The 144179-nt window shown below is 32.0% G+C and overlaps 7 protein-coding genes and 2 pseudogenes across 8 annotated transcripts; 7 read left to right on the top strand and 2 right to left on the bottom strand.

Annotated features, from left to right (window-relative positions):
* Positions 1 to 12037: 12037 nt before the first annotated feature.
* LOC123192684 (GABA transporter 1-like) lies at positions 12038 to 14952 on the top strand. Its single transcript, XM_044605325.1, has 7 exons — positions 12038 to 12277; positions 12403 to 12633; positions 12725 to 12822; positions 13497 to 13683; positions 13764 to 13894; positions 14067 to 14300; positions 14490 to 14952. The coding sequence occupies exons 1-7, from the start codon at positions 12163 to 12165 to the stop codon at positions 14868 to 14870; spliced, it is 1377 nt and encodes a 458-aa protein (XP_044461260.1). The 5' UTR covers positions 12038 to 12162; the 3' UTR covers positions 14871 to 14952.
* Positions 14953 to 15493: 541 nt separating this feature from the next.
* Positions 15494 to 17624, top strand: LOC123192685 (GABA transporter 1-like). Its single transcript, XM_044605326.1, has 7 exons — positions 15494 to 15705; positions 15785 to 16015; positions 16132 to 16229; positions 16350 to 16536; positions 16628 to 16758; positions 16859 to 17092; positions 17170 to 17624. The coding sequence occupies exons 1-7, from the start codon at positions 15591 to 15593 to the stop codon at positions 17548 to 17550; spliced, it is 1377 nt and encodes a 458-aa protein (XP_044461261.1). The 5' UTR covers positions 15494 to 15590; the 3' UTR covers positions 17551 to 17624.
* Positions 17625 to 25660: 8036 nt separating this feature from the next.
* LOC123193052 lies at positions 25661 to 28948 on the top strand. Its single transcript, XM_044605824.1, has 2 exons — positions 25661 to 25939; positions 26606 to 28948. The coding sequence occupies exon 2, from the start codon at positions 26625 to 26627 to the stop codon at positions 28431 to 28433; it is 1809 nt and encodes a 602-aa protein (XP_044461759.1). The 5' UTR covers positions 25661 to 25939; positions 26606 to 26624; the 3' UTR covers positions 28434 to 28948.
* Positions 28949 to 52235: 23287 nt separating this feature from the next.
* LOC123193152 lies at positions 52236 to 54485 on the top strand. The gene is made up of 4 exons (XM_044605946.1): positions 52236 to 52672; positions 52970 to 53471; positions 53571 to 53766; positions 53947 to 54485. The coding sequence occupies exons 1-4, from the start codon at positions 52236 to 52238 to the stop codon at positions 54483 to 54485; spliced, it is 1674 nt and encodes a 557-aa protein (XP_044461881.1).
* A 9197-nt stretch (positions 54486 to 63682) lies between these two features.
* On the top strand, positions 63683 to 72708 carry LOC123192970 (phosphatidylinositol-3-phosphatase myotubularin-1-like). The gene is made up of 19 exons (XM_044605702.1): positions 63683 to 63853; positions 63951 to 64019; positions 64357 to 64431; positions 65201 to 65272; positions 65456 to 65525; positions 66367 to 66416; positions 66653 to 66942; positions 67054 to 67127; positions 67210 to 67273; positions 67413 to 67478; positions 67946 to 68045; positions 68150 to 68263; positions 68622 to 68791; positions 69246 to 69330; positions 69705 to 69926; positions 70841 to 70900; positions 71065 to 71129; positions 71300 to 71579; positions 71812 to 72708. Exons 1-19 carry the CDS (start codon positions 63740 to 63742, stop codon positions 72301 to 72303), a joined length of 2532 nt encoding a protein of 843 aa, XP_044461637.1. The 5' UTR covers positions 63683 to 63739; the 3' UTR covers positions 72304 to 72708.
* Positions 72709 to 73190: 482 nt separating this feature from the next.
* On the bottom strand, positions 73191 to 76691 carry LOC123193531. Of its 2 annotated transcripts, none has more exons than XM_044606561.1 (7): positions 75785 to 76691; positions 74990 to 75122; positions 74791 to 74844; positions 74611 to 74702; positions 73981 to 74216; positions 73652 to 73822; positions 73191 to 73528 (listed from the first exon to the last, which is right to left on the bottom strand). In XM_044606561.1, exons 1-7 carry the CDS (start codon positions 76468 to 76470, stop codon positions 73476 to 73478), a joined length of 1425 nt encoding a protein of 474 aa, XP_044462496.1. In that variant the 5' UTR covers positions 76471 to 76691; the 3' UTR covers positions 73191 to 73475. The 2 variants fall into 2 exon arrangements, with proteins under 2 accessions (XP_044462496.1, XP_044462495.1); XM_044606560.1 differs by having other exon boundaries at positions 73191 to 73551; positions 75785 to 76688.
* A 2121-nt stretch (positions 76692 to 78812) lies between these two features.
* Positions 78813 to 80871, bottom strand: LOC123192484. The gene is made up of 2 exons (XM_044605063.1): positions 80456 to 80871; positions 78813 to 79231 (listed from the first exon to the last, which is right to left on the bottom strand). The coding sequence occupies exons 1-2, from the start codon at positions 80735 to 80737 to the stop codon at positions 79088 to 79090; spliced, it is 426 nt and encodes a 141-aa protein (XP_044460998.1). The 5' UTR covers positions 80738 to 80871; the 3' UTR covers positions 78813 to 79087.
* Positions 80872 to 93976: 13105 nt separating this feature from the next.
* Positions 93977 to 107072, top strand: LOC123193254 (annotated as a pseudogene).
* Positions 107073 to 120445: 13373 nt separating this feature from the next.
* On the top strand, positions 120446 to 123345 carry LOC123192705 (annotated as a pseudogene).
* Positions 123346 to 144179: the final 20834 nt, after the last annotated feature.

Below are 144179 nucleotides of genomic sequence, written 5' to 3'. Positions count from 1 at the left end.
ATCAAAATTATGTTCACATAATTTTATTGCTCAAACTACACACATAATTTTAATGAGTTAACTTTTTCTTTTTTTTTAAAATAAATTTGGTCAATAAGGGAGGTGGTGTCATTTTCTGTTATAGTAATATAATTCATTCTCATGTTTTAAATTAGTTGTTAGAGTATTTTTAGGACATATTGTTATTAGTTTAATCCTGCAAATTCAACATATGATATAATTTAATTGCACGCTTCCTTAAAATATTAATCTTATCTTCCTTCATTATTTTTTTATTTTTTCTAAAACGTAATATAAATCATCTAATCGGGTATTCCAAAGAAAGTCAATTAATTAAGGTCAAAAAATGACAAATTTCTACTATTTTAAGATTGAAAAAATATATTTTTATCCATCATTTACTTTTTGTTATTGATCATTAAATGAAAAGGGAAAAATATTATTTTGTATAGATTTTTTATTCTATTTTTTTTTTCAAATTAAAATATTTAGGAGGTAAACTATAATTTATGAAAATTTTAGGAGTGTTAATAAATTTTTCAGAGAGTTCTGGAAGTTCAAAGAAAGTTTAAAGTTTTTTAATAATTTAAAATGATAGAAATATATTGATAATTTGTTATTTATATTAAATTTCATTAAAGTTTCATAATTTCGAGAACTGGGCAAAATTAGTTATTTTCAATCAAATCAAACAAAATTATGTATGGAAGTGAATAATAAATGAGAATTCAATATTTTGAAACTTAAAAATAAAAATTTATTTTTATTATAAATAATGTTATAGGTATATATTTTTAAATATAAAAATAAGTATAAATATAATATATCATCATATAATTGATAATTAATTTATCTTTAATTTAAAATTAATCAATCACACAATAACATATATCAAACATTTATCTATTTATATATTTAAAGTGAATACGTATAGTTTTTTATGATAATCCAACTTCCAAAAAAATGTTATTAGCTTCTTCGGATTCTTTGATTAACTAAATTTAATCCACTTAATCACCTATAGTATCACCTACTATTATTGAACATTATATTATTTTTTCACAGGAATTTTGTACTATTAAAATGTCTTGCATCATGCTACAACTCAAGCGTTTTGCATGAGTTCTTTTTTTTTTTTTTTAAATTGAACCCAAAATTTCAAATTCATCATTCTTAAACCCCACTAACAATCCCATCACCAGTAAGATAGGGCAACAAATTTAAATTATGCATAAATCGATTTACCTTTATAATACCAAAATGAATTTAAAAAAAAAAAACTGAATGTGAAAACGAGAATCTTATTCATGTAACTAAGCATGTCAATCGAATCTATTGAATCATTCAAACCCAAACTCAAAAAATCGAAATCCAAAGTTTAAACCTACCCATTTTGGCTTCAAATTCTTTATTCAAACCCAATTCATTAATTTTTTTTTTTTTTTTTTTTGTATATTCCAAGTCAGTTCAATAACTTTAAAAATATGTAAAACCGCTCATACAATCCCTTGTAAGTCTAAAACCCTTGCAAATTACACCCTTGTCCACGATAAAATTTAGGGATCTTATTAGGCCTCAGGCTTTAATAGAGTAATAATTTAATGACAATTTTTTTCGTCCAAACCCAGTCGAGATCTGAATTCTTTTTCAACATAAAATAAAATTTTCAAACCAAATAATTGGGCTCGGGCTTACCTGAGCCTACACAAAACAAAGATTGCCAGAACTAAAATTAACAAATTGAACTCTTCTGATCACCGTTGTTTTCTATTACTGTAAATCTTCTTTTACCTGAACTACCGACGCAAATCATCATGATGAAGCTACACAGTTTGAATTAATCTTTGCGTAATCATTGTTAAAGCTAAAGCAAGTAACATTTCCAGCAAAATTCCATGATTCCAGCATGGGTGATGTAAGGCATAAGTCTCTTCGAGCTGCTGTGCCCAAATTTTCCCAAAATCTCAATCAGTTCCCCCACATGTGCCGCATCTTGTTTAGTAAGAAAGCTATGTAATATGCCTCTCACACTGTGACGGGCCATGCTAGTCAGAATTTGGACATAATTCTCCATTGAAGTAACAAACTCTGGGAGTATTACAACTTCATGTTCCAATAACTCAGCCAAACTAATGTGTTCCTCATCAATTACTGAAGTATCAGGTCTCATTCTGTTGTCAGCATCCGGACTGGCAAAAACAAAAGGAGACTAATTTTAATTTATGTACCAAATAGTATTTGATGGTTTAGCATTTCCAGTATATTTGCAATTCCATGGCAAACTATATTTTCATTTAGCTACTATTGCATAATACAACTTCATGGCGAGCTAACATTATCGGTTTTGTGAAAATCTCAGAGGGTTTTGTGAAAATCTCAGAAGGTAAACTATAATTTATGAAAATTTTAGGAGTGTTAATAAATTTTCAGAGGGATCTGGAGGTTCAAAGAAAGTTTGAAGTTTTTTAATAGTTTAAAAAATGACAGTTATATTTCTAAAAATTAAACATTTAAATTATAAGTTTTTAAATTGATAGATATATATTGATAATTTGTTATTTATATTAAATTTCATCATAGTTTCATAATTTCAAGAACTGGGCAAAAATAGTTATTTCCAATCAAATCAAACAAAATTATGTATGGAAGTGAATAATAAATGAGAATTCAATATTTTGAAACTTAAAAATAAAAATCTGGACGTAATTCTCCATTGAAGTAACAAACTCGGGGAGTATTACAACTTCATATTCCAATAACTCAGCCAAACTAATGTGTTCCTCGTCAATTACTGAACCAGTCGAGATGGAATAACTGTTTGAGTTAAGGGAGGAAACTAACTTTTCAAACTTGCCATTTTTCCCAACAATATACAGCACCTTCAAAGGCTGCGAAGAGAGATGATTGGCATACACATGATCGAACACTTGGATGCCCTGCCAAAAATATCAATAACAAGTATCAAGGAAAATGCAAGTCAAAGAAATCACCAGCAGCCACTATACACTTAATTGATAAGATCATATACAAATATATACACAGAAAAACAAGGAAATAAAAAACCTACCCTCGTTACAAAAAGATATTTACAAAATTACTTAAGTACATTATACAACCTATGCTATTTTGGATAATTTCTTAAAAGATATCACTGTAGGCATTTTTCCTGTGTTCAAGAAGGAAGCGAACTTTTGATAAAATTATACCAATGTCTGGATTGGCAAAAAGAATCTAAGCAGATGATTGCCAGACCAGTTTGAGACCGTGATTAGACGTAACCAAGTTCTTTAAGTGTAGATAATTGTACCATGGTCAAGAAAAACAACACTACTGCTTGGACAGAAGGAATATTCTTCTATCATCATATTATTTTCCAAGCACCTTAACTTTTTCACTCATCGGATGGGAATGTATTCAAAAATTTAGGCCACGAAATTGCAAACATTCACCAGGCAGGTCCCAAGTTAACAATAGGAGTAGCTATAAAAACAGCATGAGCCACCGAATTGTAACAAACAAAAGGAAAGCTTGACTTCAACCCCTCAAGATTGAGACTAGCACATAAATTAAAAAAGCAAGCGACTATCAAAAGGGATGACGTGTACAAAATCATCAATAAGTCCGTTGATCAGAAGCTAAGAAATTGTATTCAACAGTGAAAATGAGATAAAGTTACAAACGTGGATCAATACGTCGATAGAACATTGTCAACAAAAACTCTAAAATAAAAAGCAAAAAGCACTTGTGTATACATATTTATATGTTAACTATTTATATGATTGTGCAAATAACATGCTCTTAAAATAGTAGACCTGTAACTAAGGGATTAGATAACTGATTGTGAGAACCATATGTACATACAAAGTGACCATTCTAGAAATGTCCATAATCATAACATTGCAATGAATAAGGGATTATCATAATGTTGAGCGATCCCACCAAAAGTGACAATAGTTCTCACTTGTCAAAGTTGTTGTAGACAACTTAGTGAAACACATAGGTGTAAATTGTAGATATGTTCATTGCACTGACCTAATCAGAGGATATCCATATGGATGAATATTTCAATATCTATAGAATAAATCCTCTGAAAATCACAAGTACATGTGATCCTTTGACTTGAGGTTGTCAAATTATCTCAAGTAAGGATCAATATGGTTTGACGTTGTCTAACATGTTTTCGTAATTGGGGTAATTATAAAGATAGCAATAGGTCATATCGTGAGATACAAAAGGCTATAATTGATCAATAAAGGATTTGTCAATCTTGAGCACAAAAGAAGATATTTCATATGAGAATATTGAAAGACATCTACAATTATTTGAATTAGTGGCCACAATGGGATGAGGTTGTAGCCTAATCATGTTACACATTGATGTATAACAGTTTATACCGAAAAACTATTAAGACAAACATATTTCTATGTCTCAGCTTCGAAAGATATTGGTTGATGAAATAATTGAATTGCATGTAACTGTGATGTTGTAAAAGTTTAAAAGACGTCCACTGACACTCTATCGTCCGAGTGGCCATGATGATTTGTTAGAGGTTAATCTTGATCTGTGTCAGAATTCATCCAAAATTCAGACATTATAGGCTCGATAGAGATCTTATAGATCACACGCATAAAACCATTATCTTGATTGTGTCTTAGTCATCATGCCCCATGCCTTGGACTCAAACAATTGGATCAAGTGATCATACGTCACTATTAATTTATTCGAAAAATAGAAATTCTTTAACCATTGTCTCAATAAGTATGGAATGCATGTCGACATATAATTTTGGTAGTTGAACCTCAAACCCATAATGAAAGTAGAACTCATAACGAATACATTAGACATCCATCTTGTTAAGGCAAAACCAAAACTCATCTTCGAGTTTTTCTAGCTAATCTCCCCATAAATACTTAATTGGTTAGTAAATTTTTTAATTTGGTCATTGTCAAAGTCCAAAAAGCCCCAAAATACATTTTTTTAAACAATTTGTTCTGATTTTCTTTCAAACATTATTTGAATCTCATTAATTATTTTCTTCTTAACTCTAGTTGTCATTTGTGCTTTAAAGTGGTGATGAGTTAGAAATCTCTCAGCCACTCACTTAAGTTGTCTTGTTGAACCCTAAAATTTCCTTTCCCAACTCCTAAAAAAAATTGGTCATTACTACATAAAAAATAAACAAATTCAACTTTTATCCGAATAATTATGCAAAATTTTGAAATTATGAAAATTTAACGTTTCCCTGAAGTTTACACTTACAGAGTTAAATTTTAAGTTGAATGTAAAATATCAGTAACCCCCTACAAGATTAAAAATGCTGTGCTCACACGTCTAAATACAGTAAACAAAATAACATTTGTTCCCCAGCATGAAAATTTTATATTTATCCCCATTTATGCTAAACTTTCAAGTGACTCAAGATTTTATACTGATTGCACACTTTTGAAGAAACCCTGCCTAAGACCAATCCAATCCTGAAGGGATCATTTCCATAGGATGTAAACCTTAGGATGTAATGACTAGATTCACTACCACTGCACCAGATAAGATAATTTAAGGTTTTGTTGAAGTAATCATGCTAGTCAAACATTAACCTTTCATGAAGGGATCATTTCCACTATTTTGAAAATTAGACTAGACTGACCATTTCAACAAAAACCAAATCTAAGTCCAATCCAATCCTGTTAACATTAAAAAGTGGTTTACTTATTGGCTCAATCAAACTTAATCAAAAATGATAAACCTAATGAACCAATCAAAACCGATAGAACCGGGTTAAATCAAAATTTAGGTATTTTTAAAAAATTTAATTATGTTTGAGTAATTTGATTATTTTATATTAGATTAGATGAATTCCAAAAGGTCCGTAAGGAAAACATAAGTTTAAAAATAAAATAAAAAAAGGTATCTCATATCCATTCACATGTCTTCTATAGGCAATGACTTGCATAATTATGTTTTTTTCTCTATATCATGAGATGAGGACATTTTTTTATCTAATTATTTTATTGAAATCAGATGAATAGTTGTCACTCTTTAAAAATAATATGTTCTAATAACCATAAGTCTGAGTATTTTGATTGATTTTGTTTTTTACAAATTTTTAAGCACAATTTGTTGGTTAATCTGATATTATTTAACAAATTAATTATAATATGATAGTAAGTTGAACGAGCCAATTCTCGATTGAACCATGAACCAATGAGACAATTTATTTGATCACTGATCCGATTTTAAAAACATTGGTCATTCCCCTTAATAGGTCTGGACTTGAACCGAGTCAGTTTGAGCTCAGCTCGGTCGAGCCAGAAACGAGCCGGCCTTAGTCGAGCTCATTCGAGCTCGAGCTACTCGTCAGATTTTCTAATTAAAATTTTTGATACAAAATGACGTCATTTTGATCAATATGTATTAAAACAACGTCATTTTGATAACAAAAAATGAGTCGAGTCAAATTCAAGCCAAACTCTAGCCGACCTTAGCCGAGCTTGAGCTCAAACTCGAGCCAACTCTATATGAATCAAACCGAGCTCAAATCCAACCCTACCCCTTAACCACCTAAGCTAACCCCTGAGGTAGAGGCATTAGTGGGCCATATTGGGTCGGCTCTGACATGACCCATTAGACCTAAGGCCCGTATAATAACAAACTTAATGGGTCAGCCTAACCCACCAAAAATGTAAGATCCACAACTCAGTCCTATGTATATAAGATTAGACCAAGTCGCGCCGTTTATATTAATTAATAATATTTTTTAAATCAATATTTAAATTAACTAATAAAAATTTCCTTCCAAATTAAAAAAATTGAAGATCGTAAATTACAAGTCGATCCTCTAAATCACATTTTGTTTATATTTTCAAATGAGGTTAAATCGTTTTGTATTACTAATTGTTTTACCTAATTAAATGAAATCCTTCATTTTATTGGTAGCTTTGTAATAGACTTATGTTCTTTAACTACGTCTTTTTAACTTATTAGACGCTTGAAATAGAATAATTATTTTTCATACGTTTGACCACTAAGATGAACTGAAAAATAATTGCATGAGTGGTCATTGAACAACTACTTGTTGTTCTACCAGAACACCCTTAAAATATTTTTTTATTTTAATTATAAGGCAACAGTGTCAGGTTGGGCTAGTTCGAGCCCAACCCACTACAGTAACAGGTTAGACCTTTTCATGCAAGACTTTTCTATCGTGCTACAGGCCAACCTAGCCTAACTCGATTGACATCTCTACCTTGTGGTCTATAATGTTTGTATTCTTATATTTTATTTAACCCCCTTAACTTACAAACTATACCACACCCCCCAATTAGACATTTTAGTGTACCAAGGACAATGACAATAACTCCCCTTAGTTTTTAAATCTATCAATTATCCCTTTTTCAAAGTTTAATGTAATACGCTAACATTGTTCGAATTCTTGGTAAAAATTGGCCAATAATATCTAATACCCATTAAAATCCACTCAATTGCATACGAATACAAGTCAAACTTTATGAATCTCGAATAAGCTCATAGTTTAATCAAAAAAACAATTCCAAAATCCATAACATGCATCCCTAAACCCAAAAAAACACAAACTTTTTAATCATAAACCCAAAATTAAGTGCATTAACACAAGATTTTATCGTAAATAAGCACAATGAATCAATCACAATTAAGGTTTTTTTTTTTTTCATTTTACATTGAAATGTGATTCAAATCTTTGAAACCAAGCTCAATAACCACAATGAAAAAGAAAGAAGGTGATGAAGACCGATGGTGAATGAAAACAATGTCAAAGATGATAAACAATGAAGAAGATGGACGAGAAACATACTTTGTACAATTAGGGTGGTGAATGCGATTAGTATTCTGCCGGATTTGTTGGCTGAAAAGCTATCCAAGAATGGGAAGAATTTTTGAAAATGACAGACATAAATTGAATATTTGATTGTATTTCATCATTCTACAATCTGATGATCATGTTGTTTTAGTTATTGATTTATAAGTTAATTTTGAATAACCCCCTTGAAATCTAGATATTTTAATTAATTTGGTGAAGCTTTGGCTCGAATCTCTCTTATGTTTATAAAACTTTGATTTATTTAGTTTAATAATTATAGGTCTGGTTATTATGCTCTAGATTTATCCATCAAATAAATACGAATAAAGTACTTGGTTATAAAAAAAAAAAATTCTATAACAAGAAAAAGAAATATTTTAGCCCAAATTTCAGGAATTTTAATTTGTTATGACAAAGAACAATAATGAAATATTATATTATTAAACCTAACCTAACGTATCCTATCCTCTTCTCCCATTCTCAACGTCTTTAAAACAAAGCCTTTAATTACCCCTCTCAGCTTCTACATCATCCATGGATTCAATAACCTCAGTCGCCCCACCATCCTCCACTTATTTGGTCTCCACTTCTCACCTTCACCTCCTCTCCGCTATCTTTATGTACCTTTCTCCTTTCCCTTTAATTTGCTCTCTTTCCCTCCCTCCCTCCTCGCAATGTAGTCGCCAATAGAGAAAGAGCATTTGAAGAGAGGCCAGGGAAAAAATGAAGGAATACAAATGAAACTAAGGCCTAAACTAGTTTGCCAGTTTAGATAGGATATAAATTATAAACTTTTTTCAAATTAAACCGAACCGATCAAAAATCTAAACTGAATCAAATCAAAATATTTTAATAATTTTATCCAATTTTCCAGTCTAAACCAAATAATGAACTTTCCTACTTTGTAACTTACTTGGTAGTGTTCTTCTTTAAGACGGGCAACTTCATTTTCAAACATTTTCTATTAACTGTTGTATACCAAGGGGTATGTTATTTTTTCAAATTGAAGAATTATTTGTAATATATTATGTCAAAGGTCTTAGATGGCTGGCCAGTCCTATTCTCTATTTTCTTAAACAAAATTGCGACCAAGACTAAAGGTGTTAAAAAATGTTCGGTAAAGGAGCCAAACTGATTTTCAAATCTGAAAATAAAATTAAAAAGTAGGGTATTTGAAAAACTAATTCAAATATCGGTTCATAAATATAAAAAAAAATTAGTTTTTTTGATTCAGTTATTAATTTATCAATTTTTTTAACACAAATTAATCGAATCAATCCGAACTGATTTTAAATAATATGAATAAAACATTAAACTTATTTTTTTAATTTGAAAAAAAAAATAGAATAATCCTTTAAAATTCAATTTAAAATTTATTAATATAAAATTTTATTTAGTTAATTAGTATTTTTAATTTGGTTGAAAATCATTTTAATTTTGGTTTATGATTTTCTTCTTAATTTGATTCAAAAAATTGTCAAACTGGTTCGATTAATTGGTATTAAACACATCTAAACCTGGACGTAAAAGAATACCCATCAAAGATAATGTAAACTTGAATGACAAACATTATTAATCACAACGCTCTCATTTGGCAGCTGCTTATAATATTTCAAGTGTGAAACTGTCTTTTTCCAGTTTCACCCGTAAAACAGAGAAAGTGACAGGCACTTTATTTAAAATATCTCTCAAAGTGGATCTTTGAATTCTTTAGCATTTTTATTAAGAAATACAAATTCTTTTTTTTTAAATCTTTTTGAGAACATTACATGTTATTAGTGATGGGGATGGATAACTAGGAGCCAAAAACTAAGGAAGAAAATATTTTCATTCATTGTTTTTTTAACATTTGAGTTACTATAATAGACTATGTTGATTATACTTAAATCATGTAAAAATTATAGGGTCTTATTACCAAAATCTTTGACCTTTTTACTAGTCTCCATCTCACTCTCTTTCCCAAATCTTTAAACTATATATATATATTGTAAGACTTAACTCTATGAAAATGACAGAGAAGAAGATTGATACTCAATTCAGTAAGTAAAAATAAACATAAATATTATCCATATAGGTAAAAAAAATAATCTATGTTTAACCTTTGTTACATAGTGTCACTCCTAACTTAATTATGAGATAAACAGAAGTAAAATTTTAAACATAATTAAACTCCTCAAGTAGTCCTTATTTCACCAAAGCAACCCTTCAATGCTTCTTCCTTGATCATAAAAGCAAAGCCTATAAAAGTTTTTAGAATAGAAACTATTGAAAAATTGTTTTTTTAATAAAATTATTGTTGTCCTCGAATTTTTATTAAATATTTTTTGTATCCTCAATATATATTAATTTTAATCATAAATTATTTAAAAAATTACTATTACAAAAATAGATAAGAGTGTCAATTATGTATAATCGTATATTTGGAAGGTGAAAATAAATTTTTAAAATATTAGGGTTGATAACGAATTTTTTAAGGGATTTTTAACAATTCAAAAAAGTTTAACGTTGTTTTTAAAAATGTTAAAATTTCAATGTGCTCCTAAATAGTTTCAAAAAAGATAATTACACTCCTAAAAGAATGAGGCCAAGTTTTGCTTATGTGAATTAGAAGATAAAATATATCTTTAGAGTCAATGATGTAAACCAAAGAAGCAACATAAATTCATATAATCTTTATATTGTATAAGAGATTATTGCAAATAAAAGTTTTACAATGTCTTGCCTATGATGTATTCCTTTCAACATAAATTGTATTCTTGTGCCAAAAATATTACAATTTTTTTATTTAATCCAATTATAATGTTTTTCACATTGTCAAAATAGCAGGGAAAAAAAAAAGTAGCATTATTATAAATATAATGCGACACCGCTTGTTTTTAATATTTATCTTGTCATATTTCGCATATGTTTATTTTATATATATAGAGTGATAATTATTTATATGTTTATTTCATGTTCTAAATAACTATAATTATATTATTATTTATTAAGTATAAAATATTTTTTTTCAAATTATAAATTTTAATAGGTTTAAATTGTAATTTAAATCTGATCAAATCATATTTTTTCAGTTTTATTTGGTTTGGATATAGATGTGCACGATCCAATTCAATGAAATTTATGAATTTTTTTGAACTAAATTAAAAAAAAAAAAAGGTTTGTAAACCAACCAAACTATTATAGATTTCAAATCAAACTAAACTAAACCAAACTTAACAAATATGGCTTAGCTCAATTTAGATTATAGTGTGAACCAATTAAAAACTTCTAATTCTAAATATATTATATTCAATAAATAATAATTGAATTATAGTAATATAAAACATAAAATAAATACAAAATACATGCATAATAAACTTGCAAAGAAAATGACAAAAAAAATTTAAAAAATGTTATATTTAATTGCTTATTGAAAATTCGATCAAATATGGTTATATGGTTTTATATATACATATATATATAGTTTGATTCGATTCAAAAACTTCTTAAATGACAACCCAAATTAAATCATAATTTTTAAAAGATTTAGTTTGGTTTTATGGTTCAGATTGAATTGCATATACTTTTAATTTGAAATTTTTTTAACCGGTTTTTTAATTGAAACTAATTTTTTTTTTAAATTATATCAAATCAAATTATACAAAACAACTCTTGAAATGAGGATAAAAATATGAATTTAAAGGTTCTTTTACCCTAAAATTTCATGTCGGGTTGCTATTAGAGATGGCTTTAATAAACTTTGTGGCCAAAAGAATTTCAATTTTTTTTTTTTTTGGTTGGAAAAATTTCCTAACTTCCTCTTTATTGGATTAAATTTCATTTATTAAATAGATCTTCCCGTATTTGAAAAAAAGGTGGACATTATTGGTAAAATAATAGACATAGGAAACTATATCAGCAATGACGTGATAGAGACACCCCCACTAAGTAGAGTCGACAATGTAAAGCAGATATATTTGACTACGGTCATACTATTGCTGATATCTAACACCAATAAGCTTTCTTAACCTTGCATAAAGGTTCAAACAAAACAGATAAACAGTTGAAAATTTTATAAAAGACTCCACTGGATTTTCCTTACACGTTGCGCTTTCCTGAGGAAAAGTTGAATGCAGTTTTCAACAGTCTTTAAATTTTTTACAGTCAAAGTAAAACTCAAATATTTGTGATATTTGTGCAGAGTTTGACTATAAGCTTGAGTGATGCATGATTTATCATCATCTTTAGAAAGGCGAATCGACTCACAACTCCTGCAACCTAAGATACTAATTTCTTATTGCAAAGTTACGTTGTCCACATAATTCTTAGTGAATTGCAAAGAGAAAGTGATGGGAACTGTGGTTCCGGGCTCCCTGAGTATATCGACCACGGATAGACAAACGGGCACCGTTGATTCTCCAGAAGAACTTGATGCTGGAGCTTTGTTTGTCCTCAAGTCGAAAGGTAAGCATAGTATGAAGCTTAAATTTTAACAAACTTCTGAGGGAATCTGAAAAGAGTAAACAACATTTAACTTAATCAGAAAGTGTATTGTGATATTTTTAAAAGTGGGTGAAATTTGGGTGCAGGCTCATGGCTGCACTGTGGATACCATTTAACAACATCAATTGTTGGTCCTGTGATTTTCAGTTTTCCGTATGCTTTGGCCTTGCTTGGTTGGGTTCCTGGAGTTTTAGTTGTGACTGTTGCAGCCCTGGTGACTTTCTATTCATATAATCTTCTGTCTGTAGTTTTGGAGCACCATGCTCAACTCGGAAATCGCCAGCTTCGGTTCCGGGACATGGCCCGAGACATTTTAGGTTTGCCTGTGATATTTGAACACTCTTTTCAGAATCAATAGAGCATATTTAATTGACAGAAGGGAAGATTACCAAATATGAAACTTGACAGGACCTGGATGGAGCAAGTTTCTAGTGGCACCACTTCAATTTGCAATATGCTATGGAGCTGTAATTGCTTGTACCCTGCTTGGAGGGCAGAGCCTCAAGGTCAGTTTAGTGTCTCAACTATAGAATAGCCACAATATGTTTAATGCCAAAAGTGCTTCCAAGTTCCAAGCGAGTTCCTACCATATATCCATGATTCTGATGTAGTATGGTGGTTTGTTAGAAGAAAAGCTAGAATTACGTGAGATTTCATTTACATGAACAATTAAAACTAATTCAATCCTAATACCAAAGGATCTATGCATATATATAAAATCCTAAATCAATATTCTTTAAGGTCATATAGGTACTTGGAGATTTCATATATCCATAATTCGCTATAAAACTATCAGGATTATTTGTATCAAAGTGACTAGTCTTCTGCTACTAAATTATCGTCTAAATGATAGTTTTTAATAAGTAAAACTATATTTTATGGCTTTCAAAAAGAAAACATAACTAATATATAATAAGATATTAGACCATTTAACGGTCTAATAAACTTTATGCCACATTAATACTGTTTATCTAAATCATAAATTTTAAACGTATTAGATTTATTATCACTTAAATCATCTATACGTTATAATTAGATTATTTAATTACCTAATTTTATTAAACTAGAATTATTAACCCACGTTAATAAAATTTCTAACATGTATTGCATAAATAGTACAAAGAAGTAAGCATTATGGATTTTGTTTACTTTATTAATTCTTCAATGTACTTCTTTGCAGTTCATTTACTTGCTCTACCAGCCAAAAGGAACAATGCAACTGTACCAATTCATAGTCATTTTCTCAGCTGTGCCGCTATTTCTAGCACAAATGCCATCTTTTCACTCTCTAAGGCACATTAACCTTGTCTCCTTAGTCCTCTGTCTGCTTTACAGCGCCTGCGTTGTCGCTGGTTCCATATATATCGGTAAGCAGAAAATGGAAAAATAACTATATCAGAAGTTACATGCAACAATGTGCTTTATGCGTACAGTTATTATGTCACAGGAAATTCCAAGAATGCACCTGCTAGAGACTATTCAATAACCGGATCTCAGACAGATCAAATTTTTGGTGCTTTCAATGGTATTTCAATCATCGCTACCACATATGCAAGTGGAATTATTCCTGAAATACAGGTTTTACCTTCCATTCCTTCTTCTGGCCGCTTAAAAATTTGATCGGAGGATTTATTTACTTTTGTTGTATTTTTAGTTTCACATGCCTCTAACTGGCTTCAATATAACAAAAGTACTAATGCAATCCAATAAGGGAGATTAAAGAAAGCTAATAAGATTTGAACTATCACAGGCAACTTTAGCACCCCCAGTCAAGGGCAAGATGTTCAAAGGCCTATGCATTTGTTACACTGTCATAATCACCACATATTTCAGTGTGGCCATCTCTGGGTACTGGACATTTGGTAACCAATCTCTACCAACAATTCTTTCCAATTTTATGGGCGATGAGAGGCCATTGCTGCCCACTTGGTTTCTTCTGATGACCAACATCTTCACTCTCTTGCAACTAGTTGCCATCACTGTGGTAAGTACCACTCATTATATCAATGGTAGTGATTCTAATGATCTGTTAAAAGTTACACACGAGTCAATAATGTATACAAATTAGCTTGCATTATTTGTGTTATCTTTTCCATAACCTGAATTGAGCCAACAAGCCCCAAACTTGAGCAATATTTTGGGTTGCATAGTGATACTTCAATGTTTATTGCAGATTTACTTGCAGCCAACAAATGAAGTGTTTGAAAAATGGTTTGCGAATCCGAAGATGGATCAATTCTCTATTCGCAACGTCATACCACGACTAATATTCCGGTCACTTTCAGTGATCACTGCAACATTTATTGCTGCAATGCTACCTTTCTTTGGAGACATCATGGCACTGTTTGGAGCATTTGGGTGCATACCTTTAGATTTCATATTGCCAATGGTTTTCTACAATGTGACTTTCAAGCCATCCAAAAAAGGCATCATATTTTGGGGAAATACATTGATAGCAGTAGTATCTTCAGGATTGGTAGCAGTGGGAGCAGTAGCATCAGTTCGACAAATAGTTCTTGATGCCAAGGTGTATAACTTATTTGCTAATATGTAATACTAGCAATAATATTTTGTACCGATTCTTGTATACTAATGAAACTATATTTACAACCAGCTAAATATGAATACATTCGGCACACGAAAACCTTATACGGAACTAAAATGAAAAGCTTCATAGCAAGAAAAAAGGACAGTAGAGTTTGTAAGGTTTCACCGTATTAACCTCATTTTGACAATAGACCCAGATTTTATTAATTCGGTGAGACTTTTATAGAAAGATGATTTCCAGAAAGTTGTTCTTCACAGGATTATTTTCAAGTGTTTTTGCACATATATTAATAGATATTTCAATGATTTAAGTAAATCATGTGTTAGTTATGAAAATAACAGCCACATGATTTATATATTAACTGTGGCAAAGACAAAGTTGGAGTCTCAAATCATGAATTTGTAAAAGAAAGTTCAAATTAACATGGCAGCGATATCATTTAAAAATGCATGATTTATAAAATACAGTTGATTAATTTGACCGCCATTGTTTACATCACAAAGCCAGCCTTGATTTTCTTGTTTTTATGGTAGAAGTTCAGCAAAGGACAAATAAGCAGTTAAAGATTCATGAATACTAATAAAAAAAGAATGACACTTTCTTAAAGAGAAGATCCATACAGCTCAATTGATAATGAAAGAAACATTCAAACTTTTCCAATGTGTTAGATTCATCATCACACAGATTCTTTCTGCACAGAACTGTTAGTCAATCACAAGGCCAAAGATGGGAACTGTAGTTCCAAGCTCTATGGATTTACCAAAAACTGATAATGAAACAGGCATCATTCATTCTCCAGAAGAGCTTGACGCTGGAGCTTTGTTTGTCCTCAAGTCCAGAGGTAAGTCAAGCTAGATAAATATGAAAATGAATATCAAAAGAACTGTGAATATGAATGTTTATGCTTCTTTGTCTTGTAGGATCATGGCTGCACTGTGGATATCATTTGACAACATCAATTGTTGGCCCTGTGATTTTCAGTCTGCCCTTTACAATGGCCTTGTTAGGCTGGGTTACTGGAGTTGTAATTGTGACTCTTGCGGCTCTGGTGACTTTCTATGCGTATAATCTTCTTTCTGTTGTTTTGGAGCACCATGAACAGCTTGGGAAACGTCAACTTCGGTTCAGAGACATGGCCAGGGACATTTTAGGTCAGTTTAAAGTGGCATACATCAGATGTTTAATGTATTTTAACAATTTTTTTAGCTTAAACAGAACAAATTTATTTGACAAAAAGTATTAAGTTTTGTTGATTGAAAACTGACAGGGCCAGCTTGGAGTAAGTTTCTTGTAGCTCCCCTTCAGTTTGCTATATGCTATGGTGCTGTTATTGGTTGTACTCTTCTTGGAGGACAGAGCCTCAAGGTCAGTATAAAAGAAACACAAAAAAAACACTTTTCATCATTTAATATCAAAAGAACTCTTGAACCCAGCTAGTCAAAGCCTTCTAGTCTATTGACATATTAACATGCAATGACTTTGCAGTTCATTTACTTGCTATACCACCCAAAAGGAGCAATGCAACTTTATCAATTCATATTAATTTTTGCCTCAGTACCCCTAATTTTGGCACAAATGCCATCTTTTCACTCATTGAGGCATATCAATCTTATCTCATTAATCCTCTGTCTGGCCTATGCCGCTTGTGCTACTGCTGGTGCCATTTACATAGGTGAGCACAAAATCACCAGCTGACAACCAAAGAAGTTTCTTTGTACATCATGAGTTTTATGCATAGCTTTTTTTTTTTTTTTCTCCCACAGGACTGTCCAAGAATGCACCAGCTAGGGCCTATTCTATAAAAGGATCTCAACTAAACCGCGTTTTCGGCTCTTTTAATGGCATATCAATTATCTCCACAACTTATGCAAGTGGAATAATCCCAGAAATACAGGTTTTCCCTTCATTACCTTAACAAAAGTATTATTAAATCCTTGTAAAAGGAACTAAAGTATTGTTACTCCTTTAGTTTGTTAAATCCTTTTGTTTCACAGGCAACTATAGCACCTCCAGTGAAGGGTAAGATGTTCAAGGGACTATGCATCTGTTATGCAGTCGTTGTTACAACATTTTTCAGTGTGGCCATCTCTGGGTATTGGGCATTTGGAAATCAGGCCTTGTCTACAATTCTTAGTAATTTCATGGGTGATGAGAAGCCATTGCTACCCACTTGGTTTCTTTTAATGACCAACATCTTCACTCTTATGCAACTAGTAGCAATCACTTTGGTAAGAGCTCATCATTTCTTGCAATAACTCACAAAAGAAAAGCAGAATCTTTTTTCATACTAAAGTGTTCATGGCAGATTTACTTGCAGCCAACAAACGAAGTTTTCGAAAAATGGTTTGCGAATCCGAAGATGGATCAATTTGCGATGCGTAATGTAGTCCCACGGCTAATATTCAGGACACTTTCTGTGATCATTGGCACTTTCATAGCTGCCATGCTACCTTTCTTCGGTGACATCATGGCGCTGTTTGGAGCATTCGGATGCATTCCTCTAGATTTCATATTGCCAATGGTTTTCTACAATGTGACATTCAAGCCAGCCAAACTGAGCATAATTTTCTGGGTAAACACATTGATAGCAATAGTATCCTCTGGTTTGGTAGCAATGGGAGCAGTGGCATCAGTTCGACAAATCATTCTTGATGCCAAGACATATCATTTATTCGCTAATATGTAACATAAGCAATATTATGTGCTGATTATAATGGACAGAATGAAGCTTTAGAGATAAGTAATGATCTTTTATTATAAGTTCAACAGTTTTGATCTCATCTTTAACCTCAAATGGGATCTCGAATATATAAATTCAGTACAAATTATAGGAAAACCAAGAATCCCACCAAACCGAAAGCAATAAGCCAGAATGGCACATAACACCATGCATTGGCATATGTATTCTTTAAAAAATTGGAGGATGTAAAAGTTTTAAAAAGCTTAGATTTTGCGGCAACATAAAAAATCTGTTGTAACTAAAACTTCTTGTTAGTATAAATACCTTAAGGTCAACCTCCTAAGGAAGCATTGCTTGTTCATTTCACTTTTTGAAATGGCGCCATTTGAATTTATTCTCGTAATGCGATCAAAATGGATATTAATAATGGTGATCAATGACTAGTGGGCAGATGTTTTATCAACCTTTAACTCGAGAAAAAGACTTAGATATGATATAATCTCATCTAAAGACAATAAATAATAAATAAAAACATATGTATATCACCATCTCATGATCTACCCAAAATTAAATAAGATTTTCTTATTGTTTTGAAATAATTTTCACAATTTTATCAATTACAATTAAAGTGTAATAATTTTCCTATTATGTTGGGAGCACATCAATTCACATTAGCCCACATATTTTCATATTTCACAATATAATTATATATGTAACCCTATGCTTCACTAATATGAAATTTTTAATGGTGGAGAGACTAGGGAGTGACATTTCTAACACTTGTTATCTTTCTAAAATCGTAATAGGACTTCAGCTTACCTTACTTTGATAACATTATGCTTAATTTGGGTTTATTACAATTCGGCCCTTATGTAAGCATTTAGCTCACTTAAGTCCAACAATGGCCACCTCATGGGTTAGCATTTTAGGGCAATCCATTAGCGCTGAAGTGTTACATAAACCATACCGAAGTCAGTCTTGAATCCACCAAAAATATTGGAACCAAATCACCCATTAATAAAAAATAAAAATCATCATTTCCGAAAAATTCAATAAATCCTAATTGAACTAGGATTATTAAGAATCTTTGCCCCATTGAGAATTTTAGAGTTCTAATATAATTAGAAGTCTCAAGTATAGTGATGATATTAGGACACTTTTTAAGTGACAATATATTAAGACAATTTTGATATGGCCGTAAATTTTTGTTGTCATTACCATCTATCAAATTATTTGTTAAGATATCTCCTCTTATATACTAATGTATTGAGTTCAATTCGATATTAAAACAATATCATTTTAATCAATTCGTATCGAATTTTTTTATGTTCATGAGCTTGACAAGTGAAATATTCCTAAAACTTGAGTTTGAACTTGCTTAAGTTGGGTTCATTTCAGGTTCATTTGAGTTGAGATTTAGAGCTCACATCAAAATGTATAGATTTTTAATTTGGATTTATATAACTTTAAAGTCTCTAATTTCAACAACTAACTTTTACACTATAGTTTTCCCAAATTTAATGTCAAATTTTCGCTTATAAAAATTAATTCATATATGCATAATTTACTCAATCATACGGACTCACTGATGATAGTTGGAACAATATGACCTCTTAAAAATTTGCTCAGCCATATGTAATTTCTCGAAGGTAATTTTATTCGTCCTCAGAAGTTTTGAAGAAGCCTCTGCAGATGACTAGCAAATTAAACCTTAGTACTACTCGAATTAAGAAATTTAAATTGATTTATATGTAAATCCCAAGCTAATAGATGTTAGAAATATCAATAAATAATACTAGTGTACAAATTATTTAATAAGTTTGACTTCTAAATAATTAAATTTTAGAGATGATTACGTGTAATTACAATGCTGGTGAGGCGACGATAATTTTTTCACAAATTTTTTTAAAATTTAATAAATTAGTAATAATATATCGTAGTCAATTATAATTTTTAGGGTGAATGACTTGTATCCACCTAAGGTATAGTGTAATCTCAAAATAACCTTTTTCATCCTTCGAAAATTCAAACACTTACCTATAAGTAAAATTCTATTAAAAAACTTAGTTAAAGTTAAGGATAAAAATGTTTTTTTAATAATAATATCCTAGGTTTTAAAAATTAACATTTCATTCATACATAAAGTTTTTAAGATTTAAAAAATCACATTTACCCCCAAACCCTATTCGACCACCATCTCAGTCTCCAGGGACCATCAAATCCACCCTAAACCATTGTCATCAAAGTCTTCTCACCTTCTGGCCATCGAAAGTTGAATTTTCAAATGACAATTATTTGAAAATCTAGACAATTTTTATCTGGCAATGATGTCCTGACAAATCTTTTCGACATCATCTGGATGACCATGTCTAGATGATTTGATTGGACAATGATGAATCGTCTGAGCATGTCATCATCTAGATGAATTGTCTAGACGTGTTATCATCCAGACAAAAATCATCTCGATTTCTAGGCAATGTGGTTTAGAGAGAGATAGTCAGACTTTTCTCTAAAGATTAGGGTTGAAAACGCTATCACCAGTGGTCAAAGATGGTGACCAGAGTTGGAAGAAAGAAAATTCTAAGTTTTGGAAGGGGGAAAATGCTACTTTTCAAAGTTTGAAAACTTTAAGTAAGGGGTAAAATTGTTAGTTTTTAAAACTTAGGAAAGGAAATTAATCAATTTTATGTCTTTAAATTTTTTGTTAAATGATAATTTTGTCTTTAACTTTAATCGAGTTTTTTAATAGAATTTTACTTAAAGATAGATGTTTGAGTTTTTAAAAGTTGAAGAGAGTTACTTGTAATTTCACTATATCGTCATTTGACCTAATTTTTATTATCGCTCAATTGTTAATTGTATCATGCTCAGTAAAATACATATGTTTTATTCATTTTATCCTTTTTTTTTTTATAAGTTATTCTATGTTTCTACAAAATACATTAAAATATGAAAAATATGTTCTATTACTTCCATTTGGAATTTATAATGTTTTTACATTATTTTAAATTATTAAATGTTCACATTCCACAAAAATACACACAAAAAAAAAAATTTTCCGCGTGAACATTAAAGTGTGAAATATTTAATGAAATGTTAATATATATATATATATAATTTGAATATATAAATAATGTATCATTATATGATTGGATGTTATTTATATTTAACTTAAAATATTTTAATAACATAATAATGCATCATTTATATATCTAAATTATGTATCAAACATGTGTATATATAGTTTTATTAATAAATAAATACGTCTGAATAATTTTCATTTAAGGTTTAATGAAATGACAAATTCTCGTAATATAAGTCTAAAAAAAAAAAGCTAATTTTTTAATTGTTATCTATTTTTGTCAATGAATTATAATAAATGAACAATTGACCCTTTTATTAAAATTATAAAATTTTTATTAACACTTAAAATAAATGTTAAATTATCAATATAATTTTACTAATTCAAAAACTTATCATTTAAACCTTTAAAAATATCAACACTTTAATTTACTTTAAATATTTTTTTGTTCAATTTTTATGTAACTATTATTTTTTAAATAACTGAAGAGTATATTGAAAGTTTAAAAATTTTGAAAAGAATGTCAAACTTTTTTTAAAATTTCAGATATTCTCCTAAAAATTTTTTATTGACGCTTTCAATATTTAAAAAATTTTATAATTCACTTTCAAATATACCTTGTCTAAAAAAAAAAATCTATATAAAATGACTTCTTGCCCTTTTTATTTGATAGAATTCACTAACAAAATAGACGAAGAATTATCTTAATGGTTAGCTTGAGTGGTTAAAGGAAAGAGCCCTCTTGTGAAAGGTTAGGGTTCAAATAACTTATTCACTCCAATGTATACGGTCCCAAGATTTACTATCTGATGAAATTGGACATGGTTCTTTGGTTATCAAAAAATAAAAATAGATAAGGAGAGATTTTTTTTTTTTATTTAGAAGAAGAAAATTTATTAATTTAAGAAACCTTGGGTGGGTGACAATCTTTTGGCCAAATAAAAATAGGCCAAAGGATTTATTCTCACCAAAAGATTACTTTTTCCTTAAGTTTTTATCCATTAATTTTAAAAAACTAAAACACTCACACATGTTAATTTTAGTTGTTATTCTGAAAGGTAAAATCGTCATTTTAAAATTTTATTTTAAAAAAATAATTTATCCTCATTTCTTACTTTAATTTTAAAAACTAACAATTTTTCTCTAACTTAATTTAAAAGCTACTTTTTCACCCCCACCAATTAAGGTTTTCTTTATTCGGTCTTTTCAACAACCATTCTTCCAGATAATTTTCTCTGATATATTATCAACCTTACTATCAATAAGGCCTCTTCCTCTCTGATGGTTTTTTGATGCGAAAACCACCAAAAATTTGATTGAAAAAGTTGAATTTGTCTCACGGATTTGTGCAATAAAATCACATAGATCTGTGCAATAGAGTTGTGCGTTGACCAATGACAACTTAGTCGGATAACGTTGCACAAAGCTGAAAGTTGTTCGACTAAGTTATGCATCGACTGACATACAGCTCTATTGCATAGATTTGTGCAATTTTATTGCATAGATCCATGCAACAAACCTAACCTTTTCGATCAAATTTTTGATGGTTTTCATACCAAAAAATCATTTGGGAGGAAGAGGGCTTACCTTGGTGGAGTTGACGATGCATCAAAGGGAATCACAAGAAAGAACGGTCATCAAAAAGAGGAAATGAACTTTTGGATGTGCAAATGCAATATTTTGAATTTTGAGGTGAGTGGCATTAACCCTAAAATATGCAAACCATAGAAACCCTAATTGGTGGGGTGAAAAAGTAACTTTTTAAAATTAAGTTAAAGAAAAATATTAGTTTTTAAAATTAAAATAAGAAATGAGGATAAATTATTTTTTCTTTAAATAAAATTTTAAAATAATGATTTTATCTCTGATAGTAATAATCAAAATTAACAGATAGGTAAGTATTTGAGTTTTTTAATGTTAAGGTGTAAAAATTTAAGAAAAGAATAACCTTTGGGTAAGAATAAGTTCTTTGGCTAATAAATATATTTAAAAACAAGTTACATAGATTTACAAAGTTGTGACATAATTATTAAAGGCCAAAGAACTATTTCTCACCCAAGTTTTATTGCAAAAACAAATATACACTTATGGGGTTTCAAAATCCGAACAACCACCCATAGATCAACTGCTGTTAAAATTTTTTATTATAATTAAGGGTACAATCGTTATTTTACCAATAATATTAAAACATATATAATTTTATCTCAAATTCCCCTTGGGTTTTGAAAACTTGCTTTCTATCTCTGCTTTAACCTTGAAAAATAACTTTTTCGCCCAAATCCCTTACTACAAACCCCAGCCACCATTGCCGCAATCAGACATGACAGCGACCACATTCTCTCTCTCTCAGCTTCTCTCTAAATTCTAGGTCATCACCAACCAATGAAGACAAGATTGTCGTTATCGAAGATCGTCTCATGACTAATTGTCTTACTTCATCCAGATCCATTGTGCGATGATCTCAACCATTTTCATTGTACTTTGATTCGTCAAAGATGCTTCTTGACGACACCAAGATCCATTGAAGTGGAAGTGGTGTCGAGATCTGGAAGGGGAAGTGGAAGCGGCATCAAAGTTAAAGTGAATAGCTCTTCAACGTCACCTTTTCTAGTTGTTGCCTTCATGACCTCTTGGTAGGCTTGTCTTTGTCGTGGAGACTAGAGGGAGCGTTGATAGATGATAGGGTAGCCGAAGAACGGTTGCCAAAGAAGAAAGGGGATGGACTGAAACCGTAGAAAGGAAATTATCACTTTTCAAACTTTTGATAAATAAAATTGTTAATTATTAAATTTTGAAGAAAAAAATATAATAAATTTTTAGCTTTTAAAAATTATTATTTAATGATGATTTTGCCCCTATAGTTAAGGGCAAGTTTTAACAAAAATTTTATAATAGGTGAACATTTAGTTTTTTGAAATTCTATAAGTGTGAGTTTGACGTAGCATTAAACCTTGGGAGGGAGCAAGCTTTTGGCCACTATTAAACTAATGTAGTCTATTTTTATTTTTTAATAGCTCGACCTTTAATTAATGATGTGATAATGTGATTGATAAAAAAGAATATGCTGTCAACCACTATCACTTAAAATCAAATCATTCTTCACTTAATTACTCACTAATCACTAACCAAATTTAATTATTCTTTTACAACAATTAGCTTAAGTGGTTTAATTTTTGCGTTTAAAATTAATTATTAATTACGATTAACAAAATATTTTACATTCCTTGAGACAATCATGTGACGCCATGATTCCCGGATCCTCGATTGGATCGAACCGGGCGGCTTTTGTCTTCTTAATGGGCCATCCGAATTACCGGGTCAGACCCGAATCACGGCTTTATTAGACTGACACAGGAGGTTAATTCTGTAAAATCATCTTTCCGCGTGCTTGCCATTAATGATCGTGACGGATCTATCTCTTTTCAGATTTTGCATTTCTGTCCTTTCACTTTATTTTATTATATTCACACTATTAATTTGAGAAATCTTTTCAAACCAAAGGAAAAGGTCATATAATGCAAAGTTTTTTTTTTTTTTTTTATAAATCATCTTAGAAAGCTGAAAAATAAACAGTCCTAACTTTTTTTAAATAAAATTTTAATATTTATCTGTTAAAAAATATACATTTTTATGAGCTTTTATAGCCTAATTATTTAAGTAAATTACAAAAAGACCCCTAAAAAAATCAAAATAATGGTTAACGCATTTGACCCTTCTTAAAAAACAAGATAAAGTATCATCATTGAGCACTACATGGTGCATTTGTTATTGAGGAATGCATTTTAGTGACCATAATTATATTTGCAATAATTTTTGGAATAATTATTTTTTAATAAAATTCCTTCCAACTTAACCATAATATGATGATTAAAAAAACCCAATTATGATAATAAATTTGTATCAAGATATCATAATCACCCATAGAGTTGTATTTTCATATTATAAATGATTACAAAAGAAAAATTAAAAATAGACATATTATATGAAGAGTTTCGATTTGAAGATGAACCCTAATTCATATAAAACACGCATCATACTTTATTGAAACATTAGACAAAGCATAAAAGACATCAAATTTGACAAGTAACTTTCTTTTAACCTTATAATAAGCAAAGCTAAGGTATAACCCAAAAACAGTAAAATTGCATTTTAATTATTAAATGAAAATTGAAGTTTCATGTTTGTAAAATATGTAGCCTTTTGGAAAAGGGGGTTAAAGTCAATCTTCAAACTTCACACTCCTACTACTTTTTCCACTAAGTTGTGGAACTTTATCTGACTACTTTATGATTACAAACATCACTTCATGCACACGCATTTACTTTTATTAACACCCACCAAACTATTTTATTAATTTTTCTCATGCTCTTATTCTTATCTCAACCTCCTCTTTCCTTTGCCAACACCATTATGTGTTTGAATTGACTTACCACCTCAATAAGCACTTTCCCTAAGTAAGTACTCCAAGTAATAAGATAAGATTTGTTAACAAGAGAATTTAGCTTGAAATTAGTTGTAAGACTATAGATAACTATTTTGTTATCATTAAAACTATGAATACCCAGTTTTAAATATTCAATTAAAAACTTAAATAATATGTTATTATTTAATTAAATAATTTTAAATTAAAAATAAAATAACACTTAATCTCATGATATAATATTATTTAGATACCTTATTAAGTATTTAAAATTGAGAATACATATATCTCTTTTATTATTCTTTTTTATACATAAATTTATACCTATCATAGATTTTATATAAGAAAATGCAAATTGGTATAATCAATATATAAAAATATATAATAAAAATATATATTTAAAATATCTTTTAATTCTGGAAACCATATATTATAAATGTATTCTTATATATTATAACAATGAAAAAGAAAATTTTCAATTAAATTAACTACTTTAGTGATAAATTAAGTATTTTTATGGATTAAATTTAGAGTCATCTACGTATATAAGTTTTAGGATTGAGAATTTGAGATTATCTTCTCTTCCATATTCATAGCAAGTCATGGAGTGGAGATTTTGATGTGTGAGGTAAAAATGAAAAAAATTTGTTGAGAAGAAAAAGTGATATGGGTTGAGAAGGAAATATGAGATAGTAAAGGGGTTTGAGAAAGCAAAAGAAACACTAAAGTCTTTTTTTATATCTTTAATTTCACTCGTTTCTACCAATTTTCTGCTTTCCTCCCTGCCCCATGTGGCTCTAGTCTTCTCTGACCTTGCCTCCTTCTCTCTCATAATTCCAGTTCTCTCAAAAGATTCCAACCTTTTCCAACTTCACTATCTACTCGTGTATTCAGTAAGTGCCTTTTTCTATTTTTTTTTATTATTACTTGAGAGATTGATGGATGTTGAACGGGGATTATATGTTTTGTGTGGTTGGAGAAAATGGTTGTTTTTGTTTTAAGTTTTGGTTTTGGTTTTCTGGGTTATTGATTGATTGTTAATGTCTTTGTTGAAGGAAAATCACTGGTGTGAATAAATGGGGTTAGGATTATGTCATTTTTGTTTCTGCTTTAGCTTGTATGTTCATGAATTCTTTGACACTAAAAAAGTTTTCAATATTGTTGTGAAATTTTCTTCTTTTTCTTTCCTTAATTCTTAGTTAAAAAACAAAATGCTGACAAAGTTGTGGATGCTTTTTTTTTTTTTTTAAAGAATGATGTTGAGTTCAACTAGTTGAGTTAAGGTGGGATCTGCCTTCGGATCCCGAAATTATCAAAAATAACTTTTCAAGCTCTAATTTGTAACATTTCCTACGTTTCAGAAGGATTTGTAAGAGATCAAGTTCATTTGTTTTTTATATCTTTCAAATTTCAGAGTGCTTTTGATAATAAGAGTTGCTTTTTTCAAGATTTTCATGAGTTTCCTGGTTATCAAAAAAAAAAAAAAGATTTTCATGAGTCACAGTAACTTGTATCAGGATCAATTTTGGCTAATTAATTTATTTTTTGATCATTCATAGACGTTCGGGGGAGTAAAAGATGGTTGCAGAGTCTTGGTTGCGTAATTTGTGGAAAAATTCTCGAAAGCATGAAGCAGGCCCTCCAAAAGAATTGATCGGAGTATTAGCTTTTGAAGTTGCTGGCTTGATGTCTAAATTGGTTCATCTTTGGCAATCTTTAAGTGATAAGCAGATTGCCAGGTTGAGAGGGGAGATTATGAATTCTGTGGGTATAAAGAAGCTCATATCTGAGGATGAAGAGTTCATTGCGAATTTAATACGTTTCGAGTTGGTAGAGACTTTGGCACATGTGGCAAAATCTGTGGCCAGGCTCGGGAAGAAGTGTAATCACCCTGGATTGAAGAACTTTGAGAATGCGTACGAAGAATTGATCAAGATTGGTGCCGACCCATTTGGATGGGGTTTTACATTGAAGAAGATGGACAAGAAAGTTAAGAAGATGGAACGTTTCATTTCGATAAATGCCACTTTGTACCAAGAGATGGAAATGCTTTCAGATCACAAACAGACTCTAAAGAGAATGAAGGGTAATGATAATGACTTAGACAATTTGCTTGAGTTTCAAAAGAAGGTATCATGGAAGGAACAGGAGGTGAAGAATCTGAGAGAGGTCTCTATTTGGAACAAAACCTATGATTATACAGTTCTCCTTTTGGCAAGATCACTATTTACTTTATTTTGTAGGATCAAAGACGCCTTTGGAATCAGCTCAAGCGCAGATGTTGGTGATTATAAAGATTTCGCTTCTGATTATATACCCCGCAGCCACTCAGTTTCTGCATTAATGCAGTCTTCAGTTCATCCATCTGACAACACTGGCATTGCTAGATTTTCATCTGGTCCCCTTGGAATGTTTGCTAGTAACTCAGGCCCAAATTCAAAACCTAAAAATATAAATAATTACCATTCAGGTCCTCTTATTGCTGCAAGCACAAAATCAGGTCCTCTTTCTGGAAAGAACAACAATGTCAACTTCTATTCAGGTCCTCTTCAGAGATCAACTCCAAAGTCAAGTACCATTTTTGGAAAGGATAATAAAAGTGGGAAGAAGATGTGGAAGCTTCGTGACATGTCTCTTGGCTTTAATGGGAAGAAACCATCATCGAAAACCAACCAATTGACTCAAGTAGGACCATTCAAGGGATGCATGATGGCTGCTGACGGTTCTTCTGTCACCAATTATTCAAGTCCAGGTGCTGTTCATTTGGGAATTCTTAATGGAGCAAAAGATGGCATTGTAAACTGCCTACCCCAGGGAAACACAGTTTATATTAAAAATTCAGTCTTAAATGGCAAGGGCAGGCTGTTGGATGCTCCTCCAGAAACTCTTGGTGGTGCTGCTTTAGCCCTACACTATGCAAATGTAATTATTGTCATTGAGAAGCTAGTGGCATCCCCCCATTTGATTGGTCATGATGCAAGAGAGGACTTGTACAATATGTTACCTGCTAGTGTACGGGCTGCACTGAGAGCACGGTTAAAACCATACACAAAGAGCTTGGCTACATCAGTTTATGATACTGTGCTTGCAGGAGAGTGGACAACTGCAATGACAACAATATTGGAATGGTTGGCTCCACTTGCTCATAATATGATTAGATGGCAATCTGAGCGTAGCTTTGAGCAGCAAAACTTAATTTCCAGGACAAATGTTCTTCTAGTACAAACCCTCTACTTTGCAAATCAAGAAAAGACAGAAGCAACAATCACCGAGCTTCTTGTTGGCCTTAATTATGTGTGGAGATTCAGTAGAGAAGTCAATGCAAAAGCTCTGCAAGAGTGTGCTAGCAGTGGAATATTTGATGAATGCGTGGGTCTGGAAGGGTAAAGATTATGCTCAGGTTGTAATCAAAGATACAAATCCCATTTGCCTCTGAAATTGACTGGCTTTTGGCATCAGATGGTTGTGAACATTCCATCTCCTGGCTAGTCCATTGAGGTTCTCTATAATAACCGCAGTGTAGGTTAAAGCCACACACACCCTATCAGAGTTCTTTATACTGAAAAGGCACTCTTGATGAGTTGAAGATATAGTTTGAAATTTGAACAATATGCTTTCGGTAAGCAACAATGATGTTTTTCTATCTGCAATCTATCAGCTTCTCTATTCGCTTCCTCATAAAGTAATATGCTGTGTTTTGATTGAGCTATAGTTCAATGATGGAATTTGTATATTTATAAGCGATACACTTTTATATTAAATGTAAATCATCCATGTTAGGCTTTTCATTCATGTATATAGGACTACTCGTGGTTGAAAATGCATGTTTCCAGATAGCTTTGTTTCTACAAATGTACTTGAAGTCTGGAGAAACAAGATCTTAGATTCTGTTCTGTTTTAAACCTTTCTATAGGCTTAGCATGTCATTTATTTTTTGTGAGGGGATGTCCACTGCATTTGACTGCTCATTGCTCAAGCAATGTTTAAGTAACAATCATCGTACATACAACCATATGTGGGTAGTAATAGATATACAATGGGCTACCAAATTGTTGTGCAATAGTTCCATACCCGTATCATGTCTGCTTGATAAGTGATCAATTGGGAGAAACAATAGTCCGTGTTTCAACTAGCGTGTAGACATCCTTCAATTAGAGACCATGTCTTGTTAGTTGACATTTAATCCAAGTCATGTTTACAACGGAAGACAATAACTTTCTACCTAATTAGTCTCGGTCTAAGTTCTATCATTAGTTTAACCATTTAGAAATTTAGTACTTGAATTTGAATTTATGACCAATAATATTATAACTGCTTTCATGAATGCTACAAATATGAAGGATTACCAAGCAAAAAGAGGAAGACACATAACATACAAAAACTTCAGTTATCTCATCTATAATTAATGGTGATCTCGTTTCCTCCTAAGTTTGGTGACACAAGCTCTCAAAGCTAGCAAACATGACGAGGGTATCCTTGTAAATGTGTTTTGTTAGAAAGGGTTAAACCAAAATATTCTTTTGTGAAGAATAATAGGGTTATGTGAAATTGTGTACAAGTATAGGGCTTAAAGTGTAAATTTCCTTAATTCATTAAATAAAACAGGCCAAACGACTTATTCCCCCCAAAGTATGTTGTTTTTCCTCTTTAACTTTAAAAATCTTACATAGCTATCTATGACTGATTAAAATTAACGATTTTAGAGGCAAAATCATCATTTCATCTGTAATATTAAAAATAAACTAAAATATAATATATTTTTCCTCCTTTAAACTTTAAAAACTAAAAGTTTTTTTCTAACTCAAGTTTTAAAAAATTACAATTTCCCCTTAAGGTTTAGTTTCTAGATCTCTAGTGACATCTCTGGTGTCATTGCCAGCAACCTCTCTCTCTTGAAGTTTCTTCTCCCTTCGATGATCTCTCTCCACTTAGTTGGATGTCCGATCGACGTCCAACGAAGCTTTGAAGACAATGGGAGATGAAGCTTTTTGTCAGAAAGACGAAACTCCTTATCTTTTTAGATGTCTTTTATTGGGAAGATGGTTGTCTTCCCAGACGAAGATGGGATCCTCATCTTCGTCTGGGAAGACAAAGAACTTTGTCTTCCCAATGAAGCTCTTCATCTCCCGTCATCTTCGAAGCTTCGTTGGACACTGATCGGATGTCCAACTGAGTGGAGAGAGATCGTCCATGGGTAAGTAAATAGGATTTTCAAAGTTAAGGGGTGAAAACTTGAGATTAGAGGATACTTTGGGTGGGAAATAATCCTTTGGCTTAAATAAAGCTATTAAGCTTTCTTCTTTTACGGGAAGAAACAAAAGCGCAATGAGAAAGAGGGAAAAAAGAAAAAGAGAATGAGAGAATGGGAGAGGAGAAGAAAGCAGAGAAAAAAAAAAAGGGAAAAGGAAAAGAAAGAGAAGAGGAAACTAATGGAAAAATATGGATAGGGTGAGGAACGAGGAAGATTCATAGGGAATTGTAACACCGGCCTTGGGCATACTCAAATGTATGAGTAGGAAACAAACCTTTGAACTATTATTTTATTTTATGTAAATTTTATATTTTTATTTTAAATCCCTAACAAATGGTATTATGAATTTATGGAATGTCTTATAAATCAATAGAAATTTTATGCATATTGGTGATTTTGGTTGTGGGTAACTGTAGAGTTGAAAGCCACTTAAATTTAATGTTGTATATTATTGTAGATTCTGAAGATTAAATTAAAATGAATTTGTATGTGATTGGGAAGTCAAAGTTGTTTAATTCAGTTATGATCTAACTGAAATTTCAGAATAATTAAGTTATTATTGTTTTGTGTAGCTGTATAGTTGAAAAATATTTAATTCAGTTTTATGGGTGACTGAAATTATTAAATGTTAATTGATTTGTTGTTTTGTGTAGTTGTAGAGTTGAAAGATATTTAATTCAGTTGTACAGATGGTTGAAATTGTTAAATGTTAATTGATTTATTATTTTGTATAGTTGTAGAGTTGAAAGATAATTAGTTCAATTCTATGTGAGAACTAAAATAACTGAATGTTATTGAATTGATGTTTAGCGAGGTTGTAAGGATGAAGGTGATTAACATTTAGTTTTATAGATGACTGAAATTGTTGAACAATTCATTTTTTAATGTGGGTATAGTTGTAGAGCCAAAGGAAAGCTTAATTCAATAATGAGTATAATCATATTGTTAATTGTTGCCTAGTTTGGTGTTGTAGGTGACTATAGAGTTGAATACAGTTAATTTATTATTTTGTGGTTGTGTTGATTGCCCGATGATGATTATTCTAAATTTCTATTATAAAATCATTATATTATGAATATAGTATTAAGTTATGTTATCATTTAGATATTTTTCGCCAATGCATATCATGTGATAAGTGTTATGTCTTCTATTTAAACATGATTTTCCCAAACATACTTTATAACTCATGTGATGCTTATTTCCTTAAATTTCAATCCAAATATTGAATATGCATAGAAACGTTGACAACCTCGTTGTTGTGAGCATGTTACCAAATTTTAAAATTTAAAAGTGGTTATAACTTGGTTTAGTGATAATTGCAATCTTTAAATTTTTATTGGGAGCTTGTTATATCCATTCAATAAGAAATTTCAATAATTTGTTCAAGTATGACATTTTTTGATAAATCTTAAATATTAGTAGTAAATGATTTTAATTTAATGGTGATGATTTAAATTCTTTTTTATAAATTTAACATCTTGGGTTCATTAATAATTTATGAACTATTATATATTTCCTTCAAATATGCATTCAATTATTATAGAAATTTTCCCCTTATAGAAATTTTATAACTAGCCATTTATTAAGCTTTTAGCTCACCATTATAGAAATTTTCCCCTCTAGAACCATGTTGAGTGGTTACTCCGCTTAAGGTTGTGCTACGATATAACATCCTTAGTAAGTGTCTTGTTTTGCTTATGTTATGTGAATCTTTTTTAGAACTTTATGTAAATATTGAGAGGTCAAAGGTCTAACTAAAACTTATTCTCATGTTTGAAATGGAAATCAAGATGTTTTTCTTTTTTTGTATAATTGTAGTAAGGCGAAGGCCTAGACATGATATTATAATTAAGTATTATATATGTATGTGTGTGTGTGTGTATGATGTTTTTGTGTATAATTATAGTAAGGCCAGAGGATATGTCTCAGCTTCTTAAATCCTATAAGAGTGTTAGGATATTATAAGATTAATTGGTTGAAGCGAGTCTTGTCAATCCCTCCATTTTCTAATCCTCTTAAAGACATCTTTTTTATTCACTATATACTCATTATGTTGAAGCGCCCTTCCGAGGTTATTAAGGTTATAACTGTAGACATAAGTTCTCGAACAATAAGTTGAACCACATTAAAAAACTACTAGATCCAACTCTTTCTTTACAATCAATTTATATTTCTGTGATGGGTAATATAGTCCAATAACCTATTTTACGCAAAGCTTTGAATTGTGTACATAAGTTTGTAACGAGAAATCTCATCAATAATTTAGTGCTAGCACAAAAAGCCTTCATTCCTAACAAAGATGTTAGTATGTCATCAATCTTTGGCATATTGCTCTTTTAATGCCCATTAATAGGTGAATGAATTTCCCAAATCTTTTTAGCTTAGGCAGAACATCTCTTCTGAAACAACCTTATACAAAAAGGTTACTAAGCAAACCTCAAACAATCATTTCCCTTTACACAAACAAACGAAGCCTTACAAGGACATACACATTAAAGAGGTCAAAACTCCTAATCTAAGTGTCTCCTACAACTTAAAGTTTAACTCACCAAGCATAATTAATAAGCATTGTTGAGAGCACACCATTGCTTTTTTTCGCGAATCATTTCCTAGTATTAGCTTAGTCATACCACGAGGTGAATTAAGCAAATGACTTGTAATATTACACATAAACATGTCATCCTCGATGCATAAGCCAAAGATGTGTACCACCTTAATGGCAAAGTCAAAGACCTCGTTCCCACCAATCACATAAAAAAGAACCCCATTTCTTATAAACGATTAGCAATTATTCCTATCAAATATAGGAAGCAAAATCAAAAGCCCTGATTAGAAATCTTGCCACCCCGTAGCGATTGAATATTTGGCTACAATAGGCGAGATGACTTAAATTGTCAAGCACAAGTTATAAAATGCAATTAATGGATAACATCTCTTGACACATGACTTCGACCGAAGAAAAACATTTGCTTAGTGTCCTTAATAATGGTGCTATTACTATATTTGGTAAATGAGACCAACAATTATTAGACTTGTAAGTTGTACCTGTATAACTTTCTGAATGCCAATTAGGCCTATCCAAAGAAGGTGGTCTAATGGAAATCCGAATAATCCATTTAAGGCATGCAAAACATAACTTGAATTAATGAAAGTTTTGTCCTTTATTGTATAGAGCACATTCCACTTATAGCATTTCCCAACAATGCACTTCATACCTAAGTAGTTAAGGCACCTGAGTTCAATTTTAAAGAGATAATCAATATCAAGTCAATATCATCTTTTGTCATGCTAGAAGTATAAGTCATGATAGGAGGTTAAGGATTGATATTAGATAAGCAAAGAAACACTCCCCGTCTAAAGGCGTCGACCACTAGTGTTGGAATCTAGTTCGTACATAAGGAGTTACAGTGTTGTCTACAATAATAGGGTATATACTAGCTCCAAGGACAATATGACTTGCATATATAGGTATGACTTAGACCAAGCAAAAAAGGTGTAAATTTGTAATGTCCATGATAACTGACGTCATCATACTTCAAACCGTCATATGTTGATTATCCTAAAAAGATATCTCACGCTAACACCAATCATAACTCATACCACCCATCACTGTTATGCAAATTGCCTTTGCCTTTATGACATGGACCACACTCATTCTTCACATAAGGGTTTTTCATTCAAACCCGATGAAAAGGAAAAGGAAGAACATGCATACATGAACTTTCCATAATTGAGTAAGCCCATATGAGATATTTTTCATATTTTATTAAGAAATACATTATGGCATAAGATGCCTCCGCATGCCCACATAATCCTATATGTTATAGTGGTAAGAACAAATACATTTCTTACCAATTGTACTAAAAAGACAAACAAACACTTATCAAATGTGTCATTTTCCTTTAGAGATGAGTCAGACTTCAAACTTCCTTATTTTATTATAAACTGATAAGCCATGTTTAAGTCAAGTTATCACTTAAACATACAAGCAAAATAGGTCCATTTGCCCACAAAAAGGCTATTAGAGTTGAGTAACTCACCATCTTACGAACTAGCATACATACTCATTTGATCGACCAAAAAATGATCCTTTTAAAGCATCAAAAGACTAAAGAATATTGGAAATTCAAGAGAATTAGGCCAATAAATTAGGGAAAATCTAAGAACAATCATAGTCAATTAACTTTGTCCGTAAACATGTCGACCATCTTATGATACAAACATAAAACATTTATTCACTTTTCGTGAATAAGTGGAATGATATGACTAGTGAGTGGTTTGAGGCATACAAAACAATAATTCTCGCCACTAAAGAAGTTTTTATCATTGAGATCTTATTATCTCCATTTAGAATCACTCTAAATAGATAGTATAAAAAGTTTTTGAAATTCTTCATGCATCCTCAAAACTGTGGGGTAATTGTTATATAATAGTTTTTTACCTATAAAGTGGATACTTGAGAAACAACCAAATGGCAAAAGCAACAACCTATGCTTCAACTGGCAAACATACATTCTTTGATCAAATAACAGTTTTCGCTACTTGGCACCCATTCCATATCATCTTCTCAAGATGAAAAATAATAACTTTATACTTATTTAGTCTTAGTCGTGATCATATAATTAGTGTAACCATTTAAGAAGTTAATGCTTAAATTTGAATTTCAAATTTTTAATTGATATCACTGTATCCTCTTTCTTGAATTCTATAAATATACAAAATTACAAAGGGAAAAAAAGGGAAACACATAACATGAATAGATAGACATAAGTTATCTCATTTGTACTCAATAGTGACCTTGTTTTATCTCAAGTTCAATGACAGAAGTTCTCAAACTCAACAACTCTAATAGAGTTATCCTCCACTTTCTAATCCCTTTTGGGTATTCTTTTGTAATCTTTGTAGTGACTCTGTCAAAACATCCTCCCATAGCTATTAATATCACAACCATAGACATATACTCTTAAAAAACATGTCCAACCACTTTAAAAACCATTATGTGTCCCACTTTTTCTCTACAATATGTTAAATAACTAAGTCTATTATTGACTCTTCAACACTGTTATTGTAGTTTATCTTGTGTAAAACTTTGAATTGTATACATCAATTGATGATAAAAATTGTCTCCACAAATATTAGTAATAATCTTTTATCAACAAGAAGACTAAATAACTCTTCTTGAATATCTTATTTTGGGAATTCAAACAATTTGTTTAAACCATACAAACATGGTACCTTGCATCATTAAATCGACAACTATCTCTCCATTTATTTCAATTTAGTTCTCATATACATAATTCAATAATGTTATTGAAGCATTGCAAATAGTTTGAACTGAAGAATTTTTGAATATCAATCAAATTTGGATTTGATAGAGTTTTTTTTATTGGTGGACTTTGTTTACAGGAGCAATATAGAAAGTGTGATTTGATTGTAAATTGTGTGGTGATATTCGTTCAATAATGAAATAAGTAATGTACTGATCTGTTTAGATAAATGTCACTAAGCTAATGTTTGTTATAATGTGGGTATTAAGGTAAAGTTGCCCATTTTGTACCAAGTTTCGCAAATTATTGTCCAATGTCTTGATATAAAAGAGGGAAATATTACAATACATAATTATTGACGTTGAATAAAATTTTGTTAGATCTTAGACTTATAAGAGATAAAAATAAATTAGATTCTAAAACTTGTTTGATTGTATTTATTTACTTTATTCAAAGTCTTTATTTATGATTATATAGTACTCTTGACAAGAAGTGTGATGAATAGTATTGTCTTAAAATAATAATAATATAATTTATATTTTATTTATACAATGTTACGAGAGTATTTTTAGATTGTTTGTAAGATTTCAAGATATTATTTATTTTGAAGTTATTATTAGTTTTTCAAAGCTTATTATTATAAAAGTATTTTATCATATTTGACTTATTTTATCTATAATTTTATATTAGTTTTCTAGTAAATTAAATCTAAAATTTCTCATGTTTTTCTATAAATAAATAAATAAATAAATATATATATATATATATATATATATATTATAGAAATTATATTTTCATCAACCATTCAACCATCCTTTAAACTCTATGTAAATAATGAGAAATATTACGTGTATATAGTTTTAAATATATAATTAAGTATATAAATAATGTGTTATTATATGATTAGATTGATAAACACAACTTATGCCACCATATGAAAACTCATATAACTAAATATAACATAAAATATTGTATGTATATTTTTAGTGTATCTCATACAAATCATATCTTTGATCTCATTTGATATTGTATCATAGCTAACCATATACAGCTTTTGTATTGTATTTTTTATTCAAGAAACAAACATTAATAACAGTAAGTTTGTAGTCTCAATATTATCTCCATTATTTTATGATATCGAAGTCACACGACTTAACAACATCTCTTTTCTTTTTGCGTCATGGCTAACAATAAAGAAATCGTGAATTTGGTTGCAACTACATCTATACCATATGTTACCCCTCTTTTGAATGTAACTCACCTAATACCATTAAAGTTAACCCCTTCAAATTACCTTCTATGGCAAATGCAACTTCTGCCTTCTCCATATAGGTATAAATTAGCTCAACATATTGATGGCAGCCAGTCTCCACCACCAAAATTCCTCAACGAAAATGAAGTCAATCTTGCCTACACTTCTTGGTATAGCCAAGGTCAACTTATTTTGGGCTAGATAATCAGCGCCCTCTTTGAAACAATACTACCTCAGGTTGTTGTCGTTTCCTTTACAAGGGAGGCTTGGCAAAAACTTGCTCAAACTTACTATTGTTGATATTTGTTTCTGGAGTAAACAATACAAAACAATAACAGTATATGGTTAGCTATGATACAGTATTAGATGAGATCAAGGATATGATTTATATGAGATACACAAAAATTATACACAGAATATTTTATGCTATATTTAGTTGTACTAGTTGTCATGTGGTGGCATGAGTTGTGCTTATCATAGATATCACTTTATTCTTAATTTAAAATCATCTAATCACATGATGATATATTATTTATATATCCAATTATACACTTAAAACTGTTTGCATATAATTTTATTAATAAATAATCCATAATAAATGAGTTATAAAAGTGTATACAAAAACAAATAGATAAACAGTTGCTAAGTTAGTCACTTTACATATTTAGTGAGTGATCTTCCTGTCTCTTACTAATACCAAAGATCATTAAAAATATATATAGTAACTACGGATATAGTGTATAGCTATAGTAATTAAATGAAATTAATAACTTTCAAATTTCAATAAGCTGGTTAGAAATTAAAATTCTAAAAGGATTGTTTCGAATTCTTGAGGAAAGAGAATTAAGGATAAAACTTTAGATTTAAATGTTTAATTAAGAATCTCGTAATACTAGCAGGCTTAAAGTTATTCACTAGCACTCTGTTGACTTGGTGACCATGATACCTTGCTAGAGGGCAATCTTGGTATGTGTTTGGATTCAATTTGAATCCTAATACTATTAGTCTAATTGAGAGTTTATAAGTCACACATATAGGAGTTGTTCAAACTTTTGAGGTATAGGATTATTCGAGATGGATTGAATCTAGATTTTGAATTGAGAGTCTTGAGTCTTGAGAGGTTTTAGGGTCCAAAGTATAATAATCCTGACATGTTTAAGTTTAGGTAAAATTAAGAATAGACTAGATTTGCCCAATAGAATTGAATTAGCCCAGTTCGACTTTTTCTTGATCATGAATGGTCATTTATGCCCCATAAATGATTATGCATGGTAAGTCAAATTTGGATAAAACTTTATCCAAATTCTTGCCCAAAGATTTAGTTAAATCACAGATCATACAAGATAAAGATTAAGGATGAATGATCGTTCATCCATTAATAAATGGTCATTCATAGCATTTTAAAAATAAAGATGTGATTTCACAATTTCACATCTTTTGCCAAAATACATAGACGAACATCTATCTCTTTATACACTTTCCTCATGCATCATGTTCCAATAAATGCCTATACATGATTTTAGCCTTCTTTCGTCCATGCTTCGAGGTGCCTCCCTATTGTGGGTTAGAAAGCAAATTCATTATCAGGAAAAGTCTGAATGAGCCATCAAATGTAACTATTATGTTGTAAACACCCCATAGATGTTATTGCCATGTTCATGAAAATGTTTATCTAAAATGTGATCCTAGTTAGGATTTTTGGGTTGTTTGTTCTTGAGTTAAAATTTTTAATTGTTTCTACTGCTCTTGCTAGTTTCTGGTGACCTAAAAATTCCTTACACACATATAAGGCTTAGATACCTCTAAAGCATATGTATGGGAATTCAATTTTCCGTAGTTTATGAGATTTGATACCACTCATATAAACATGTTTTTGAGATATGTTTTTAAGGATGTTTTGCAAGAAGGCATCTGTGACATAGCATTATACATAGATAAGGTTATAAGATAGTTTATTGATTGGTGTCCACTATTGTGTAGCCTAAAATTGAAGGTCCATCAATTAGTGTCTAAAGTAGGACATGCTAGAACATGGAGAGTCTATCAATTGACATCCATAGTAAGACATGTTAGGACCTTGAGTTTATTGATTGGTGACAAAAGTATGATGGATTAAGACATGAATAGTCTTTGAGATTTAGTTACATGAACAAGGTGTCAAATCTTTGCCTCATCTTAGTCCAATCGACATAGAATGAAATAAAAATAATGTTCAGATGATGTTTTCACCCTTTATTATAAAAGGTTATTTGTACATGCAAGGTATTCCATGACATTTGATTAGGGTATAAGTATAAACCCTATATGACGAGAGAAATTTTGAATAGGAATTAGAGATAGATAATGAAAGGGAAAATTTGAGAATTGAACTTACTAAGTATTTTAGTAACTCATATTTTTCTGTTTGATTTTGTAGGTGAGTCTCTATATGGTGGCTATGAGGAGGCTAGTTAGCTACGAAATAGCATGAGAGCGACTTTGATATTGATATTATGTCTTGTGATTATTATGTTGACAATGTTTTTATTATGATATCTGGATATGTACACAAACACACTTTTGTCATGGATTGATTTGGATATCATTTTATTTTTATGATACTTGTAGATTATTTTTGTGATTTTTATGTTAAGGGCATTTTGGTGATTATATGATGTTATGTGTGTTTTAATTACCTTAATTGCATGATTAGTCAAGAATTAGTGGTACTTTCCTTCAAATGGGAAAGACCTCTAGTATGATGTAACACCTCTCTAGAATATTTGCTCTCTAAAAGAATATGTCACCTATTTTGACTATATAAGCATGCATTCACTTGATAATTAAAACTATTCATAACATAAGTCATCAATTTACAAAAATTATGAAAATACATTAATTGAACATTATTGAGACAATGTGTCAAAGGATGTCCAACTACATGAATATAAATATCATCTCAAGGTAACTATAGTGTGTAGTCAAATACATAGTCACAAAAATAATTAACCTCAAATACATATAATAGTTATAAACAAAACATTTGAAGTGACATGATTGCCTTTATGTTACTTTAAGCTCGCTAACCGCTATTCACCTTATAGTTATCATAATCACTTATACCTACACATATGAAAAGTAAGGGAATAAGTCACTCAGTAAGTAAGAGAATCTATTATTATATTTTATATAATCCTTAAAATGCCCTTGATTGCATCCTATCATAACTTTGTCATCCAGAGTCTATCACTAAACTCCTATTAAGATAATATCAGGTAAAACTTAAACTTAAGTGCATGTAAAAATATGTAACTAAAAAATAACTGAAATACCTTAATTTATTAAAACCATATGTCACATGTCTGAAAACTTAATCCTCATAATTTAATGTGTAAAATACCCATAAAGTTTTAACTGGAATAACAGAATACATAAATATCAAGTAAACTAGAAATGATTGTTTTATCCTTTGCCCTCATGTAACTACTTAGTTGGACTGATGTCTCCTCTCGCATGCCCCACTACTTACCTTTACTTGTAAAACCACACAATAGCAAAACATAGGTGAAAAAACACTCAATAAGGAGGTGACCTCTCAGCACCTTGCACAAGTAGAAACTAAAACTATGCACTTCAATACTAAGTCTCTATATGGCTAATACAGATGTTATTTAACACTTTCCTTTGCACATCTATCTATTCTTGGCACCCTTGTCTCCTAAGTACATAAGTCATGTCATATAATCTACTAAAACCTAAAATGATCTTAACATATATTATGCCTTAATGAAAGCAATGTGACATATTTGATGTCTACTAGATATTATGCCTCGACATATGCCACCTGAACAATCAGGTTAACTAACTATGATAATCTAGTCACAGGAGAAAACTAGTTGTAGTCCCTCCTTTACCACATACGAATAGCTATAAGACTACTACTATAAAACCATCCTCGGATAACCTTTACTATGAGCACATATATGATGCATCCTACTGAGCACCTGAGGAACTAACTAAAGTGTTACTATCCCTTACCATGCACACCTGAACTAAATTATACTATGTAGCTAATGCATTTTGGTGTCGAGTGTATAATGCATCTCATGGATATATATATCTCTCATGTAACCCTATTATTTTCACATATCTTGCCATTTATGCATATAGTTGGTAGTCATCTAAGTGTGCACCACTTTTTTGACTTAGAACTGACTCAGTCGGGGTTTGTGTTGTCTTCTATAAAGTTAAACACTTTTGTAAAGCTAATTGTCTTTATCTTACCTTGTTAAGGCCTTTCTATTCTCTTTTTCCTATCCTCCCCTCCTTGCATACAACTTAATGTTAAAATATATTTTTTTTCTATTTCTTGGTATTCACATTGGTGTGTTTGGAACTTACATGCTTATGTTCCTCATGTTGCTTATACATAGGCATATTATGGTCTCACTCCCCCATTGCCAACTTCTGTATACAACTTGTTTTCTAATGCTAACACAAGCATTCAGTTTTGGGGAAACCATACACAAGCGTGTGTCTTATACCATAGAACCATATAGATATCTCCTTAGAACGAATGTACTACCATGCTAAGTTTCCTTTTTAATATGAAGGATACACAAGCATGTAGGTTACCCTACACTACCATGTATCGTGATCTGAACTTTGTCCCCTATGATTTTCCTTAAATTTTAGCCAAACTTTGATAATCCAAACAATAACATACAATTAGAATGTGTCTCTAAACACACTATATGTTTTTCTTTTAATTATATTACTTATACATGGCATAATTTCACATATCACACATAGTTTAGTTTCAACTCTTTAATCTATATAACCATTTTGCATATTCATCAAAATTGCATGCTAATTTTTCATATTCTAATCATATAATTATTCAAGTCATTATCTCACACTCTAAACCATGTAAAAGAACTGCAACACACAAACACCATTCACATGTTTAGAAAAACAAAGAAAACTATTTGGTTTTTTGGTGATCAATAGCCTTTTTTCAAGGCTTAAAGGTTCCAACTTTCCCTCAATTCTTCTGTTCATGCAACTATGGGTGCAAAATAAAATAAACATTAGGTTTTGGGCCCCGTTTTATTTCCACTGTCAAACACGATATACAAATGTGTATGACATTTTTCAAATAAGGTAATTTCCATTATGATTTGTGCGGCTATGGGTGTAAAGTAAGTCTGACTATTTCCCTGACATAAATCTATCCCAGCTGATTTATACACGTAGTGTCCTTAGTTGCTATAAAATATGTTGACTTGTTCAACTTGTCCATTGTGACCTATAATGCATTATAACCTCTTCTAACCCTCGACGACCCAACTAAAAAGTCTATTAAGATGTTTTCCCATTTTACTTTGGAATATTGAGAGGCTGTAAAAGTCCTGATGGTCTTTGGTGTTTAACCTTAACTTATTGACACAAACATATAGCCACAAAAATTGTTACATCTTTCTTTATCTTTGACCATTAAAATGATCTCCTCAAATCTTGATACATCTTTACACTCCTAAGATGAATATTATAAAAGGAACTATACACCTTGGTAAGGATCTTATCCCTTACACCCGAATCTTAGGGAACACAGACTTAACCCATGAATCTCAATAAGTCTTCGACTACACTGAAATTTGTCTTAGTACCTTTAATATCTCTTTGCCTTGTCTAAACATATTGATCATTTGATACTTGAGCCATATAAATCTCATCTAGAAAGGTTAACTGAATCTATAAACCTGCCAACTACCTTATGATAACATCAATCTACTCCCTCACCAATTTCTGTTGTAACTCATAGTGAGTTATAATATGAGATAAACTACTTTTTTGTTTAGGGCATTTGTAACTATGTCAACCTTACCTGAGTGGTATCTGATTTTACAATCATAGTCTTTCACCAACTCTAACCACTGTGCTAACCCCATATTAAGCTCCTTTTAGGTAAACAAATACTTGAAACTCTTGTTATTTATGTAACTCAATACTAAACTCCACCTCTTTCTTTAGTGCCAACCTTAAAAGATTGTTATAGAATACATCAAGAAACTCTTGCACCACTGGAATATCTCTCACACCCCAAAACTACCTCATTTGATTTGCTTACTATATGCATTAATTATATTGTGCACCCTTTACTCACTTCTTCTTAGCCTTGACATTATTAATCATCATTCTCAAAACTTGAGCCTCTTCAAAGATGAACTTTTCACCATTATCTAAGTTTAACTAAACCTTTTTCTTTCTACAACCAACCTTTACCCCATACTTGCTAAAGAAATCCATGTTAAGTATCAAATCAAAGTCAAACATGTCTATCACTATCAAGTCTACAGCTAACTTTCAGCTTCCTAAAGAAATTGTCTCCCTCAATAACATGTGGCTACTAAAGACCTTATCTCTATCAGACAATTTTATGCTTATATTTGAGACTAATGTAAGCTTTAGTCTTATCCTATCTATTATGTCACTTGCAACAAAACAATGTATAACACTAAAGTCAATTAAAGCATACAAAAAATAAGAATGAAAAATTAACTAACTTTTCACTATTGATGGATTGGCTTTCGCTTGAGTTTGAATGGCTACAAATGCTCTAATTTTTTCTCTTTCAATTGTTTGATCTATAAGGGCTAGTGCTACTATCGTTGTGCACTCTTTAGTAAAGTGGTTGTGCAGCTTACACTTGTAGCACACCTTTTGACTAACTAGACACTCATTGATATGTTTTTACCCATATCTATAACATGCAAAAGGATTCTCATACCTCGGTTGATCATTTTTTCTTTATTTCTTACCTATCTAGTTTTTCTTGTTATTCTTAGACTAGAAAGACCTTTTGCCTCTAAAATCCCTACTACTACCCTTTTGGATGTCACCTGACACTACCTATCTTGTCTTTGGGTTAAGGTTACTGATATGGGCTAGTTTGATACACCCCTTTTTGGCTATCCTCTACCTCATGGCTTCTAATCATTATACCCTACTCAGGGCCTCTAAATATGACCTGGAGGTATAGCCTCCCACTGTGACATTCTTAGCTATGTTTGATCTAAGCCCTTTAAAGAAGACCTCCAACTTACCCTTATTTGTGCTTGCCACTCATAAGGCGTACTTGGTTAATTCATTCAATTTGGTGGAGAACTTTTTCACTGACATGTTGCCTTATTTTAGAATGATGAACTATTAGGCCCTCACATATCTACTGGCAGATACTTCTTTTGAAATGACCATTTAAAGTAAGCCCAACTCATCTTAGTAACTCGATAAGTCTCACATAACATCTGTCACCAAATCTTGGCATTGAATTTTAGAAGAAAGCTGACATACTAAATTTTCTCTACATTTGTCATAACAAATAGCCTTATGACATCCTCTACTGTTTTCAACCACTCCTCTTGGAACTAAGTTATTGTTGAACTTAGGAGGCTAGTGTTTGTTTGTCAGATTATATATGAGGTGAAGTTACCCTCTATTACCACCTACTATTGTAACTTTAACTGTTTCCTTGCTCACTCTATCTTGTTAGGATAGTAACTCAACAACTGTGGGTTACTTTAACACTGGTAGGGCCTAAACTGGATGTCTAACACTCTTTGATGCTTTTTTGTTCTTCTTGAGAACCTCATGTACAATCTGCCTAAAGACTACACTGTCAACTAATGGTGCTACTGATGTACTAGAGGCTTGTCCCTAAGCCTCTACTTGGCTTCTCTCTTGGTTAGAGACTTTTAAAACATCTTTTATCAGTCTTGTAAATCTTCTTATCTTGTAATAAAATCATGATTCAAGTAAATGTACCACTTAACTTAATGTAAATATAATATAGTTACAGTGGTAGACATGCGAGAGTGGTCAGCGTTGCATGAGGGGCTACTTTCCTTACTTATGCACTTTTAGACATACCAAGACTTAACATCTCTTTGAGTCTTAAAATCATGCTTTAATATCATAAATGTAACACTTATTTTCAGAAACATGCCTTTACACAGAATATATCCGAAAAAATGTGCACGACTTTTTTTTTAAACTCATATAGAGAGAATATAACATGATAATTAAAACTTAAACTTAGGTGCCTATAAAATATGTAACTGAAAAATAACTTAAATACCTCAATTTATTTAAACCACATGTCAAATGTCTAAAAACTTAATCCATATAATTTAATGCATAAAACATGTATAAAGTTTTAACTGGAATAATAGGATACATAAATATCCAATAAATTAGAAATGATTGTTTTGCCCCTTATCCTTAAGCAACTATTTGACTGAACCATTAGCTTCCCGCATACATCGTCACTTATCTCTACTTATGAAACCATAAAAAAGCAGCGCATGAGTAAAAAATAATCAATAAGTAGGTAACCTCTCAACACCTTATAAAAAGCAGAAAATTGAAACTATGCATTCTAATATTAAGTCTTCATATGGCTAATGCGAATGTAATCCAACACTCTCCTTTGTACATTCATCTATTATAGGCACCATTATGTCCAAAGTACATAGGACATCTCACATTATATACTAAAGCCTAAGTTGATCGAGGCATATATTATGCCTTAGTGAAAACAATGTGACATATCTTATGTCTACTAACTATTATGTCTTGCACACATGTCAATCAAACAATCAAGCTAACTAACTATGATACATTGGTCAAACAGGAAAACTGGTCATAGTCTCTCTTTTACCATATACGCATAGTTACAAGATTATTATTATAAAATTATCCTCAAATAGCCCTTAGAATAGGCAAGTATGTGATGTGTACTGCTGACCATATGAGAAACTAACTAAAGTGTCATCATCTCTTACCATGTACACCTGAACTAAACTATACTGCGTGGCCAATGTGTCTTAACACTGAGTGCATGATATATCTTATAGGTATATATGTCTCATATAACCTTATTGCTTTCACATATTTCACCATTTATGCACACAATTAATGACTATCTAAGTGTACATCACTTTCTTGACTTTTTCTTTTTTCGACTCGAAACTGACTCAGTCAAGGTCTGTGTCGTTTTCCATAAATTCAAGCACCTTTCTAAAGCTAACTATCTTACCTTACCTTGTTAAGGTCTTTATATTCTATTTCTTTTATCTTCCCCTATTTGTATAAAATATAGGGGTAAAATAGTTTTTTTTTTCCCATTTCTTGGTACTTACACAAGTGTGCTTGGAACTTACAGCCCCGTGTTCCTTATGTTGCTTATACACGGGCATGTTATGGTCTCACACCTTTGTGTTTAACTTTTGTACATGGCTTGCTTCATAATGCTAACACGAGCATTCACTTTTGGGGATACTATACATGAACGTGTATCTTATACCATATGACCGTGTAGGCATCTCCTAAGAATGAACGTGTTGTTGTGCTAAGTTTCCTTTCTCATGCAATGGATACATGGGCGTATGAGTTAGCCTGCACAGCTTTCTACAAATTTAAACTTCGTCCCCTATAGTTTTCTACGAATTTCAACCAAACTCTGATAATCCAAAAAATCACATACAATCAGAATGTGTCTCTAAACACCTTAGATGTCTTTCTTTTGATTATATTACTCATACATAACATAATTTCACGTATCACACATACTTTAATTTCAACTTTTTAACATCTATATAACCAATATGCATAATCATCAAAATTACATGTTGATTTTTCATATTCTAATCATATAATCATTCAGGTCATCATCTCACACTCCAAATCATGTCTAAGAACTATAACACATGAATACCATCCATAAGCTTACCAAAACAAGGAAAACTATTTAGCTAAAGGGACAACACACTTACTTGTTCTCCAGAGAATGCTAAACTTCACGTGGCTTTGGCTTTCTGGCAATCAACAACCTCTTTTCAGTATCAAAAATGTCTTAACTTTCTCTCATTTCTTCTATTCATGCAGCTATGGGTGTAAAATAAAATAAGCATTAGGTTTTACACTCGTTTTTATTTTCACTACCAAACACGTTACATAGATGTGGCATTGCTCAAATAAGGCAATTTCCAATTTTGCTGTAAACTTTATTTTATATTTCAAAATTTACTAATAATACATGATTGTGTATCTTAACATACATGGGTATGTATCCCGTTGGCAACTTATCATTAATTATAATTCAATACAAAAAGAAAAGACTGATTTGCCCTTCAACATACCTATGGGTATTACATCATCCTATATCGAGTGATTATTCATGACCTAATAATAATCGTGTACTAGACATGAACAATTGTCTCTATTGGAGGGATGGTCATTCATGATGTTTGGGACACAAAAATCAACCTGTTTTCACCTTCTAGTTAGTTTCTATGCTTTCCTAACAAATAAATATATCTATTGGTGAATCTCTAGCACCCTATCATGAGTTCAAATCAAGCAATCACAATGGGTCTTTAAATGCCAACCAAAAGATTGGAATCTACATCTCAACATAACTTTCATACCATATTCAAGCACATATAGTTTATATAATTTCCACACCACCACATAATTTTATTGTAAACAATAATTCTCTCATTCAGGCATGCCATACACATAAATATTCATGTCCATGTTCTAGATCAATCAAAACACAACTGTTATATATTTAAGCATATCTTTCTACTTTTCATGCTAATACCCCATTCATAACATTCATTTGATCTTCATGCTAACAAAATCATCATCCAAACTAATATAAAAATAGTTAAAACAAAGGATCGAAATTCATAACAGTCACATTTTGTCTCTCTTACTTCGTTTTTCCCTCTTTCTTGCGTTATCGGAATCCACCAAATGTTGGACTATCAAAATCACATCCAAACACTCAAAAATTGTCTCTGAAACAGATAAGTATGCATTCACTTTGGGGATAACAAATACCTTAAAAGTCAATGCAACATGCCTTTTAAAACCGATTTTCTTATAACACCATGAACGGACATTCATGCCTCACATGGACAATCATTTGTCGCTTAAAATTTTCTAACATGGCAATTATCCACTATGACTGACTTGTCAAACGATGCACGGGCATCCCTACCTTATACATGTTTGTTTATCAATTCAAAATCACAAAATTAACTCATTTTCATTTCAACTCAATCACAAATATACTCTTACATAAAAATCAATGTAACATGACTAAAACGTACATGTGAGTGTTGCAAATGAGGTGTTAAATGTGTTAGGGACCACACATTAAGGGTTAACATTGCAAGTTTTCATCTTGTAAATTAAGTTGTATATCCTATTGATGTCATGATTCGAGTAGACTCACGATAGGAAATGACATGTGAGGAAGAGAGTGTTGTGCTTTTTGCAGTGCATATGGTTGCCCTTGCTTTATTAAACTTCAAGCCTTGAGAGACATGCATGTCATGAGTTTTAACCTCTTAAAGGCAATGTCTTTTGTAGGCTACATCCGCATGCATGTGGGAACATGACCATTTGAGGTCTACCTTAGTATTCTTCCATAAAGAATTTTGGAAGGGATGTTTTACCTAAAGTCAACAGGTTAAGAGAACTTTCTTGCGTTCTAGAAGGTCTTGAAGGGAGCAGTAAGCGAAAGATTAATGGCATACTAGCATATTCAATTAAGGCTCTTCTTCTAATGCCAAAATATTGATGAAATTTCTCATCATCAATTGATGTATGCAATTTAAAGTCCTGTGTAAGATAAGTTATGATAATGACATTGAAGATTTATTATTGAATCTTGACATTCAATACATTGTTATTGAATAAATGTAAATAAAAAAGTTAGACACAAAGTGGTTTTTAATGTAGTTTGTTCTGTTATTTGAGAGTTTATATTTACGATTATGACATTAGCATATCTAGAAGAATATTATGATAAAGTGAGTACAAAATTACAAGAGAGTTGTCCTAAGAATTAGGGCTGGACTCGAGTCAAGCCAGCTCGAGCTCGAGCTTGGCTCAGCTCGGTTCGAGCCCGAAACGAGCCGGGCTCTACTCGGTTCAAGCCCGAAACGAGTCAGACTCTGCTCGGCTTGATCGAGCTCGAGCCGAGCTCGAACTAGTTCGGGTTGGCTAGGTAGATTTTTTTTTTAAATTTTGTATACAAAACGACGTCGTTTTAATCCATATATATACAAAACGATGTCGTTTTGATATAAAAAACGAGTCGAGTTGAGCCGTAAACGAGCTGAACTCGAGCTGAGCCGAGTTCAGCTCGAGTCAAGCTTGAGCTGAACTCGAGCTGCCATAAATAAACTGAGTCGAGCCCGAGCTGGCTGCGAGTCAAGCTCGACTCGGCTCGAATCCAGCCCTACTAAGAATGACTTGACTTTGGCCAAGATTCTTAAAAAGATTTGTTAGATTTCATAAGAGTCTCTTCCTCTAACTTAGAATGAAACCTGTATAATCATAAGTATTAAATATATGATTTTTTATACTTTCCTCTCTTCTTTTATCCCATTCTTGCATGCATGCCCATTCATGCCTCCCCCTTTTTTAGAAATTGTCTTTATTTAAAGGAAAAGAAAAGGGGGTCAAAATTTTATCAATTACATTGAATATTCAAATTCAAATAATTTCCTAATGAGTTCTATTTAAGAGATAAAATATTGATCAAAAATTGATAAAACATGATATTATTGGTTTCTATCGTGAACAAATAACATGGTCGACACATTATGCTATTTAGGTGATAAATGCCTATTCACAAGTCAAAGTGTGAGTTATCACTTCTACAACTCATCATTTCTCCAAAAGTTGTTCCATAAGCAGGAGACTATCATATAGCACTTACAAATAATAAAAATAAAACATCATACAAACATATGGGGATATTAATTAAAATAGGCAAAAGGATTCCCGCCTAAACCTTTTTCGGCAACAATTACTCTGTTTTACCTTTCTAAGTAAATCATCTTTTTCATTCCAAAAATATCCCTAATCTAATTTTTCAAATTCAACGCGTGACTTTCCCCGATTAATTGATTCCTACCACGAAAATCATTAATATTAGATTAAGATTAAATCATCTTAAATAAATAAAATTTATAAATTAAAAAAGGGATTAATATTTAAAAAATAATTTATTTTTATATATCAAAAATAATGGATATATAAAAAATGATAAATTTCTCTTTAAATTATCTGTAATGAAAAATATATAAAAATTTCTTTTTTATAAAATAATTGAAGTGAATTTGGATATTTATAAACTAATCTATTTTATAAAATAATCTATTAAATAATATATATTTATAAAATAATCTATTTTTATAAAATATATTAAATTTTATTTTTACAAAAACAGGTTGCAGTGAATTTGGTAAGGGGTGCGTGAATTTGGTAAGGGGTGTGGCACTTTGGTAAGGGGTGCGGGTGCGTGCTTTCGGGTGCTCGCGTGCTGGTGCGTGCGTGCGGGCGCGCGCGCTCTGGTGCGTGTGTGCGGGCGCCCTAGCGCTGTTGCATGCGTGCGGGCACACACCCGCACCCTTCCAGCAAATTGTTGCACCCATTCAGCAATTGTCGCACCCCTTCACCAATTCCCGCACCCGTTCAGCAATTCCCACAAATAATGGTACAACAATTGCTTAAAGGGTACGGCCATTTCTGAAAGGGTATGGGAATTGCTGAAAGGGTGCGACAGTTTCTGAAAGGGGGCGACAATTGCTGAAAGAGTATGGCAATTTCTGAAAAGGTGCGGCAGTTTCTAAAAGGGTGCGGGAATTACCGAAAGGGTGCGAGAATTTGCTGAAAGGGTATGAAAATTTCTGAAAGGGTGTGGCAAGTGCCGAAAGGGTGCGAGAATTACTGAAAGGGTGCGAGAATTGCTGAAAGGGTATAGCAATTTCTAAAAGGGTGCGGCAAGTGCCGAAAGGGTGCGAGAATTGCCGAAAGGGTGAGGGAATCGCTAAAAGGGTATGACAATTTTTGAAAGGGTGCGACAAGTGCCAAAAGGGTGCGGGAATTGTCGAAAGGGTGCAGGAATCGCTGAAAAGGTATGGCAATTTTTGAAAGGGTACGGCAAGTGCCGAAAGGGTGTGAAAATTATCGAAAGAGTGCGGGAATTACTGAAAGGGTATGACAATTTTTGAAAAGGTGCGAAAATTACCGAAAGGGTGCGGAAATCGTTGAAAAGGTATCACAATTTCTAAAAGGGTACGGCAAGTGCCGAAAGGGTGCGGGAATTGTCGAAAGGGTGCAGGAATTGCTAAAAGGGTATGACAAATTCTGAAAGGGTGTGACAAGTGTCTTAAGGGTGCGAGAATTGTCGAAAGGGTGCGCGAATCGCTAAAAGGGTATGGCAATTTCTGAAAGGGTGCAACAAGTGTCAAAAGGGTGCGAAAATTATTGAAAAGGTATGATAATTTCTGAAAGGGTGCGGTAATTATCAAAAGGGTGTGGCAAGTGGCGAAAGGTTACGAGAATTTGTTGAAAGGGTGCGACAGTTCCTGAAAGGGTATGACAATTGTCAAAAGGGTGCGGGAATGGTTGAAAGGGTGCGGTAATTACCGAAAGGGTGCGGGAAATTACAGAATGGGTGTGGCAAGCATTGCGGGCACGTGGAAGGTGCGGGAATTACTGAATGGGTGCGGCAACAGGTGCGGTGGTGCTTGGATAGGTGCATTGCATTATAATCTAATGGGTGCGTGTTAACCTAATGTCCAGACGTGCATGCACAACTTATCATCTTCTTTAATGAAAACCTTTATTAAGAAAATTTTAAAAGAAGTTAATAATTATTTTTAATAAGAAGAGAATTCAATTCTTCATTAATATTTAGTTAGGGTAGATTTGCGGCAACTGAAAGTATTTACTGCAATAATAATAAAACTACGATGATTTACTTCGTCCAGAAAGAAACTATTATTATTTTACAAAGATTTCTTTGCTTCTTCACTTATTTTTAATATTTCAAAGCTGCGTTATAACTTCAATCTCACTTTTCAATCTCACTTTTTTGTTCTTGAATCCATACATCAGAAAAAATGATAGGAGTGATGTTTATGCTAGGATTCGGAGGAGAATGGTGCAACGATGAAGGTAATAACCTCAAATATATCGGTGGATTTCAGAAGTTGTTTTCCGCTAATAGAAAAATCAATTACGAAGGATTCAAGGAAGGAGTATGTTTTCGTTTAGGTATCAATCAATGTTTTAATGAAATTAAAATTTATATGCCAAATCCAACAGAGTTTAGCGATTCACCTTATTTATTGAAAGATGATTATGATATCCGAATGATGATGGAGTTATGTAAATCTCGCAAAAAGTCTCATTTTTTCCTTGAAGTGGTTTTACAGCAAAATGAATTTCGACATAATTACCAGCAACATTCACAACCAGGTCAAGACACTCATCAAGAGATTCATCAAGGTCAAGAGACTCATTAAGAGATTCATCAAGGGATTCAACAGAATCCATCAACCGAAGTTCATTCCATGGATAACATATATACAGTACCAGAGAGTGTACCAGGAAGTAGCTGGATAAATACAGATGGTATTGAGAATGATATTGGTTGGAATCCTTTTTCTCAAGACTTAGCATATGGTGAAAGAGGCCCAGAACCAATATGGGGTACACTTGAAGGCTGTTATCAAACAGATGATTTACCTCTCGTGCATGATATTAACCCTCAGGAAGAAGATGAATATTGTGGTTGTGACAACGACAGTGATAGAGATTATAATTGTGCGGAAATGTGTGATGATGTTGTTGATGATGCAAGGGTTGATACGTTAGTGACAACACCTGAACGTGTAGTTGTTTGCAATCCATTTTTTGGTGATCCAGAACCGTATAGAGATATTGAAAATGAAGGAATTACGGTCCATACTGTTGCACCATCAGGCGGCAAATTCAAAGTGACAGACCAGTTTGCATCTAAACAAGTTTTAAAAGATACATTATATAAAGATGCAATAGAAAATGGCTATCAATTCAAAGTCTCGAGTTCAAATAAGAAAAGATGGGATATAAAATGTTTACATCAATAATGCAAATGGAAAGCGGGAGAAGTTAAGTTAAGTAATAACAATATATTTGTATTACAAAAATTAGGAACACATACTTGTCCTCGCGATATCATAAGGCCTCACCACAGGCAAGCAGGTAAAAGGGCACTTGGAAAAATCTTATAGAACTTATTTACTACTGGGGATCGTGTGTATAGGCCAAAGGAAATTATAACAGATATGACAGATAGGTTTCAAATTGATATATCTTATGCACAAGCTTGGCGTGTAAAGAATTGGGCATTGAACGAAATTAAAGGTTCACCGGAAGAGTCATTTAGATTATTACCAATATTTTGTTATAATCTTCAACAACGAAACCCTGGTACTATTACAGAAATTGAAACTGACTCAGACAATCGATTTCAATTTGTTTTCATATCTTTAGGTTGCTCTATCAGAGCATTCCGTCAGTATTTTTATCCAGTTATTTGTATTGATGGAGTATTTTTGAAAGGTCAATATTGGGGTACACTTTTTATTGCTGTGGGCAAGGACGAAAATAATCAAATTTATCCAATTACGTTCGGAGTTGGCGGAAGGGAGGAAACAATGACTTGGACCTTGTTTCTCCGAGCGTTACACAGATGTATCAACGATCTCACTAATCTAGCAATCATCTCAGACAAACACCATGTTATCACTCGTTCTGTGAGACAGGTGTTTCCTAATGCACATCATGGCTAGTGTAACCATCATATAAAAAGAAATATGTGTGCTCGATACAAGCAAACAAAACATATAGAAGGATTATTTTAGAGAGCGACGAAGGCTTATCGAACAGAGGATTTTGAGGAGGCTTTGCATATGATTAAAGTTGAAAACCCCACTGCAGCTGCTTATTTGGAAGGGATTGACTACACACGGTGGGCTCGTGCTCACTTTCCTGGCATTCGATATAACATTATGACCACAAATATTGCTGAATCGTTTAATGCTTTGGCACGACATGCACGTAAATTGCCAGTGGTTATGCTCATTGAATTTCTATGTTCGACATTACAAAAATAGTTTTATACTCGTCACAATATAGCAGGTAAAAACCTCCTTAAATTGTTACTATTCATAATATGATCTGTATAAACCATCAATGTCTGTATTTTTATGATTTCTAAAATGTTATAATATTTTCCAGATACTTGCACTCATCCTCTGACTCCATGGGCTGAAAAAAAGTTAGCCAATCATATTCACAAATCAGCTAATATGATTGTCAAACCAATAACTGTTGATAGATACGAGGTGTATAACAGTGGTAGATCTGTCGCTATAGTGAATCTTGCAACAAAAGAATGCAGCTATAAAAAATTTCAGCTTTCACAAATAGCATGCGCACATGTTGCGGCAATTGCCAGATTTCAAAACCTCTTAAATTGTTATCCTTGGGTAAATAAATATTACTCAACTGAATATTGGAAAGTTGTCTATCAGGCTGTTGAACCTTTGGGAGATCCTTCCGAATGGGTGCAACCTGAAGATATCCGTATTGTTAATCCACCACAAATGCAACAACGACGTTCTGGTCGTCCTTCAGAATATAATAGAAGACCGTCAAAAGGAGAAGAAATACGTCAAATTGAATGTAGCAGATGTCATCAGAAAGGGCACACGCGTTTAGTTTGTAAAAATCCCTTAACTCAGGCAACAACATCTTCATCAGGCTTAAGTTCTTAGAAAGAATATAAATTCATATAATTTTGAACATTGGTACATTAAATTGTCTTTGCGCATATGATATATTTGTTTTGTGAATGATTGCAAATTCTATTTCTTCTGTCAATAAATAGCATTTTCTTGTGTAGACTATATATGATCTGACAAACTTTATAAAAAAATACTAGTTTATATATATTTTCATTGTTTACACTAGTTTTTCTTCCATAATTCAACAATATAAAAATCCTAAGACAGACCTTTACCTTTGTAAAGTAGGAACATGACCTTTTCAACTAATAAACAAAGGAAGACTCCAAGTCTTCCACTATCATCTGTAGACCTTTGAGCTGCCAGAACTGGTAGAAAAATAATAATAGTAAATACTTTCATAATTTACACTACTTTTTCTTCAGCACTATTACAGTGTAAAAATGCTCATTCTTTCCTTTATATTTGTTCAACTAATAATTTGTAAGTTCATTGTTGATGAAAGAGGATGCATCAAAAGTTTGAAGTTGAGTGCCTCAAGGAATTTTCCCTGTCAAGTGGTTATTGGACAAGTTCAGATTATCCAAAAAAATTCAAACTTGACATACTTTTAGGGATATTGCCTTGAAGTTGGTTGGTAGACAAATCAATTGATTCCAAAGATGTCATTGCACCAATATGCTAAAAAATTTTGCCAGTGAAGAAATTGTGAGATAACTTCAGTGATTGCAATGCTTTGAGCTTTGTCACTTCCATAAAAACTTCTCCAATAAACATATGTTGGATAAGTCAATGCTTCTCACCAAATTTAAAATGGTATTGTATTTCCTCACTTTTCCTTTCATCTCAACTATTGCATCCTCAAATATTCCACCTGAAAATTTGTCATTCGGGTAGATAAGTATTTTATAGTGTTATTTGGGGAAGGGTTTATTGTCACCATGGCATTGAAATTATTGACACATTTAGGCATTCTTCCATGGAGATTGTTGTCGTTAAGATCCACCATTCAATTGCAAATCCTATTTTTTTCTGTTTTTGTTATTCTCAGCCCGGAATACAATTGCAAATTCTGTTTTTGTTATTCTCAGCCTCGAATACAAATTTAGCAAATTAGCATAATCATTTAGACAATCATTAACAGTGTTACTTAAAAATTTCGGCAGCATCTCCTCTGTAATTTCAATATTTCCCAACCTGTATATACCAAATTCAAAGAAACTGCACTCCAATATATATATTTATCCATCAACCCAAACTCCAGCCACATCAATATATCAATCAAAATATGCAATATTAAATACCCGAAACTTCCTAAAAAAATCAACCCATGCATATGACTAAAACTTAGTACATCTTAACCAATCAATACAAAATAAATATATTAAATTTACATACTATTAAAAAAAAGAAATATTTATAAGTTGATATATAATGCAAAATATCAGAGAAAGATTGAATTCCCGCCATGCTTCCATATTTTGGATGCAAGAACGCAACACATATAGGAAGCATTTTTGCCCCTAAAATTTAATCTCTTACTAGTTGCGAGATACTCTAAAATATATATTGCGAATATCCCACAATCACCGGAGGCAGTGTCTTGTTGTGGTACATCTACACATCTAGTAATAGTCAATGGATCTAACTTTGGCTCCAGACCCTATGACTCCGAATAGTTGGTCGCACTAATAATAACCGGAAGATAAGAATATCGTATCATAGCCTCCAGGAATCTTTCTGTAGATCCAAAAAATGCCTTCGATGAGTCATACACCGTCAAAGTCCATGCATTTAGGTCCAATTCACCGCATGCCCAGTGTTGAGATTCATAATTGATCGGAATATAAACCTGTAATGCAAGAAATTCATTCCCATCAGTAAAATTTTTACTTTCTAAAATATACTTACACAAATAATATATTTGTATTAATTTAAATGATACATACCCGATCAATGTTAGCCCATGAGATATAACCTCTATGTAAGTCTGGATCATTTATCCCTTCAATCGGATCTAATAATAATTTTGGCCATTGATAATTATCTAATTTATAATTTTCTCGTTCTTTTATTATATGTGGTAACCACCAATCAAACGAAGTTTCCGCACAAGTCCATTTAGCATTCGGAAATGTATATCGTAATACCACTAAATAACTATCAATATGCTGAAAAGTAAAATAATATTACAAGTGAGCAAACATTATAAAATAAATTAAAATATTGAGTAAAAATAATGAAACTTTTGCATTTACAGATTAATATACCTGATCCAGTAACCATTGGTTATCTTCGGTTATTAGCTTCCACCACTTAATTTTATCACACGGTCCATATAAATAAGTATTGCCCAAACCCGGTTCTGGAGGGTCCCCGTATCATTGCAAATATTCATACATATTATTTTCTACTTCCTCCAAAGAGGGTGGTTGATACACCTCTCGTGCACGACAATGTTTGAAAGGATCGGTGTATGGGCTCCGAAGTGTTTTACCCTTCTTCATTATCCTTCCGCGTAATGTCCTCCCAGTAATGGAACGGTGCTCTAATGGAGTTTCATTTGTGACATCCGTTGTTTGCTGGATAGTCGTATCAAAATGGTCAATATACTCAAACAGTACTTCAGTTGGTTCATCCTGAAAATAACAAAAAAAACATTTGTTAATTTTCAAAATAATATTATTCTATTAATCGAAAATATTTTACGTTAGAATATAGTTTAAATACATACCGCTTCTGCTGTTGGGCTTGTTGGGTTTGGATTGTATGTTTGTTGAAGATCCGATAACTTAGCTTCCATGGATGTTTGACGTGTTTCAAGTAGTGTTTGCCGCTCATCAATGTTTTCAAGTCGTTCATTAACTTTTTGTATAAACCCTTGTAGAAGCTCTTGAAGCTTATCAAATTTATCATCATCTATCTGGGTAGATTCACCCATAGGCATGCAAGTATGTGTTTCTTCGGCCCGCGGAGGCGATGATATAAAAGCACTACGCTCAGGTGGCTGCATAACTGATGGCATAGGACTACTAACAAATGAACTTCGTCGCCTACGAATGGGAGTATTCTAACTTACAAGTGTAGATAGGATATCTGGAGGGCAGGCTACACCAAGTTAGATGTCTGGAGGAGATGTTATAATGGCAGGAGTAGTATCAGAATCTTCTGGATCATCAATGTAATTCATAACATCTTCGTAATGTGGTGATTGTCTCTCAACTCTGGATGCAATCAACCGAGGGGTGACAACTTCCTAAAAATATTCAAAAAATAGTTTATTCAGAGAGAGATATGATAAACTACCAACAAATACTATTGAAAAATATAATATCTTACTTCAGAAGAGTTCAAAATACAATCCATGTCCTCCCAGCTTGGACCATCTAAACTTCTCTATCTTAACATTTGAGGAATTCTCTTCACCGATTTACAAGTCACAAAACTTTGTAAATTATTAAGTGTCTCGTAGATCCAAACCTGTCATTTCAAAAATAAATGTATATACTATAAATAAACAAAATAATAAAAAATATATACTCATAAAATATTAAAAAAAAATTAATATTACCTGAAATACTAAAGTGTATCCTCTTATCTCGTAAGTTAATATTGGGATATCTTCTGAGTGCAGCGGATATAATTTGGAAACTTCGTTATACTGTTTTTGTAAAGCTTCACCTAAAGATTTAACAGTCAACCTCCAAACGAGAGTACCCCAAGGATACGAGTTAAAAGTATTTCAATCATCTACAATATGTAAAATATGTTCTGAAATAGTTTTTCTATTGTCTGATCCTAATAATGCAAAGTGAAACAGATATAGGGCCGATATTTTAATGGCATCCTCATAATTGTTTATCCATGCTCTTTCTTTAAATACTGTTGCGAGATCACCATAGGTAACAGCTTTTTTACCTCCAAAATACTTAGAATTCAATTGGGGTTTTCCGATAACCTTACACTTTCCTATTTCTCTACTGAATTTTAATCCAGTAATAAGGGCAAACTCAACAGGGCTAAATCTGCAATCTACCCCATTAAGCCGAAACCATAATTCCTCTCCCACCACTCCTTTGTTGATTTGTCGGAATAGCACAGAATGCAATAAATTGGAGCTATGCTTCAAAGTCTCCATCTTTAAAAATCGCCCGAAACAACATGTTTTGAACATTCTTTTCTGGGCATGGGTAAGAGAATTTTTGATTGCTTGGACAGTATCCACATGACCTCTAACTTTTAACTTTGGCAAAAAATAATGGCCTTTGTTGTACCTCCTTTCACCAGGACGTTCGTTAACCCCAGTTTCCTAAAATCCCCAAAAACAAACATATTCGGAAAATCAGAAAAATGGGAAATTACAATCAATATAAACATTATCAAATAACAATCAATATAATCGAGTAAATTGCAAACATGTTTAATCAATCAAATTGCAAACAGGTCATATAAAATCTGAAAAGCATGGGGAAAGTGTTAAGGGGTGCGTGAAAATGCAAAAGGGTGTGGGAAGCTGCTAAAGGGTGCGGCAAAATGTTAAAAGGGTGCATGAAAGTGCAAACGGGTGCATGGAAGTGCAAGGGGGTGCGGCAAAATGTGAAAGGGTGCGTGGAAATGCAAAGGGGTGCAGCAGTTCCTAAACGGGTGCGTGGAAGTGCAAAGGGGTGCGACAAAATGTAAAAGGGTGCGTGGAAAAGCAAAGGGGTGTGGCAAAGTGTTAAGGGGTGCGTGAGTTTCCGAAAGGGTGCGGCAAAGTGTTAAGCGGTGTGTGAGTTTCCGAAAGGGTGCGGCAAACTGTGTTGGGGTGCGGCAAGATGTTTAAGGGGTGCGTGGATGCGTTGAGGGTGCGTGCAAGTGTCAGTGGTGGTCTGTAGGTGTGAATGTGTGTGTGAACGGTGTCAACATGCAAATCGGCACTCCAAAATAAACACCCCCTCCTCCCATAACGCCGAACCAAACTAACACAATCAATAATCAATCAACAAAATCGCATATATTAAACCAACAACGTCGCACCGGCAAAATCAATCGCATAATCAAAACTATAATCAACTAACTAATCTACATCGATGCATCAAACGAAAGAAGAAAGGAAAACCTAAATCTCGTCCAATGTCCGAAAGCGGAATCAATGTTAGCAATAAATATATACCTAAGACAACTCAGATGACTCGGACGACATTGCCGTGATGTTTTTCGACGACGGTTTTGGGACGGTGAATGGTGCGTCGGTAAATTTTTTGTTTTGGCGAGACTATCTCCTCCTGGCTTGGTTGACGTTTTGAATTGCATCTCTGACATTTCTTAATAATTTTATATTTTCATTACTCAGCGCACGCACCGAGCCATGCAACCCGCACCCTTGTCGCACCCGTTCAGTAATTGCTGAAAGGGTGCGGGAATTGCTGAAGGGGTGCGGCAATTTGCTGGAAGGGTGCGGGTGCGCGCCCGCAAGCACGCACGCACCAGCGCGCGAGCACCTGAACGCACACACCCGCACCCCTTACCAAAGTGTCGCACGCCTTACCAAAGTCACGCACCCCTTACCAAATTCACTGCAACCTGTTTTTGTAAAAATAAAATTTAATCTATTTTATAAAAATAGATTATTTTATAAATATATATTATTTAATAAATTATTTTATAAAATAGATTATTTTATAAATATCCAAATTCACTTCAATTATTTTATAAAAAAGAAATTTTTATATATTTTTCATTACAGATAATTTAAAGAAAAATTTATCATTTTTTATATATCCATTATTTTTTATATATAAAAATAAATTATTTTTTAAATATTAATCCCTTTTTTAATTTATAAATTTTATTTATTTCAGATGATTTAATCTTAATCTAATATTAATGATTTTCGTGGTAGGAATCAATTAATCGGGGAAAGTCACGCGTTAAATTTGAAAAATTAGATTAGGGATATTTTTGGAATGAAAAAATGATTTGCTTAGAAAGGTAAAACAGAGTAATTGTTGTCGAAAAAGGTTTAGACGAGAATCCTCTTGCCTATTTTAATTAATATCCCAACATATGTTATTGATCATTATTAACCTATGTCAATGTAATTAACATTCTTTATAGCAGGGAATTACAAGTTTAATTTATATTAAAATTTGATGTCTCATCAAAGATGTTGTGTCTATTGAATATGAAATCATAATTATTTCATGGTTTTTGTTACAAATAATAAAGGACATTTAAGTGGGTCACACCCACATGTGTTCAGCATTTTTGTACAAATAATTTGAGAATCTCTGCTAACTTCCATACTACAATAAGCCAATTTATTATCAGATGTAAACCAAACACATTTAATAATATTAACATGTCCTAACATGTTTTCTAAGAACAAAACATGTCTTTTTATAATATTTTAATTTATAAAGCAAAATAGACTTAGAGTTAATAAAGAATAACTTACCATACCAAAATCAAAATGTGAAAATAAAATATTTTTAAAAATTGTAGCCTTTTAGTAATCTCAATCCCAAAATCAAAATGACTTACTAAAATTCTATAGGCTGAAATTTGACTTCCCAAATCATTTTTCCACCCTCAATCAGTGTCAACCCAGATGAATTGGGCATGACCAGTTTTCACCAGTTAAATACCTTTTTTGACCTTTATCATATTTTTTATAATAATAACTTAAACATCTCAAAATTCTCACAAAAACCCTCATTTTTAAATATTTTATTTTCGTGTTACATTCATGAATTATCTTCAAAAGAAACAATTTATCCAGCATCCAAACACAAAACAAGAAAATTTTTCGAGCCATAATACCAAAAAACTTGAAACTTTCACAATGATAAAACAACCACCATTAACCAAACCGTTTATCTATTGTCTTGTGCTTAAATAAGATAAAATGAAACCTTCAACTGCCATAGATGGTGTGTTAAGATGAGTCAGCTAACTCTTTTTTATTTTGAAAAATAATCTTTTTTAAAAAAATATGCATGCAAAATATTAATAAAATCGCTTGATCCTCTAATTTTTATTGTTATTATCTTGATCCATTTTATTTTAAGGTTATTCTAGCCTTCAGCCCTATATTTTATTCTTGGCTTGGCTCTTTGTTTGTAAACTATTGTAACAATTGTGATCCAAGTAGGATCAGATTTGAACCAAGTGATCTCTTTGTTTGGGTGATGATACATTCAGACGATTCGTCTAAACATCATCATCCAGATGACTTTTATCTGAATTTTCAGATGAAAATAGTCTAGATTTTCAGATAATTTTTTTCGATTGGTGGTCGAAGAGAGACCTGGAGAAAGAGATAAGGTAAGAGGAAGGATGATCGACGGTAGATTATTGTCGGAGAAAAGAGGAAAAAACTCTAAACAGAAAATTATCATTTTCTGTTTAGATTTTACATGAAAAAATATGATTCATATATTCAAGAGGTGAAAAGAAAGATTTTAGACTAAATCTTGGGTGGAAAATGTAATTTACAATTTTTTATGCCATTGATTTTTTTTCCATTATGTTAAATGAGATTTAATAAATAAGATTGGGGTATATAAAAAATTAACAATAGTTAGTGTCACCACGAGAATATTAGACAAGACTAAACTAGGTAGAGACAACTGTAGAGTATGTTAGATCATTACAAAGAGTTGGTTGAAGTCTTAAATCACAATCAAACAATGTCCATGACTGTATATATATTTTTTAATTATTTATTTTTAATTAGTCATTGGGAAATTTATTAGAAAGATAATGGTTCACTAGGATTAGGGTTAAGTATACATATGCAAATTGCAAAAGACACATGCACTAGAAGTGTTAGAACAAACCTATACACCCTTTATCTTTATGATTAAATTAATTGTTGTTTGATTTTGGGTGGGAATTGATAGTATTTATACTTTAGTGGTTGGACATATTTTGCATGAAAAATTTTTCAACAACTAGCAAGTTGAAATACAACCAAACAACATAACATTGCAAATTTGCGTCTTTTCACTAATTTTATAAGAAAATTAATTAATTTTATTAACAATTTTATCAAATAGGAGGTAAAAGAAGATATTTCAGCGAAAAACAGTTATTTCATGAAAGTTTAGGTGGACACTAGTGATTCGACCTTTAATTTATCCCAATGGTGCCACCTGTGTAATTTATAATTGTTACATATACGATTTAGTATTATAATTTCGAATATGGTAAATAAATTTAGGATAAAAGATATTTTTTATCCAAGTTTTAACTCAATCTCAAAAATATATTTATATCAGTTAAAAAATCTAAACACTCATCTATAAATTGAATTTTATTAGAATTTTTTGTTAGAGATAAAGGTAAAATCGTTATTTTATCACTAAACTCTAAAACCTAAAACATTTATATCATTTTTCTCTCTTAATTGAAAAAATTAATAGTTTTTCGTTATAATTAAACTTTAAAAAACAATATTTCCCTCTTAGGGTATTTCCTTTTATCTTTGATGATTAGATATTGTTCCCACCATCTTCTTCTCTAGCTATCGATGTTCACCAGACCAATTTTATCGGATAAAGACAAACCATCTTAGTCTAATGAAGAGATGAAGATGATTAGCTGTTTTTGTCTCTTTAATTGGATGAAAACGAATTGTCTTCGTCAGGTCAACAGATCGACATCAAAAGGTCACCAGACAAAGACGATTCGACTTTGTTTAGTTGAAGAGACAAAGATGATGTCTCTTTGTCGAATGAAGATAGTTCGTTTTTATCCAACAAAATTGGTCTAGTGAATATCAACAATTAGAAAAGAAGATAGTGAGAAAGTCGGTCGATGATGAAAACGACATCCAGTCGTCAGAGATGAAAAAAAAAACCTTAAAAGAGAAATATTGTTTTTTAAAGTTTAATTAGAAGAAAATTAATTTTTTAAATTAAGGACAAAACTGATATAAATGGTTATATTTTTAAGTTTTAATAATAAAATAAATATTTTATTTTTTTCTCTGATAAAAAATTGTAATAAAAATTAATTTATAAATATATATTTAAATTTTTTAATTAATCTAAACATATTTTTGAATTTAAACTAAAATTGGGAGAAAAATATATCCAAAATGGGAGAAGCTAAATGTAAAATTACGCCGATCGTGTCCCAGTTAAGTCGAGTCGAGTCGCTACGTTTCCTTTGAACGGTCAGTCCACGTCTCTTTCTGTGTTATAATTCAATTATCTGCCAAAAAAATTTAATTATAAATTAAAAAAAATCCGAAATTATATTTCTCCTCTCTCCACTTTTCTCTTCTCTGCGCCTAATGCATGGCAGCGCCCAAGCCAAGGTCAACTCGTTCAACCTCTCTTTGCGATTCCTTGGAGTCTGAGAAGCTCGAAGGCACCACCAGCTGGGACGCTCTCGAATGGACCAAAGTTGAGGTTCGCTTTCTTCTCTTCCAATCCTAGGGTTTTTCATATCTATAATTTAATAATTCTTTGTGATTTATTTTTGCTAATTTTGTTTAATTATTAATAGCCGGTTACGCGAACGGTTTGTCATGCTAACCTTGATATATTGCTCGAGGCTGAGCGAGTTGTACTTGAGGTACGCTGTATTCAGTCAATGGAGTTTTTTTATCTCTTTTACTGTTGTTGTACTGGAACCGTTATGTTGCTATTATTACTAATATGTGATCTTAAACAGTGTGTTTGGGGTTAATTTTACTATTTTATTTCATTTTCTCGTGTCTGTGGACTGCCTGTTGACTTTCTTGTAAATTATGTTTTCATATAATGGATTTTGTCCAGTTTCTTATAAGAATAATCCTGTGTGGCCAGTAGTGCGTCCTGTTTGTAGCTTGAATCAGTTCTTATTGTGTTTATTGAAGTTTATTTACAATTGGGATTGAGTTTATTGAGTTTTTGGGTTTTTTTTTTTTCAGGGATATGGTGTTGTTCTTGTTAATATTGATGAGGCCGGTACTTTGATAGTGACAAATTATCGAATTTTGTTTTTGGTAAGTTCTGCATGAAAATTTTCTGCTAAGCAAATGTGTGCTTCATGTCGTTGGATTTGATTTTTTTGATATGCATTGCATATTTTTACGCTGGAAACAATTTTTATATCTTTGCTTTTGTGTCTTTTTGCTATCTTGTCGCTCTTATAAAAAAGTTTATTTGAAAGAGCACATGGCATGTGTAGTAGCCAAAAAGCTAGAACATCTTATTTCTTTTTAGAAATAATTAGAAATATATTTTCTGTATGTTTGTGTTAATTTTACTTCTTTGATTTCTAGGACGTTCAGCAATAATGTGTTGAAACATAAACTAAAATCACTGTTATGGACCTGCACAACCCTAAATTGCATGTTTTTGTATAGTAGTATTTGCTTTTGTGTGGATGATATAAACGGTAAACTATAGGAGTCTAATTAGCTTTCATTCACTGATTTGTTTTGCATTGATCTCAAACAGTTGTGTATAGTTTATGTTTGATGAATAATAAGGCTTGACAGAAGGGAAGATATTAGACAGAGGAGGAGAAGAAATAATATGTAGAGACATAGAAATTCTTTCATTCTGGTGGTTGGGTTTTTTGTGGTAGTAGTGTTGTGACTTTGTGATAAAAGGCCTGGTGATTATAAAATGGACAGGTTTTTTATTGTATGGTTGTGTAAATCTCTATAGTTTGAAGGTTGTATGAATTGATCTATTGATATTTATCTTGATCTATTATTTTTTACATGCTTATTTAATTAATCTATACTTTATCTTACCTTTTTCAAGAGTGAGGGAACTAGAGATATTATAGCACTTGGCACTATACCATTGGCAACTATTGAGAAGTTTAGCAAAAAGGTAAGCTTTTAATAACCTTTTCCCAGTGATTATGTTTATACATATTGTGGTAAGTTTTGCTGGTTTAAGAGTTATCAAATATTTAAAAAATTGATAATTCAACATTTTGTGTTCATCTTTAAATTTATATATTTTAAATGGAGTATTTTGTTAGTCTATTGAAGTTTTGAAGCATCTATGTAGGTTGCAAAGATTCAATCAGCCCTTCGTCACACTGACAAGTCTCAATCTCAGCGCCTTCTGCAGGTCATTGGTATGCTTTTTAAGAATTAGCTTCTTTTCAGCCATATTGATCTTACTTATATTCTTCACTGATGTCTCTTTCTACTAGTTAATGGGAACCATTGAAGGTTCATTTGTTTGAAAGGATTTGGTGTATAATGAGGACACATATTAAATTAAATACACTGTCATCTTATGTAGATATTATGTATGTTTCTGTGACACTACCTGTTGTCTTGAATTGTTTAACTGCATTGATCTTTCTTATAGGAGTTAATGGTTAAATTATCATGAAAGACTCTAATTGTCAAACATCTTTGAGGAATATGTTTTTTTGGCTTTCTTAATCCCAATGGCTGTGCTTAGTGATAAAAAGTCCTTGACCTCTACTAAGAGTACGCAGGTTCAGATCCCCTTGGGATCACTACTTGGGATATTATATCTGATAAGTTTCCTGATGACCAAGGTTGTAATGTTTGGAAGTGGCCTTTAGTTTAGAGCTCACTAAACATGGGGGAGGTTCTGTTATGTGTTGTTATTAAAAAAAATTCCATAGCGCTCTTTATTTTATTTTTCATGTTAACGCAACTCTGTGCAGCTCCCCATATTATAGCTTCTTTATATCAAACTTACAGTTACAGTTGCAGCTGCTGAAAGATCTAGTTGATTACAGATTCTTTGGTTTTTAAGTCTTGATTATTGTGGTGTATTAAAGTCATTCTGACTCTGTTTTTGTAAATTTTTGTCTGCATAGCAATCTTGTATGTTTTGTGGAAGCTAAAATCAAATTATTCTTTTATATTGTGTAAAATTTGACAGTATAACTGGTTCTTCTTTGTGCATATAGTAATAGTTCATCTTATATTTTGTAGGTAAAGATATGAGAATTATTGTTTTCGGTTTCCGCCCAAGAACAAAGCAGGTCAATTTTCCTATGTGGAAAAAAAGTTTGAATAATTTCTTAAGGAAAAGTGAATAAATAGGGGGAAAGGTTTTGCAAAAAATGTTTTTAATGTATTGGATCCCAAAATTTTTGAAAAAACGCTTTGATAGTAATAATAATATTGTTAGAACATTTATTTGTTATCTTTCTTTTTTATTTAAGCCCTTGATTTTATTGTCATTTGTAGTTATCAAATTCAATTATTGATTTTACAGAGACGTGCTGTATATGATGCATTAGTGAAGTGTATAAAGCCAACAAGAATATGGGATATTTATGCTTTTGTTTCTGGGCCTTCCAAATACAGTAATACCAATCCTAAGGTGCGGTTGCTAAATGAGTATTTCCGTCTACTTGGAAGAAGTTCTTATTGTGCGTCGATGGAAATGATTGAGGATGGATCCTATAGAATCTCTAATGAGTTGTGGAGAATAACTGATGTAAATTCCACCTATTCATTGTGCCAAAGTTATCCATTTGCTTTGATTATTCCCAAAAGCATTAGGTTAGAAATTGCTATTCAGTTCAGGATTTTTTCTCCTTGATAATTCAAGGTTTACTTACTATGTATGCTTGATCTATAGAACTAAATACTTTGCTTAATAACTGTTTCTAGTGATCAAGAAGTGCTCCACGGCTCCTCCTTTCGTGCAAGATGCCGGTTGCCTGTAATTTCATGGTGTGATCCAGGTATGCTGCAAATCTGATTTGTTTTTTAGATTCTTTCTTGTGATTTTGTTATTTATGTGTTGATATATTTGGTGAATAATAGGAACGGGGGCTGTCCTTGCACGCTCATCTCAACCCCTTGTTGGTCTTATGATGAATATGAGGAGGTATCAAAGTTCCCACTAAAGGCTCTCCTTGCTATGACCATAAAGAACACTTACATGAATGAACACAATATGCTAATAATTTTTTGAAAATGTTTACATTTTGAGGATTTATATATATTTACTCTTATATTTCATACAGTAATGCTGATGAAAAGCTTGTTGCTGCCCTGTGCACTCAACTTACTGATCAAGGGGTGGCACGTAGGTAAGCTTCAGTTCTTTCTGCTGTTGCTTTATTATTTTTCATTTTGTTTGTTTCTTTTCTCACATACTTTAAATGACCTTTTTAATATGATTTGATCCTGATTTGAACAATTTCTTTTATGTTATTTTATGTTCATACATACACACATACATTGATACATATGTGTGTGTTTATCAATTATTCTTTGTCCAGCAATCCAACTTTTGACTATCATGTGACCATATTTCTTTCATGTGCTTGACTGATACATGTTTCAGTTGTAATTTGGTTTTTATTTATTTCTAATTGGATAAGAAAGGGTAATTACATTTTTAACTGATAAGACACCTTGGTTATTAGAATTAATCATCTTCAATAACTCTTGTTTTTCTTTTACTCTAGATTCAAATACGTTAAAATGAGGCAGATTCTTTTTTGTCTGGATTACTTTTTTCTTTGTTACTTATGTTACTTGTCTTTTCTTTCAGAAAGCTATATATTGTTGATGCAAGACCAAGAAAAAATGCTTTGGCAAATGGGGCAATGGGAGGTGGCTCTGAGTCTTCTTCAAATTATTTTCAATCTGAGGTCTGTCAAAGGTTTGAGCTGTGTCCGTAGTGCTTCTGTTGGTCATGTATTTTGAAATAATTAACTGTTGCTGATGATGTCCCTTCTGTGATATTTTTCATTAGATAGTCTTTTTTGGAATAGACAACATACATGCAATGAGAGAGAGTTTTGCTCGGCTTAGAGACTACTTGGACACTCATGGAACTACCTCATCTGATGGAATGTCATCATTCTTGGTTAGTCTTGGAACCTGCAAGGATCTGATTTTCCGTTTTGGTAGTGCTACATTAAATTTTTTACGAAGAAAAACTCTTTTTGCAAAGGCTGCAGAGTTGGGTGATTTTTTTATTTATCGGCATCATTGGAATATTATCTACTTGACCCTTCATATGTTGAATTTGGTGCCATCTCATCACTTGTTTACTGTACCCAGAACATGAGTAATTAACTTGATTTAAAATGGCTCAAGCTCCTGCATTCTTATTAGTGGGATATCCTTGAAATATGAGTTCAGAAAAATGGGATCATATAATCCTTTGCTTGCTTTCAAACACCTGTTTTGCCATTTATTCTGATTGCTAATTTCATTTACAGAGACATGGTGGTTGGACGTGGGGTGGAGGCAATCTTAGTAGTATGTCAGCCTCAGTTTCAACTCTTGGAGATAGTGGTTGGTTAATACATGTTCAGAGTGTCTTGGCTGGTTCAGCTTGGATTGCTGCTCGTATTGCTTTGGAATCAGCGTCTGTGCTTGTTCATTGCAGGTCAGAAGTTTGATTTCATATTATGATTCAATGATCTAGTTTGGGTGTGTGTGTGTGCATTTTAAAGCCATTTTTTAGAAAATGTGAGTCAGTTGTCCTCAAGGGGATAGTTCCTCGGGTTTCTTGCAATATAGTCAAAGCATATGTTATATTTCCAATATGCAAGGTATGCTCTATCTAGCTATTTCATATTTTATCTATTCCTTTTTATCTCAAACTTATGTCACAAGGGTATTATCACTAGTCTCTGTGTTAATGCTTCCTTTTCAAGGTTTTGTGAAGAGCCAAGTTGACTTTAACTCTGTGTTAACTTATATATTCCATGTTGTAATTTTGCTATTTAACTAGATGAGGAAAAAAAATGAAATTTCATAGATATATGCAAAACAATTAGATTTTTAGTTTTACCTGCATGCAATTTGGTAACACATATATATGCCTTTGTGATGCACAGTGATGGGTGGGATAGAACAACTCAGTTGGTTGCACTTGCTAATTTGCTGCTCGATCCATACTATCGAACATTCTCTGGTTTCCAGGTAGTATTTTTTTTACGTTTAAACTTGACACCCTTATTTGTGTTGTCAATATCTTTTTTTATCCTGTTTCTACCAAGAACCTCTTAAGTAATATTGTATCTAAGATAATGTGATATCAGATAGTTTTAATTTGTTGCAGCATTTTATGTGATCGCTTTAATATTAGCTTTAATGTATGTATACTTACTCTACTTCTCTTCATTTCAAATTAGCTGTGTCAGAATCCAAATATTTGGACTAATTATTCTGTCTTGCTGCTCAATATCTTTCAATGTTGCTTTTTCTATCATTTTTCACTGGCACTTGTTTAGTTGCCTTTGTCGCATGACTATGCTTATTATAACTTAAATTTTATATTTTTCATCTTGACACAGGCACTTGTTGAAAAAGATTGGCTAGCATTTGGTCATCCATTTTCAGATCGTGTGGGAATGCCAATGCTATCTGGAACTGGCGACATTACTTATGAATTATCTAGACAATCTTCTAGCGGGAATTTTCCATCACCACCAATGCGCCAGGCATCTGGTTCATTTCCTTCTCAAGCTCCAAGTGCTTCTCATGGACAGAACGACTACTCTCCCATATTTTTACAGGTTCTTTGAATTAATGCTTGATAATTTTTTTAGTGTAGTGGAGTCTTCATTTATCATTATATAATACTATTCTCCCACACATTTTCTAGTTCTCATGCTAATAGTTAGATGTTACCAAGTTAGTAAGACCGTAGAATCTGGGGAAGAATCCATGGTACCACACTTTTTACAGCGATTGCCTGTTCCATGGTTCCTTACTGTAGATGTGTTGTTAGAGACAAAGTTCATTCACTAGAAATGATTTTCTGCTGGTTCATAGGACAGATAGCAGACAGAATTACTTTAGGGCTTTCTGTAGACCTTGCATGTGGCCTTTCCAACAAGGCATAAAAGGGATTCCTTTCTTCTTTTGGCCCTACCTAAGCCAAGAAGTTAATATATGGTTCAAAATAGTTGCACACGCCTGGTTAGGCTCCTTATGTGGTGTTGAAGCAAGAGTTTATTTTCTCAGGCCTTTGACACACACAGCAAGTTCTTCTCGAACTTGTAGTTCAGTGGCAAGGTTTTCCTTTAACATAGTTTCTTATGGTTCAGTATTTTTTAATTACACCTGAGTGGTTGGCTGTGCAATTCGGCTTGTGGTTTGTTCCTGCAATGTCTTTCTTTGGAGTCCTCTCATGGACACCAACCTGGCCAAAGGCCATTTTTTCTTGCTTCCAAAAGATTGTAGGTTCACCAGGGTCTCCAGTTTCAACTCAGCTTTGCAAAGGGAGGTCAGGAGATTGCTAAATTATTTGTCAGTAGCATTTTCTTAGTAGTCAGCTTCCGTAAATTTTATCTTTGTTATAGTTTCTTTTGGTGCATGTACATCTGAGAAAGGTTTAAATGTGAAGCTTTTTTGCACTAATGTCATATGTTACATGTTTATACAAAAAAAAAAAAAAATGATCTGATGCTTGTATTTGTTTCTGCAGTGGGTTGATTGTGTTTCACAATTGTTGCGAATGTATCCTTGTGCTTTTGAGTTTTCCTCGGTATGTATTCTTCTTCATCATGAGAGGCAGTTCTTTGTCGATTACAAAGTCATCATGGCATTTTGATGTGCTGGCTGACTCTTATGTCTTTTTTTGTTTGCATTAGTTGATTTGTTTTGTTGGAGAAAACCAATTACTGATCTTGTCGTCTCTTTGGTGTTCAGACTTTTCTGGTGGACTTCTTGGACTGTGTGCTTTCTTGTCGTTTTGGAAACTTCTTGTGCAATAGGTAGGTTTTTATGCACTTGTGTTAAGTTTGAATTCCTTAGACAGCGGAAAAGTGTAGTAAATGAGGTCTTACATTCCTCTAGACCAAGCTAAGAGGATGAAATTACTGAGAGAGTATTCTGTAGTAATAATACTTGTCAAATTAACATTTTTTTTAATCTTAACTTTTAGTGAAAAGGAGAGGCAGCAATGTGGTGTCTTTGAAGCTTGTGGATGCTTGTGGAAATATCTGGCTGATCTGCGCTCTTCACAGGATAGATCTCATGCACATTATAACCTATTTTATGATCCATCAAAACATAATGAGCCACTCCGACCTCCAGCAGCAGCTTTAGCCCCTACTTTGTGGCCCCAATTCCATCTTCGCTGGGCTTGTCCTTCTGAAGCCCAAGAAGGGGAGCTTGATGCTCAATTTAGGGATATGACTGTAAAATTCCTTGAACTGAAAAAGGCAAAGACATTGCTTATAATATCTCGTTTATAGCATTCCAAATTCTTATCTATGGCAGGCTCTCTTTTTACCCCCACTTTTTTTTTGGTGGTTATTGAAAAGGAGGAGTGTTCACTGCTCATTGAAACCTCACTGTTTCATGTTATGCCAAAAAGGATGGAGTGACAGTCATTTTCTTTAACATTTGTTTGGAGTCTGTAAATACTCATCTGGTTGGTTATTTTCCTGACAGGCAAAGGAAGTAGCAGAGAAGAAATCTAGAGAAACCACAATTGCTGTGGAGTTGCTAACTGAACAATTGCAAAATGAAAGGCAACTCAGAAGCACGGCTATGAATTTAGCTATGAAAGCCAGCAAAGAAAGTGCAGCCGTTAAGCGAGCCATTGAAGCATTAGGATGCAAGGTTCAATTTGGTAGCACCGGTGATTGTGCCGTAGGCATTGAAGGCAATCCAACAGAAAGTCAAATGACAGGGTCTGATGGCAGTCTGCAGCATGCTGGGAAATCTGATTTCTCTGTTTCAGTCACAGTGACAGATGATGTTTCCAATAACCCAATTGGTCGAGCGTGTGAAGCTTTATGCCCATTGCGCACACGGGAAGGGGGCTGCAGGTGGCCAGATGCTGGTTGTGCCCAGCTTGGTAGTCAATTTGTCGGACTAAGAGCAAATTTCGATGCATTTGATCAACTCTCTATTTATGATAGTTATTTCCAATCCGAGTGAAACTGATGATATTTTGAACCAAGTATACGATTTAAGCACCAGCCTGTAAGATCCAAGTTCAAAATCTTAGTCCCAACAGAGTTCAGATTTTTATCGGACTGTTGGAAGCAATGTGGAGGCAGTGCATAAAGATTTACCCTTTTCCCATGGGTTTCGGATTGTACAGATATAGAGGTAGGTTTGGACTTGGAACTGGAAAAAAACTTCAAATGATGCCACAGGGTCCTTCCGGGTCCATCTCACTTTCATATGTAGTAGAGAATAGCAAAATAAACGTCATCATTCTTTCTTGAATAAATTTAGAATGTCTACAGATCCTCGAATAATTTGTGTATGTTGAAGATTTGTCATCAGCATCCATGTACACCAGCACTCATTTCAATGCAATTTGGCATTCTGTGAAAATGTTAAACTTTTAAATATGCTTTTCAATATGACACATCTATGTTTGGTCAAGTTTATTGTCGAAAGGATAGCTTAAACAATGAAGGAGAGACATTTTAACCATGATAATAAAGGTTCAAATTTTATTGATGATATTTGAAGGTCAAAATTTTTATTTATCTAATGGTAATTGTATGATTGGTCATTGGATTTGAAGTTTTACTTGTTTATGATAAAGAAGCAGTTCAGCTCAAGCTGAGTGTTACCCAAAAAATATATTATCAACCATTTCCTGGTAAATCGAATCCTGTCATGAGTTGAGAATCTGTGATGTTATTTATGAGAATGAGAATGTGAATGTATAATTTTTGCATAAAAAATAAAATCAGTAGAGTAGAGAATCAGTGTTACACTAGTTTTGATTCTGAGCACTTCTATAAGCATAATTGGATTGGATAGAGGCAATCCACCGTAAAAGCAAATTACATTTTCAACAAGGGGGCTGAGTATGTAAATTTGAATTCTATTCCACTAATAATAATTGTCCACACAATTCTGGAGTATAATATTTTCATTTGGCTATCCACTATTCTAATTTATCGTACACCGGATATGGGGTTTCCCAGCTTCTCATTTATACTACTATATTTCCGGCTCTAAACCGATGCATTACATTATTCAGAAGAGTGTCTTTTCTCATTTCTCATTTACCACTCATAAATCAATGTCTGGCTGCAAGCTTCCAGGAGACATGCTGCCATTTGCATCAACCCAACCTCCCACTTTGGTCAATCAAAGTTCCCACTGGTTCTCCACTTAGTGCTCTTGAAATATTCCCAGGCTCCAGTAGATTAAACACAACCACTACAGAAGGTTATATAATGTATAATTTCAGGAAATGCCAAAGGGTTCGGTTGGCAAGTATCAACAATTTCAATGAAAGATTAAGAAATAAAATACCAACCAGGAATTCTGTTCTCTTCACAGTATGTAATGGCCATTGTGTCCATAGAGGTAAAATTTCCGGAGAGTGCCTCCCTGTAAGATAAGTGTTCTAGAGGTACATTGCCATTACCAGAATGGCTATCATATAAGGAATTAACATTTGTACCTTTCACAACTGCCTCTGCATTAACTGACATGAAAATATATGAACATTATGTGATGGCTTTTCCCTAATAGAAAGCCCTTGTGAAAAAGAGAGGGAAAATGTGAAAGGATAAAGACGGTAATGAATGAATTGTTGGATAAATATAGAAAATGAAATAAGTCTCAAAGCAGAATAGAATTTACTTTCAGAAGCTCTCAGAGCTGCGGCTGTATCAGTGGTAAAGAGTGGATTTCCACTGCCTGCACCAACACCACCAAATATGACAACTCTTCCTTTCTCAAGATGTCGGATGGCCCTTTGCCTGCAATAGGGTTCAGCAACCTCGGGCAAATCAATTGCACTTTGAACACGTGTCTGAATATACATCTTCTCCAAAGCTGACTGAAGCAACAGAGCATTCATAACCGTTGCCATCATACTGGAAGGAAATATTGGTCAAAATGTGAATGGGAATAAAATAATTACAAGTTAACGAGCAATACACAGGAAAATTAAGTAAAAGATGTGAGCCAGGACAAAGATATTTAAACACCTATGCGGTAGCATTTGAGCAGCTCAAGTAACCAGGGGCCTAAACAGGACTAGAAATTTAGGAACGCAAATAGACCCATAAATCATTTTTCCAATAGTGTACAGAAATTCTTTATTATTGCATACTGCATTAACAATAAAAAACCAAATAATATTACATTAATAAATGGAAACAAACTTCGGCTCAGTACTATCAAAATAAATTTTCCATATCATGTTTTCCAACCAGTAGAACATAGTCAATATGACAGTATCCAAAATGTTAAGAAAATGGGCATTACCCAACTTGGTATGCTGTAGGTCTATCTAAGGCAGTCGCAGATACCCATGAGTCCCCACAAAAGAAGTTACGACCTCCAACAACAATTGCCACCTAGAAAAATCATATAAGAATAAGTGTCTGCACCTCAAATAATTAGAGAGAGAAAACTAAAACATGAAAAAAGGAGTTAATGCACTACCTCCACCCCTTGACGACAAGCTGCAGCTACTTCCCCAGCAATCTGCATCACCACCTGATGGCAGGAAGCAACAGTTAAGTTAGCATTTTCTTGTCAGAACAACCATATAATACACAGGGGTGATACAAGTTGTACATCTGGAATTTCATCAATTGTAATAAATCCAATCATATCAATTTGTATTAGAAAAACCTAGCACCTTGGGGTCAATATTTTGGCAGTTCCCAGCAAATGCAGAACCACTGATTTTAAACACTACCCTCCGCCATTTAAGACTTAGTGATTTTGGCTTCACGTTATTCATGATATTGACACTGCCAGGAGTATTATATCTGTCCAAATAGATACTAAAAATTTGATCAGACAACTAAACTGGAAATCTTACAAATCATACTCAGTAAATCCATTCTCTCAGGAGTTATTTGAGATAAACCCAGCATACAACAATATAATAAGCAACTCATCAAACCAAAGGAACAAGCGAGAAAATAAAAATTGAAAACTGAAAAAGCTGCAGCATCATATATATACTCTTAAGATGGCCACTGTCATCCCACTTGTATTTCCATAACTGTGTAAGTGGCACAACCATACAAACCATATTGTATTATGATTCTGTTTCAAGTATTATGCCAAGAGGTATCAGTTGGTCCCAAACAAGCTACCACTATCACTATCACATCACACGTACCAATCCATCAACTTCACATCCTCCGAAAGCCAAACGCTGATTATACAATAAGCTAAAACATAAAATCTTTACCAAACCAATTAAAATTGAAAACCACTCTTCACATATTAATCTACTAGAGAATGATCAAGACTCGAAAGTTTCAAACACCATAGAACCCAACTTTTTTAAAATCACACTCATAACCTCTCAAAAACACCTAAAATTTAAAACGAATCCACCTAAGGGAGTTCAGCAAAATTTACCTAAACTAACAAGAAGCCGCAGCATAATATTCATATTGTATGACAAAATTAAGATTACCTCTTAGATTGTTTGATCAATGGAGTAATATTTTCATCACCATTTCTCTCCATCATCTCAACACGACCACTACTCTTGCTCAATAAATTAGTGCTATTATTACTCCCCACAATCGCTTCCATTTGCTTAAACCAATGCCAATTACTAGTTATACTCCCACTATTATTCATTCTCTGCACTTCAACTTTGTACCTCTTCTTCAGATTATCTATCTTATTCTTACACTGCTCTACACTCTTCCAAGCCTTCTGTTGTTTCTCAAAACCACCACTATCACCTATGCCGCCGCATCGCTCGGTCACAGCCTCTGCCACCTCCTCCCAGTCCCTGCCACGTAGATTTCCCCTGTTCAGCTGGTTGAACTTCTCCGTATACGCCTCCAACAGGCACGCGATCGCCGTGTCGCTCCATTCCTCTCTGTCCTTTCTATAATCGACACGATAATCCGAGCCCGCTTCATTGTTGCTAGTATTTCCAGTTTTTTTCTTCTTGGAGTAGTAGGGGTTTCGTTTCGATCCAGACGCAGATCCAGATCTCTCCGGCTCAGAATCCTCAGTAGAAGCGGTGAGAAGTGGAGTATGACCGTAAAAGTCTGTGCTGTTAGGGACGGGAGACTCGGCCGCTGATTGCGGGATGCGCGTTGGCGCGTGGGGATCGGAGAGTATAGGAAAGTCTTGTGAAGCCATTAGGGTTAGGGATTGAGATGAGATGGAAACGACGGCGTTAGATTTAGGCGTGACGGAGAGTTTGAAGATGATGACGGAGTGATTGGTTTGGGGGTGTAAAATTGATGGAGTTAGTGGAGTTGTCGTGAAATTGGCTGTCAGAAGTTGTAACGGTTACGTGACAACAGCGAAACGTGTGGTTACAGACTTACACATCTGTTTAAACAGAACAGCAACAGTTTACCTGAAGGAACAATGCTGATACTAAACTACGCCGTATGTTATATTTATGGTTAACAACTCATAAGAATGGGAAATTAATTAAAATAAGCTGTCAGTTTGTTGTGTAAAGTTTTTTTAATAAGAATTCTTGGCTTTTACCTTTTTAAACAAATCATATTTTTTATTTTAAAAATATCTCTCATCTTATATCTCAGCATTTACAATAGATTTTACAGCAACATTCGCAGATTAATTTCTTATATTTCAGAAGATACGTATTAAACTTAATTTTTTTATAATGAATAAGATTAATTTTTTATATAATAATTGATTCTTATATACTTTTATACAATTATAAAATTATAGATATATCGAAATTTATTTCAAAACGATATGTTTTTCTAAGCGGATACAAAAAAATTTTTTATATAATAATTTTTTTACAAAAATATGTAAAATAGTGTATGAAAGGGTGCGAGTGTATAGAAGGGTGCAGTAACACTGAAGGAGTGCGTGAAAGGGTATAGGTGCTGAGTGTGAAAAGATGCAGATACATGAAATATAAAAAATATATATTATATTAATAATATATATATTTATTTATTTATTTATAAAGGGGTGTTGAAAATGCAAAGAGTTTCGTACCCCTTTATATATAATATATTATATATTAATAATATTATATAATATTATAAATTTGTAAATTGTCGCATCTTTTTATACACTCGTACTTTTTCACGCACCCTTTTTAAATGATTACACTTTTTCACGCATTCGCACTCTTCCATGCACCCCGCATCCATTCCTGTACTCTTTCACACACCCTTTCCAAATTACCGCACTCTTTCACGCATACGCACCTGCACCTCTTCCCACACCTGCACCTACACCCGCACCCGTTCTCACACCCCTTTAAGCACTACTGCACCCTTTCACACACCTGCATTCCTTCACGTACCTTTTCCAAATTGTCGTACTCTTTCACGGACCTACACTTATTCCCGCACCCCTTCATGTATCCTTTCCAAGTTATCATACCCTTTCACACACCCGCAACCCTTCCCGTACCCTTTCCAAATTTTCACACCCTTCCACGCACCTGCACCCTTTCACGCATCATTTCACACATTTTGGCACCCGCTCGAAAAAAACGCACTGTTTTAAGAAAACGCCTAGTATATCCATAATTTTTTAATTTTATAAATGTATATAAGGATTAATTATTATATAAAAAATTAATTTGTTTTTCATCTGTAGATATTCATTATAGAAAAATTAAGTTTAATGGGTATCGTCTGAAATATAAGATATTAATACTGTGAAAGTTACTGTAAAAGCTGAGAAATTAGAAAATGGATATTTTTGAAATAAAAAATATGATTTGCTTAAAAAGGTAAAAGCTAAGAATTCGTTCCAAAAAAGATTTACGCGATAAACTAGCTACCTATTTTAATTAATTTCCCTAGAAGAACAGGGATAATCTAAGAGTTTGAAATCATTTTTATTATTTTGTAGAATAAAAATGTGAAAAATTAATAGATGTGTTAGGTTTTGAGCAATGAATTGAATTATTGGAGATTTCGTTTTGAAAAGTAGGTGAAATATAAAAGAAAAATGAAAATTAATATTTTTAATTTTGCATTTAGACAATTTTGATTTTAAAAAATAGATAATGAGTATATAAAGAAACTTTTTCAAACTTACAAATAAAAAAATCATTTTCGTTTCAACAGAATTTAGAATATTTATTTATAACATTTAATGTATTTAATACAATCTGCTATTGAAAATTAATTTGGAGAATTTCATTAATCTTGATTAATTAAAATTTGTTATTTAATATGGTTTTAAGTAAAATTATTTGTTTTAACTATTTTTTTCCCCTTTTTTAAGACTATTTTATTCAGCTTCCTCTAATTCTCTAAAGAGAGCTGATGGGAGGAGCTGGAATAACCAAACACCATACTAACTTGAAGGTGAGAACAATTGTTACGAGATCAATGGGCTAGGCCACCAGATCCAGAATGCCTCAAATTAAATACATGATAAATCTTCTTTATAATTCTGAAATTCAATCTGCAATCATAAATCTCTATTAAAATTGAACCAAAAAAATTGACAGTTCGCTCACAATGAAGTAATTTTGATAAATTGGGTGTTTAATATTTCTAACTATCAAGGACCATAGCACATTCAAGTTCATTTAACAGTTTGGCCAACAAGAATGCAATGTAAAAAGTCCAAGCCCTGTGACAATTTCAGAACTATTCTTAGGTACAAGAAGGATGAAAAAAATAAGAAAAAACATGGGGGTAGACTTCATTGTTCATTAACTAAACTAATTTCCACGTTAACATAGCGAAGAAAAATCTTTTGTCAATATTGTATTTTCGATTTACCCAAGTAAATAACTATATCATGCTGAATGATGATCATCATCATCATTAGCTGGAGTGTCATTGTTGTCATCAGATGAATCCTTTTTCCCTGCCCGCTCCTTCCTCTCCTTCCACCTTGCCCATACCCACCTCAGAACAAGAATCCCTCCAAGAGCATAAACCTGAAAAAAGGTGAAGGAATTTGGTTAGCGATCAACATGCAACTAATCTATACTCTTCAATAACAGATCACAACTAGGAGGACTGAAATGAGAAGCACATTAATAGAGCTTCAAAGAGATTAGTTTGCTTTGGAATGTAGGCCACGATATTGGCCATGGCAGTATTTGCAGAAAAAATTGTATCTATCAAACAGGAAAAAGAAGAAACAGAAAATCAGACATTCAACTCTGAATGACAGAAGTTGAAAATTTTATTAGAGTTGCACCTGTAGATAGCAATCACTTTACACAGCTAACCCAGTCTTCTAGGGAGTAACCAAGCCAATGGCATGCCTCCCAGAATCATAATTGACAAAAAGCAACACATCCAAAATTGTTTGCTGAAAATATTTATTTCATTAATTTGGCTATGGAATTTACACTCGAGAATTGTTTATTTATTTGCCTAATGCATCGGAGAATCTACAGCAGCACAAAATTCTCATACTGCATAGTTATTCAAGTAAGGAACTTGGCCATATTGGATTTTGATCAGCCCTACAATGCATTATCTTAACCATTCTATTAACATTACTTTGGCATCATTTGATACTATGTAAACCAGAAAAGATGAGATAGATAAGAAAAATATAATACCAATGGCATCACTACACAGGAAATTGCAACCCACCAAAAATCATTCAAGACTTCATTGTCTTTTTTAACCAACGTAAAGGAACCTTGTGATTGCTTATTTTTGTGGTCTTTACCAGTTCAAATAACAATTTGAGAAAGCAAGCTAGTAGAATTATTAAATTATGTGCGTTAGGATCTTGAAATAAGATCTTGCCTTTGCCAAAGCTGATTTTAACAATAGAAGAGAACTGAAGCCAAAAGATAAGGAAAAAAGAATCTTCCTCTTCCATGATTTCCAATTTTAATAAAGAAACCATCACAAATCTCTATAGTCGTGATCGCACTAATCCCAAGGTTTTAGCAAAAACCTCACAATAGCAAACCACCAACAACCCTTCTTTTCCAATTTCACAAACAAGATCCAGGGAATTCAATCATTTTTTTTTTCCAGATAATGAAATCAAGAATTATTCTTCCATCTCCCTTAACTTATAAACATTTAGTCAATGAACAAAAGAATCCTAAAACAAAAAAAAAAAATCTAACCAGAACTTTGTTTCCTGCATTTCTTTATCGGGAACTACACAGAGATTATAAAAGAAAACAAACCTGCCAGAGAACGACAGGGTTGGAAGTCCTTCCGGCCGGCTCTTCAGCCTCGAACTCCAACTTTGCCGGAATCATCTGACGGTCCGGAAACCTCACCAAGTTCGGCTTCACACTTACGTTTTCACGTTCTACACTCGTTTTCTGACTCTTTTTAACGCCAGCTGGCTCTACTTGTTTCGGTTCTTTGTTAAAGAAAGGAAGCTTGAGCTCAATTTTGGGCAAAAGTGAGAGTATGTTTTGGAAGTCGTGTTTCTTGGAAGCACTTTCGGCGTTTTCAGCCATTTCGACTGTGAGAGAAAACTGAAACGCGGATCAATTTTGCTTTCAATTTACAAAGCGGCGGAGAAAACGGTGAAATGCTGCCTCGCGTCTTTAATTTGTTTTTTTTTTCCCGGTTTGTTACCCCCGGTTCACTGTGGATTGCTTCCGTAGAATGCTATATATTGCAAATTTAAATTTTATTATACATTATGTATTAAATTATATTGTAAAATATAACTTTTTAAATAAAAATAAAATAATAAAAATTTTAATTATTATATTGTTATCTTAAAAAATATTACAAATACTTTTTAAAATTTTACAAATATATTTCTATAACATCATCACTTATATAAAAAAATATATCGATAATATGTATCATATTATAAGATACGTATGATATTGTATAATTAATAATTTTTAATACATTATATAACACGTATTATTTTCTATATATATTGTATTGTATTACAAAATATATATCGTATATCATAAGAACCTGATAATTATGTTTAGCACATTTTTGTAACTAATTTCTCTTTATATAAAAACATATGGGTATTCTATATATAGAAACACACATATTATTCCCTTAATTAAAATATAACATAGTTACATTTATGAAGCCACCATTTATGTAATCTCTTATTATTATTCTACCAAAATTTCAGCAAATAATTCAATAATAACTATAAATGTAAGGTTCCGAGAAGCAACTGAAACACTTTAAAAACTTTATTATATTCATTATTATTAATTCTCGATAGATTATCGTTATACCTGAATTCTATGTTCTTATTTTTGGTAAAATTTTAACTATCAATAATTTTACGTCTTACATTAAGATCACAAATGAATAAAATTGATAATTTGATTCATTAAAAAAATTTTATTTTTTTAATAATAAAAAGATAAAATCATCAAGATTTTGTTTGAGAAGTTTATATGATTATATAATAATAATATAGTTTGGTATTAAAATTAGGGTAAGAAGACTTACTCCCACCCAAGGTTTGATGTATTAATAAAATTTTATTCGTTAAATTTTGAAAATTCAAATATTTACTCATAAACTATTAGTGTTAAAGATTTTTGTCAAAAGTAAGAATAAAATAGATAATTTATACGGTAACAAAAATCTAATTTTTATTATATATTACTATAATATATTTCTCTCTATTTTTTGAAATTTAAAATTTTGCTTTATTATTTTTGGAGTCCAATTAAAATCATATCCCTTGCCAACTTGTTTACCAAATCCAAAGCCTTTCCAAATCTAAAGTAAATTTGTGTAATATCCGTCCCTAGAAGTACTACTCACTAAAGGAGAAATGTTTCGAATTAATATCCTAAGTGTCTTTTTTTTTTTATCTTTTAAAATACTTTAACATGAACACATCACTAAAAGTGTTTATAAATAATTTTAAGAAAACTGAAAATCTAGAAGTGAATAAAAGATGTATATACTCATATGAAACTCATCTGAAAGCATCCAAATACATGGAGTAATCATATACAACTGTACTATCATCTCAAAAAGGTCAAAAGTCAATAAGAATATATCACTGTATGCATATAATATAAATCAGAGATAACCTGCTCCAACTGGATCTACCTACACTGACTTGATCCTGTCTCACAGCTATCTCGATCACCTGTACCTGCAATCATGAAAGAAAAGGAAGTAAGTGATAATAATACTCAGTAAGGGGAAAGAATTAAGTAAACTATTTCCTTTCCTGTTCTAACTAACTCTCGGGACTCAACCTCACTCATAACCCCTATAAGAAATCGAAGGGATAATCTAGTTCATGCTTTACTATTTAGGTCATATTTTGTCTCATCTGGTATCTATTTGATACTTTTTGGAAGCTAACTGTAGGGATTTGACACTTTTCTAAGCTCGAACTCTCTTTCTTTCTCTCATTACACTATTTCTAAATCTGAATTGAGTTCTACTACGAGCATGCTCTATTGCGAGCGGACCCTACTGTGGGTCTATGTCCTACTACAGACGTGTCTTACTACAGGCGGTGTAGTGTAAAGTGTCTCCTTATAATTCATAGCATGCATGCGGGTCTTATATGTTACTAATTTTGTTTCCATATAAATCTATTCATAACTTACCAGACCATACTCCTGGGATGACCCCTGAATCTTGAGCCCCAAATTCTTTTTCTTGCTTTTCTTCTTCTTTTCTTTTTCTCTCCTTTCTTTCCTTTCCTTTCCTCTCTTTTCTTTCTTTTCCTTTCCAAAACTGTGAAATATTGTTCACAACCTTGTTCATTTGACAAGACAACCTTTTTTTCATATAATTTTACAGTCCAAACGGTTCCTAATTCATACAAGCTATATATCATTAAAAAGAGAATTCAAAGAGCTTTCCAACAAGCTATAATAACACTCATAATTCATTAGATAAGACAGTAAAAATTTGAGATGAAATCAGTGGCAAAAACTGTCTCCTCTGTTTATTTGGTAAAGCAGTCCTTGTGATTCATATAATATTTAACAGTCCAGATGATCCTCAATTTATACAAGCTATATATCACTGAAAATAGAATTCAAAGAGCTTTCTAACAAGATATAATAGCACTCATAAATCATTAGATAAGATAGTCAAAACGTGGGATGAAATCGTTGGCAAAAACTGTTTTCACTGTTTATTTGGTAAAATAGTCATTTTGGTTCATACAATATTTAACAGTCCAAATGATCTCTAATTCATACAAACTATATATCATTGGAAAGAGGAGTCAAAGAGATTTCCAACAAGCTATAATAGCACCCATGATTCATAAGATAAGGCAGCCAAAACATAGAACGCACTCAATGGTAAAACTGTAAATATTGTCCAACTCTCTGTCATCAACAAAATCACACACATAGGCACCCCAAATGGCAAAACAACACTTCTCAACATCAAAATCATCATTTATAACATAGATCTAAGGAATCAAAAGCCTAAAACATGCAATATATCAAGGATGATATCCTTTACCTTATTTCAAGTCAATTTTTTGCAAGTTGGCTTCTTTTTCCTTATCTTGCTTCCTTTATCACCAAAATCACCTTAAATCAACACCAAAACATACTAACATATTCATATAATATGCATTCAATACATATATAAGTGTAGGTAAAGGGAAAAGGAAGAGATCTTTTGATTACCAAGGTTTCCAAAGTGCTTCCTTTTCTTTTCTTTCCTTACTTGTCTTTCAAAACTCCTTCAATCCTTCCTTTTTCTTCAAAAAACAAAGAAAAAGCATGAAGAAGGCTACCTTTTCTAGAAGGGACAGGAAAATGATAGAAAAAGCGTAAAGGTTGCCTTTTTTGGCTTTCTCTCTCTCTCTCTCTCTCTCTCTCTCTCTCTCTCTCTCTCTCTCTCTCTCTCTCTCTCTCTCTATATATATATATATATATATATATATATATATATATATATATATATATATATATATGTTTTATCTCTTTCTCTTTATCTCTTTATCTTTTTTTTTGTATTTATATATATAAACACACCCATACATTTATATTTTTAAAATGAGAAATATCTCAAAACATGATCAAAAAACATAATTGCCCCTAGAACATATCTTAGGGTATTACAATTTGCTAGTTAAGTTTCTTGACATTTAGCTTCTACATGATTCAATGATTTTTCTGTCATATTTACAAGTTTTCTCCTTCTCTTCCTTGGTTTTCTCTCATCTCCTTGAGATAGAGAGTTGCCATTTTACTCAAAACCAAACACCATTGTTTTCGCATCATAACTTCTGACATCATTTGGTTCAAATGTTAAAAACTTCAATAAAAACAACGAGTTGTTATCCCAACCGTAGACCTACCTCTCCTTCCATCTCTATTCAGGAATAGTAAACTATGAAATTGGTATTAGACCATTCTCTCAAAACCTCAATATCCACTCTCTCCTTCCTATACCTTTGCCATTCTTAAACAAATTCCCCTTCATTTTCTTTCAAAACTAAACCTTTTGTGTGTCCTTCTATTTTTACCTCAATCAAAAGCTTATGTTTAACCATTCATGATGACTCCACAAGTTTACCCAAGACATCAAAGCAACAACAACACCACCTAGCTCATTGTTAGGCTCCGTAATGCAAGAAAGAGATTCAATGACATGTGCCACAATGTCCATAATTTTTTTTTTGGTTAAATTTCATGTAGATCCCTTGATTGGATATGGTTTAAAATTCAAAGTTTCATTTGAATGATTTTAAGCTGCACTATCTGTAAGAACATTTATTTTTACTTGTTTGTCAGAAATTCATCCACCACAACAAGTAGATAAAATTATCAAATTGCAACTACCCCATAACCAACCACAATGTGAAGCCTACCTATACAGATACTTTCTTATAATTTAAATACCAATAAAATTATGTATACCTAAATCTTGGGAAATAAGTTTTTGCCCTAAAATTAGGGATAAAAGATAGTTGAAGATTATTATTTTTTTTTTAACAATAAAATTTATATATACAAACATTTATAACTAATTATGATGTGACAATGATTTTGAAGTGATTTTCCTATTCAAAGTGCTTAAAAACATGTTTCACCCTTGTAAATCACACATTTTTACACTAAAAAATTAATTTATGTAACTTTAAATTAATTATAAAAGGGTATAATAATATTTTTCCTAAAATTAAAAAAAGAAAAGAAAAAATTCGCTTCATTTTTAGCACCGTCGCCATTCTTGTGGTCTCTCACAGTGACTACTATTACAATTACTCCATTTCGAGATTTATCAAAGTGCTCTAGATCAATCACTCTTGTAATGTGGTGTGGCTACTTGGTTGTGGAAATTAAATTTGAGCACATTGGCTAGTAATAATGTATGGTGGAAGGGTCAAGGTTATGCAAGGTAAGGGGGTTTCATGACCAAAATATAAGGCTGGTTTAGGTTAATTCGATGAGGAATTGTGTGCTTAGAGGGTTTATGTGTGGTAGTGTCACGGTAGTGGCAAGGGTTAGGGATCACACCTTTTGGATTCCATGGCCGATGTTTAGTTTAATGGCATGACAACAAGAGATGCAAAAATCAAGGAGACAAGAGTAATGGTTATTTATGTCTAAGGGTTGAATTATGGGTTGAGGATTGTGCATTTCTAAGCTCCACCCCTATCCATTCCTTTTTCCACTGGGATCATTGTCACAATATTTCAGAACTCCTTCAATACATATGCCAATGCGGTTGCCCTTCTTAACGATTCACATAAATGTCAGAAATTGAGGCTTCATATCAATGGTTGGCTAAAGTCATAACCAATGTGGTATCCTAATCAGGTTGTCATCTTGATCTTATGTGGTTGGTCAGATTTTGTTTAAAAAAAAAAAGAAAAAAAATATGAGAATAGAGAGAAAGGAAAAAAATTTGTGAAAGAGTATTATAATAATTTTATAATAATTAGAGATAATATAGTAATTTTACTTGTAATGCTATAACTTGACATTTTTGTTACATGTGTTAAATTTTATATTAGATGGCTTGGTATTTTTATGATAACAAAAACAAAGTTAAAATGTCTAACATTATCCAAAGAATATTTTCAAACATTACCAAATAGACAAAACTTGAAAATTACAGATCAAAACTTAATGTTTGACCTTGCATGCTTAACACACGCCCATGCATATAACAAATCCACCTGTGCAAGAAGATGAATGAGATTGTGCATGTCCCTGTTCATGATTCTATGATTTTGGAGTTCTTCAAATCAAATATGAACGTCTATGTATTCAGATTTTCAAGCTAGTCACAAGGAATAGGTCATCATGCATCCTTCTCATTCGAATTGAAGTTGAATCAATATAGGCAAAAGTTAAAGTTTTATCCATTCCTATGCATAAGAACTATACACGTCCGTTCATAGTTAAATATGAAGACTCGTGGGCAAAGTTTTTGTGCATGTCCTCGTTCACCATTTTATGATTGTGAACTTCTTCAAATCAAACATGAACACTCATGCATTCAAATTTTCACGCGTGTCACAAGGAAGAGGTAGTTATGCATCCTTCCCATTTGAATTGAATTTGAGTCAACGCAAGCAAAAGTCAAAGTTTTATCCATTCCTGTGCATAAGAACTATGCATGCTCGTTTATGGTTAAATATGAAGACACACGAGCAAAGTTTCTTGTACACACTTGTCATGCATGGTCAAAGTCAAGACAAGCTTATCCAAGTCAAAGTCAGTGCACACCTATGACAAGTCCATATAAGCTCATGTATAGGCAAAATTCTAGCCATTCAAGTCATCATTCACAATTCCAAAGTTCTAGTAGACATATGCATAGAGCTACATACGGTCATGTATAAGAAAAGCATGTCAGTGTAGACCTGTGGCGAAAGAAGAGAAATTGACTGTTAAGGGTCTTACCAAGGTTGACTTCATTTGAAAAGAAGATCTCTTAGTCAGGGACAATCATGCATCAAGTAAGCACTTTCGTGCACCTATGGTTTTCAAGAGAAATATATCTTTTTCAAATGTTGATGGATACAAATCTCCACCTAATGACTCTTTTAACATTTTCTAACACCATTTGCCTATAAATTGAAGTGAATTTAAGTTGGAAAATGTTAGAAAGCATATTATATTAACCTACATTTATTCCTTCTTCTCAAGTAAAGTTTCCTTTCTCTCACTAAGATCAAACTTATATCTTTGAAAGAGCTATTGTATTTAACTTCTGAGTTCAACCTTGGAGAGACATTTTCACATTCAAATAATTGTATTCAAATCATTGTGGATGAAATTAGGAATTAACTATTGTATTAGACAAAATTTCAAATAAACTAGTGTAAAGGTTTAAGTGTTTAGTTGAACTTCGAGGGGCTTATTAGATGAAGTGGATGTAAGAGACTTTAGAATAGAAAACTTCGAAACACTATATATTATGAGCACTTTCTATCCTTTATTTGTTTACTTTTGATTGAGAGACAAAGAAAGAATTATTCCTTTGTTAAAATATATGAGAGTTATGTCAAAAAAATGACTAGTTATGTTGTTACTAACCGATCCTAAAAACATATGCAACTATAAATCTTTTAACCCATAAATAACAAGAAAAATGTTTCTTGGCAAGTTTCACTCATTTGTACTATCTTTTTAACTTGTCAATTATGTTTTTTATTGTTACGAAATCACCTTCCATCTATATCCTTTGTCATTATAGGATAGCAATCACCTTGTGCCTTTCCAATATCTCACAAGTATCGATTTTTATCATAAATGAAGTTTATTAGATAAACAAAGTCATTGTATTGTGATCTTATACAGATATGAGGTGATTGTTATCTTATAATGACAGAGGATATAGATGAAATATACCAAATAAACTTCAAATCTCATAATAAGAAATTACAGAAATTGAAAAATGAAACTCTAAATTGAATTCCAAAGAAATCATAGAACATAGCTAATTGATTTAAAATTCAAAGAAATCATCAAACCCCAAATGCCACAATTACCAATTTTGGCCTTATCCAAATTAATAATTAAAGTTTTGGTCTCAAATTAATTACTACCCTCAAACTGCAAAATCTTAATATCAGTGTTTTGGAGATTTTGAAGACCCTGTGCAATATTATTAATTTTATTTATGGATAAGTTATTATTTGTTTGATATTTGAATTAAAGATTAATTTGTATTTAGATTTGTTTAATTTGTTGTTTAACAATACTTATCTATTCAAATATCATTGTAAATTATGAAAATTGAAATATGATTATTTTAAATTTTTAATGGATAACCCTAAAAATTAAAGTAAGAGTAAATATAATAAGAATTATAATATAATTTGTAACAATTTTAATCATTATTTCATTTAATTGTAATTTGAAAATTATAATTTGTATATTGTAATTTTTAATCATCTAACATCATATTAGTAATACGTATGTATTACTCAGTTACAACTTATATTAAAAATTATTTACATATAATTTAAAATTCTAAAAATTAATTAAAAATTTAAATTAATATTAGTTGCAATTATAAATAATAAATTAAAAATTATATAAAACACAATGGGCCCAAACATCTAATCTTAGGCCTGGATCACCAAGCCCCTACATAGGGCTTGGACTAGAATCGAATAGAGTCTTGCATTTTGAAAAGGGTTGGGACATGAGTGCCTGAGTCAGGTTCAATTTGAGCCCCATTTACCCAACTCTTAAAAAATGTGATTGATGTTATAACTGAGCAGAAGTCTTTTAAAACCCGACGAATCACTCTTCAAATTCAAACTAATACTTACTGCATAGGAATACAAAGTATTTTTCAAAAGGCTGAATAACTATTTCCTACCTAAGATGTGATAAGATGACAATTCTCATATTTTAAGTTTAAAAATGTTAATTTTCCACTTATCTGTTAAAATCAACTGATAGTTTTAATAGTCAAAGGGTATTTATGTCATTTTATCTAAATATCATAATATGAAGTGTAATTATGGGTGTAAGTGTTATTGTTAAAACTTAAAAGGGGGTAAAGAAACATTTTCCCAATCTTGTTTTTAAAAATATTATATTCACTCTATATATTTTAAAAATATATTTATTGTCTTAATAGTATTAATATAATATTTATACACTAATTTATTGTAATCTATTCATTTTTAGAGGTATAATTATAATTTTTGAAAGTATTGAGGGGCATATTAAAAACACCCTAAACTTTTTAAGAATTTATAAAAGCTCTTAAAATTTTCATTAACACCCCTAAATTAAAAAAAAATAATTTATTTCGAAGATACGATTATATGTTATTGACATCTCTATTTATACTTATACTGTAATTTCTTTATTTTTATTTGAAATTAATATAAAGTAGGGAAATAAAAATTATTTGATAAACTTCTGTGGGCACAATGTTATTTAGCTTGAGGGTTTTTTTTTTTGTCTTTTAAATATAATAAATTTAACATATGAGTGAAAAATTGACTTTTGCAAACTTAAATTGTGAAAATCGTCATTTCACCAAACTTTGGGTGGGAAATAAATGATGTCCACCCTTTGAATTTGAAAATAACAATGCTATATATACACACACTTTTGAGTGTATATTTGATATATGAATAATGTGTTATCATATAATTAAATATTATATTATCCGTTATTCAAAATTATCTAATTATATGATAACACATTATCTGTGTCTTCAATTATATACTCAAAAGTGTATGCAACAGTGTTGTATTGATTTGAAAAAACTATATTTTCACCCATCTGTTAAAGTCGATCGGTATTTTTAATAGTTAAATGAATTTTTTGTCATTTTGTCTAAATATATTAATAGGGGTGAAATTGATTATATTTTCTCTTCAAGGTTTAACATATTATAACAACACATATGTTGAATTGAGGTATGAATAATATTGTGAAGTGTAATGTGATTACATAAAACTTACTTGAGAAAAAAGATATTTCCCTTTTTTTTTGGAAAATTCTCTTGTTTTGAAATTAATATGTTATTGACACCTATTTATACTTCTACTAGTCATTTTTTATTTTTTCATTTTAAATTAATAAAAATTAGTGAAATAGAAATTATTTGATAAACTTTTGTGGGCACAGTATTATTTAGCTAGAGAGCGTTTTCGTTTTTTTAATATTTTATAAAAAAATTAACATATTTTATAACAAATTTAATGGATAAGTAAGAAATCTATCTTTTCAAATGTAAAGGTTGAAAATAAGTTAATCCACCAAACCTTAGGTGGGACATAGTTATTTGGCCCTTTTAAAATTTGAAAAGGCCAAATGACAATGAATTCCATTTTTTAATCCTAGTTAGTAAAAACATAAATTATCCATGTTTCCATTTAATTTTCATTTTAAACACACCATTCTTAATTTTTGAACCAAAAACATATTACATGCGTATTTTACACATTTCCCATATTAAATACATATTTTTGTTGTTTTTTTTTTTTGTTTTTTTATAAATTAATTACCATAATGTTATTACTATATAAAACCAAAAATCAAATTTTTTTAATCAAAACCTCTAACCTCTTTTGCTCTCTTGTGCTTTCAATTTTCATAGTAATAACAAAACGTTTTTTCATTAACTCTTTTTCACTGTATCAACATTGCCTCTTAGTTGGACTTCACCCTTTATCTTTGAAATTCTCCAAAAAAGTAATTTTTTATTGTCTTTTGCATCATATTTTTCTATGAACTCATCTTTTGTCAAGCTTGTTGAGGACTTAAAGTAAGAAACTTTCAAACTTTTATTATAATGTGTGGAAAAATGGGTTGATCTTTCAAACCAAAAACCTCTATGGGTAAGTTTAATATTTTAATTGTAGATGATGATCGTACATCTTTTTCTAGTGTATCAACTTTGTTGAAAACATGACATTATGAAAGTATTCCATAGGTCTTTCATACACACTTGTTTAATTTTCTTAGCTCAAACATTATCAAATCATAATATTTTTGTGATGATTTGATAAAAAATTCATAAAATGATAATTTAAAGTAGGGGTGTTCAATATTATCTGATAATTGAACCGAATTAATTTTTGAACAGAAAATCAATCAAAAAACAAGTTATTTGAAAAATCGGTTCTGATACCGATTCGAAAATATAGAAAAGTTGAATTTTCAGTTCCATTATCGGTTTGTCTAATTTTCAAAACCAGTTAACCAAACCAGTTTTTAAAAAGCTGAATAAAAATTTAATAAAATATTGAATATATTTTCCAAAAAATTAGAAAAAATAATAAAATATGATAATTTTTTTAAATTCGATTCAAAAACCGATTGGTTTAAATTAATTGGTATTTTCGGTTCGGTTAAAAAATCGATTAATCTTTAAATCAATTCAATTTTGGTTTATGATTTTTTCCAAACCAAAAATTCGGTTTGATTCAAAAAATTGGCAAACCAGTTCGATTAACTAGCTTTAAATGCACCTAATTTTAAAGTCTACTTAATAGTCAAATAAATACTTTACATTTAATAAAAAATTCATAAAATAATAATTTTTTGTGATAATTAAATCTTGATTATATATTATATTATATTAGGTTTAATTAAAGATGACGATGAACCGGACTAAGTTGACTCTAACACAGCCCATGGGCTGGGCTGGGCCAAGCCTTAGGCCTACAAAGTGACAAGCCTCTAAGCCAGATTGACCCTTGAAAATTTTAAAGCTTAAGGGCTGACCTTATATATAAGAGGCTAAACCCTTAATGAGCCAACCCATTAACTTTAATAAAATTTCTTTATTAAATAATTTTTTTAATTATGTTTTTTTGTTAGAAAATATGTTAGGAAATTAAATTATGATTAAAAAGAAGACAAATTTATTTATAATAGTTGAGTTGAGTTTTCATAATTAATTTTATCAATGTTAGATCTAAAATATGAGTTTAGTTGAAATTCCTGTTTTGTTTAGTTTTTATTTATAGTGCATGAATGAAATGAGCGACTGCATTCTTTTAGATGTAGGACTTTTACACTTATATTGTTGCTCTTTGTAAAGAGTCTCATATATAAAAGAATAAAACCTTTCACTTTTTTCACCTACTATATATAAAGGTTAAGTAATATATTTTAACCAAACTAAAATTTTGGTTATCTCATACATGTGGGATTGATTCAAAGAACTCAAAACTTATTTTTTTAAGTTTAAAATTTTTATTTCTTATAAATATTTATAATTTTTTATATTATAATAATTAATTAATTAAATTATATATTTTTTAAATATTATGAATAGTAATGAATAGCTTGGCCCATTATCTTGACACCTAGGCCCACGACTTTGTCCTAAAAGACGCATGGGTTATGCACGACATGCTATAGTGTCAAGTCAAGTCCTTTTGGGTTAGACCTATTTCTCATGCCTTGGGCTGGGCCTCCATTCAGCCAAGCCTAATTGCCATCTCTAAGTATAATAGTTAATTAGATACTTTATATTTAAATTATTATATTGATTTTAATTAGTAGATTTATGAAAAGTATTAAAATTACGATTAATATTATTGTATTTTTAGAAATGTATTATTGACAATATACCATATTAAACTTGTATATACATGTTTCATATCTTTTTTGTTTATTCAAATTTTATTACTGTTTTTTCTAAACATATTTTTCACCATTGTCAGATAATTCTTGTACCCTTTTTTACCATTCTTGTATTTATTAACTAGACCCTTTAAATTTGAAAAGATTAATGTTATGTGCATATACTTTTGAGTACATAATTAGATACATAAATAATATGTTATCATGTGATTGAATATTATATTATCCTTAATTTAAAATCACTCAATCATATTGTGACAAATTTTTTATATATTCAATTATTACTTAAAAGTATACACACATAATTTTATTGATTAAAAAAAAAACCATTTTCCCATCCATTTGTCAAAGTCAACGATTATTTTTAACAATAAAAATATTTTTATGTTATTTTATCTAAATATTATGATAAAGATGTAATTGACTATATTTTCTCCCCAAGGTATAAAATATCAACAAAAGTATGTGTACCAACTCTAAATATACAAATAGATATACACTTGATATGTACTATCAAGTGATTGAGTGATTTTGAATTAAAGATCAAATAACATCTACTTATATGATGTCATATGTAAGTGTGTATATATTTATGTACTTAAAGTAGGTACGCATAACATTACTCTTAAAAATTATAATAACATATATGTTAAATTGAACTATGAATAATTTTGTGGGGGTGTACATGTCATTTTATAAAGCTTATTAGGGAAAAAAGATATTTCTCTTATCTTGTTTTGAAAATTATTATATTCTCCCTTATATATTTATACTCCAATAGTGTGTTTTAGGCTAATGGAGACATATATTTAAACATGAAAAATTTTAAAACACTTCTAAACTTTTTTAAATTTTCAATTACCCCTTAAAGAATTTATTAACACCCTTATCATTTTACTCTTTAAACATACAATTATATGCCATTATTTATAATTAAAATTAATATAAATTAAAATAAAAAATATTTAGTAAAAATTTTTTTGGGAAGAAATGTTATCTAATTATTTTTGTCCTTTCAACAATTTTATTAAAAATGTAACAAAATTTTTTATTAAATTTAACAGAGGGACGTAAAAATGGTTTTTTCAATCTTAAAATGTTCTAATATATTTCATCAAACCTGGGGTGGACATTAATATTTGGCCTTTTGCCACTGGTAAAATACTGACACTATGAAACCCAAAAATGTACATTATAGCCGTAAATGGTTCCGATTCCGAACAACACTGATCAAACACCAACTGCCCATGCACCACCAACTAACAAATAATCAAAACCAAACCGTCTCGGTCCCCGTCTAAAACTCACACTAAGATCCAATCATTTCAATTCTCAAATCTTGATGCACTTTGAAAAATACCTAAAAAATGCCTTCCAATAGCTTACTTCTTGAAGAACCAATCAGAATGGCTTCAATTCTTGAGCCTTCAATGCCAGTAAGTGCAGCATGTTTGTAGTAGTTCACTGATTTTTTTATATTTAGTTTTGTCGTTGCTTGATCTCTTTTCGTACTGTTTGGTTGCTGAGAAAATGGAGGAAAATTAAGGAAAAGGGAGTAGAGTTTTGACTTCGTACGGTGAAGTAGTTAGCTATTGTTTGACTTAATGGGAAAGGTGTTTAAGCAACCGAACCAGGACTTTTGGGAATTCTTATAGTGTTTGTACTTCGATCAGCTGTTTGGTTGCTGACAAATTGTAGGAAAGGAGGAGTAAAAGAAAATTAAATGGAATTTTCACTTTGTAGAGGTAAATGAGCAACTATTTGGCTTTGATGTATATTTTAAGCTAGCACAAACACTGTTACCGAGATTTTTGTGCTTCTTGTACTTGCATCACGCTGTTTGGTTGCTGAGAAAATGTAGGAAATAGAAATTGAAAGTAAAATTATACTTGAACTTCACTTGTGGTATATTTTTCAGCTTATTAGGATGATATAGGTTTTATGACCGAGATTCTTATATTGTTTTATTTTGGTCATGGGTTTTTGATTCCTTTTAGTTTCTAAAAGTTTAGCTCTTCTTTAGAAATTTTAGTTTTAAATTATTTTGACATTTCCATTGAGGAAGAGATAGCATTATATGAGAATGCTACAGTGAAGTGATCGAAGGCTTTGGTAACAAACAACTTATATATGTATGGCATGTTCTGGAATCGATTGCAATAAAATCTCTTGTAAATGTGGCCATCCTGCCTTGAAACTTGGCAATGATACTGAATTAGTGCCATATCATACCCTAGTCTAGTAAAGGATTTATGATCTTTGTGTAAAATTTTCTTTGTTTTTGTGTTGACATTTTTTCTTGAACTTTGGTTATGATGACTATTCAAGAGTTTGCTGCTTATCATATCATAAATTTGACAATGTTTTGAATGTGTTCTACAGACTTCCTTTCCTGCATTGACAAAACTAATTGGAACTCTTGGTCAAAGATCGAGGTCTGTTGAGATAATATCTGGTTGCCTCAATGCTGGAATGTCTGGTATCTCTTTGCTGTTTATGCTTACCTTTGTCTACGGTTACTGCTGTTTTCGATTCAATTCATTTTTTATTTGCTTGACACTTTTGGGTTGCCAAATTTAGGGTATTAAATATTATTGAGGATCTTTTGTTGGAAAAATTAAGTCACTTATTCAACTATCCAAAGATTATGTATAACCCTTAATTGAGTAACTTTGTTTCAGTTAATAGTTAATGGGAGGCATATTAGTTTTAGGATATTGTTCACACTCTTGACTAATTAATTAATTATTTGTATTTTTGCATGCATTTGTTTTCTTGTAGGCCAAAGACCATAAGGTTAACTATATGTGTGTTGTTTTCCTCAATTAGTATTTTACTAAGCTAGAAATTTGTAATTGAGTTTATTCAAGGGGTTAATTTAACATGGTTTGGCTGTTAATCATTTCCTCTTTTTCTTTGTTGGTTTTGCATCAGTGGCAAGGTTTGATTTTTCATGGGGTGATGCTGCATTTCACCAAGAGACACTGGAAAATCTGAAGGTAGATATTAAGAGTACCAAGAAGCTCTGTGCGGTACGCTTGCTTTCTCACATTGATGACCTTTCCTCCATGTTATGCACTTTAAAAATCTTTTATTTATTATATCATGTATTAAGAGAATTATTCTATCAATTTAGTCTCCAAATTTATAGCATAATGAAGGCTCTATGAATTTTCCCTTTTTTTTCTGAATCTATTTTTCCAGGTTGTGTTAGACACGGTTGGTCCAGAATTGCAAGTAGTTAACACAACTGAACACCCAATTTCCCTTCAGGCAGATACTACAGTTGTCCTAACACCAGATCAAGACAAAGAAGCTTCTTCAAATTTGCTGCCAATAACTTTTTCTGGCCTCTCAAAGGTCTTTTACATGTATCTATTTTTCATTTGACTTGTGAATTATTTTTCTTTTCAAATGTTGGGAGTACTTTCATTTTTCATAAACGTTTATATCTTGCTTTTATCTTGGAGCCATACAATACTAGCTGTTTGTTACGCCTGGAGACTCATTAGTGGTTTGTGTCTTCTCTAAACATATCTGGTGGTAAATTTTTTTCTCTAAACACAATTATGATGAGACTGGTTGGTTTACCTCTCTGGATATAAGGTTTCACATGTAGCCCTAGATTTGACCTCTGTTTAACTTTTCAGAAGTTAGGGTTAAGGTATATCTGATATCATATAATGGTGCAGTTATGTTACGTGGTCTGACTTCCATTTATGTATCTTTTTGAACCTTGTGTGGGAAAAGATTGGGCCAGCTCCATGCTTGAAATCCTTCTTATCCTTAGTCTTTCACTGTTTTGTCCTTGGATTCCTTACATAGTTGGATATGCAAGGAATAAGTGAATTGTCTGTTATCTCAAATGGACTAAAGCTGGTTCTGTTGGGGTTGTCACGAATGCCTTTTTCTCCATGTTTATTTGAGAGGCTCCATGACCTTCTTTTTAATTTGTCTATCCCTTTGTTTGTTTTTTGCTCTTTCCTTTTAGCCCTGGTGCTTTAAATCTAAATTTTTGTGTGGAAAAATGTTATAGCTATTTTAGTTGTTTATATCTACTTTATCACATGATCTTTCTGGAGCTACTTTTCACTGTTGCTATAACTGAATGTCTTAAGTTGGTCTTTGCAGGCGGTGAAGAACGGAGACACTATTTTTATTGGACAATATCTATTTACAGGAAGTGAAACTACTTCTGTGTGGTTAGAGGTAGGGGAACATGAACAGATGAGTTCAGTCACTAGGTCAATGATACTATGTCTCTTGGGGCTGGGCGTATTATTTAACTAAAACTAAGTTGCTGACACAAGCCAATCTATTTCAAACAGGAAACATTTGTCTTTATTTTTTCATTAAGCAAGAAAACGGTCATTTGGCTTGCTAGTTGCACACCCAATTTCAATATGATTTCTTACAAGCTGGCTAGTTATCAAATGCATAAAGAACAAAGGTCTACCAATGTTCTTCTCCAAATTGAAATATTACTTATATGATTTTTGTTTTAATTATGTAGGTTACCGATGTGATTGGTGAAGATGTGGTTTGTTTGATAAAGAATTCTGCTACTTTGGCTCGGCAGTTGTATACTTTGCATGTCTCTCAAATTCGTATTGATTTGCCAACAATAACTGATAAAGATAAGTAGGTCATTTGTTCTTTTTGTGTCTGATAATTTGGGGTTTGTCAAATATCAACTAGAAAAAATAATTTTGAAAGACTGTATCATAAAATGAAAATGAGAAATTGTGTTATGCATTTTCATGCTCAGTTATAAGTGTGCTGTACCATATTCTCAGACTGCTTTTTAATAACAAAAACAACGAAAATGCCGTGGATACTAGTTTTTGAAGAAGTGTAAAAATACTTTGTGTTTTCTTCAAATACTATTATTAAATACAATTTTATGTGTTTTTGCATCTGTAAAACAAAAAAAAATTTGTTAAAAATCAATACTGAATACTACCTTAGTGTTTAAAAAACCATGGGACATTGGCGTTTATCTGATTCTCCACCTAATAATTCTGTGAAAAGGATTTTGGTCTTTGTCGACGATATGTTGCTGTGTACCTACACTTTGAATTGTATTGTTCTGATTCATTATCCTGTCAATCTGATATCTTGATTGTCATCCCATAACAGGGATTAAATTTGGCTTACATTCCATTGCTTTATTCAATTATTCTGAAACCGATTCCTGATTTATGTCCCATTATTATAGAAGGTATGATTAAGTGGTGATATCTTATGCTTCATTTGACATAGATGATATTTGATGAATATGAATAAGTTCAGTGCAATATTACTTTGAGAAGATTTTGTGCTCTGGTTTTGATATTGAAAGCTTCCTAACGTTTTAATTGTGTATCAGGTTATAAGCTCATTTGGTGTTCAAAACAAAATAGATATCCTTTCTTTGTCATATACTCGGCATGCAGAAGATATTCGCCAAGTAGGAAATTTCCCACTGGGAATTCTTCTTTACTGTACTGTTTTTATCTAAAACAATCTATTTTCTTTCGGTCACTTCTTTTTTTTCTTTTGTTCGCGTTAATTGTTTTTTAATTTTCAATTCAGATCCAACTTTCCTTTTGATTGGCTTATGGATTTTGGGTTACTGCACTTAGTAATTTTCTTTCCAGTTTGCTTTTTACATTCTTTTGTGACCGTATGCAGGCTCGTGATTATCTTTTGAAATTTGGTGGCCTTAATCAAACTCAAATTTTTGCAAAAATTGAGAATATAGAGGTTATTTTCATAAATCATCAGCTTCCTTACACCTTTCAAAGTTTAGATAATCTTTTTTTTTTTTAAATTTTTGAATATGCATTTTCTTCTTTATCATATAAACTAGGGAATAACTCATTTTAATGAGATTTTACAAGAAGCGGATGGAATCATTCTTGCCCGTGGAAATTTAGGGGTAGATCTTCCCCCGGAAAAGGTAAACTTTCAAATGTGAACAAAGTATATATTTTACAATTTTGAGCTTTGATATTGATGGTCATGCTTTTCGTGATGTGGTTATTCTTGAAAATTCTTATGCACCAACTGCACATGGATAAGTAAAGTAATTGTCAACTGTGAAATATTTGATGAGATCTGTTTTTCATTATGAGTAAAACGTTTATCAAAAACGCATAAAAGTATAGTGAAGGAGAGGATTTACTGAAAAATTGCCTAGAAATATTGTAGACTACATGATACATGTATGCATTAATGGTGTCACTCATTGATTGTTAAGTGTGTTGCACTCACATTGCATTTTTGGCATCAGTACGACGTGTTTGCGACAATCTATTTGCTGCTATTTCTGATACGCATGAACAAGTGCTGTTTTGAAAGAGACTGGGTTGCCGATAGAAGCCTGTACAAATCAACCCAAACACTTCAATATCTACACACAACCAGCAAAATGTTTCTGAAATTGGCTCAACCCAGGTTTATTTGTTCACAATCTAACTGTACAATTCAACCAAACAAGCAGAAAATTAGTTGAAGGAAAAGAGAACAATGCTGGCAACCGTTTATTCTTAATTCCTTTGTCTTTCATGCCTTTTTATGTATTGCTGTTCCATTTCCACACTCCACCAATTCTCCTTTCATTCCCACATGTCTCACCTTTTGCTACAGTAACAGATTTTTCCACCTCACCACAAGCCAATACTCCCCTGTTTTTGCCCTCACATTTCTTCTTGTACATCATAGTGATGGGAGGTGTAAGAGTTACCTTCATTAGAGGGGGGTTTCTCTATGATGCCAGCCTTGCTAATAATGATAATCACAGAAATGGGAATGCCCATTATTAGGTCATCCCATTTTACTTACAGGAGTTTTTGTGTGTGTTATGCATGTAATTGTCTATGCATTCACCTATGGTCAAAGATGTATGAAACTAATTGAGATTCTTCTAGTAATAATCAATTTTGGATTTCTAGGTATTTCTATTTCAGAAGGCTGCTATTTACCAGTGTAACATGGCTGGAAAGCCTACGGTGATTACTCGTGTTGTTGACAGCATGACCGATAACCTGAGACCTACTCGTGCTGAAGCAACTGATGTTGCCAATGCTGTATTGGATGGTAACTTGGACATGTCTAGTTTTAATACTAAATGTGTTTTTTGTGGAAATCTTGATGATAGTGATTGATAATGTTTTGATGTGAGAAAATGGTAACTTTGACATTTCATATTATTGCATTTCTTCCAGTTTTGACCACCAAGTTGTTGCTGACATCTTGTAAATTGTAGTATACGCTGAACTAGGATCTTAGTTTTTGTTTTATATTTATTATTATTGTTATCCTTTTTATTTTGGGTTCAGGGAGTGATGCGATTCTTCTTGGAGCAGAGACTTTGCGAGGATTGTACCCTATTGAGGCAGTATCTATTGTTGGAAAAATTTGTGCTGAGGTAAGTTTTGCTCAATTTTGGAAACTAAAAGTTTGTCCATATTCTTGTCTCTTGGTGAGGATACTTCTTTTTTCTTTCTCTTTGTTGTCGGACAAGAACAACAATTTTTTTTTTTGGTAAGTAAGAACAACAATTTATGCAGCTGCTTTCTTGTATATTTCATGGGTAAGATTTTCAGTGTCAACTTTTTCACATGGCTTTGCACAGACTTAGGTGGTATGGCCTATGAGGATTTCATTTTTCCCATTCCTTTATTAAGATGCTCTTTCATTTATTTTCTGCAATGCTTGTATATGCTGGCTTCTTTCTGTTGTAGATTGTTAGTATGGGCTAGTGTTCATACTCAGCACATATTGCCCACTTCTAACTGTTTGGCAAATATTGAAATTCTACTAAAAGGGAATAAGTGTTCACTTTTTGTTCTTACCTAGGCATGTAACATCAATCAAGCAAAATTGTCAATTAGTGAATGAGACAAATTCTTGTGTACTTTTAATATCGTCCTGTATTTTCTTATATAATGTGATAATATAAAAAAATTTGCTGTTTGCAGGCAGAGAAGGTATTTAACCATGACCTGTATTTCAAGAGAGCTGTCAAATATGTTGGAGAACCAATGACTCATTTGGAATCCATTGCTTCCTCTGCGGTACTTGTTTTCATGTTTTGTTTTTTTTTTTATCTCCTTAACCAATCTTTCCTTCTCTACAGTTATGTTTGTACCACCATGCATTTTAGCCTCACAGAAATGTTTATTTGACTGAAGCAAACTCTGGAATTGAAGTTTTTATTCTGGTCTTTTTATAGGTACGTGCAGCCATCAAGGTTAAGGCCTCTGCAATTATCTGCTTTACTTCAAGTGGAAGAGCTGCAAGGTCTGTTTTCTTTTACTGTTACTTTTTGTTAACTGTGTAAGATGGGCGTCCATGGTATGTAAACCTTTTCATAGATACTAGTGCATGTTGTCTTAGATATTCTGTATCATTGTAGGTTGATTGCAAAATATAGACCAACAATGCCTGTGATATCTGTTGTCATCCCTCGGCTTAAGACAAATCAACTATGCTGGTCTTTCACTGGTGCTTTTGAGGTGTGTTATTGATTTTGATTGTCTGTTGCAGCTATTCTATTTCACTAGACCTTTAGTAGATTGTAAATTGTTGACAATTATGTAATAACTGGATTTTAGGATGATTGACAACTATGTAATGACTGGATTTTAGAGATAATTGATAACTATGTAATAACTGGATTTTAGGGATTTTATTGTATAGGCCATTATGTTATGGCTGTATTAGTGCCTAGTTTTTAGTTTTTTTTTTCTTGTAGAGGTATTTTTCCTATTTGAGAATTCTTGTATATATACGCAAAAGATGTAACCCAAAGTAATATATGATAGAATTTTTCTTATTCCTCTTCCTATCCTATTTCTCAGAACATGGTATTAGAGCATATGGGCTAAGCTTCTGCTTTCTGGGAAGAGATCGTTATTTTGAATGTTGAAAATACAGCCTATCACCTACTTAGGTTTCTTCTAAATTGCTACCTCTTTTTAGCCTTGAAGCTAACTGCAGCCTATCTTGTTTAATCAAACATGACCGAGGGGAAAAGTTCTAAGATTGCCAGTGCAATCAGTGGTGTTAAAGTTGGATTGTTGGACGAAAATCCTTCACTGCATATCAACCTAGTAAACCTAGATGGAACCAATTACCTTGCTTGGTCAAGGTCATGTCTTTTGTTCATCCAAGCTCGTGGTTTGTGGGGTTATATTACAGGGGATAAGCCAAAACCAAACATTACAGACCCAACTCTCAACCGATGGGAATCTGAAAACTCTTTAGTCATGTCTTGGCTTATCAACTCAATGCAACCATAGATTGCTCGAGGATATTTGTTACTAAACACTGCTTTCAAAATATGGAGTGCAGCGTCTCAAATCTATTCACAAGTGGCAATGATGCTCAGGTCTATGAGTTGTGAAATAAGGTGCATGGGATTAAACAAGGAGAGATGACTATAGCACAATACTTTGCTGAATTGAGTGGTCTATGGCAAGAACTTGATTATTATTAAGATTTTCAAGCTACATGTCTTGAAGATGCAACTAAATTTCAGAAAGTCATGGAAAATGAGCAAATATATGATTTTTTTGCTGGGCTAAACATGGAATATGATCAGATACGAGTTCAAGTTCTAGGCAAGGATCTTTTGCCCTCTCTGTGACAAACATATTCTTATGTGCAATAAGAAGAAAGTTGAAGAAGTGCTATGTTACACAGTCTCAGTGGATAGATTAAGCATGATAGCCAACTTTCTTTGTGAATGGATGAAAGTTAGTGAGACAAGTGCATTAAAAAAAGATCACCTCAAATGTGATTATTGTGGGAAGCTGCGATATACTAAAGAACATTGTTGGAAGCTTTATGGTCGGCCAACTAAAGGTCGTGGTGGTAAGCAAGTTAGTGCTCCTAGATCATAAGCTAATATGTTTGAAATGGCAATGTCAGGTGAAACTGCCAATAGTGGAAGTCTTACTATTGAGGAGGTTCAAACCCTAAAGCATTTTTTGTCGGGGCTTGATTCTCCCTCGACTATGGTTTCTTCCTCTAATTTTGCCAACTCAGGTATAGCCCTTATAGCCAACTCTCCTACTAGAAATAGTCCTTGGATTATAGATTCAGGAGCATTAGACCATATGACTGGCTCTTTCAATTCTTTTCTAATCTCCTTGCTTAGGTAAAGATAAAGTCTATATAGCCGACGGGTCTTTATCACCTATATTTGGAAAAGGTTGCATTAATTGTACTTCTTCCATCAGTCTATCTTCAGTCTTTCATATTCCTAGTTTTCCTAATAATCTCATATCTGTTAGTGCACTCACAAATAAGCTTAATTGTAAAGCTGTCTTTTATCCATCTTTTTGTATCTTTTAGGAGTTGAACACAGGGAAAACGATTAGTTATGGTAGAATGCGAGATGGCTTATTTTTGCTAGATGAAGGTTACAGTCCGTTACTCTCATCTAAAACCCAATCTTTGTTAAGGGATTCGATGACAAATAATCAACAGTTGATCCAGTGGCAGAGAAGATTAGAACATCCACCTTTTTTTGCTTTAGAAAGTTTATATCCTAATTTGTTTAAAAATTGCAATCTAAATTCATTAGTATGTGATGCTTGTGAATTTGTAAAACATACAAAAGCCTCTTATTCTTCTATTAATAAGGAAAGTTCAATTCCTTTTATGACCATTCATTCTGATGTATGAGGTCTTACTCAAACTGTTTCATTATTTGGTTAGAGATGGTTTGTTAAGTTGTTTCACAAAATGATTTGTAACCAGTTTGATGCCAAAGTTAAAATTTTGAGAACTGACAATGACATAGAATACATGGAAGGAGTGTTTTGTGACTAACTTAATTCTCATATGATATTGCATCAAACTAGTTGTGTGAATGCTAGTGCACAGAATGGAGTCTTTGAATGAAAGAATAGACACTTATTAAAAGTGGCTTGGACCTTTATGTTTACCATGAATGTCCCAAAGCCTTATTAGGGGGATGTTGTACTTTCAACAACGTATCTTGTTAATAGAATGCCTTTGAGAATACTAAACTTTAAAAGCCCTTTGGAAGTTTTACAAGATACTAATTCTTACATAGTTCCTCCTGATGTTTTCAGTTGTGTATGTTTTGTTCATAAGAGGAATATAGGTAAATTATACCCTCGAGCTCTTAAGTGTGTGTTCGTTGGCTACTTTGCAACTCAGAAAGGTTATAAGTGTTATTACCCACCTTGTAGAAAGTTTTTTGTGAGTATGGAAGTCACATTTTGAGAATTAGATCCTTATTTTTCTCCATCCCAGTCACCTCTCCAAGGGGAGATTAAGGAACAAGATGTGACAACATTGGGTCAATATACACCTATAAATATTTTAAATCCAATTTCTTGTGGTGAAGATGAAAAAGGTAAGAGTGGGAGACTTGATAGATTAGACTTGAAAGCATACACTCACAAGGACAAGACAAATAAGGCCACCTCTAAGCTTAGTTCCTGTGGAAACCTATGGTGAGCCTTCTTCCACTCCTGGCTCTTCTAACTTTGAATGTAGTACTAATGATCTTGATGTTCCCATTGCTATTATAAAAGGTGTTAGAGCTTGTACTAAACATCATATGTCTAACTTTGTTTCGTTTGATTCTTTGTCTCCTTCCTATAGAGCCTTTGTATTATCTTTGTCTTTTGTCTCCATTCCACAGGGTTTGCAAGAAGCTATAAATGATCCAAAGTGGAAAGAAGCCATGATTGAGGAAATGAAGGCCTTGACGAAAAATGAAACATGGGAACTTGTTGATTTTCCATTAGGAAGGAAACCTATTGGATGTAAATGAGTGTTCATTATATCAATTGATAGATTCAAAGCTTGACTGGTGACAAAAGGGTTCATGGAAACCTATGGTGTGAACTACTAAGAAACATTTGCTCCAGTTGCAAAAATGAACTCAATCAAAATTCTGTTGTCATGTGCAACTAATCTTGGATAGGATCTATAACAATTTGATGTTAAAAATGATTTTTTGCATAGAGATTTGAAAGAAGAAGTATTCATGGAAATTCTTTCAAGTTTTAATTGTGAGAAAACAAAAGGGAAGGTATGTCGATTGAAGAAGGCACTATATGGCTTAAAGCAATCACCTAAAGCATGGTTTGACAGGTTTAATAAAGCCATGATTTCATTTGAGTATCACCAAAACACATTTATAGGTGGTAACTTGGTTACTTGGAGGAGTAAGAAACAGACTGTAGTAGCAAGATCAAGTGCAGAGATTGAATATAGCGTCATGGCCTAAGGTGTATGTGAAATGATGTGGCTTCGAAAATTCATGGAAGAATTACAGTTGTTAGATGACAAAAATATGCATTTATATTGTGATAATAAGATGGCGATTAGTATTGCTCATAATCAAGTCCAACGTGATTGAATAAAGCATGTTGAGATTGATTGACATTTCATCAAGGAAAAGTTAAACAATGGGATTCTAGATATGTCTCATATACTTTCAGAAAATCAGCTAACCGATGTTTTCACTAAAGGGCTGACCAATAAGTCTTTCCATGTTTTGGTTTGCAAGATGGGCAGATGATATATCTATGCACCACCTCGAGGGGGAGTGTTGACAACTATGTAATAACTGGATTTTAGGATGATTGACAACTATGTACTAGTTTAATTTTTGAGATAATTGACAACCATGCAATAGCTTAATTTTAGGGATTTTAATGTATAGGCCATTATGTTATGGCTGTATTAGTGCCTAGTTTTTAGTTTTTTTTTTTCTGTGGAGGTATTTTTCCTATTTAAGAATTCTTGTGTATATACACAAGGATGTAACCCAAAGTAATATGTGACAGAATTTTTCTTATTTCTCTTCCTATGTTATTTCTCACAACATAAATACTTGAATTGTAAATTTTTGACTTAGATTATATCTGAAAATACAATTAGATAGCATAGATTAATAATGGCACAATATAGTGAGAGATTATGTTTGTCAAACTCTTTAACTATAAAATTTGATTTATTTGTTCGTATATCCTTTCCCTGCAGTTTAACTCTTCTTTGTTCAAACAGCTTGCGGGTGAGGGTGGGGATTTATCTGTCTCTCTCTTTGTTTTATGGATTTCAGAGAATATGACAATTTATGATTAACTGCACCAAAGTCTAAAAATAGCATATTCTACCAACAACCGCCTAGAAATTTTCTTTCTTGGAAAGAAAACATTTTAATTGCATGCTTATATTTTTTTTTGGTCAATTATGTTCTTCCTTAAATTATCTGCTGTCTAGTCCTTAATGTATTTCACACTTTAAGTTGGAACTAAGCTTATAATTTTTATTGGCTCCATCGATGATTTTGTGCCAGGCAAGGCAATCGCTTATTGTAAGAGGCCTTTTCCCCATGCTAGCAGATTCTCAACATCTGGTATGATTTAATTTATTGTTGATTAAAACACTTCAATGTTACGATTCATTTCTCTTTTAGGAGGAAAATTAAAAGACGCTCTACAGTAAGACACTGGCTCTGAAGTTTTGTTGAAATTGAGAAGTCATGACTTGTTGAGGTGTATATCTGGGGCTTTAAATTGTGCTCTTATAGGTCAAGTTTCATCTTCAGTTCTCATGACGCGGTATACTTGAATAAAATAAGCACAGTACAGTACATATATCAACACAACACTTAATATATATATATATATATATATATATATATGAGCTTCCAATTTTTGATTCGCTGGGATTTACAGGCTGGGTCAGCAGGTGCATCAAACGAATCAGTTGTGAAAGTTGCTCTCGATCATGGCAAGGCGTCTGGAGTTATAAAGTCTCATGACCGTGTAGTTGTTTGCCAAAAGGTTGGAGACGCAGCTGTTGTTAAGATCATTGAGCTGGAAGAGTAATATCATCAACAATTTACTCTATTTCATTTCAACATTCTAGAGCATTTAAAAAATTTCTAGATTCTGAGGTTCCAGACCAAAATGAGCAAAGATATTACATGATAGAGCTTATACTGAGCCAACTCTCATTGATGTTTTATCCTATTCAGTTCAGTTAACTGTAGATTATGTGCAAGAAGGAACCTATTCAGTTGGGCGTTGTGCAGAAAATTGAGAGAGTACGTTTGATGGTGTATGTTTTACGAGTGAAGAGGCGGGATTATTTATTATACTGGCATTGGGCCAGAACTTGCATATGTTAAGCATCTAGATTTTATTTCTTCTACAAATCTAGTGCGTCTTGATCTATTTAGCTGTTATTTAGTGTCATTCGAAGCCATTGCTTAATGTTAAAAGCACAAAATTGCATTTGAGTACTTTAATGTGTTTCTTTGTTAAAAGCTCACACAGGTTTTGGTTTCATAAGAAGCTTTTCTAGAAGAGAAGCACATCATTTCTTTTTTTTTAAATATCTTTAATGTTGACACTGATAGATATTAAATGTTGATACTGATGGATATTTAAAACAAGTGTCTCCCTTCTCATGAGTAATCTTATATAGGTTAAAGGAGTATTTCTCAGCAAGGTTTTGATGCAAAAACAAATATATATTTGTGAAATATCTAGAATCTAAATACTCCTTTATAGACTTATTTCTGTTAGAATTTTCTTTTACAGATAAGAGTAAAACTATTATTTTAACATAAATATTAAAAAATATATAATTTTATCTTATTTTCCTTTTAAAATTTTGAAATCCAACTTCATAATTACCTAAACTTTTTTTATTTTGAAAAATGACTTTTTTTCCTTTAGGGTTTTTTTTTTCCTTACATTTTGCAGTCAGTTTCTCTCTTATTGCCTTTTCTGTCGACGACTTTCTTTCTTGACAACCTCTTCGTTTGCCTTTTCTCTCGATGACATATGGCTTGGTGGAATCGGTCGAATCCATTGAATCTCGTTCATCAAATTGAAGTCATCGCTAATTCATCTTCTTTTGTTTTTTTTATCAGTTTTGTTCCAAAATGGATCTTATCATCTTGTTCGATGATAGAGATGATGAGATGCTTTCCAAATCGACGATAGAGATAAGGGGTTGCGTTCCATATTGACAACATAAATGATGAGATGTGTTCCAAATAACAGTTGATGAATGAAATTCGTCATCATCCGGGGTGTTGTGACACTTCATTGTCGTGTCATTGTCTAGGATGCAAGAGGGTGCATTGGCAGATTGGAGGTTGGTTGGAGAATAGTCGCTAGAGATTGGAGGGGAAGAAATGAACCATAGGGGTGAAATGTTGACTTTTTAAACTTTGATAATGGGGTGAAATGTTATTTTTTAAAACTTAAGGGGAATAATAACATTTAGGGTTTAGTGATAAAATAACGATTATACCCTTACCTATAATTGAAAATTCTAATAGAAGTTACTCTATGAGTGGTATTTGAGTTTTTGATCTAGCGCAATTTTGTATTTATCTTTACATTAAAACTTAAGCAGGAAATAGTCCTTTAGCCTCTTATAAATATTTTAAGGGCCAAAAGACTTATTCCCACCTAAGGTTTGTTGTATTTCCAAACTTCCAATTGTAAGGTTTTAAAAACCCAAATATTGACTCTTCTATTAAAATTTTTTGTTAGAATTAAGTGTATAACTATCATTTAAAAAAAATTAAAAAAACTGAAATTTTATTTCATTTCCCATTTTAGTTTAAAAAACTAGCAATTTTCTTCCACCCAAAGTTTGAAAAGTTACCTTTTTCCCGTTAGGGTTTCTGTTCTCCCTCTTTGACGACAATTCTATTTTAGCTGATAGCCAACCTTCCACTTGCCTTCTTCTTCTCTGATCGATAGTTGACAATTTGAGATGAACCAAAGTGACCAAAAACCCATGAAGCACGACTACAAAGAACAACAAAACATCATCCTGAATCTTTGTCACGCTTTGTCTCTTAGGGATTGGTGTCTTTATTTGAAGATGAATCTTTGTCGCGCTCTTGAGAGTCTCCCAATCTTTGTCTAGATGACACTTTGTCTAGACTCTCCCAATATTGTTAGTTGTCAGCCAAAGATGAAGAACGCAGGTGGAGGTCGGCTATCCTTATTAATTTTTTACGACAAAAGTACTTTCATTTTCAATTAATATAACAAGCAATATGGAGAATATTTGAAAATAATTATACTCAAAGATATTTAATTAAAATATTATTTTAATATTATTTTATTACATCCAATCAAACACAATAATTTTTTATACCTACTAATTTTTATCAAACATATAATAATTTGTATCTATTAATCTTTTAAGTAATTTATTTTTATTATAATATTTTATTTTTAATAATAAAATATTATTCAAACCAAACACACATTTTCAATAATTCTAGAAAAAATTCAAAATCTATCAATAACCAAAAGAGGAAAGATAACCCTAATTATAATCTCACTAAATCTGCCTCATGATATGCGATTCCCACTATAAACTTTCCAATAAAAAATTGTAAAATAAAACCATTTTCATTTGAGCAACAAGAATAAACTGTGATTTAAAAAAATAAAAATTTTTCTGATTTACCCTTTTAATTTAAAAAATTAATAATTTTTTTCACCTAAAATTTGAAAAGTTATCCTTTTCCCCTAAGGTTTTTGTTCTCTTTCTCTATCGACAATTCCGTTTTGGCTGATAATCGAACTTTCATTTGCCTTCTTCTTCTTTGATCGGGGATGCCAATATTCTGCACTAATTCCATACAGCCGGATCCACACTTGAGAGTGAGTTTGTTTTCTCTATTTTGGGGAAAGCCGTGGTGCGAAAGCAGTGCGTGCAGAAAGCAGTGATTTGGATGTGACTCCCATTACCCTGGACAAAACAAACTCGGAGGATGAACCCACTCAAGAGAATATCAAGCCAAAACTCCCTCCAATCCAGGAAATGGAGACAACAGGTCCAGGACCTATCCGAACAGGCTCCCGGCTAATCGTCGGCTTGCTTTATTCGTTTGAGCATTATTTAGCTGTTTAACGTAAAGTTATTTCGCTAAGGTTAACAACAGCCCCCATGGCCTAATTGATAAGGCGTCTGACTTCTAAGCAGGTGGTTGTGGGCTCTTATCCCACTAGGCGTGAAATTTAAGGGATTTTTTGACTTTATTCCTAAAAAAGAAAAGAATACTAAACTCTCATTACAGTATATATTTTTTGGGAAGCCAATTAGTCAATTAGTTAAAGTTGGAAATTGTAAAACATAGGTTCTAATTAAAAGTTGGTAATTTATTTTGTCATTTCTCGTACAAAACCTCTTCATATTCATAATCGGATAAAAACTATAGTAAAGGCCTGTCAAACAGAAAGCAAAACAATAATGTACACTGTAAGCACAATTCTATGTATCCCCTGATGATAAAAACGATTATGCTAAGTCAACATTATGAAAAATTTCACCTAAAAGCAGAAAATTTACTAAACACAAACATCCCCACCATGTTTAGAATTAAATAAACAGGATTTGTCAGCACACATACATTAGGGTTTAGACTATATCTATCTAGTGTATTTTCCGTGGGGCCAACAGGTTTAAAGCCTCATCTATAGGGTCTTAACCTAAAATCCCTATCGAGTCAAATGGGTGGTGCCACATGACTGAGCTGGTCATTGTCTCTCTAGATAACCACTTCCGACTATTATCTTTGGACCGCCAATAGGCTTGCAAAAATCTCACATTGTAAAAATTTTTTTTAACAACTTATTTCACCCAGTATAACTAAGGACTCAACCTAATTTTAAAACTCCCATGTAGCTAAAAAGATTCTAACAAATCATCTCAACCATTGTAAATAGTCAAATTCTTTATTTCTCATCACGATTAAACTTTCTCATATGTTTTGTTTTATTACAAACATAAATATAAAAAAAATAATTAATAAGTTTAAAATTTAAATTAAATTCAAAAATACCACAATACTGAATAGAGTTCAAACTTGATTCATCATATTGAGCTCAAGCTCGACTCTGTTAAAACTCATTGAGGTTGAGTGTAGGCTCAAGCTCAACTCCCTTGAGGTGAACCAATTAACTTGAGTAAGCCCATGCTCAAACTTGGTTCAACTCGAATACATCCTTAATGGTGGAGTTCATATGATAATAATTCATACTCTTCATTTTTCCCAGTTGAGAGTATTGGGAATTTGAATCTTGTGGTGAAATATGAGGATGACACGGAAGTCATCAAGATATTGGCATATTTGTTGGTTGACTATGTTAGAGTAGGTGCTATAAAACATTTTGCAAAAGGCTATTTATGTTATTTCATCTAGACATTGTCATATTTTAATATTGATGAAATTGACATTTATTCATATGTTGTTGCACATATATATATATATGTGTGTGTGTGTGTGTGTGTATGATGAATGCTTTTATATTTTAATATTGATGAAATTGACATTTATTCATATGTTGTTGCATATATATATGTGTGTGTGTGTGTGTGTATGTATGTATGATGAATGCTTTTATATTGATAGAATTGTAATAAGGAGATGAATGTGTAACATAATTTAAGAACCCTATAAGCATGTATGGTGACCAGTCTATAAGCATTTGTAGCCTCAATATTACTTGAACAAAGAACACAAATAATATAGTAAGACTATCATCATGTTGAAAGACCCTATTGAAAGATAATGATAGATTTTATGTGTTGAGATTGTTGATATTAACCAGGAGCAACACATGCGTGTATGTTGATTATATGTTGGAGTTGGTGCTTTACAACCTATCTTCACAATGATATAAATCTATAAAAGGTCATATTCAAACATTAGAGTGACACTTTTTATCTATAAGTGCATATATTTGCCCGTATGCTTGGATAAATGTCCTTAAATTAGTTGAACCATGACGAAGAGATCAACATGTAACTTGATTTTGAGGACTCTATGAACATATATAGTGGTTGATCTAAAAGTAAGGACCCTATAAACAAATAATATAGTAAGACTATCTAACACTCCTATAATTATGTATTAAAGGTATTTTTGTCATTTTATATTTTGGTTTTGAATTGTGCATAGTTATTAAGGATGAAAGCTCTATATGCCCATGCACATTAGGAATGCATGCCCTATACATAGGTTGAGAAGGGTAAAATGGTCATTTGTGCATGATGCATGAAGTGTTTTAAGTTCTAGAGTATTGTCTTAACCTTATTATTATTTAAACTAACAAGAATTAGATTTTTTTTTTTTTAATTTGATCTAAATATGTTGAAACTAAAATTAAACTTGAGCCAATGAACGCTAATTTAAAAAATTATTGTAGAAGATTAAATAGTTACAAATAAACCAATATGAATATAGCCTAGGGTATTTTGATTTCACTTGCACCAGTTTTATTTAGATTATTTCATTAACAACTCTGCTTTAATTATTCATATTATGGTTGAATATCCCTAATATCAAGTTATATAAAATATATTAATAAAAAATTATTATTTTATTTTCCAATAACAATAATTAATAAACCTTGATTAATTCATTAAACTTTATAATTATTTAATTGGATCCACACAAGTTAAGTTACATGGCTTCCACTCCAAACTACTTTCTTATAGAGTTTAATGCCTAGGTCTAATCGCAAAATTTTCATTTCCAGACTCTTTTATAATCACAAATCAATTGAATAGTGATTGAGTATTTAAAAACATTAACATCAACATTAATAACATCAATTGAAATAATTCCAATAAATATTTAAAACAACAAACTACTTCAAAATAACCCTAGAAAAATATATTTAGTTCATACTGAATTTAAAAATAGCTGAATGACAAATAAAAAATTTCATAAGTTCAAAGATAAAAGAAGAAAAATCTTCAATAATTCTTCACGCCCAAGCTTGATCCCTTCTCCAAAAGTCATCGTGAAGTCGATGGGCTAACCAGTCTTCAATATTCCTTAAATTCCTCTTTGTATGCTTAGCAAGAGTTGGACTTAAAATAGGAAGTAGTTATGACATTGATGTGAAAGGATAAAATTTTTATACTGGACTTAAAATTGTTATACTAGGCTCAAATTCCTCATATTTAAGCGCCTAATAATCTTTAAATGTTGCATTAAAATTCTAATTTTCCTCCTCACGAACGTTGTTATACTGGACTTCCAGCTAATTAGAGATAAACTTTATCCTTCAATCCTCATTTCTCCTTTTCACACCTAAATTTCCCAATTTGCATAGTTGCACATTGTTTTGTTTCCTTGATTCAACTAACACAATTACAATAAAACTAAGTCAAACAAAGCAATTCCTTAAAACAAAGCCATAATGACAGTATAAACAATATTAAAGTTATATATAAAAATTCATTACATCATTCAACATGCCAAGATCAAGAGTTTGGTATCCAATTGATGTTGTGAGCTTAGGACTAGTCATCTAGGATGACAATGCTTATAGAATTAAGGCATGAGCTATATCGTAGATTAGCCAGATATGTATCTAGGATGCTGAAAAACATTCAAGGGTAGACCACATGTTAATTAATATTTTGATTCAGCTTAAGAATGTTTATTAAGTTTGTATGTTTGAGGTGCCCCGATAGGTCACCTACTTATTGAGTGTTGTAACATTTACACGTTCCTCTATTTGTGGTTTTGCAAGTAGACAAACTGAGTAGTGGGGCATTCGGGGAGCTAACAAGTCAACTCGAGGAGCATTCTAATAAGGAGATATTTAGTTTATGTTTCGGTGGATGTTATTTGTACCAAACCACGAGATCTTTGGTTTTAATTATTTAAGCACATTTCAAATTTCAATCCTTGATATAAACTAGATACTTATGTTAATTATGGGGTTTTGATGTTGTTCAGTAGTTGATTCAATCACCTTTTTGCACACAATCTATCATTAAATGTATCATGCTTATAAGTTTCGCAATATAAGGTTAAATTACAAATTAAAATGTCTCTTCAGGTCCATATTCGCTTTAAGGGTATATGTCTAGAAATAGGTGTTACACTATCATAGTGTTGAACAATCTTATCAGAAGGTAGAGACAGATCTTACATTTCAAGGTTGTTAGTGTCAACTTGGTACAACAAATGAGTTCATACTGACTACATGTCTACTGGCTTGACTGGCTAAGAGGATTCTATATAGATAGTAACCTAGTGTCTATGAAATAGATCATCCAATAGAAAATGGATGTGGTCCTTAGACTTGAAATCATCAGAAGGTTTTATGCATTAATTGACATAATTTGAAACTAGCCTAAGGTAGCCTCTTTCAGTGGGCTATAAGATGGTAGTGGTTGGCTAAGTTAAGAAGTGTATTAAGACTATGGTGGATTTTCACAAAAAAATTCATCATTCTTGCATATGAGAGTATATGTTTCAATGACTATTTGATTATGAACACATACTAAAATCTATGGCTATAGTAGGAAAGAGTTAGTGCTTGATCCAATGATAATGCGATTATTGCTTAACTAACCAAACATTTATATGAAGGATGATTGAGGTAGTGTAACGCCTCCATGTATGTATCAAAGTTATTTTGGTCATTTAATATTTGGTTGATGCTTATGGATTGAAAAAAGTTGAGTGTTAAAAGAAAATGGAATTTTGGCTTGATGAATAATTGTGCATTAAGGGTGCATGTCTGTTCGTAAGCATGCCACATGGACGGTATGAGATATTATGCCATGTCATAAATTTTATAGAGATGGATGACCATACATTGTTGATGCATGATTGTTCCATCTATTATAATTTGATTTTATAAAAAGACCTTGTCTCATGAATTTTGGCTTTATCCAAGTTCTTTACAAATTCATTTTTAAAAGTTCAACTTATCTCTTTCGTTTCTTCAAAAGAGTAGTAAACTTACAATTTTTTTGTTAGTCCTTTTTTTTACAATTCTTTCAAATATATAAATATATCTTAAAACCCTTTAGAAATTATTTGCATTGTCACCTTCTTTTCTTTTAAATTACGGAAAGATATATAAGTAATTAATACCAATTTTTTTTGGTGACATTACATCATAAAAATTTTGGACAGTTTGAATTTTATCAAAATTTTCATATTGAAGGTCTATATACCTCTACATGGTTGATAATGCTTTGAGTAAAATAATGTGTACTAACAAATAACAATATATTATCATAAGATTCAGAGGTTTTTTTTTTTGAAAAAAACTACTTTTATATGTATAAAAAAAAGGAGCACAAGGGGCATGCCCCAAGTAATGGTGTATAGACCAAATACAAAGTCTCAAAATCTCCTCTTTTACAAATCTAGTGCCAATGCAAGAGAAAGAGGAAAACAAAGGTGGGAGTCCACCTAATAAAACAATCCAACTACAACAAAAACCATAATTTCCTTTTTTGTTAACTTCAACCCAAATTAAAGGACAAAAATGTAATAAAAAGTGGAAGTCCAACTAAACAACAATCTAAAACCAATAACAAATTCAAACACAAAAGATGAAAATTAAAGTATGCCAAATGACTACAAGCTATGGTGGAATTTCAAACTTAGAGGTTATGTCATGAATCTTGGCTCTAACAAGACTACAAATATCAATAATGATAACCATGCAGGAGCTACGCTATTGGCTGAATATCTTGTAATTCCGATCATATCATTGGAAATAAACAATGGTTGAGATGATTAATTATGCAAGGATGTGGTTGAAGTAATTTTTGTGGTGAAAGTGAGTGATAGTCCATTAGAGCAAAAAGAACCATCAGAGAGACGATTATGCCATAAGTGTATTAACTAAGAGTTCCCTCCATACATAAGAGGGGAAAACATAGCTGAAGAAGAGGTGCTCGCAAGATTTAGAAGAGGATTTGCATAACACACACTCAAATGATGCAATAAGGCCATGGGCTTGGACATTGTCCATAGTATGAAGTCTACCTAGGAAAGCCAACCAAACAATAAAGGAGTGCCTTGGGATATGTCTTAAGAACCATAAAAGATGATAGATAGAATTCACACTTTTCTTATCTCTGAATAAATCCCAAGTTGAGTCAATGGAGAACTTACTCGATAATTATCTTTAATTCAAAATCATTAAATCATATGATGACATATTATAATGAATCAATACACAAATTATTACTTACTGGTTATACATAGACATGTTTGGAGGGTCGGGCCAACCTGTAACACAACTTGGCCTACTAAAAAGGCATAACCCATAGAGGCATGACCCATAACTTTACGCATTGTGCTAGGCCAACAAGTTGTGCAAACTATGTTTGGGACCTTTAGGATCCAACTTGCTAGCTGACCTATCATGAACCATAAAAAATAAAAAATAAAAAATAAATGCATAAAGTATGGCAGATCATCCCACAAAAGCATACAAGTTGGCCTATTAAAGGCTTATGGAGGCATGATTCAAGGGCTTGGCTCGAGTCCCCAGTCGTACGATGCTATGGGCTGACATGACCTGTAAGACGCACCATTTGGTGGGTCTTGGCAAGACACAACCCATGGGCATAATGGACCTATTGAATTTGACCCAAAATGGCTCATGGTGGCTTTTAATAGTGCAATATAAGATATAAACATAATCGACATATGGAGCTCTTATTATTTTATTATAAATTTCATGAATTTAAACAACAGAAACATGTTTCTAGTTGCTAGTATACTATGTAGTTCCATGTGCATAACATGGTAATTTGTAGTTTATGGAAATGAATCATAAAAATTTGGATAACTTTTCTTTCATTTCCTAATATATCTTTCAAAAGCTCAATAAATATTTTGATAAATATAAATCAATGGCTTTTTGCTCCCTAACTTTTTCTTTTGTTTCCTTTTACATTTTAACTGTCCTAGGAAAGCTTTTAGAGACAGGTAAGCTAAACCTTATTGTATGTGGCTCCTTGTCAAACAATATATTGTGAAAATCAAAGTTTTGTCTTTCATAATGATACTGTCATTGCAATGATTGTCACAATATTATCAAACTTTTACAAGTATTTATTTGTTACTTATATTGACATTGCAAATAATTGCTGTTAAAATATATCATGACATAACATTTAACAATATTTATCTATATGCCGATAAAAATATTAGTAATATTTATAAATGTCACTAAAATATATAAAATGTCACTAAAAGTTCTTTTTCGTTGTTTTTATATGTTCTTTTGAACTTTAATAATGCCACCAAAATTTTAAAGAAGGTTTCTCTTATCTTATATGAAGACATTCATGTTGAAAATATATGAACTTGTTGAACTTATTAAAATATATTGGGCTTACAAATGTGGAGACTAAAACCTATATCATACAAAACCAATTAGTTTGTGTTAAAGTCTAATCTCTTATACTTATATACCACTTACTTATATTGTATTTATTATATGTGAGATTCTCTTTCTTTTTTATTTGAGTCTCCAACATCTCTGCTCAAGTACAACCACCTAGGTCATTAGACCCTCTGTTTGACTCAGTCGATTTTTTGATTGAGTGCATTGTCACTTATGTTCATAAACACTTTAGGTTGTTAGGTTAGCCATTTGGCTTGTGCATTAATTCCATATCGAAATATATATCAAGTTTACAAGTGTGAAGAACGAAACCTCTATTACATAAAACTAATTGGCTTGTGTTAAGGTCCAATCTCTCACACTTATATACCGCTTACTTATATTGTGTTTATTAGGTGGTTGCACTTAAGCGGGGTTATTGGAGACTCAAATAAAAAAGAAAGAGAGTCTCATGTGTAATAAATACAAAATAAGTAAGTGGTATATAAGTGTGAGAGATTGAACTTTAACATAAGTCAATTGGTTTTGTGTAATACGAGTTTTGATCTTCACACTTATTTGCCCATTATATATTTCGAGATGGCATTAGAGCATAAGCTAAATGGTGGGCTTAACAACTAAAAATGTTCCTAGATACAAGTAACAACGCACCTAACCAAAAAATTGGCTAAGCCAAACCACAGGTCTAACAATTTAGGCAGTTGCACTTGAATAGAGGTGTTAGAGACTCAAATAAAAAAAAAAAAGTCTCATATCTCATAAATACAATATAAGTAAATGGAATATAAGTGTGAAATATTAGACCTTAACATAAGCCAATTAGTTTTGTGTAATATGAGGTTCAATCTTCATATTTATAAATCTAATATATTTCTAACAATAATCCAGAAAAAAATCCTCCACCACAACGATTCTTTGACTTTGGGATGATTTAGGTAGTGCCAAGGTAACAAAGGAAAAGTCATACATTTCTTCTATTTCAATTTTAGTCAAAGCTCTTAATAGCAACCACAAATTATAGAAGCATTTTAAATCATGAATTATTGATTTTAGTGTGCAAAGTAAAATAAATATGAATTATTGTTTTGTCACTTTCATGATGTGACAACCACATAATTAATTAGATACATTTCTTTTATAAAGGCTTCCATACATCCCGTAAGGGTGGTTCGTTTGATGTATAATTATGATGACAACCAATGAGCCTCAAAGAGTTTATTAAATCCTTTCTCTTTGAAAATTAAGAATCTATCTAAAGAGTTTATTAGATTTTATCTTGTAGAGTTTTGCATGAAGTAAACTAATGAAAGAAAGTTTAATTGTTACGGTTTAATATGTAATAAGATTATAAAAGGGTTAGTTAATTTCACCTATAAGATTTGATTATAAATCCTTGAATATACGGTATTACATAAGTATTTCACCACCTTTCACTCATGAATCGCTATTCAAATTTTAGGAATGAGTGTTTACTTTCTTGTCTATGAACGTCTATTTAAATACTCTCTCATGACCATTCAACTATCTACATGTAATTTTTTCTTTTCTTATATGAACAATCATACTATACTTTTACCACAAACTTTTATCGCAACCTAGTCTAGGTGGAAAAAATGATTGCACTTGTCTTTGGGACCAACATCCCATCACGAACTATAAAATCATTAATTAGCTAAGGAACAACCAATCTTGTCCTTGGAATGGCCATTCCATCGTGCTTGAATTGACAAAAACAGTTGTTTGTCCCAAATTAAAATATTCAAATCCATTCAACATGACTCCTGACACATTTTATACTCCAAACTTATGCATTTGAAAGTCTAAATCAACATATCAAAATTTGATACATATCAATACTAACAAAATTCTTCAAACTTCACCACTCAAATTATCAACAAATCATAATATCATACTCCCATGTAATATAATCCATTAATTTACATTTTAATAGAATTAATCACACAAAATCACATGCTTTAACATGAGAACTTGATCTTAATAAATCATAGTAATCAACGCGAGCAAAATCCAAAAGATCTCTTACTTGATCTCCTAGATATTGAATTTGATTTTGAAATCCTCTTTTTGGTCACGTTTTTCATCCTTTGATGCCTAAAAATTGATGGAAAGGCAAAAAAGGTCGGTTTTTTGTGAAATTGAATAATGGAAATCGAGTAAAATGTGTCTTTTATAAAATTTTTAATTAGATAATTTTCAAAACAGACATTCTCACCTTGGTAAAATAGTCATTAACACAAGATATGAAAAGAATACAAATTGACTGCTTGCTTTCTCTAGGCAAGGATCATCTACCCATATGTCAAGCTACTGGTCACTATTCTTGTAACTAGTCATTTTTTGAGATGTTTCTCCATGATTTTGGTTGAGGAGGAATTTGTTGTATGACACATGTCATTGACTTGTCTTGGGTACAAATTTATTATGGATATTACTTTTTTATCGTGACATCTTTTTTTAACATGTTTACAACATTTGCAATTATGGTTGATGTTATACTAAATTCACATGAAAAAACGTTTTCTTGTTGTACTTATGATTACCATAACGATTTGTGACATTCTCAATGTCAACTTGTAGTACTATTATATGAAGTATTTACAAAGGCTTGAATCCCACATTGCTTAGATATATGGCTTCCTTGTCATGTATACACAACCTTACCTTATGGGCTTGTGATGACCTACTCAAGTGGAATGGTCTTGTGCACTCAAGAATTAGATCATGAGAAATGTAAAGCATGGTTCCCTTTTAGATATCATTAGAATTAATTTGTTTCTACTCCTATTGCCTACAATTTACAACAATATTTAGGATTTTAATATTGTTGACGTAATTGCTGCTAGTTTTGCACAAGCCTACCATTAAGTTGTTGTTTCTTCCTTCAATATCGTCCCACACCTTCCATCGACAAAACCCTTCCCTAATATCTCTAAAGTTGAATTGTTAGTTAAAGCTATAAAAATGGACAAGGGAGGGTGTCCTCCATACTTTATATTTATGGTTTTGTTATCACCTTTTGGTGGGCCTTGGCTTGGCGTGTTATACAAGTAGCTATGAAAACGTGGCTAGTGCTAGCGGGCATTGGATCACCGATCACAGGTGGCGGTGTAGAGAATAGGCTGGACAGAGTGGCCCTGAGCTGGGGCGCCAGGTGGGTGCTCATATTTGAACTGTGGGTTGCTTGTTCGGATGATTTTAGCAGCAGCATGCAAGAGGTGTGCAGGAAGGCTGGCTCATGCAGTGGGCAGCTTGTGCAGGTGGCTAATCCAGTGGGCTGACACAGCAGACCTGTGTTCACACTCAAGTGTACAGTAAAGCTCCAGGCCAGGTGTCCTATTATATTTGGTGCATGGTTGCTTAGTGGCATGGGATGTATGCCACATCATTAGTGCTTGTAAACTATTATATAAGACTCAAGTGTGCTGGAAAAACGTGAGAGTGTTGGTTAAAAATCTAAGTAATGGAAACCAGAGATTGAGAGGCCTTTCTCTGTGGCAAACACTTAGTGGCTTGCTAGGTTGTGAAAGACGGGGTTCAGGCGCCATTCCGTGGCAGACTCATCATGCTTTAGCCGGGTATAGCATAGGGAGTGAGATATTCTTATGCTGTATATGCTGTAATTTCCTTGTATTGGCGAATATAAGGTTGGGAAGATATCTTTCTTTCATTTCCTCAGATATCTTTCAAAAGCTCAATAATTATATGAATAAATATAAATCCATTGCTTTCTGTTTCCCAGCTTTTTCTTCTGTTTCCTTCTGTAATTTAAATGTCACTGGAAAGTTTTCAAAAACAGGCAAGCCAAACGTCATTGTACTTGGCTCCTTGTCAAACAATTATGAAAAACAAAGCGTTGCCCTTGATAAGGATACTGGGCTCAAATCTAACCTGGTGAAACAATTGAAGCATCCAATGGGACACCCCAGCGTCATTGTAAATATATTTTTCTTCTTGTTTTTATATATTCTGCCAAACTTGATAATGTCACCAGATTTTTTAAGCAGATTTGTCTAATCTTACAGGAAGACATTCATGTTGAACATGTACGAAAATTGAAGGCATTTAAGCATATGATAGGCAGAGTAGGAGAAGATAGTTTCGAAGGATTGGTTATTATTGACGCTGTTCAACGCCTTGGCATTGATTACCACTTCCAGGATGAGATTCAACAAATTCTACGCAGGCAGTATGTGATATCTACCAGTGACCCTTTTCAGCATCATCATTGTCTTCAAGAGATTTCTCTTCGCTTTCGACTGTTGAGACAAGAAGGCTTTAATGTGCCTACTGGTGCGTATACTTGTTTTCTTTATTTAACAAATAGTCTTACTAGTTTAATTGTTCAGTTTGGGACTTGGTAATTTATTTTGTTTGGGTGTGATGACGCAGATGTGTTTAACAGATTTACGAACAAGGACGAAAAGTTTAACTAGAGATTAAAAGAAGACATTAATGGATTGTTGGATCTATATGAAGCATCACAGCTTTGTGTAGAAGGAGAAGATGTGCTTGATGAAGCTAGGCAATTTAGTTCGAAACTCCTCAATGACTCGATGACTAATCTTGACGATTACCAAGCTGAAATTGTTAGAAATACGTTGTCGTATCCTTATCACAGAACCTTGGCGAGGTTCGTGGCTAAAAACTTCTTTCTTAGAAATTTCCAAGGTGAAAATAGATGGATAAATGTTTTCCAGGATCTAGCCAAAATGGATTTCAATTTGGTCCAATCCTTACACCAAAGTGACATTGTTCAAATATCTGAGTAAGTTTTGTCTTGTTATATGTTTAATCATTTGTTGTCATATCAATCTTGCCACTTAATTAATTTGTATTTATACTTTGTGCTATATTAGATGGTGGAAAGACCTTGGTTTGGCTAAAAGGTTGAAGTTTGCAAGAAACCAACCGCTTAAATGGTATATTTGGTCTATGGTCTGCTTCACAGATGCAAACATGTCATGGCAAAGAATTGAGCTTACAAAACCCATATCTTTCATCTACATAATTGATGATATATTTGATGTTTATGGAACACTCGATGAACTCACTATTTTTACAGAAATAGTTAAAAGGTATGTATATCGTCAACATAAGTAATCAACTACGATTCTTTCATAATTAAGCAGCCCAATTTGATTCGCAAAACCAATGCTTGTAGCTGGGATCATGCGGCTATTGATCAACTACCAGACTACATGAAGATATGTTTTCAGGATCTTAATGATGTTACTAATGAAATCAGCTACAAGGTGTACAAGGAGCATGGCTTCAACCCTGTGCACTCACTAAGGAAAGCGGTGCGTATAGACAATACCAATACCTAATTTATACTTTAAATTTTTGAGAAAATTTCTTCAGCTAATTAACAGTTGCAAGATAATGTTGATTGCAACAGTGGTCCAGTTTGTGCAACGCATTTCTAGTTGAAGCAAAATGGCTCACTGATGGGAGCATGCCTAAGGCCGAAGAATACTTGAAAAATGGGATTATTAGTTCAGGGATACACGTGGTAATGGTGCATGTGTTTTTTCTCCTGGGTCAGAATGTAACAGAGGAAACTGTTCAGCTTATTGACAATAATCCAGGAATAATTTCCTCCACCGCAACCATTCTTCGACTTTGGGATGATTTAGGTAGCGCCAAGGTAATAAAGCAAAAGCGATACATTTTTCCTATTCAAGTTTTAGTCAATGCTAGCTCTTAACAACAACCACAGATTGTAGAAACATTATTATCACGAATTGTTGATTTCAGCATGCAAAGTAAATTAAACATGTAAACGACAAACTACAAGTGTTGGACTACAAAGTCATAGATTTTTTATTTTTGATATTTCAGTGTGCAAAGTGTTGCACCCATGTTGTTGTCTTGTCACATTCATTATATGACAGCCAAGTAATTATTTAAATTCATGATACGGCCCATATTATACATGAAAAATTATTAAATAGTTAAATACAAGAATTTCAGGATGAGAATCAGGATGCTAAAGATGGATCATATGTTCACTATTATATGAAGGAACACCAAGTTTCTGATGTAGAAGCTGCTGAAAAACATGCTATGAACAAGATTTCCGATGCATGGAAGTGCCTAAATAAGGAATGCCTCTCCCCAAACCCCTTTTCATCTTCCTTCAAAAGGGTTTCACTAAATCTAGCAAGAATGGTTCCTTTGATGTACAGTTATGATGACAACCAACGCCTTCCAGGGCTTGAAAAGTTTGTTAAGTCTCTTCTCTTTGAAAATGAAGAACATACTCAAAGAGTTTATTAGATCTTGTTTTGTAGAGCCTTTTCACGGAATAAAATAAGGAAAAAAAATTCAGTTGTTATAGTGTAATTTGTAATAAATCATAAAACGGCTAATTAATTTCAGCCATGAGATTTGATAATATATATTTGAAAAGACTCTTTATATAAGTATTTTATGACCATTCATACCTTTCACTTATGAACGACCATTCAAATTAAAGTGTTAAAATATGATGTAAAATTGAGAACATTATGCCACTAATCTTGAAGATAACATCCCGTGTTGATTGAAGAAGCAACCTATATTTGAACCGATAGAACTGCATCTTCATATAAACCGACTTTGAGAAATTGATTTACTAATGCAGTTGCAGCGACCCTGCATCAATGTAAATAGGCTAGGTTGCTTTGATTGTAACTCATATCAACATTTGTAAATTTGAGAGTAATCAAGCTTTGATATTTCAATTGAATTAATAGAAATTTCTATTTTCATATACTCTTTAGTATAAAATTTTATTTTATTTTTCCTAACAATGGTATTAGAGTTTGATTTAGGACAATGAGTGGTTATTTGTGTGATTATATACATGTATAGGAAAATTATATCTAAGAAGGTTAGCTTGTAAAGAGGCTTTGTCTCCACCACTCTTTCCTAAGAATAATCTTAGTATATATTAAGTCACACCTATAGTTACTACTTTTCTAGGTTTGATCACTCTTGGGCATATATCATTATGGCTGATATAAGTTACTTATATGTCCTTGCCTTAGTGCCAATATTCATTAGTGAAAAATATAGTTATTGGTACATTAAGATGAAGACATTTTTCAATCTTAGAATTTATGAGATAAGTAAAATTTGGATTTAGTATTCCAAAAGAGACATTTTGCTGTTCTAAAGTTGAACAAAAGACATCGGAGGACAATCAAATGAAGGATTCAATGGCTCTATTTATTTTGCAACATGTGCTATCAGATGATATATTTCCTAAAATTAGCAGATCTTCTAGTACCAAAAAAGCTTGAGATATTTTATAACAGTTTTATGGTAACGAAAATGTACACTCTTTTAAATTACAAAATTTTAGAAGGGATTTCAAAAATATTAGGATGAATGAGTCTAAAATTGCAAATATTTACTATAACAAATTAAAAGAATTAGTAAATCACTTAAAAGTCTATGAAGAAAACATTTTTTATAGAAAAATTGTAGAGAAATTATCAATTAGTGTCACATAAAAAAGTGATCCTACAGTGATTGTAATTGAAGAATAAAAAAATATATGTAAATTATCTATGACAAAATTAATGGGTTCTTTAAAGGGTTATGAAAAAAGGATAAGCCGTAGAAATGGGAGTTCATTAGAAAGCTTTTTTCAATTTAGGTTTAATATGCACTTTCAAAAGTCAAAACCTAAGTGAAAGAAAACAAATGAAAACTCTTCAAGGGGAGAAAGTTCTAGAAATACTAATAATGTAAAATATCCATCTTGTGACATTTGTAAGAGAAAGAGCCATTTGGAGAAATATTATTGGTTTCGTGGAAGGTTGAAATGTCTGAATTGCTAGAAATTTGGGCATGAGGAAAAAGATTGTTGCTTCCAAGTAAAGTATCAAGCTAATTACTCTGAAAATAAGAAAGTAGATGGAGTGTTTTTCTAAGTTGGCCAACTAGTATCTAAAGTAAAGAAAGATAAGTGGTTCACTGATAATGGCTACAACAATCATATGATTGGTGATAGAAGTATTTTCTGTAATATTGATACTTCAATGAAATCACCTGTTAGACTTGACAATGGAACACTATTGGAAGCAAAAAGGAAAATCATGGTCGCAATTGAAACAAATAAAGGTACAAGATTCATCCTAAATGTCTTGGTAGTTCCTAACTTAAAGTAAAATCTACTTAGTGTGGGCCTCAATAATCCAAAATGGCTACTTCTTGCACTTTGAAGGGGACATATGCATAATTTCTGACAAAAATAATAAAAGTCTAGTGATTGCAATAGTAAAGATAGAGCAATAAAACTTTCCTATCTAGCGGAGTTATGCACCAGAAGCAGTTATGAAGGCACATGCAAAGGTAGACTCGTGATTGAAAATTTGGTCATTTCTACCTCTATTGATTGAAGATTCTCTATCAGAAAAACATGATAAAGAATTTGCATGATATCTTAAAAAAAATATATGGTATATGTGAAGGTTGTCTACTTGGCAAGCAATAATGCCAATTATTTCCATCAGGGAAGGCATGAAAAGCAAACAACTTGTTGGAGTTAGTATATAATCCAATGAGAACTCCCACATATAGTGGAAATAGGTACTTCATTTTGTTCATTGATGATTACTCTAAAATAACATGAATCTACTTTAGTCGTAAAATATCATAGGTTTTTGAAGTATGTAAAAAATTCAAAAATCATGTTGAGAAACAAAATAGTCACCACGTAAAGGCATTGAAAAGTGATCGTGGCAAAGAATACACCTCCAAAAAATTTGACAATGTAACACCCTACCCCAAATATCCTATCATTCGGGGTAAATTGTTACTAAAATCTACCATGCATGAATGATATTTTAATTTAAAATTAATATATCTTAAGTCAAGCATGCATAATATTTCATCTAATGTAAGTAATTCCTCAAGTCTTTATTAATAAAATAATTGTGGAATAATCCAATAATTGTGGAATAATCCTCAAACATTCGATATAATATCACATAAATTTATGTACTAGAAATTTGAAATCAAGTATACCATGTATTTATATCATAATATCAAAGTCATTATCTTAGGTTATCTATACCTATGAGTCTATCTTTCATATGCCACTCCATCATTGAGTTGCCACCTCATCGTCGACATCACTTTTAACCTATCACTTGCAAAATGCAAAGGAATAAGATAAATATGAAACTCAGTAAGTAGGGATGATCTATCCTGCAATCTTAAACCTTAATCTATCTATTTCTTTTACTATCTATATTATCTTAATCTTGATCTTAGGCTATCGGTATCTATTTGAATCTTAGGGAATCAATGTACCAATTTTAGTGACCACTTTGTAGGTAATCTATCTCTATTCTAGGTTGTCCAATTACTCATCGTAGTTTGACGAACTAATGATCTTGGCTAAATCAATTAATGGAACCCTAACAAATGGATATGCTCCAAAACAAAATGATGCTAGAAAGGAAGAATAGAATGATGATAAAGATGGCTAGAGAGTTATGCTCAAAGAGAAAAGTCTTCCTAACTCATTTTTGGTCGAAGTAGTTTACATTGTAATGTATTTGTTGAATTAATTTTTAACAAAAGCTGTTCAAACAAGATACTAGCTGAAGGGTGGAGTGGACACAAACTATCAACAAGGCACCTCAAAGTTTTTGATTGTTTATGTTATGTTCATGTACAAGATAAAAAAGGAGTAAGTTGGACAAGAAAATAGAAAAGGAATTTTCTTAAGTTACAAGACTCAATTAGAAGGGTTCAAAATCTATAATTTGAAATCCAAGAAACTGATTATCAGCCTAGATATAGAGTTTGATGAAGATATTGCATGAAATTGGGATTAAGAAAAGGTTGAGATCTAAAATCAACAATTCATCTAGATTTGGAATCGAATCTCGTCTCTTGCACAAAGGGATGACGAAGATGCATTCTAAGTATTTATAATGAATGCTTTCGTCTAGATGAAGGGACTCATCTTGTCGATTGCTTTGTCCCTTTGTCCAATTGAATTGACCACGAGGAGATTTGTCTTCATTAATTCCATACGAATTGATGCTCTAGAGATGAGATTCATCTTATCATCCCTTCGTGCCAGAGATGAGAACTTCGTATCAATAATATGATGTGTTACTCAACTAAAGCTTCTATTAATCATATACTTATTACCTATAATTATTTTAAAATTTTAATTATTGACATATTTTTTATATTTATGCAAATTATTAAAAATCAAATTAAAGTATTAATAAAATTAATATAATTTATAAGAGTAGTATTACATGCACAAACAATCAATGATATATCATCATATAATTGGGTTGTTTCAAAGTAAAGATAAAAGTAACATTCAATTATAGAGTGGCATGTTATTGTTGTGCACATAATTTTATTGAATTTATAATCATAAATAATAAATTAAAAATTATAAAAGAACAAGGAGCTCAAAAACCTACCTTAGACCGAATTACCAAGCCTTTAGATAAGGCTCAAACTAGGACCAGTCAGGGTCTTGTATTTGGATACATGACCTAACTAGTCTCTATCTACAAGGCTTGGGCCTTTTGAAAGGATGGGGTCATTAGTGCTTGAGTCAAATTTGGTCTTAGCCCTATTTACCCAACTTTTAAAAAATGTGATTTATGTTAAACCTGACAAAATTTGGCACAATTTGTTAGTCCGAAATGACACGACACGATAAAAATTAGGTTAGGGCTATAAGTTTTGACACAAAAAGTAGTTCCGATTGGGTTCGGGTTGACCCCCAAAAAATCAAATTATGTTCGAATTGACATGAAGACAACCCGAATTACCCGAACTAACCCTAAAATTGATAACATTACTATTGAATTATTATTATTATGGGTAAGACTACTATTGAAAATTTGTACCCAAAGCTAGCCCAATGTATCTGAAACACTTATTTGCACCAGAGATGAGTTGTTTGGTCAAATTAATAACTCTACTACTAAATTATTATTATTTTTATATTTTCAAATATGATTTACATATTTATTTTTCACCATTGCCTCTTTATGTTGATTCAAAAGATAATGGCTTTAATTTGAATAAGTTCATAAAGGATATTATTGATACTAATATAAACAAAGAAGATATTTAATAAATAAAATGTTCTAACAGTTTTCAGTATTAGGATTCTTCTAATCAAAACTTAATTTTAGTTCTTTCATTAGCTCTATTATGGTAGTTACTTTAAATTAACCCTTCAATGGTTTTGCTCCTTGAAATGTTGTACATGTTAGTTGGATGCCTACTTGGAATAGTTAGTCTTAAGCCTTTTGGCAAAAATTTACTATCTTCTACTAAAGACATTTGTTCTAATATAATAACTATTTTTGACAAACTTGTAAAAAAATAATTTTTGTTTATTTTTTATAATATCATTTTGAAGTTGAAGTTGTAAAATTATTTAGGTTCTTGATTACGATATATATATATATATATATATATATATATATATATATATATATATATTTGTCTTTACAATTGATCATATAAAAAGACAATAAGCAAACTATTAACATTCACCTGAAATAGAACAATTTTGTTTTGACAAAATGTTGTTTTGTGTCAAAATACTTTCTGTGTGCTTTTTTTTTTTTGTAAGAATTGTGTTATTTCGTAACATATTGCAAAGTATATTGTTTCGTAACAAATCACATTGTTACATGTTGGGTTTTAACATGATTTTGTTTGTTATATAGTTTATGTTATTTTGGTTCAAGTTAGGTTAACTTGAAAATATTTAGGTTTGGTTTAGGGTTAAAAAATTTTGACACGATTCTTTTTTGGGTCAATTTAGGGTTTAAAGCTTTTAACTCGAAACTAAACTGACATTATATAAACACGACTTGATAACATGAAATGCTAGGTATAATTTATGTTATAAGTGAGTAAAAGTCTTTTAAAACCTGATGAATTAATCTTTGAATTTGAACTAATACTTACCCTATAGAAATATAGAGTATTTTTCAAAATTTAAAAAGGCCAAATAACTCTTTTCCACCCAAGATTTGATAAAAGGAAATTTTCATATTTTAAATTTGAAAAATAAAAGCCATTTTCTCAACCATCTATAAATTTAGCTATTATTTCTATCAGTCAAAGAATATTTATGTTGTTGTTTAAAAATTATGATAGGGATGTAGTTGACTATGTTTTGTTCCTAAAGTTTAAAATATTACAATAACACCAATGGTAGCTTGAACTACGAATAATATTGTAGAGTGTAATGTCTTTTTATAAAACTCATTGGGCCAAAAAAATGCTTTTTCCTATCTTGTTTTGAAAATTATCATATTTACCCTTATATTTTATGCCCAATATTTCCAGTACGATAATTTACATTTTAATATGATGCATTCTATTCAATTTTTATGGTGAAATTATTATTTTTGAAACAATCAAAACATATATTCAAATATAAAAAAAATTTTAAAACACTCCTAAACTTCTTTAAATTTCCAAAAGCCCCTAAAAAATTCATTAACACCACCAACATTTTCAAAAAATACAATTTGCTCCTCGAACATACGATTATATGTCATTTAGACTGTTATCTATATTTGTACTAGTAATTTTTTTATTTTCTTTAATTAAAATAATATATATTATGGTACAAAAAATTATCTAATGAAAATTTGAGGACAAAGTGCATTTTCTTGTCTTTTAACAATTATATTAAAAGTTTAATAGATTTTTTAAAATATATTAAATGAAGGGACAAAAAATGGTTTTTTCAAACTTTAAACGTGGTAATCTATTATTTCATCAAACCTTAGGTGGAAAATAGTCATTTGGCCTTTTGATAAAGGTAAATTAGTGTTATCATATTTTACTATTCAAAACACGTTTTATTGTATATTTGAACCTAAAATATATAAAACATGTTACTTGTATGTTTGTTATATTAAACCCGTATTAAACATTTGTTTTATATATTGTTGTATTTTTTAATTTTTTCTTTGACAAAGGATATATTGACGTCTTTTTACATGATACAAAATGTCATTGTTTTTCATAGAGTATATAAAGCCCAACTCAAACAGTTGCAAGTTGGTTCATTTTCTTTCAAAATCGAAAATATTTTACAATCCCAAATTTTTTTTATTTGCATTTCTTGCCATCAACTCATTATTTTATACTATAATTTGTTAATGTTTGGAAACGATTATTCACATCAATGATCAGATCAAGAAAAAGAACTTGTTGCTTTATTAGATTTATACTAGAATAATCTTGCAATGATAGATTTTGATATTCATTGTTTTGGTTGTAAAGAAAACTTGAATATGATTGATAATGTTATGATAAATCATATTTTATCTCAATCATTTAACATTAGGGCCCAATCTTGATTCATATATGGAAAATACAAGTTTGAGTAATCATATTTTGTGACACAATCACTATTACTTGGAAGTTCGTTTTAGATGGAGCAAATCATGTGGGACAATATAAAAAATATAAAGATATAATATAATTTCTCTAGATTTTTAAATTTATTGTTTAGGGTTTTTTTAATTAATATTTACTTCTAATTATTTTTTTATTGTTGAAGATGATGTCTACATGATAAAATAGAAATTTTAGATAATTCTTCCAATTTTTTTTTAATTTAGTGTTTTTTTATTAATTTTACTTTTAATTGTTTTTTTTTTCTTTTTTGAGTCTTTAGGATATTATCTATATAAGTTAAATTAGACTTAGTTATCAAGGATAAATGCAAAATATAAAGGGAAATTAAAATGAATGCCCAAAAATCAACCTCCTAAAACAAATTTGCGCAATTTTTTCAATATTAAGAAATACACTCATTAATTATGCAATGACAAAAGTTTCCCAAACTTGCAAAATTTCTTTCCAAACTTGCAAAATTTCTTTCCAAACACGAGTGTCGCCATGACAACTACACATGTTTGTTGTCCAGAAACCATGACTTCCACTGGCAATTTTGGCTACCTTTCCAGTGACCAAAATGGGTGAAAAGGTTAGTAAATTAATCATTGTCATGTTTTATACATTTTAGTGTAAAGATTTAGGCGATTGGATGCAATTTTCAAGTGTTTTTAGAGTTAGGGTTTTGAATTGAAACTTTGGATGAAATGACTTGATTCATTGGCGTTTTGGATTAATTTTCTTAGGGATTTTGTGTTATATTATGTGTAGAGTTGATTGCTGATGAAATGAGATTTGAAAAATGTAGTTTGAGAGGTCAAATATAACCACAGGAATTCGACTCTCATCACACAATTTTTTTGTTCACCATATGAATTCACATGATCAAATTTCATATAAATAGGGAAGTATTGGACATTTTTTAAACTTTTTGGATCACACAAATTCATGTGGTTGGGGGCCAAAGTTTGAGTTTTTAAATAGTACCACACAAGTATGAGCCAAAATTATGAATTTCCAAAAGATATTGACACATGAATTAGCATGGTACAGGCAAAGTGAGGTTTTTTAAAGATTTTCCATAACACAAATTTGTGTGGTTGTAGTTGGGGGCATTATTGATGTTTTCAAATTTTGGGTGTTTTATGATTTTTTTCATTTTAGGGGGCAAATTGAAATTTTTTCTTTTTAGAGTTCTTGACATGTAAAATTCAAATTTCAGGTCCATTTTTCTGAATAATGAACCTATCTTGAAAATTGATTTATTTTTAATATGAAAATTGATATAATTGTAATTTATTTTTTTTACAGAGACCACCATAAAAGAGAAAATATGATGATGCAAAGGGTGAAATGAGATTTTCCATTGATAAGCACTTCAAGGTCGAAGTTAGTATGCACTGGTATAGAGATACGGTAGCCATGATTAAAAAAATATTGATAGAAAGACATGTAGGATCAAATGGCCTAAGAGGGGGGGTGAATTAGGCAATTTTAAAACAATCTTTACCAAATTTGAGAATTAAAGCAATTTATTCAAATCAATGAATGTTGCCTATTTTTAATCTAATTTATAAGAATAACTAAAATATTCCAAATAATCAATACAATCAAAATAACATAACATAAAGTATGAGTTTAAGGGAAGAGAAAATCAAACACACGATGTATAGTGGTTCGGCTCAATCCGGCCTACGTCCACTCCTCCAAGCTTTCTCCCTTAGAGTATTCCACTAATCTTTGGTTGACCTAAACCTCAACCAAGCTTTTTTTCACAACCAAAATAGCTTCCAAGGTGCTATTAACCTTTACAAATGTTGAAACTCAATTTCTCTCACAAGAAATTTTCTAATTTCTCCAAGAGTGAACCTCACTCCTTTATAGCACGAATTTTAGTACGAAATTAAAATATGATCTCTCTCAAGAGTGTATATGAAAGTTAAAGCTTAATACAACCTAATACAAATGAAATTACAAAGTGTATAAGCAAGGGTTTTGGTTAGAGAGGAGAATTTGCAAGTGAATAGCTCAAATCTAATTTGCTCTCAAATATATGAAAGTTTTTGATGGCAAAAGTTCTTTTTGAACAAATTCCATTGGGTTTATATAGGGGGAAATAAGGAGAGTTACCGTTGTGCACAAAGAATAGCCGTTTTAGTTTTCCAAAAAATGCACAATTCGATCGACCGGATGTAATTCGGTCAACCGGATGTGACGTGGCACTTCCGTGGACTTACGTGACACTAGCCGTTGGAAAATTCAAACCAAAATTGGGTCGACCGAATTTAATTCGGTTGACCAAATTTCTGAAAGCCAAAATACATGGCTTCTGGACAATTTGGAAGCTGATTCGATTGGTCAAATTTGGTAAATTGAATTTTTATCGTATTTTACCCCCTAAATTTTCAAAAATCATATTTGACCCCTAAAACTTTGAAAAGTGACAATTTAACCCATTTTTGAAAATTCTTTCAAAACCAACTTTAAGATATGAAAATGTAGTTGACAAAACTTCATCATTTTAAAAGAATTAATAAACTTTAGTGAAAAACTTGGCTTAAACCAATAAGTTTGAAAAATGACATTTTAACCCAAAATGTTTAAAGATGTAAAAATGAATTTTCAAGTGAGCTATCCCATGCAAATAGATATTCTAATCAATGCAAATGCTCCAAATTACAAACATGTCTATCTAAACTTGAGTTTTACTTCAAATCTTCAAGAATTCTTCACTTGAGCCTTGTCTTCATTTTCATCTTGAAACTCCTTCAAGTGCATTAGATAAATTCTTGCAATCTAAACACACACTCAAGTAAAATCATTAGTTAATATGCTAAGGGACATATTAGTTTGTTATCATCAAAATAAGAGCATAATGACTCCTTAAGTCAACAAGATAGTTAAAAATGTTTTGGGGTACACGTTTGGGCCATTTCCTTGACCTCAACGATAACATATTCAGTGGGGTGTTAGTACACTCCTTCATCCTAAAAAAGGTAAACGAGATGAACTCAAGAGATGAGTTATGGTTTAGAGTTAATGGGGTTCTTGTTTTAGCTCGTGCAAGTTTGCCATTATGACAAGCCTTCGATTCAGTCGATTGATAGATATTCAAATGTATCTTCCTTCAGATGCCACACACAAACTCTAATATACATATTTCGATGGGCATAAATTAGTGACATACGCCAAGCTAAGTTGTGTTTTCTAGTAGAGGCCTTGGGAGGAGGACAACACTGATACAGTAAAATTAGCTCTGCTATATTATCTTTACCTAGGATTATAAGGGAGTGATTTGAGGAAAACAATCCCTTAAAAAGTATTACAATTGGCTAATCATTTTGATAGATTCAATATGTACTTATAGGGAGTACGGGTTGGTAGATGATGCATCATTCTATCTGTGACAACATTACTTAAGCATGTATGGAGTTTGGCCTTATCAAGAATAAGGAAAACCTTATGAAACAATATGGTATCATGAGGTTCCTATTAGCTTACAAGGTAATTGTATCATTTAGCAATTTAAAAAAAAAAAATCTTTGCTATTAAAATAAAAATGATTTAATATGATTGTAATTTTTTAGAGTAACATATTTAAGTTGAAATTGTAGTTTTGGATATACAATATGTTGAACACACTACATCGATAGGTGTATATCAAACTAATTTCTGGATCTCCATAAAAGTTGAGGTGGTATATGAGAGATATCTTAAGATAGGAGGTTATCCAAACTATTTTCATCGGAGATGCCATAAATAATTGTTTGTTATTGATTTAATAAAGTAACAAAGTTTACTTAGATAGAATTTGCATAATTTTAATTTAATAAGTAGGATGATGTTAATTTCCCACTAGTTTTATCTTTAATTGAGAAAGCTACAGATAGTATGATGACATGGTTCGCTACATCAGAATGTTAGATACATAGTATTTTTTATCAACATCTTCTTCCTCCTCATCAAGAGAAGCATCATTTGCTCCTCTTGACATTGTTTCTTTGATTGTTGCTCTTACTCATGTCGAGGCTCTTGTTTAGCCCTCGTTATTGAGCCCAATTTAGTTAATGCCCCTATCATGCCCTCTACTATCAAACATATATCACCTGAATCCTTTGTTATGCCTTTCGTTATTGAGCCCCCTTTAGTTAATCTCTACGTCATTGCACAAGATTCTTCCATGTATTACTTTAATGTGTCATTGGCTAGATAGGACAATCTTATCTTAGATTGAAGACTTGTTTAAGGGATAGAATGACTCGTATAAAGGATATAATGACACGTATGAAGGACACATTGACTCATCTCCATACGTATACTATTATGCATGTTAAAAAGTTGAAGAAAAATTTTTAGACACGTTAATTTAACATGCAAACAAGTGAAACCTATAATAATTGTATATGTTTCAAGAGCCTTCTCTTGACGATGATGACAGACTATCGACGAGGGGTCCCGTATTCACTTCTCCACCCATACTCAAGATAAATACTAAACTATGAAATCATCTTAAAGGTAATATTTGAGAAATACTTTGATTACCTATTAACTCATGATTATCAATATTGTGACAACGTCCTAGGGTTGATGAGGCACCATCGATGGGGGATCCCATATTGACTTTTGTTCCCATAGTTGAGGTAAGTACAAAGTCATCTATATATGTTATATTATAATTTAACATTCGATTAATTGTTAACTTGTGATTGTTGATATTATGACAATGTCCCAAGGTTGATGAGGTACCATAAAAGGGGGATCTCATATTCACTTATGTTTTGATAGTCGAGGTAAATACAACATTGACTATATATATTGTAATTTCTATTAAACACTTTGATTAACCAATAAATTTATAAATGTTAATATTGTTATAGGATATTGGCATTGAGGGATCATTGCATGAAGGTTCTCTATTAACACCTTATTTGATGGTTAAGGTAAGTTGTTAGTGATTTGACTTATTTCTAGTTAAATGTAATATTCATTCACTTTTTATGTGTATTTACTATAGGATATCCAAATGTTCTATCTTAACACCCTAAGCAATGGTAAAAAGATTATTGCGAGTGCCTCTTAGGGTGACAAAGTGATTGTCATTGTCTCTCAAGGGAATGAGGTGGTTTAGATCTCATCACAAGGGAGGTAATAAGGTACACAAATTTTATAAAGGTTTTCATTCTTCTTCAATAAATGAAAAGTCTGTTATTTATTTATTGTTTATATGTCCTAACACCAGCTAGTCCAGAAATCTAATGTAGTTAATCTGTCTTCTCTTAAGAATTCCTCAACTATAACTTCTACTTTATAGAAGGTATTTAAATAAATTTGGAAATATCCATTGTTAATATAAATTTAAATCACATATTATTGTTTTTGGATAGTATTTTGACATACTTCGTGATCAACTTGTAAAAAAATGTTCGCTTGTTTATAACCTATACACAAACCCATTAAAACCAAAAGTCTAATGGCAAGGCCTCTAATGTAGTTATTGATGACCAAACATGAGGACGCTTTCAAGAAATGCTATAAAGAACCTAACCTTTTCGAGAAAAGAGAGGTGTATGACATCAAGATAAAGAGCAAAATTCCTTTTTGGGGTATAGTTATAGACACATTAGGATAGTTGTCCGACGGGGTCAGTTGATTTTGTCCATTAATTTAGTTTGCTAAAATAAATCACCTTAAAGTTGTATGATCATGTTTTATTATTTGTATTTACAACTTGTGGATTCTTTTTTGGGATTACTACATCGACAACAACATGATATTGAAGAGGAGGTCCGCTAGAATTAGATGACGGTTATGACTTGTTTTGTTACACATATCTTGCACAAGTATAAAACATGAATGGAAGATGTAACACCTTTCTCTAGTTATATAGCCTTGATGGGAATATATTAGAAGAGACGTGCACAACTGGACTATTTGAAAACTTTAATGCATGTCATAATTATAAAGTGTGCAAAAAGGTGATGTAATAAAAATAACTACTTTATTGATTAAATTCATAAAATAAAAGTATATGAAATCTTTGTCATAAAATGACCATATAAATCGTGAGTAAACCAATGTGTCTGAAAGTAATAATGATAATAATAAAAATGCTAAATATATGTCTGGTAAAACTGGAATGACAGAAACACCTTTCTCCTCGTGTAACTGCTTGTTGAATCATTAAATCCTCACTTGCCTTGCTACTCACCTCTGCCTCCAAAACATACCAAAGGAAACGCATAAGTAAAACTTAGTAAGTAGAGACCTTGTAGAATCCTTGGATACTAAATTATTTGGTAGTAAAACTCGCGTTCTGTTTGTAAGCTAAATGTTGTCACTTACAACACTTCAGTGCCCAAACATGGATCATCTACATATCTGATGCCTTAGTGAAAACTACTAAAGTACCTCTCAAGGGAATTTTGATCACACGAGGAAATCTTTGATAACAACTTTTTTCTTTACTACATAAGCTGATCAAAATTATTGACTAACCTCTCAAAAATGAACCTTACCTCTAATATATATGTGGTGCATTCTATTGATTACTTGAGGAATATCTAAAAGCCATATCTTTACCATGCACACCTGAACTGAATTGGGTAACTATGCATCGTGGTATCGAGTGCATGATGCATCTCATGGGTATCCAACACTATTGCTTTTACAAATATTCACTTATGCATATAACTAGTGGACTATATAACTTCCTCTCTAATACACATAGCTTAAAAGTATAATCATCTTTTCACTTTGTCTAGGGGTATATGGTCATGTGCTTCTCAACCCATGTTTGTGTGTATTTCTTGAACCATATATACAGACATGTGACACTCCACACATGATCACATATAGAGTATATACACATGAGGAATTGACCTAGATACACTCCTATACCATACGATCGAGCATTTCTTCTTTTAGAACGAGTATGAGATCTTTAGGTTTTCAAAATTCTGGAACAACGTACAAGCGTGTATGATACACAAATAGACGATACACAATTATAGTCTCTAAACATCGTAGACATATTATTTTCGCTATCATTTTAACCTAACCATAACACATATACATGAAATCTCATGGCATCAAATCTAAAAGCAAACATCTTACAAGCCAAAACATATATTCATCATACAATTTAGAAACTAAGCATGCTTATAACTTGTTCTATTCACAATCACATCTAAATCACCTTAGATTGTGTATTTAACAAAAAAAGACTTTGTAAAGATCGTGATCCAACAAGGAAAGCCATTCTAATTACTTGGATTTCGGTAAAAACATCTCTCTAGCATGACTATGGTGATTCTAGTGATCAACGATAACTCTTCCAGCGACCATTGACTCTTCTCTCATATTCTCTCACTTTTTGAGCAGCTGGACATAAAAAAATATGTGTGAGTTAGGGTTGATTGCATTTTATTGTTATTTCCAAGATTTGCATAATTAAGACAACTTCCTGTTTTGCCACGATCATGATCTAATCTATTTATTGATTTTCTATTGATCATATATGGTCATGTGTATCTCTATACATGGGCATATACTACTAAAATCTAAAAAAATTATTGAATTTAAAATGAAAGAAAAAGACTAAAATGCCCTTAAGCTTACTTGTGGGTGTGACAATCCTTATTTTAAAATGAATTTCGTTGAAATTCTCTTGAACAAATATGGGAGTCTTTGTTGCATATCTTGCTCAACCTATCATATGGCCTCCTTAACTCAATGATTCTTTTAAAGAACTTTTACCAAGGGAATTTGTTTATGTTTGAGCTCCTCAACTCATCTATCTAAAATGTGATTTGGCCGTTACTCGTAGACTAGATTATCTTCGAGCTGAATACCTTAATACTGAGTACATATGTGGGATCATTAATATACTTGTGTGACAGCGATATATGGAACATGTTATGAATGTGATTCATACTCGTTAGTAATGCAAGTTGATAGACAACCTTACCTACGCACTTTAATAGCTCAAAAGGTCCCATAAATCTTAATGTTAACTTGCCTTTCCTGTTGAATCTCATAACATGCATGTAAAGGGCTACCTTGAAGAATACCTTATCACCTACCTGAAACTCAAGATCACGTCTCCTCTCATTTGCATAACTTTTTTTACGATCTTGGGTTTGCTTTATCCTCTCTCTAATCATCCTTACATTTCCTATTAGATTGAGCTAAAACATCTCTCTGTCCTATCTTATCCTAATGTAATGATGATCTACATTTCCTGTTAGACAGAGCTTCATAAGAAGCCATCTTAATGGTTGCCTAGTAATTATTATTATAAGCAAACTCCATTAATGGTAACATATCCATCCAATTCACTCATTTACCCAAACAACAAGCTCTCAACATGTTCTCAGTTACCTAATTGACTCATTTAGTCTGTCTATCAGTATGGGAATGATATGTTTTGTTAAATGCTAATCTCGTACCTAAGGACTTCTGCATATTTTGCCAAAATGCTAAGACAAATCTGGTATCTCTATTTGATACTATCATCCTAGGTACTTCATAAAGTTTAACAGTCTCCCTCACATAGATTTGACTTAGCTAACCTATACTCATAGTGTCTTTGACTGCTATAAAATATGTTAACTTGGTTAACCGATCAACTATGACCTACAATGTATTATAGCCATCTCTGACCCTTGACAATCTAACCATAAAATCTATTGATATGTGTTCCCATTTCTACTCAAAAATGCTAAAGGGCTATAAAAGTCTATATGGCCTTTTATGTTCAACCTTAACCTGTTGACATACAAGATACTTAGCCACATAATCTAAAATGTCTTTCTTCATTCTTAGCCACCAAAACATCTTTCTTAGATCTTTGTATACCTTTACAATCTCAGAGTGGGTTATATAGAAGGAACTGTATGCCTTTCTTAAGATCTTATCTCTCAAACTCTACTTTTGGGGATACATATCCTGTTTCAAAACCTTAGGAGGTCCTCTACCATACTAAACTTAGTCTCAACATTTCTAGTCATCTTTTGCCTAATTTATAGACATTCCTTATTAGAAGCTTATGCTACATAGATCTCATCCAAAATGGTCGACTAGATCTAGAGACTTGCCAACTACTTAGTTAGAATTTTAATCTACTCTTTCACTAATTCTTACTATAATTCATGGTGAACGATAATCTATAATAAGAATACTTTCTTGCTAGGAACATCTGTAACTATATTAGCTTTACTTAGGTGGTACTTAATCTTACAATCATAGTCTTTTACCAACTCTAACCATTACTTCTGTCTCATGTTTAGTTCCTTTTGAGTAAAGAAATATCTGAGGCTTTTGTGATTCATGTAAATGTTACTCTTCACCCTATATAGGTAGTGTCATCATATCTTAGTGCAAACACCACAACTATTAACTTGAGATTGTGAATAGGGTATCACCTTCCTTTTCTATATCAATATTGCTCATAAACCCTAATGTGAGGCATCTATGTATAAATAATCATAGTCTTTGCCTTTCTTTGGCAAGGCAAGATAGGAGCCAAGGTCAATCTACTTTTTAATTCTTGAAAACTCTACTCATAGGCCTCTGAGTTTGAAAGGACTCTCTCTACTCATAGGCCTTAGCCATTCTAGCACTACTTTGATTTTGCTAGGGTCTATTAATAGGCTATTTGATAGAACTACATGACCTAGAAATATCATTCTATCTAGCTAGAACTCACATTTAGAGAACTTTGTGAACAACTGCCTTTCTCTCAATCTTTGGAGCATAAATCTCAAATGTTGCTCATGTTTCTCTTGAGTTTTGGAGTAGACTAGGATGTTACTGATGAACCCCATCAAGAACTTATCCAAACAATCCTAGAACACCCTATTCATGAGGTCCATAAATACTACTGGGGCATTGGTCAATCTAAAGGGCATGACCATAAACTTATAATGCCCATATCTGGTTTTGAAAGTAGTTTTAGGTATATCCTACTCTATTACTCTAACTTGGTGATACTATGACCTTAAAATCAATCTTAGAAAACATTGAAGCTCCCTTAAGCTGATCAAACAAATCATTAATTCTCAGGAGTATGCACTTATTCTTTATTGTAGCTTTATTCAATAGTCTATGCACATCTTCATTAATCCATCTTTCTTCTTTACAAAGAGGATTCATACATCCCATGATAAGTGGCTTGGTCTGACAAACCCATTATCTAGTAGTTTTATTAATTGTTTCTTCAATTTCTGTAATTTGACTAGGGCTATTTTATAAGAGGCTTTAGAAATCGGTGTTGTTCACAGGCCCACCTCAATACTAAACTTTATCTTTCTCTCTAGTGCTAACCTTGGAAGGCTGTCAAGGAATACATTTAGAAACTCTTATACTATTAGAGTATCTTTTATGCCTGGAATAATCTTGACTAATTTCTAAACCATGTGCACCAAATATGCCATGCACCTCTTACTTAGTATTTTCTTCACCTTGATACTACTAATTATCATGCTAAGGATTTAACCTTCTCTGAATGTGAACTGCTTATCATTATCCATACTAGATCTAACTTTCTTTTTCTTGCAGTTTATTTCAACTTTGTATCCACTCAAGAAATCCATGTCCAATATCACATCGAAGTCTGACATATCTATGATTATCAAGTCCACAACCATTGCATGGCCTCTTAGGAAGATTGTCTCCCTTACCAATATTAAACTGCTGTGAACCTAATCTTCATTTGGTATTTTTATTATGATCTGAGGAACAACTAAAGGCTTTAGTCCTAATCTCTCAACTATGCCTCTAGTAACAAAATAATGTGTAGCACTAGAGTAAATTAAAGTATATAAAGGCCAAGTATGAAACAGTAACTGACTCATCACAGTTGTAAGGCTAACATCTATTTGTGTTTGTGTAACTGTGAATACACGGGCCTATCCTCCCTTAATTGTCTACTTTGTTGGGGGTGGCATTATTACTAGCACTGTGCACTACTTGGTAAAGTGCCCTGATTACTTACACTTGTAGCACACCTTCTACTTGGCTAAACACTCGTTAGTGTGTCTTTTACCACATCTATGACATGCAAAGGAATCATTATATCTAGGCTACTCATTTTTTCTTTATTTCTTACCCATCTTGTTTTTCTTATTCTTAGTTTGGAAAGGCCTCTTGCCTCTGCTGTCTTTGTTAGGACCATCTTTATTACCTTTACCCCGATTTCCATTAATAGTTAATTGACTCTTACTCTGCCTTTACACCTAGGCTAGTAGTGTCGACTTCTCTGACAACTCTTTATCCCTAACCATGAGTTACCTCATAGCCTCAAACTTTGTGGCTTGATCGAAGGCCTTTGAAAAAGTCTTAGGAGGATTATCTCTTATTATCATATTCTTGGCTATATTTGGCCTCAACCTTCCCATGAACATATCTAGTTTGTTTCTCTTTAAACTAGCCATGCTAGGAGCATACTTGGCTAATGAGTTCAGCTTAGTCGAAAACTCTTTGACCGATATGTTCTTTTGCCTAAAAAAGAGTGAAAGTTGATTGCATTTTATTTTTATCTCAAAGACATGATACACAGACATGTATGGATCATACACAACCATGTGCCTAGTTGCATAACTAAGACAACTTTCTGTTTTATCATGATCATGATCTAATCCACTTATTGACTTTTTTTTGATAGTCATGTATATCTCCATAAATTGGCTTGTACTATTAAAATCTAAAGAAATCATGAAATTTAAAACTAAAAAAAAGACTAAAATGCCCTTGGGCTTACTTATTGGTGTTACAAAAGATTAGGATAATGACAAGTTTCCCACGCTTTTTACAAGATTGGTTGATACAAATTATGCCTTCAACTTATATTTGAAACCTTGAGGTGCCGTGGATAAGGTATGAATTCAATATTCAATTTTCATTTAAGGATTAATTAATTGTTGTTCCAGTAAGGTATCCTAAATATATTTTGTCAATGTGTGCAAATTTTTATCCCAATAAACTTCAACAAAGTGCATTGGGTGACAAGTGTTGTGGATTTTAAGAAGTGAAATATCATACTTTATGACTTGTTACAGAGTTTCACTGTTAGCCTGGAGATATTTAGTAGGAAGATATTGGGGTTTCCTAGCAACAACCTTATTTTGGTCTCATATAGGGTGTATACCAGACGATGATCCATTTGCATTACATAAGGTGATTGATATACTACAGTAGATGCCACTATTAAGTAATTGTAGTGTGTTTATGTTTTGCTACATTGAGTGTCTGGCTCTTGGCTGACCTTTATCCTTCTAGGTCGAGGACTTGATATGCTTACACATGCGTTTGGCCACACAATTATATTTTCTAGACATTCATTGACTTATATGTTATATTCCTTTGTATCTATATATATGTCTATGAATTCATTTATTTGTTATATGCGTTTGTATCTTTATATGTTTGTGTATGCAATTATATGCATTTGCCCATGTTTATGTTATATTTGGTTGTATATAGCTATTCTAACTGATCGAGCAAGTAAACAACAAAACAAACAAAATGGATGTATGAAATCAACAATAGCATATATAACAAGTACAATCACAAATTTTATAGCTATAGTAACAAGTATAATAATAAATTTTATACCTTAAACAAGAAAACCAATTTTTATGTCATTATCTCTGACCTTTGTCTTTTGTTGCAAAACTTGATGGTACAAGGCTAGGCGTTGAAACAAGCCTCTTACAAGTTAGTCTTGTATACCTAGGTTTCTTACATTGACTACAAATTTGTTGTTCAATAATCTTACCTTGTAAAGGACATCTGTTTTTATTGCTTGGACACCCCAGGTGACAATAATCGATAAAAGATGGATGGATAACACATGTTTCCTCTACATGCAACCATTCTAATTGACCCCTTAATGGATTGACAATGTCCACATAATCTGCACGGTAAAATACATTGCTATAATAAGGATGCACCTATTAAACACAAATGGTGAGCTTTATTTATCTTGCTATGGTGATGACAAACTTGGAGGGAATCTATGATAATTGAAATTTTTGACATGTACATGTTTACTTCTCAAGGTTCATCACACTGTCACATTGGCCATTATCCAAAACCTCATATCATTGAGATGTAATCGGATACATCTATAAGTTTGAAGGCTTTTGCATATGCTTGGCAATTTTTTCCTTTGTCCAAGATGTTATCAGGTTGGTGCAAACATTTGTAATTAATATAAATATCAATGCATATGGTAAGCAATAATAAAATATAAGTATACATAAACACATCAATAACATGTTATATTATTAAAAATGTACTAACTTGTATGATTTTTTCTTTCGTAGAATCACCGCTACAATGTACCTGATAGGTAGGACTGGATTTGAGCTGAGCTGAGCCGAGCTCGAGCTCGACTCTATTCACATAGAGTTGGCTCAAGTTCGGCTAAGACCGGCTCATTTCAAGCGGCTCATTTTTCGTTATTAAAATGACGTCATTTTGTATCAAAAATTTTAATTAGAAAATCTGACAAGTAGCTCGAGCTCAACTGAGCTCAGCTAAGGCAAGCTCATTTCAGGCTCGATCGAGCTGCGAGCTCAAGCTGATTCTGTTCGAATCCAGCCCTACCTATAGGAACTCGATAAGTATAGTAATGGGTAAACCTCAAGTGTGCTTGACAAGTGCATTGAATGACTTGAAAATATTGGTAGTCATTATAATATACCTATGACCAAGGAAAATGCCATTGTCCATTGATCATAACCTATCTCATATTGGTA

The sequence above is a fragment of the Mangifera indica genome, chromosome 12 (assembly GCF_011075055.1).
Source record: "Mangifera indica cultivar Alphonso chromosome 12, CATAS_Mindica_2.1, whole genome shotgun sequence".
Taxonomy (NCBI): Eukaryota; Viridiplantae; Streptophyta; class Magnoliopsida; order Sapindales; family Anacardiaceae; genus Mangifera; species Mangifera indica.
This window is presented reverse-complemented; position numbering and strand designations above follow the sequence as displayed.

Bases quoted from the DNA above. Each gene is read 5' to 3' on its own strand.
- LOC123192684 (XM_044605325.1), top strand. From the start codon at position 12,163: ATGGGAACTGTGGTTCCGGGCTCCCTGAGTATATCGACCACGGATAGA. The intron at 12,278-12,402 runs GTAAGCATAGTA...ATTTGGGTGCAG, and splicing joins GTTTGTCCTCAAGTCGAAAG to GCTCATGGCTGCACTGTGGA. The intron at 12,823-13,496 runs GTCAGTTTAGTG...ACTTCTTTGCAG, and splicing joins TTGGAGGGCAGAGCCTCAAG to TTCATTTACTTGCTCTACCA.
- LOC123192685 (XM_044605326.1), top strand. From the start codon at position 15,591: ATGGGAACTGTAGTTCCAAGCTCTATGGATTTACCAAAAACTGATAAT. The intron at 16,759-16,858 runs GTTTTCCCTTCA...TTTGTTTCACAG, and splicing joins GAATAATCCCAGAAATACAG to GCAACTATAGCACCTCCAGT. The intron at 17,093-17,169 runs GTAAGAGCTCAT...TGTTCATGGCAG, and splicing joins AACTAGTAGCAATCACTTTG to ATTTACTTGCAGCCAACAAA.
- LOC123193052 (XM_044605824.1), top strand. From the start codon at position 26,625: ATGGTTGCAGAGTCTTGGTTGCGTAATTTGTGGAAAAATTCTCGAAAG.
- LOC123193152 (XM_044605946.1), top strand. From the start codon at position 52,236: ATGGATAACATATATACAGTACCAGAGAGTGTACCAGGAAGTAGCTGG. The intron at 53,472-53,570 runs GTGTTTCCTAAT...GGATTATTTTAG, and splicing joins TCACTCGTTCTGTGAGACAG to AGAGCGACGAAGGCTTATCG. The intron at 53,767-53,946 runs GTAAATTGCCAG...AATATTTTCCAG, and splicing joins TGCTTTGGCACGACATGCAC to ATACTTGCACTCATCCTCTG.
- LOC123192970 (XM_044605702.1), top strand. From the start codon at position 63,740: ATGGCAGCGCCCAAGCCAAGGTCAACTCGTTCAACCTCTCTTTGCGAT. The intron at 67,274-67,412 runs GTATCAAAGTTC...TATTTCATACAG, and splicing joins CTTATGATGAATATGAGGAG to TAATGCTGATGAAAAGCTTG. The intron at 71,580-71,811 runs GCAAAGACATTG...TTTTCCTGACAG, and splicing joins AATTCCTTGAACTGAAAAAG to GCAAAGGAAGTAGCAGAGAA.
- LOC123193531 (XM_044606560.1), bottom strand. From the start codon at position 76,470: ATGGCTTCACAAGACTTTCCTATACTCTCCGATCCCCACGCGCCAACG. The intron at 74,217-74,610 runs GTAATGCCCATT...ATTTCCTTCCAG, and splicing joins CCTACAGCATACCAAGTTGG to TATGATGGCAACGGTTATGA. The intron at 73,552-73,651 runs GTTGGTATTTTA...AACCTTCTGTAG, and splicing joins TGAAGAGAACAGAATTCCTG to TGGTTGTGTTTAATCTACTG.
- LOC123192484 (XM_044605063.1), bottom strand. From the start codon at position 80,737: ATGGCTGAAAACGCCGAAAGTGCTTCCAAGAAACACGACTTCCAAAAC. The intron at 79,232-80,455 runs GTTTGTTTTCTT...ACCTTTTTTCAG, and splicing joins ACCCTGTCGTTCTCTGGCAG to GTTTATGCTCTTGGAGGGAT.